Here is a 143154-nt window from a genome sequence, read left to right as displayed (position 1 = left end):
AAGTTAGAAATGGGACTCGGCGCCCTCTAAATATTTATGTTGATGCCTATATGTTAATGCTATCACATTTTGGGTTAGAGAAATGTTTTTTGTTTGTTTGTTTGTTTGTTTTCCTGTTGGCTATGACTACTGGGAAGAATCGAAACTCATCAAAGTGCTGAGAAGTGAGTGTCCACGACTGAGGAATCTCTATCACACCCTCCAATGCTCAGGAGCCATTGCAGAAGAGGTGGCAGAGAGAATGTAAGAGCTAAAGGAGGGGAGGAGGGCTCTAGAATACTGTCTTCCAGTCACAAAGTGACTGATTTCCTTCATGACCTCACAGTGGCTGACTATATCTCCACAAGTCCTGCATAATATGAAGGCAAAAAAAGAAGAATGATGACATCAAAATATAAGAAGGTCGGGTTGGAGAGATGACTTAGCAGTTAAGCGCTTGCCTATGAAGCCTAAGGACCCAGGTTTGAGGCTTGATTCCCCAGGACTCACGTTAGCCAGATGCACAAGGGGGCGCACGTGTCTCAAGTTTGTTTGCAGTGCCTAGAGGCCCTGGTGCACCCATTCTCCCTCTCTCTTTATCTGCCCCTTTCTCTCTCTGTCTGTCACTCTCAAATATATATATATATATATATATATATATATATATATATATATATATATATATATGTATATATATATATATATATGTATATATATATATATACACATATATGTGTGTGTGTGTGTGTGTGTGTGTGTGTGTGTGTGTGTGTGTGTGTCTAATTGGAAAGAAAAGGGGATCAGTATGCTGAGGGTGAAAAATCATGAGTGATGTTAACCAGCAGTGGACCATACAAGCTTTGTAGTTGGCCATCCAAGCCAAATGTCCAACTGGTACAATGTTGGCTTGTCTGTTATGGGGGAAACCAACTGCTCTCTGATTGAATTTGAGGCCTGCTACATGTGAGAGAATTCCTGCCTGGTACTGAAAACCTAATCAAAAGCCTATGGCCAGAGAGATCATAAGTCCTAGGGGAGAAACTGTTTCTTTTTTTTTTTTTTCTTTTGGTTTTTCAAGGTAGGGTCTCACTCTGGTCCAGGCTGACCTGGAATTAACTGTCATCTCAGGGTGGCCTTGAACTCATGGCAATCCTCCTACCTCTGCCTCCCGAGTGCTGGGATTAAAGGCGTGCGCCACCACGCCCGGCTTGAGAAACTGTTTCTATTCTCCGGTTAAATGGATATGTTATATCTACCAAACTGCCCTCTAAATACTTATGTTTATTCCCATATATTAATGCTGCTATCATTTTTGATTAAAGAAGTTTCTCTTTTCAGATGCTAGCTAACACTGGGGTGTCTCAAAGCTTATCAAAGGGCTGCAAAGAAGTGACAGTGGAGTGGTTAGCACTAAAAGAGACATCTCGGGCTGGAGAGATGGCTTAGCAGTTAAGTGCTTGCCTGTGAAGCCTAAGGACCCCAGCTCGAGGCTCGATTCCCCAGGACCCACTTTAGCCAGATGTGCAAGGGGGTGCACGCGTCTGGAGTTCGTTTGCAGTGGCTGGAAGCCCTGGCGCGCCCATTCTCTCTCTCTCTCTCTCTCTCTCTCTCTCTCTCTCTCTCTCTATCTCTATCTATCTATCTCAAATAAATAATAATAATAATAATTAAAAAAATAAAAGAGACATCTCTATCCCACCCTCCTAGGTTCAAGGACCCTAGAGGAAGAGGTGGCAGAAAGAATGTAAAAGCCAAAGAAAGAGGAGGAGAACTTACAATCCTGTCTTGCAGACACAAAGTGGCCTTGATATTCATGACCTCACAGTGGCTGCTGCTATGTACACAAGACCTGAATAATAGGAGGCAGAAAAAAAAAAGATACTAAACTAGAAGAGAGACTAGTTATAAAGAAAAAGGGCTTCAATGGAGGGGGGATTTGGGAAGAGAGGAAAGGGAGGGCTGTGGAAGGGAATTGTATTTATGGTATGGTTTCTATATTTATGGAAGCTATCCATAGAAAGTCTTAAAAGAAGAAAATAATACATTAAAAATGTGAATTGGCTTAACAAGCCCTGCTTGTCATCTCTAAATTAAACTCAGCCTAAACAAGAGTACACAAGAAAGGCCTGTGACTTGGATAGCTCCTCTCACATACAGATGGTTAGTGTGGACCATGGTTAAGATTTTATGTTCCAGAACCTGACCACATAATGAAAATATCTGCTCCAAGCATCCTATACTCATGGCTTCACTTTTTCTAAGAAAGGGACTGGTCAGTTCATAACCTAGAACTAACGACCAAGGTGGGCCCGGGTAACCAGAGAGACAGGAGAAAGATGCCCCCCCCAAAAAAGTGCCTAGTGTCATACGGGGAGGGAGAGGGGGCGGGCAAGAAACGCTATGTGTTGTCTCTTTAATCATTTACTCATGCAGCCTCATGTTGTGAGCCCAGACTCCATAGCAGATGTGTACAGCAACTGCAGGAACAGAGAATGATGCTCTGACGATCCTCGCTCCCTGGCAGCCTGATGGGCTCCTGACAATGGGAAAAATGATGAATTCAGGCATTAAACCGTAACAAAGAGGCAGCCCGGAAAATCCACTGGCCCTCCTTACTCTACCCTCCTTCTAGGAAGGAGAAGCAAAAACTAAAGCAATTTGCCTCCCTCTCCTTCCCAGCTTCTTCAAGAGAAAACAAAAATAGTAGGGTTTTTCTTTTTTTCTTCTTAATTAAGCCTTCTAAGTTTAGACCCGCTTCTATGAGCTCCTTATCTAAGGAACGGCGGACTAGAGGAAATACAAGGAAGAGGACGCACCAGCTTCCCATTATTCCACTCACACTTTCAAAGCCTTCCTATGGGTCTGGGGCTTAGTGGTAGAGCGTGTGCCTGGCATGAAAGAAGCCCCGAGTTTGAGCCCCAGCATCGCAAAGAAATAAAGAGACTTCAGAGGTCTTACTATATGGTCCTTGCGTCTGTGCCTGTCACGTATGTGGCACACACACGTGTAGTATGCAAAGACCAGAGGACTTATGTCCCCTATGACTCATCTACTTATTTCCCTCAGACTGAGTCTCGATCCCTGAACCCAGAGCTACCGTCAATTCTCTAATCTCTGCTCCCCATAGAACTGAAGAGATGGCTTAGCGGTTAAGGCACATGCCTGTGAAGCCTAAGGACCCAAGTTTGATTCTCCGGGACCCATGTAAGCCAGATGCACAATGGTGACACTTGCATCTGGAGTTAGTTTGCAGTAGCTAGAGGCCCTGGCATGCCATCCTCTCCCTCTCTCTCTCTCTTCCTCACTCTCTCTCTCTCTCAGTCTCCCTCTCTCTGTCTCTAATATAAATAATAAATAATAAAAATAAAATCTTTAAAAAAAAAAAAGAACTGGGGTTATGGGCTGTTTTCTTGGATGACGTGGAATTGAACTCAGGGCAAGTCAGGCCCTCACACTTGAGCACTTTCCCACTGAACCATCTTTCTGACTCCCTTACTGTGGTTTTAAAAGAATATTTCATCATGAACCCTGGCGACTAAAGAGTACCGAGGGTGTGTTTGTTATCCAGAGTCAACGCAAGGGCAGAACATGGAGCTGAAGCCGGCTGAGGCTAAGCCCGGAGCTCACCTCTGCCCACAGCTCTTCCTGGCGTCTAGTTCCACCACTCACTCCTGCACTTGACCCATTGCCCTTCTCACACGCAGATGTCACATTTACGGTTCTTGGTGGCACATGCCTGTGATTCTAGCATCTGAGAAGCTGAGGCAGGAGGATCACATGAGTTTAAGGCAGTTAGCCTGAGCTACAAAGTCAATTCCAGGCCAGCCTGGGTTACACAGTGAGGCCTTGTCTCAAAAAACAAAAAGTCAAAGCTAAGCCTACAACAACATGCATGTAAGTGTAGCAATGCCAGCTATTCAAGAGGTTGAGGCAGGAGGATCACAAGTTTAAGGCCAGCCTTAGTAAGGGCCTGTCTCAAAATAAAAAGAAAAAAAAAAGGACTTGGAATATAGCTCAGTGATAAGAGTGTTTGCCAAGTCCTGGGTTCTGTTGTAACAACAAACCAATCAAATGTCTCACACCTTGTCTCCACAGAGAGCCTCTCCCCTATTAGAGTGCTCCCCTCCTATCTTTTAGAGTTAACAAATTACTTAGCATGGCAACTAAATAATTGTCTCTATTTAAGGAAATTCCTCATACCCAAGAGGCTATGGGTGTGTAGACAGAATGGTAAAAGCAAGGGCCTGGCTTTTAATCTCCAGCACCAAAACCAGACAGAATAAACAAGAAAATTCCCCACACCAAAAAACCACTGTACACTCCATGATGCTTGTAAAGAAATTCACATCTTAATGATCACATCAGTTTCTACGTACGCTTGAGAGAATCCATCCCAGGAGAAACGTGACCAACTAAAATGCTGCCTCTTGCTCAAGAATTAGAAAAACTCCCTGGAATGATGAGCCTGGAAGTCATCTGGGACATCTAAGGACACACTTTTCTCCCCATAACCTCTCCACCAGGGAGAGGTAGTACTTGGGAAGTAGGAATGAACCTCTTTACTTTCTTGGAAATTGCGGGCTGGTGCCCGCCACTGCCGTTGCCCAGGTCTGGCCTGGCCACTTCCCCTCGGCCCGAGGAGCTCTCAGGAGGCCAGAAGTTGTCCTGACTGACTTTCTTCTCTTGACAAAAACAGCAAAAGCAATGTTTTATAGTTCCTCATTACACAGCACAGTGCCACTGTTAATGCATGTGCTCTCAAGTGGACCCCAAAGAGGTGGTCATTATTCCTGCCATTTTCTTCAGCAAACTAAGGCTGTGATGGTAGCAGCAACTTGCCTGAGGTGGTTCAAACAATGGCTAAGAAAACAGTCCTCCAAGCCACAGGCAGGAGCGGGTCTAGTCCTCACTCTATTCCCGGAGTCACCATCTCCGGCCTCCCTCCTACCCCACCCTTGCCTTCCGCAGCCCTGACCGCGGGGTTGCCGGGACGGGCTGATGGTCAGGTCAGGGCTCCCAGCCCTCGCTGCACATGCGTGGCTCCTCTCCAGCTCATTTGGTACGGGAGGCCAGCATGAAATGACAACTCTGTTCGTGACTGGGTGTTTCTGCTTCCCATTTCCTGCCCCAAGTGTCCTTGCTCAGTGGGAATGACTGGGTGAGAGGCAAAGGCTGCCAGTAGCAGTGGCTTGGAGGAGAGCAGCTGGAAAATCCATCCTGACCACCAGAGGCCCCCAGGGCCTTCCTGTGACCATTTACCAGTTTCCCTGAAGCTTTGGAGCAGGACACCAACATCTGGGGATGGGCTGACTTCCTTCACTCTGGGCCCTTGGCTTCCCTCCAGGTACATTCCTCCCAAACAAGCCCCTTCACCTTAGGCAGGTGGTGAGCCGAGTCTGGTGTCCCAGGCCAGTCTGCTACTAAGGGCTCTTTCCCACGACGTATTCAGTGGCAGATTGAGCTGCCCCCTCTAGCATTAAACTTGAGTGCTCTCCAAGCGCGCCTGAGGCTAATAACGAAACAAGACCTGCCTGATAAAAGAGGTGTCCCTCTCCTCCAGCCCAATATGACTAGAGAAGGGGCGGGGCAAGTTTGCACCTTGAGGCCCAAAGGCTGGAGCCCATCTGTTGTTTCCCCCTCCCCCAGTACACGAAAGGATTTCAGGCAGGAGATGGCCAGCTGCGCCAGATTCCCCAGGGTGTCAACCCTTCCCCTTACAAGCTGATGGGGGCCATCTGTCCCTCGCCACTGGGAATTAGGCAGGCAGTGCCCTGGGGTCTCCAGGGGCTTCCAAGCTGTAAGGAAATTCTGCCAAGTTCCCAGCACCTCCCGTAAAGCCCCTGACACTAAAAATAACTAGTAATTCCTTTGCCTTTCCCCACCTGCCTGAACCAGAGAGCAAGTGCCAAGCCAGGCGGATTTCCTACACCGTGCCCTGGGGAAATGTAATTGCATTAGCGCCGCCGGAAAGAGGTTTCTGCTTCCCGCTTCTGCAACTCCCAGTAGTATACAGACTATTTAGGCCAGTGATGTAGAGAGACGAAAGCACAAAATGAGGAGCAGGGGCCAGGAAGATGCCTCCAAGCCCCTTCCCGAACAGAAGAGATGTCTGCTAATAGTGATGGCATAGTGCAGTTCCACTGCCACCAATTTCACCTGGCCACCAAATGCTAGAGCAATTCCTCCCAGGGCAAACCCCAGGGGAGAGGTCCACTCGGGCTCACAGCGCAGACGGTGCAGTCCAGCACGGCAGCTCGGCCCGCGGTGGCAGGAGCCTACAGCGCACCTTGTCATAGCTTAGAGGATCGGGAAGCGGAGACCTAGGATCAGAACCAGAAGGGAGGATTAATCTTAAAAAGACTTGTCCCCAGCAACCCACTTCTGCTAGCAAGCTCATAGTGCTCAAATTTTCAGCAATCTCCCAAAACAGCGTCTCCAGCTGGGTGCGTTGGGGGGCGGGGGTCAAGTGTTCAAGCACGTGAGGGGATTTTACATTCAAACCCTGACAGTCCTGTAATTCCTTCGGCCTAAGTTTTTCATTCTGATGACCACACAACCAGAGCTCTGAGATGGGGGTGCCGTGGTCACAGATACTGCCCGGCAGATTCCGCTCAAGAAGCCATCTCCCCTCCCCGACCCTACCCCCTCTGCCCTCCTCACCTTCTTTCATTGTGTTATATATACTATGAAGAGGAGGTGCTGAAGCAAGCAGGGTGCACTAAGGACTGGTCAGCACCCAGACCAACAACCTAAAGGGAGAAGAGTTTTTCCTGGTCCCCCGTTTCGTTTCAGCAGTTTCCGCAGTCCACCGTGACATGCAGAGGGGGATAAAGCCGAGAAGCTCGCTGTACGGTGCCCACAGCGCAAAAGCAGAGGAGGCCCGCAGCCCCAGCTTTCTCCCTTGCCCTCTTTTGTTGTCTCCGAGTCCCCAGACTATGAAGTGAGGCCCATATTCAGAGCAGGTCTTCCCCACGTAGTGAGTCCTCTCGGGAAATACCTTCACAAACAAAGCAGACATGTCTTCTCATTCCAATAAGGTAGACAAGTAGAATCAGGCGACACAGTCAGCGGGGGGGGGGGGGGGGGGGGGGGGTCCTTGCCCATTTACTATACTCATTTTTTTTTGTTTGTTTGGTTTTTTTGAGGTAGGGTCTCACTCTAGCCCAGGCTGACCTGGAATTCACTATGTAATCTCAGGGTGGCCTCGAACTCACGGCGATCCTCCTACCTCTGCCTCCCAAGAGCTGGGATTAAAGGCGTGCGCCACCACGCCCGGCGGTTTCTTGCCCATTTAGTTCTAGGCTTCCGTTCATGTGCACTACAATATTCTATTACACAGAAGAGAAGGGAGAATGGGAAATTAAGACATATGGGGGAAGGGGAGTTGGAGGTACCTCTAGCGCTAGCGTGATAACTTCCTATCTGACTGGTACAGGAGTGTCCCCAAGGCCCTCTTTCCCTCCTAAAATAAGTCAAACTGGAGTCCCTGGATATAATGAGGGGCCGTGGGTAAAGAATGATGTAGCAGCCAGGCGTGGTGGCTCACGCCTTTAGCCCCAGCACTCGGGAAGCAGAGGTAGGAGGATCGCCGCGAGTTCCAGGCCACCCTGAGACTACAGAGTGAATTCCAGGTCAGCCTGAGCTAGAGTGAGACCCTACCTCGAAAAAGCAAACAATAAAAAAATAAATAAAAGAATGATGTAGCAAGCTGAACAAGCGGATTGTGGCATTCGTTGGCTCTACAGTCTGGCTGTATGGCCTTACCTGCTTGGCACTCCTGGTTTGGCATGTAAAATATGTACAAGAAAACTGACCTCGGTGTCTTTGTAAAAAGCTTAAAGGATAATATCTATTTAACAGATATTGTCTTGATAACCGCGTTGAAGTTGTCCTTCATGCTTATAATCTGATTGTTGAGTTTTCTACTATCCTAGAGACGCAGACTTCTGGTCCTCCTTGAACTCATGAAGAAGGCCTCTAGATGAGTAGAATGAATGCAGGTCCAAGTAGAATGAATGCACGTCCCTCAGGCCTAAGACAGCCTTGCTTCCTGTGCCTCTTTCCATGGGTCGACTGTCTCATCCTTACCTTGGTGCCTGCCCTTCCTGTGGAATGGCTTCTCTTTCACCTGTTCGAATGTACCTGTTCATAACCCCGTCACTGCAGAGCAGACTCTCCTAGCACACAGGAACCCTTGCCTGTGTCCTCCTCCTCTAAATCCTCACTGTGATTCAGCATCCGATATGTCTTCACCTTGTCTTTTTTTTTTTCAAAATTTTTTTTATTTATTTATTTGAGAGAGACAGACACAGAGAGAAAGACAGGTAGAGGGAGAGAGAGAGAATGAGCGCGCCAGGGCTTCCAGCCTCTGCAAACGAACTCCAGACGCGTGCGCCCCCTTGTGCATCTGGCTAACGTGGGACCTGGGGAACCGAGCCCCGAACCGGGGTCCTTAGGCTTCACAGGCAAGCGCTTAACCGCTAAGCCATCTCTCCAGCCCTTCACCTAGTCTTTTAACAGGACTGAAGTATCTAGAAGGCAAAAATCATTTCTTGCTTACTTTTACATCTCCTCCCTTGACTAGTGCAAAACAGGGAATGGGTACTAACTGAAGAGTGTCTGCATACGACTACTCCCCTGTACTCTCCCTCACCCTAAAGTCTATTTCCAGCACAGAGAGACACAGAGAAGAGAGACCGAGAGGGAAACTGGGGGCTCCAAGGCCTCCCGCCGCTGCAAATGAACGCCAGATGCATGCGCTGCCTTGTGTATATGGCTTGACATGGGTACTGGGGAATTGAACCCGCATTGTTAGCATTTGCAGGCAAGCGCTTTAACTGCTGAGCCATCCATCTAGCCCCATGTTGAACTTTAAACCAGAAGCTGATATTTAAGAGATGCATTGTGAGGTGATCCAGCCCTCATGATCGGATCAGTGCCTTTGGTAGAGATTTGCAGGGCAAGTTTAATCCTTCCCTCTGTACCTTCAGAGAAGTGCGGAGCTGTCGTGGAAACAGAGCGCAGCACACACAGACACCAAACCTGCTGACCCCTTGGCCTTGTCCTTCTCAGCCTCAAGATGGTGAGCGATGATGCCCCACAGTCGGCTCTTGCTCACAGCCATGCAGGTGGAGATGGGCCAGCAAACCTTCTGGATGCAGGCCCAGCTAGCTCCTATTTTGTGGCTGACCACCTAGTTGTTGATTTGTTTGCCCACCCTGTGGAATTGCTGAGGAAGGGATTTGTCTCCATACTGTCAAGTGATCAAGGTCCTGCAAAACAAGTATCCGCCTCTACTCCTGTGCCTCCCCGTGGGAACCCAGAGCCCCCGCTGCCAAGGGGCCCTGTGGTAGCTAGATTGCAATGAACCCCTCCTAGCTTCCTATGTTTGTGACAGAGCCTCATACTTGATCCCTAGGTGGTGACGAGGAGGCGGAACCTTCCTCACTGGAGAAGGTGTGTCGCCAGGGGCTGACCTTGAGGTTTATTAGCCCAGTACTTAGATTACTTCCATCCAGATATCTGACAGTCTTCTGCTCGTGCCAGACTTTGCCGCCCTGAGAAACTTCCCTTCCAGACTGTGGGCCTGAAATAAACCTTCTTCCTCCCTGGCACTACTTCTGATCAGGTGCTTTGTGCCAGCAATGCAAAGGTAACTACAGTTGGCCCCTCTCCACTCGTTCTGGCCCCTGTTGGCCCCAGGGGGAACCATGCTCCTCACTGGGAACTCCCTTTCAGCTTAGCCAATTCCAATCAAACTTCATTTTCTACCATCTACCTGCATTTTTCCCCTTTATGTTCCAGTGTCCCCTGTTCTCTGAGTCCTTGTTTAGACTAAAAATGTCAAAATGTATGGAGTCTGTTCTTCCTAATCAGACTACAGTTCTTTGGGGAAGGGACGCATGCCTTGCCACACCTTCACCTTGCCTATGTCCCACTGCAGATGGGCACCGTGTAGACATACAGGGTCCTTTGCTAACAAATGTATCAAAGCGTAAATACACCGCCAGGGCAGCGGGAAAGTTTCTCCTTGCTGACGTGGCTCCTGCCACCCCCATGCGGTGTCCCTTGGGTCACTGGGTGAGATCAAACGAGGCGTGACAAGGGGAAATTCAACACCACCCACGTTGTCACTTATTCAGGAAGCATCCACTTAGGGCCCAGCACTGCCCTAGCCGCTAGGAACACGGACTAGAAGCACGGATCACAGAGAAAGCAGGAGGCTGGCATTGGTGAAGGTGCTGGGTTGCCAGTAACAGGAGCTGGCCTGGGCTTCAGCCCGCAGGAAAGGGACGCGTTCAGAGGAGAGTGGGAGTGCAGGGGATCCAGCACCCAGGAGCAAAGCCTCACCTCAGGCCCACAGCAGGCAGGTGAGAAAGCTGAAGCGACGCTGAGCACCAGGCTCAGGGGCCTGACCTGAGCGGGGCCACCCTGTGTGTTCCTGCGTCCTTGTCCACAGCCAGCGCAGCCTTGCTCTTCGCTCTTCTCACCCCTACTCGGGGCAGTGAGCACAGACCAGGGACCCTGGACCCGGGGCCACTCAGCTCCACTCTGGCTGCGAAGGGCAGGAGAGGACGTATTTCACGTTCCTCGGAAAACTGTGGGCTCTGCTTCTGACCCCAATTCTTTTTTGTTTGTTTTTTTGGTTTTCGAGGTAGGGTTTCACTCTAGCCCAGGCTGACCTGGAATTCACTATGCGGTCTCAGGGTGGCCTCGAACTCATGGTGATCCTCTTACCTCTGCCTCCTAAATGCTGGGATTAAAAGCGTGTGCCACCACACCCAGCTGGGATCTCCCTTTAGCTCAGGCCTAGAATTTACTATGTAGACTCAAGATGGCCTCAAACTCATGACAGTCCTCCTACCTCTGCCCCCTAAGTGCTGGGATTAAAAGTGTGCACCACCCCAATTCTTTAGATGGAAAATTTCCCAAGAAGAAGGAGTTCAAAATCAAGCATTCCCTTTATCCCTTCTAGTACAGCACAGTTTACTGTGGTCCAAAGAGATGGCACAAATGCCCCGGCTTCCACTGTAAGTAAGGAGCTGGGATAAGGATCCAGGACCCCCACTCTGCCCCTTGCCCTCCTGCCACTTACTGAAACAAGTGAGACAGTGCGAGAAGCAGCGGGAATGATCAGCATCCCATGCCTTAGCAGCTACTTTTGGTGGTAACTGTCCCTGGGGTTCGATCCCCAGGAGTACTCCTTACGTTCGTCTTGGCTCAGCTATCGCTTCCTCTGGGAATCTCTCCTGATTCCCAGCACTCCCTTGATCAGCCAACCTAACACCTCTGCATATTTACCAGTTCTGTCTCAACTACCTACAGGTGCCCGCAGCACCTTGGGGACCCATGCCAAGGCTTGCTCATCGTTGACTCCTGAATGCAGAGAATGGGGATGGTGGAGACTATGCTCAGTTAAGTCCAGTCAAGAAAGCCCCATCTGAGCCGGGCTTGGGGGCGCATGCCTTTAATCCCAGCACTTGGGAGGCAGAGGTCGGTGGATCACTGAGGCCACCCTGAGAATACATAGTGAATCCCAGGTCAGCTTGGACTAGAGTAAGACCCTACCTCCAAAAGAAAAGAAAAGAAAAGAAAAGAAAAGAAAAGAAAAGAAAAGAAAAGAAAAGAAAAGAAAAGAAAAGAAAAGAAAAGAAAAGAAAAGAAAAGAAAAGAAAAAGAAAGGGCCATCTATCTTATTTCTGATTATTTCAGTACATTCTTTCTTCCTGCTTGTGTCTTCCCTTTCCCTAAAACGGCCTGTTTCACCACCCAGATCCTGGAGGCCCGAGGCTTAGGCTAGAAAGGAGCGTGGCACATCATGTGCGGCCAGCAAGTATGGGTTGTTAAACTAGAGTGGGGGAGGGCAGAGTTATTACGTCACCATCCAACAGAAGAGAAAGCTGAGGCCATTAGAGAATATCCAAGGGTCAAAGGTCAAGGTTCCCAGCGCTAGCCCAGCATTCCTCTGTGATAAATACTGGGTGCAGGTCCATGGGTCCTCCCAGCACTGAGGTTCACCTGCCCTGTTCCCAGTTGTCATCTGCACGGGTCCCCAAAGACATCCTGAGTCAACACTAACCTGGCTCCTCATTGTTCTCCTTTCAATTTTTTTGTTTTGTTTTGAGACAGGGTCTCAGGAAGATAGATAGATAGATAGATAGATAGATAGATAGATAGATAGATAGATAGATAGATAATAGATTATAGACCTTTTCTTCCATAAGGTTTTATGGTTTGTTGTTGTTGTTTCGAGGTAGGGTCTCACTCTAGTCTAGGCTGACCTGGAATTCACTATGTAGTCTCAGGGTGGCCGTGGACTCACAGCGATCCTCCTACCTCTGCCTCGCGAGTGCTGGGATTAAAGGCGTGCGCCACCACACCTAGCTACGAAAGTTGTTTTTCTCGGGTATTTGTCCCATTGACAGACAGTGACTAACACACCAAGGCCCCGGAAACTACCCTCTCCAAGCAGCTTTCAAAGCATCCCAGGCACACATCACGAGTCTGAACTTGAAGCTATTGAGCCTGAGGTGGCCTCATATCACAAAGTCACAGTCAAGGTATCTTCCAACAAGCCAATGAAACAGCTGGTAAAGCAGGTGTGTGGGACCAGGAGGTCTCATCTGGGCAGTGCCTGGCACTACAGAAAGCAAGCTGGAGCCTGATGACAGGTACCAGGCTCTTGGCATCAAGGCTCCTTAGAAACGCCAGATATAGACCTGCAGGGACACTGACTCAGCAAGACAAATGTCACAGGAAAGAGCAAAGAGCTCCCTGTAGGGACATGTGGCCTTCTGTTCACCTTGAAATGAAAATACTTTGAGATCTGCTTCAAAGTCGATTCAAATTAATAATTGTTTCAATTTGTTCCTAGAAGTCACATTGGTGGATATGTACATGTCTTGTGTTTTTTGTTTGTTTGCATATATATTGTGTGTGTGGTGTGCAGAGTATATGCATGCCTGTTCACATGTGAATGGGTGTGCATGGGTACACATGTACATGGATGTGCATCCACATGGAAGCCACAGATTGGCATCCACTATGTCTGACTCGGTTGTTCTCTACACTACTTTTTATTTATTTATTTTTAAAATTATTTATTTGAGTGTGACAGAGAGAGAAAATAGGTGTGTCAGGGCCTCTGGCCACTGAAAACAAACTCTATATGCATGCACCACCTTGTACATCTGGATTTATGTACATACTGGGGGCTTGAACCTGGGTCCTTTGGCTTTGCTGGCAAGTGCCTTAACTGCTAAGCCATTTCTCTAACCCCACATCGCTTTTTTTTTTTGTGTTTTGGTTTTTTGAGGCAGGGTCTCACTCTGGCTCAGGCTGACCTGGAATTCACTATGGAATCTCAGGGTGGCCTCGAACTCATAGTGATCCTCCTACCTCTGCCTCCCAAGTGCTGGGATTAAAGGCGTGCAACACCACGCCCGGCTTTTTCCACATCGCTTTTTTTTAAGACAGCACTTCTTACTAAATTCAAGATTGAGCAACTAAAATAGACAAGCTAGCCAGCAATTCCTAGGAATCTTCCTGTTCCTGCCTGCCAGGCTCTGGGATTGCAGGCTTGCGTGGTCATGCCCAGCATTAGCGTAGACACCAGGGATCTGAATTCAGGTCCTCATGTTTGTGTGACAAGCACTTCACCATCTGAGCCATCTCCTTCGTTCTTATGTTGTTAATATACTCTGTGACATAGTATCTTCTCTAATAGCACAAAACATGAAAGTCTCCCCCGACGCCACACTGGCCACACATGACATGGCCTTTTCCATGGCCTTTGGCACGGTTGCCATGTTTGCAGAACCTTTCTTATGTCCATCCTTCTGAATTTCTAGTTCTTGACAACGAAGCTCACAGATTACCTCCTCTAGGAAGAGCCTCCAGCCATACCGATATCATTGCTGCCATCTCGGGCCGGTCTTTAACACTGGCCTTTTTTTTTTTCACTTTTTTTTTTGTTTACCTTTATGTTGCTGGGGTAAAACATCCAACCAAAAGCAGCTAATGGGAAGAAAGTGATTATTGTTTGCTTTCATTTCCAAGAAGTTTCAGCATGGCAGGGAAAGGGTGGTAGATCAGAGTCTGGGCATCACATCCTGCCACAGCAGCTGGCAGAAAGCAGCCAGGGTGAAGGAGAAGCTGGGCTATGACACTCCAAGCCTACCCCAGCACCCCACGTCCTCCAACAGTGCTCCGCCTCCCTAATTGCTCCCAGCTGAGAGCCAAGCATTCAAAACACAGGAGTTGGGGCTAGAGGGATGGCTTAGCGGTTAAGGTGTTTGCCTGCAACGGCAAAGGTTCCCGGTTGGACCCTCTAGGGCCCATGTAAACCAGATGCACAAGAGGGTGCATGCATCTGGAGTTTGTTTGCAATGGCTGGAGGCCCTGGCATGCCCATTCTCTCTCTCTCTCTCTCTCTCTCTCTCTCTCTCTCTCTCTCTCCCTCCCTCTTTCTCTCTCTCTCTCTCCCTCCCTCCCTCATATAAATAAATAATTTAAAAATACACATGAGTCTATGGGGGACATCTGACTCTACCACCATAACCTTATACCTTCTTTCCTGCTGTATTTTATACTGCGTCCTGAATGCAGGACATGAGCTCTAGCTTATAAATTTTCCAATGGATGATCGTGTGAAAGAATTCCCTTCCTTGTGCAAGTGCCTTGCATGATCTTGTGTGTGTAACAAATATTATCAACAAAATAACCCACAAGAATGCAATCATCAAATTCTATCATCAGCAGTCTTTATTTGGCCTCCATGTAAAATACTATCAATTGCTCTTGATGGTAGAAATATTATTGTTAAAACTATAACCTTGAGCTAGGGAGATGGTTCAAGGTGCTTGCTTGGAAAGCCTGGTGTCCTGGAGTTCTACTGCCCAATACCTATAAAAAGCCAGACACACAAAGAGGCACATGTGTCTCTTTGTGTTCATTTGCAGTGGCAAGAGGCCCTGGTGTAGCCAATCTCTCTCTCTTATATATTATTTATTTATTTATTTGACAGAGAGAGAGAGAGAGAGAGAGAGAGAGAGAGAGAGAGAGAATGGGTGCACCAGGGCCTCCAGCCACTGCAAACGAACTCCAGACACGTGCGCTCCTTGTGCATCTGGCTAACATAGGTCCTGGGGAATCAAATCTGGGTCCTTTGGCTTTGCAGGGAAATGCCTTAAACATTAAGCCATCCCTCCAACCCCCTCTCCTTCTCTCTCTAAATAAATAAATAAAAAGATTTTTTAAAACTTAACCTTGTTCCTAATTCATTTATTTTGTGTCAGGTACTAGAATTCAACTTTAATCAGCATTTCCTGCAGAAGCACTGTGAACGCAGCGCCTTGTGTTGGACTGAAAAAGAGGCGCATGTTGACTCCAGCCCTCAGGAGGCTGAGGAAGGAAAAGGGACAGTTCAAGTCTAGCCCGGGATGCATACCAAGACCCTTTCTCAAACAAACTGCTGAGCCAAGGTCAGAAAGCAGTCTACATCTGGCTGTCTAATAAATGCTGAAGGGAATCTATTTGATTAAACTACTGATGTAACCCTTCTGCAATTTGCAAGCAGACAAAACATGCCTAACTAACACAAACACATTGCCATAAATGGAGGGGGAGAAAAATCACAAAAATGAAAAGCCACCTGTCACTCTGCCACTATGACTAGTTGGTTGCATAAGAGAATTCAATTTTTTTGCAAATATGTTACTTTCGTTTGTTTGTTTTAAGGTAGTCCAGGCTGACCTGAATTCACTATGTAGTCTCAGGGTGGCCTTGAACTCATAGCGATACTCCTACCTCTGCCTCCTTGGATTAAAAGCATGCACCACCACGCCTGGCGCAAACATGTTACATTTTTATAAAAATGAGATGATTTGCCGGGCGTGGTGGCGCACGCCTTTAATCCCAGCACTAGGGAGGCAGAGACAGACAGAAACTGGCCTTGATATTCATGACCTCATAATGGTTCATGCTACTTATAAAAAATCTGCATGGGGCTGGAGGGATGGCTTAGCAGTTAAGACATTTGCCTGCAAAGCCAAAGGACCTTGGTTCGATTCTCCAGGACCCCTGTTAGCCAAATGCACAAGGGAGCACACGCATCTGGAGTTCGTCTGCTGTGGTTGGAGGCCCTGGTGCACCCATTCTCTCTCTCTCCTTCTTTCTCTGTCAAATAACTAAATATAAAATAGTTTTAAATCTGCATAATAGGAAGTGTAAACAATGACAACAGAAGTAGAAGAGAGGCTAGTTGAAAGAAAAAGGGATTCAAAGGAGGGGGCTGGCGGGGGGAGGGAGGGTGATAGAAGGGATTATAATCATGATATAGTGTTTATATTTATGGAAGTTGTCAATGAAAAAGCTCTTTCATAATTTTTAGTTATTTATTTGAAAAAGAGAGAAAGAGGCAGATAGAGCATGAGAGAATGGGTTGCCAGGGCCTTCAGCCACAACTCCACCTTGCTTGTCTGGGTCCTGGGGAATCAAACCTAGGTCCTTTGGCTTTGCAGGCAAGCGACTTAACCGCTAAGTCATCTCTCTAGCCCATTTACAAATTTTATTTATTTGTTTATTTATTTATTTATTTGAAGATCCAGAGATTCAGAAAGAGGCAGATACAGATATAGAGAATGGGGAAAAAATGTTTTGTTTTGTTTAGAACTGGAGGACCAGCTGAAGAAATGACTCAGCAGTTAAGGCACTTGCCTGCAAAGCCAAATGACCCAAGTTTTATTACCAAATACTCATCTCAAGCCAGATGAACAAAGTGGTACATGTATCTGGAGTGTGTTTTCAGGGGCTACAGACCCTGGCACATCCATTCTCTTTCTGTCTCTCTCTCCTTGGTGTGGAGATGCATGCCTTTTAATCCCAGCTCTTGGGAGGCAGAGATAGGAGGATCTCTTCTGAGTTCAAGGCCACCTTGAGACTACATAATAAATTCCAGGTCAACCTAGGCTAGTGTATGACCCTACTTCAAAAAAAAAAAAAAAAAACACAAAAAAAAAAGAAAAACAAAAAGCTGGAGGCCATAGCTTGCTTATATACTCTATTTATTTATTTATTTATTTTTAGTTATTTGAGAGCAACAGACAGACACAGAGAGAAAGAGAGAGAGAGAATAGGCACATCAGAGCCTCCAACCACTGCGAACAAACTCCAGACGTGTGCGCCCCTTTGTGCATCTGGCTAACGTGGGTCCTGGGGAATCGAGCCTCGAACCAGGGTCCTTAGGCTTCATAGGCAAGCGATTAACTGCTAAGCCATCTCTCCAGCCCTCTTCTATACTCTGGACATGCTCACAGCAGATGGTGTCCAGCAACAGAAGGATTGACCAGAAGCTCACAAGCTCATGGTGAACGCAGCAAGGAAGGATGAGAGAAAGTTGTCCTCTCTTAAGAGTATAACCCAGGGCTGGAGAGATGGCTTAGTGGTTAAGCGCTTGCCTGTGAAGCCTAAGGACCCCAGTTCGAGGCTCAATTCCCCAGGACCCATGTTAGCCAGATGCACAAGGGGGCGCACGCATCTGGGATTCATTTGCAGTGGCTGGAGGCCCTGGCACGCCCATCCTCTCTCTCTCTGTCTTTTTCTCTCTCTGTGTCTGTTGCTCTCAAATAAATAAATAAACAAAAAAAAAATTAAAAAGAGTATAACCCAGCAGGAATATGGCAAAATTGCAATATGTTCATACAGTTAAAGTTCTCTATGAAAAATAGAGCTGTCCTCTGACATCCACACACGAACAGATGCACATATGCCAACACACACAAATGACTTTTTAAATTTTTATTTATTGATTTGAGAGAGAGAGAAAGAGGCAGATTGAAAGAGAGAATGGGCACACCAGAGTCTCCATTCACTGCAACAAACCCAGATGCATGCACCACCTTGTGCATCTGGCTTATGTGGGTCCTGGGGAATCCAATCTGGGTCCTTTGGCTCTGCAGGAAGGCACCTTAATTACTAAGCCATCTTCATTTCAACTGATTTTTGAATTACTCTTTTCAAGCATTGTTATGTAATATATACCATAATTTTTTTCTTCACATAATGTTGGACACTAAGTAGTTTTTAACACAACACTTTTATAAACATTGTTTATAAACTTCCTTATAAATTATTACAACAACCTGAAAATTATAACTCATGACAATTTTTTCCTAGAAGTGAAATCAGTTCATATAGAGATATCCTTAATGTTTTTCATATGTACTACCAAATTTTCTTCTACAAATTCTATATGGTTTTTTCCAATAGCACAAAGGATAAAACACAAAATTCTTAACACTTAGAAAGGTCCAAGTATAACAAAGGGTAATAAAAGTCTAAATTAATGCCAAGCCAAATAACCATACTTACAAATATCAGAAATAAAAACCACCTGTGGGGCTGCAAAGACCGCTCATTGGTTAAAGGTGCTTGCTAGCAAAGCCTAGTGACCTGTGTTTGATTCCCCAACACACACATAAAGCCAGATGTACAGAGTAGCGCATGTATCTGGAGTTTGTTTGCAGTGGCAGGAGACCTTGATGTGCCTGTATGCTTTCTGTCTCACACTTTCTCTCTTCAATAAATAAATAAAATATTTTTTATAAAAAAACAAAACACTTGGGCTGGAGAGATTGCTTAGTGGTTAAGCACTTGCCTGTGAAGCCTAAGGACCTTGGTTCGAGGCTCTATTCCCCAGGACCCACGTTAGCCAGATGCACAAGGGGGCACACGCGTCTGGAGTTCGTTTGTAGTGGCTGGAGGCCCTGGCGCACCCATTCTCTCTCTGTCTCTCTCTCTCTCTCTCTAAATAAACCATATCCATATCCATGTAACCCATGTAAAGGCCCCACGTCACAGAGAACTGTATCATCTATAGAACGTCCAAGTAGGAAGCTGACCTCACTGACGGCTTTTCCAAAGGATTCCAGGAGGTAGGAGTGCCATTCACACACTCCTTCGCTAGCATCCTCTCCCCTTGTTTGCTCTCCAGTGTGAAACAATTCCTAGATGGCTCTCTCCCAGAGAACAATCCTCCTGCCCTGCCATCCATCTGCACAACCGCAGTCTCCTTCTCTGAGCCTGGCAGCGTCTCCTGGGCTCTACATACCTGGCCTTCTACCCCACCATCACATACAAAATGCCCACAGAGTGTATTTCATCTTTATCCATTGGGAATGACTTTGAGTGCTGTGTGTACAAACTTACTAATTGTTATTTTGACAGAATCTCTAAACTTTGTTTTTCAGTTTTTTTTAATTTTTTGTTTATTTTTACTTATTTATTTGAGAGCGACAGAGAGAGTGAGAGAGAGAGAGAGAGAGAGAGAGAGAGAGAGAGAGAGAGAGAGAGAATGGGCATACCAGGGCCTCCAGCCACTGCAAATGAACTCTAGATGCAAGTGCCCCCTTGTGCATCTAGCTAATGTAGGTCCTGGGGAATTAAGCCTCGAACCAGGGATCTTAGGCTTCATAGGCAAGTGCTTAACTGCTAAGCCATCTCTCCAGCCAATAAACTTTTTTGTTAAGAGAGAGAGAGAAAGAGAGAAACAGAAAAAGAGAGAGAGAGAATGGGCATGCCAGGGCCTTTCAGCCACTATGAATGAACTCCAGACGTGTGCACCCCCTTGTGCACATGTGTGACATTGCGTGCTTACATCCCTGTGCATCTGGCTACGTGGGACCTGGAGATTAGGACATGCATTCTTAGGCTTCACAGGCAAGCGCCTTAACCACTAAGCCCTCTCTCCAGACTTAAACTTCTTTTATGTCATCCAGTGAATATGTCATGCTATGTTTCCAGTTTTTTCTTAAGTTCTGAGTGTCCCAATCCTCTGTGTTGTTTTTGTTCTTTGTTTTGGTTTATTTGTTTGTGTGAGTTTGTCACTGTAGCCCAGGTTGGCTTCATGCTGGCAGCAATGTTCCTCCTGCCTAGGCCTTCTGAGTGTGGACACAAGGTATAAGCCATCGCACCAAGCTCATCTCATTTCCACAAGGCATTGCTAACCCTCTTCTCTTTGTTTGGCTTCTTGAGCATGTTGATGTGAATGTTTTGAGAGTCCTTGTCTGCTAACACCTCCTCCCTTTATGTCATTTTAGTGTCTGCTCCGTAATCTAATTTTTTTTCTTTGTTAATGGGTCACAGATTTCTGCTTCTTTGCATGTCTAGTGATTTCCATTTGGGTGCTAGACATTGTGGCTTATGTTACACTAGCTGCTTTTATAGCATTTCTCTAGAGTGTGTGAAGAGTATCGCCTTTTATTCTAGCTGAGAGTTAATTTCCTCATGAATTGGATTGATCCTTTTCAAGGACGGCCTTTCAGCTTCACCAGGGCCCTTGGAGATGCTCACACATGAACGCTAGTGTGGCCTACTATTAATCAAGCAGCTCTGGAATGTCCACTGAAGTCCCTGGGGGCTCCATGACAGCTCTCAGCTGCAAGCTGGTCAGAACTCAGACATCTCCCTCGCTGTGTGAGCGCCCGCAACGCGAGGTCAGCGCACTGCGTTGTCCATGGCTTGGCCTGACAGAGTTTCACCCTGTCATTGTATAGCTTAGCATTAAGCAACAGCTTTAAGGGGTGTCCCATGTAGATTTCTGGATCTCTCTTATTATGTAGTTTCCTCATTCCAAAACACTGTTTAAGAAATTCTGGCTGCCTTCATCTTTGAAAATGCCACGCTATATCCCACTTGGAAGAAATACTGTGCTCTGTTGAAATTGTCTCCTATGTTAATGACTATAGAGCATTTCTAGGACACTCACGCATAATCTTAGAACTCAGCTGACTTTTTCTTTCCTCTTGGGGCCACAGTCCTATGTGATCTGTTGTCCAATGTACAGAGGCTTTCATATATGTTCTCATTTTTCTCTTCATTACAGCAAGAAGGTAACCATGTCTCAGTCATTGCAGAATGATAAATGTGGAAGTCTTTGCCTTTTTTGTAAACTAAGCCACAAAACTCTCCTAGATGTGGGCAGTAGAGAGCTCCCGGAGATCTGCTCAAAACCTCCCATGGGTCTGAATGTGAGAGGATTCCCCCCAAAGATCAAAGGCAAGGGAGAAAATTCAGGCCTGCTTTGCCATTGCCTTTTAGCCGAGAATCTTTTCTTGGTTAACATGTCAGAATTCTCTAGAATATTTGATTTCAAAGCTCTGTCAAGGATCTAGGCATGGTGGCACAAGCCTGGCATCCCACGACAGAAGAAGGGGGCTGGTCTTCATAGCAAGACCCTGTCTCCAACAACCAACCAACCAACATCTGCCAAGTGACTTCGTTCCAAGCATCCAACAGCAAACAGAGGAGGGAAGATGAGGCCTCATGTGGTGAAAGAAAGATGAGCTGAGTGCAAAGTTTCTATTTTTCTTTGTTTGGCACAGTCCTTCTGCCTTACTCCTCACTTCAAGTTAATGCAAGCTGTCTATTACAGACAAATCCTTTCATTTGCTTCTCTGTCAGCATCTCATAGGATGAAGGCAATATAGTCAATCTTCCTTTCTTAGCTATCAAAGAGAAGGGACCTGTGTGTGGTCACCATGACTGGTCAGGTCAGGCTGAACCCCTAGGGTGCATTTCACTGCTCTATGTCTTCCTGACACTGAGCTCCTGGGACATGGACTACACAGCCTTTCCCCCTTCACGTCAACCTCTCTCTCATGATACTTGAACTTGTTTCCTCTGAGTGAACTCTAAATTGTATCAGCCTTGAGCTGAAATGCCTTTGCCCATCTCTTCCAGTATTTTACACCATGAGTTGACTTCACTGTTTCAGCCAAGACGAGTTTCCAGTGAGTGTACCCGACCGTCATTTCCTCTTTCCTCTTCTCTCTCAACTCTTGCATCTCCATGAAGTACTTTCCTTGTCCCAAATATTTACATATAAAAACATTACCTGGCCGGGCATGGTGGCACACACCTTTAATCCCAGCACTTGGGAGGCAGAGGCAGGAGGATCACCATGAGTTCAAGGCCACCCTGAGACTACATAGTGAATTCCAGGTCAGCCTGGGCTACAGCAAGACCCTACGTCAAAAAACAAAACAGACAAAAAATTCCCTATCTTTTTGGTAGCGACCTTGGGATAACTCAGAAGGCACCATGGTGCTAGAAAGAAGTGACAGGAGTGCTCAGCACTGTAATATCTCTATCACACCTTCCAAGGCTTAGGGTCTATTGCAGAAGAGGTGGCGGAAAGAATGTAAGAGCCAAAGGAAGGGTAGGACTCCTTACAACGTGCTCCACCCAGACACAAAATGGCCTGCATATCCATGACCTCACAGTGCCTGACACTACCTACACAAGACCATCATAATAGGAGGAAAAGATCATGACGTCAAAATAAAAGAGAGACTGATTGAGATGGGGAGGGGATATGATGGAGAAAGGAGTTTCAAAGGGGAAAGTGGGGGGAGGGAGGGCATTACCATGGGATACTTTTTATAGTCAAGGAAGTTGTTAATAAAAAATAATACCTATCTTTGAAAGCCCTACTCTAAGACCACTCGTTCCCAAAACCGCTGATATTCTTTGTTGGAAGAAATCTCTCTTGCAACGAGGGAGGGTTGCTATAAAGCCGTTGCCACTGGTGTTTTGTTCCCTCCTGCGCACTCCTGCCGTGGGTGTCAGACACCAGGAGTTCTTCTCCAGAAGCCAAGAGGACAACATCACGCATCTGGACTTCCACGACTGCAAGCTCAATCAACTTCTTTTCTTTGCAAATCAAGTTTCAGTTATTTTGTTACCGTGACACAAAATGGACTAAGACATTGGTTGAATGACCCAGTAGGTAGTGTAGGACAGAAAGCAAATCTACTTGACTTTTAAATTTAGCACTCAGATAGAAAAAATGCATACATGTCACTTCTTACAGACACTTTCTTTCAAGATAAGTCTGATAAGCATTAGGCAAAATGGCCTCTATGGTATCTTCACAGGCAACATTTTCTCAGCCAATAAATCTCTGAATGTATCCCTAAACTTAAAAAAAAAAAAAAAAAAAAAAAAAAAAAAAAAAAAAAAAAAAAAAAACCTCACAGGGCGGGAGAGATGGCTTAGTGATTAAGGAGTTTGCCTGCAAAGCCAAAGGACCCCAGTTCAATTCCCCAGGACCCACGTAAGCCAGATGCACAAAGTGGCATATGCATCTGGAGTTTGTTTGCAGTGGCTGGAGGCCCGGGTGCACCCATTCCTCCCTCTCTCTCTCTCTCTCTCTCTCTCTCTCTCTCTCTCTCTCTCTCTCTCTCTCTCTTTCTCTCCCTTTGCTCTTTCGCTCAAGTAAATAACAATAAAATATTTTTTAATCCCCCTAATGGAATGTGGAATCTTAGTTGTTTGTTTTCCTGTTCTGTTTTAAGACAAAGCTTCAATATGTAGCTCAGGCTGGCAATGAACTTGAGAATCTCCTCCACTCAAGTGCTGGAATCACAGGCAGTCACCATTAGAGCAGACTTAGTTCAAAGTTTTAAAGGTGAACCACAGGTCTGCTGTTTGTGATGTCTGAGTTGCACAAGGATAAGGGAAGTTGATTTACTCTCACAAATTGGTACCGGGACACAAGAGGACTCAGATGTCTCATCCATGATTCCCTTTTGTGCAACATCCATTCTGCAACAAAATCTACCACTAGACAGTTAAAAATAAAATATGATGCACTGCTAGATACTATAAGAGAAGCAAAGGACTTTAAGGAATAGCTCCGGCGCTGAAGACAATTGCGATCTGATCAGGACACTGAAGTCAGCAGCCGAGACATGACGAGCCATGTAAGCCCAGCCAGAAGCGCATGTGTCTCTTCAGGCACAAGCTCACATACGTCATTTCATCATACAATATTACGTTAGGCATGCACCACAACGAGAATTTATTGCATGGGATTATCTGCTATAGAGAACTGGCAGTAACCAGGTCAACAAAACCCAGTATTTGAGAGCCGCTTGCCAAGTCTTGAAAATAGAGTTTACCGTGAAAGAAGATTTAATCTGTATTCCTTTGTGGCCACCCCACCCACAATGCGGAACAAGAACGAGCTGGGTTTAGGGTTTGCTTCCTCCGTGCCATTCCCTCCGCACCCAGCACAGGCCAGCAACCGTTCTGGATACACAGGTTTGGAGGGGAGCTAACTTTCTTTCTTTTTTTTTTAATGTTTTATTTTTATTTATTTATTTGACAGAGAAAGAGGAGGTAGAGAGAGAGAGAGAGAGAATGGGGATGCCAGGGCTCCAGCCATTGCAGATGAACTCCTGTGCGTCCCCTTGTGCATCTGGCTAACGTGGGATCTGGGGAATTGATCCTGGGTCTTTTGGCTTTGCTGGCATGCGCCCTAACTGCTAAGCCATCCCTCCAGCCTGAGCTAACTTTCTGAGAGGAAGAAACTGCCCAGTGGATTGAAAAAAAAAAAAGGCATAAAGTTGATTCTGGTTTTACGACCATGACTTGCCGTCTTGTGTTGGACAAGGTGCCCTGGTTTTGGGGACATGTGTAAGACCACACTGGTAGGGAGAAGTTTCTTCCCAACATTTGCTGTGACTCCTCAGGGGGAAATGCTTTGCTCTGCTTAATGTGTGTGGGAAAAGTCAGAACTCTAATCACACACACCACGCAATTCATAAGATATCGTGGGCTACTTTAACCTTCCACACGTCTGACACACCACACATCTCCCTTTCTTAGGCGTCGAAACTGCCTGAAAGTGATCTGAAAGGGATCACGGGGAGGGGGGCTTACTCAAGGCTCACTTTGAACTTACCAAAACTGCTCCCTGGCAGGGACCTTTTAAGGTCTGTGTGCAAAAATCTACAGGAGATCACCCAGCCAGGTTTGGCCCGTGAAGTTCGCCCTGGAAGCCGGCTGCTGAAGGCTGTGGGCTCAGACGGAAGGTTACCCTGGGCTCCCACTGCTCCCCCGCCGGCCTCTGTTTACACTCATGGTTCCGGTGCTTGGGCCCATGACAAAAGAAGCAGCTCTGACTCACAGGCTGTGCTGCGGGTGCCACGACCCTGGTGGGCTGCGCGGCCGAGATGTTTATTTCATTTCCCTTTCGTGCTGGGCTCCCAGGAAAGAGAGAGGAAGGAAAGAGGCCCACGCTGGCTATCCAATAGAGAAGGACTGATGGGCCGCAGCCTCAACTCTGCTCTCCCTGAGCCAACAGGAGGAAACTCTCACTAGCCTTTAGAGTGGCTCAGAGACCCTCTGAGGACCATATGCCCTGATTTCCTGAAACAAAGCCATCAGCCCTGGGAAAGAACACTTTGGCTATCTGTGTTAGTGTGTGGGAGTGGGGAATGCCTGGGGTGGAGATTAACAGAAAGTGCTTATGACCAACGGGCCTCTGTGCATTAATGGATCTATTTTTTTATGTATTTATCTTAGTTTTTTATAATTTATTTTATAAGAGTTGGGGGTAAATTGGGATGCCAGGGCTTCTAGCCACTGTAGTCAAACTCTAGACCCTTGTGCGCATGCCTCATTTTGTGTGTCTGCTTTACATGGCTTCTGGAGAGTTGAGTCTGGGTCCTTAGGCTTCACAGGCAAGTGCCTTAACCACTGAGCATCTCTCCAGCCCTGTTTATCTTAATTTTTTTTTAATTGGGAATTTTTTTTTAAGTTCATGATTCAATCATGACTCTTCCCTTTTATAATATTTTATTTATTTATTTGCAAACAGAGAGGGAGATAGAGCGAAACAGAAGGGGCGTGCCAGGGCCTCTAGCAGCTGCAAATGAATTACAAATGCATGTGCCACTTTGTGCATCTGGCTTTATGCACTGGGGAATCAAACCCAGGTCCTTAGCTTTGCAGGTAAGCAATTTAACTGCTGAGCCATCTTTCCAGACCTAACTGAGAATTTTAATGCATGAGCATACTATCATTTGGTTGTATTCCCATCCTATTACACACTTTTGAACCCTCTCCCTCACCCTTATTCCACAGAGCACCGTCCTCTTTCTGTTTTGGTCTCTCATTCTTTTTGTCCGCTTTCATGCTTCATGTTGATGGGCTCGGGCTAGAGAGATGAATCAGCGGTTAAAGATACTTGCTGGCAAGGCCTAATGGCCCGAGTTCAATACCCCAGTACCCACGTATAGCCAGATGCATACAGTGTGCGTGTGTACGGAGTTCTCTAGCAGTGGCAGAAGGCCCTGGCGTGCTCATAGTCTCTCTCCCTTGTTAATGACAGCAATGGTTTTATGAACTCTGATGGTCTCAGCATTGTGCAGATCCCCTAGGAGTAACCCCATCCACTGCAACTGCCTGTGAAGCCTAAGGACCCCGGTTCTAGGCTCGATTCCCCAGGACCCACTTTAGCCAGATGCACACGGGGGTGCACGCGTCTGGAGTTCGTTTGCAGTGGCTGGAAGCGCTGGCGCACCTATTTTCTCACAGGCTGGCACACCTCAATATCCTGCTATGTGGACTGAACTTTCCATCCTGTCCAAGGAGGAAGTAAGAGCTACAGCCAAGTGCGAACTACTCAGCAGGGGCCAGACACTGTGCTGACATCTCCATTGCATTCTCTCATTTAATCTGCACCACCACCACCATCCCGCCCTCTCCCCAGGAAGCTGTAATCATCTCTAGGTACTAATGAGAGAAAAAAGGCTCACAAGGGTTGACTCAGCCGGGTCTACTCAGACAACACACAAGGAGGAAAGAGTCTGAAATGATTTCTCCGACTTCAAATTTGGTGTTCCTGTATCCAATATTGCTTGTCAGAAAAGATGTTCAGAATCCAGGGCTGGAAGGATGCTCAGTGGGTAAGAGCACTTACTGAATTCTGAGACATGAGTTCAATACCCAGCACCCATGTTTAAAAGAAAAAAAAAAGTAGGACTACACATACCTGTAACTCTAGCACTGAGTTGGATAGAGACAAAAGAATCGTTAGGGCTCCCTGGTCAGCCAATCTAGACAAAAATGACCACAAAACAAGGGGGGCTGGAGAGATGGCTTAGTTAAGGCATTTGCTTGCAAAGCCAAAGGACCTCGGTTCAATTTCCCAGGACCCACGTAAACCAGATGCACAAGGTGGTACACACTTCTGGGTGGAGTTTGCTTGCAGTGGCTGGAGGCCCTGGAGAACCCATTCTCTCTTTCTCTCTCTCCTTTGTTCTCTCGCACTCTTTCAAGTACACAAATAAATATTTTTAAATTTTTTTAAAGGGAAGTTCCGGGCACTGGAGAGATGGCTTAGCGGTTAAGCGCTTGCCTGTGAAGCCTAAGGACCCCGGTTCAAGGCTCAATTCCCCAGGACCTACGTAAGCCAGATGCACAAGGGGGCACATGCATCTGGAGTTCGTTTGCAGTAGAAGTCCTGGCGTGCCCATCCTCTCTCTCTCTATCTGCCTCTCTTTCTCTCTCTCTCTCTCTCTCTCTCTCTCTCTCTCTCTGTCACTCTTAAATAAATAATAAAATAAAAATGAACAAAAAAATGTTTTAAAAGGAAGTTCATGTTCAGTGAGAGCCTGTCTCAGAAAAATAATGCAGAAGAATTATGGAGGAGAACACTGGATATTTTCCTCTGTAGCGTGCACACTAAACACACACACACACACACATGTAAAGAAATCTGGAATCCTAACGAGGGTGTATAAGGCCCAGAGTGATGAAAGAAGCCTGGCAATCCTCCTGCCTCAGCCTCCTGAGTGCCAGGATTCCAAGTGTGAGCCGCCACGCCTGGCTGCGTTAATACCCTGAAATCTGTTCCCAGAGTAGATTGACTTCTCCAAATTTGAATGATTTGGGCAGAACAGCTGAGCACCCCGCCCAGGCACATGTTCTCAGATGGAAGCAGGGCTGGAGCGCAGGAAGCGACCGTGCAGGCGCCTTCTGTTACCAGGCAGCTGGCTCCCTGCATGGATGGGGAGGAGCCTGGTTTCATTGCATTCACGTAGCCAGGCGTGGTGGCTCCATGGACAGTCCAACATGGAGGGAGCCTAGGTTTTTGGAACAGGCCAGAGCAGGCTTCCAGGAGCTGATCTTTGGGCGAGGTCAGCACGAAGTGGAAGGAAGTCATTTGTGTGTTCGCGTGGGCATAGAAGGTCGGGGTGGAGACATTAGCCCGAGAAGAGCCCCTTCTTAATGCGGTGGCACACCACCTTTAATCCCAGCACTTGGGGGACCACCGTGAGACTACAGAGCAAATTCTAGTTCAGGCTGGGCTAGAGCAAGACCTTACCTCGAAAAACTAACACATAAAAATAAAAGAAGGAAATGACATTTTACTTTTACTGTGTTCAATGCCAGTAAGACTTGTTGCACAGGAGCTTAACGAGGTCTACTTGTCACTTTTGACATGCGTATGTCGAATGTGTATGTATGCATGTTTGATTTATGTGGTGGTTTGATTCAGGTGTTCCCCATAAATGCTAAGTCCCCAGCTGGTGGCCACTGGGGAATTGGAACCTTGCAGGAGGTGTGTTCTCGGGGGTGGTTTTATGGGTGTTATACCTGCCACCCCTTGGCAGTGTCGGGCACACTCTCCTGCTGCAGTTGTCCACCGGATGTTGGCCAGGGGGTGATGTCCACCCTCTGCTCATGCCACATGTTCCATTGCTGTCATGGAGCTTCCCCTTGAGTCTGGAAGCCAAAATAAACCCTTCATCCCACCAGCTGTTCTTGGTCAGGTGTTTTCTGCCAGCAGCCAGAGACAGATGCTATTTGTCACCTGTAAGCATCCTCCACCCTTTTTTTTTCTTTGTTTTGTTTTTGAGGTGAGGGCTCACTCTGGCCAAGGCTGGCTTCAAATCCACAGCAATTCTCCCACCTTTGCAGCCCAAGTTCTGGGATTAAAGTCATGCACCAGGCTGGAGAGATGGCTTAGCAGTTAGGTGCAAAGCCAAAGGACCCAGGCTTGATTCCCCAGGATGCACGTAAGCCAGATACACAAGGTAGCACATGTGTCTGGAGTTTGTTTGCAAGAGCTAAAGACCCTGGCATGCCCATTCTCTCTCATAAATAAATAAATAAAATATTTTAAAAAATATATTTTTTAAAAAGACATGTGCCACCATGCCTGGCTCCACCTTTTTTTTTTTTTTTTTTTTTTTTGTTGGTTTTGATTTTTTTGAGGTAGTGTATAACTCTAGCCTAAGATGACCTGGAATTCACTATATAGTCTCAGGCTGGCCTCAAACTCACTGCAATCCTCCTATCTCTGCATCCTCAGTGTTGGAATTAAGGGCATGTGCCACCATGCCCAACTCACCTTATTTATTTTAAAACAGGGTTTACACCTGTGAGCTCCCTGACTCAGTTAGACTAGCTAGCCAGGAAGCCTCAGGGGTTTTCCTGTCTGTATTTTCCCGGGACCAGTATTAAAGGTTCATGTCTGATTGTTTTTAAACTCTTTATTGACAGCTTCCATACATAGAGACAATATAAGATGATCATAATCTCCTTCTACCCTCCACTACCTCTTCTTTCCAATTAGCCTTTCTTCTATTTTGATGTCATCGAGTTTTTTTTTCCTCCTATCATGCAGGCCCCATTGTGTCTAGAAAACAGTATTGCAAAACACTCCTCCTTTCCTTTGGCTCTTACATTCTTCCTGCCACCTCCTCCTAAGCCTCGGAGGGTGTGATAGAGATGTCTCACTTAGTGATGAATTGTGAACTTTACCGAATGAACATATCGTATATTGGTCACATTCCATCGGGTGATGCTCTTCTATCCCCTCTTCCCCTCCCCCTCTCCACTCAGGACCCTTCTCAGCAGGGTGGCTGGTATTCATGTGGGCTCATGAATGCGTTAGTCAGTGTCTTGGACTGGGCAGTGCCTCAGGATACTCCTGTAGTTCTTCCAACCTTCCCATCCCCTTTCCCACAGTGGTCCCTGAGCCTTGGAGCATATGATAGAGATGTCTCAGTGCTAAACCTTCCTTTTCAGTACTTTGGTGAGTTTTGAGTCTCCCTAGGGATCACCACCCTCTGAAAAGATAAGCTTCTCTAACCAAATACAGACTAACATTAATATATGGGCATAAACATAAGCAATTAGAGGACCGTTTGCTGGGTATAATGTATCCATGTAGCCAGACAACAGTAGTGGTTTCCACCTAGGACTTACAGCCTTTCCAGCCATAGGTTTTTGATTAAGTTTTCAATACCAGGCAGGAATTCCCTCAGAGAGCAGTTGGTTTCCCTCATAACAGACATGTCATTATAGCACCAGTTGACACATTTGGCCTGGCTGACCAGCCATAGAGCTTGCAGGATCCACAGGAGAGGATACATGCCTGGTACTGACAGCCTATGGCAGAGGAAGTCACGAACACTCATGGTGTCCCACGGGCTGGGTGTCTGGTTAAATGCATACATGATGCTCACCAAAGTGCCCAATAAACACTTCTCTTAATGTTCATACCCATATGTTAATGCTACTCTCACTTTTGTTTAGAGAAGCTTCACTTTTCAGATGGTAGCAACCTCTGGGATGACTCAAAAGACACCATAGTGATGAAAAGAAGTGACAGAGGAGTGCTCAGCACTGAACTATCTCTATCACACCTTCCAAGGCTCAGGGTCCATTGCAGAAGAGGTGGCGGAAAGAATGTAAGAGCCAAAAGGAAGGGGAGGACTGCTTACAATGCAATCTTCCAGACACAAAATGGCCTGGATATCCATGAGCTCATAGTGCCTGACACTACCTCCATAAGACCACCATTATAGGAGGAAAAGATGATGACATCACAATAAAAGAGAGACTGATTGAGAGGGGGAGGGGATATGATAGAGAGTTGAGTTGTGAAGGAGAAAGGAGGGGAGGGAATTATCATGGTTTATTGTCTATAATTATGGAAGTTGTCAATAAAAAAAAGAAAGAAAGAAAAGAAAAGAAGCCGGGCCTGGTGGTACATGCCTTTAATCCCAGCACTTGGGAGGCAAAGGTAGGAGGATCTCCAGGAGTTCGAGGCCACCCTGAGACTACATAGTGAATTCAAGGTCAGCCTAAGCTAGAGTGAAACCCTACCTTGAAAAACCAAAAAAAAAAAAAAAAAAAAAAAAGGAAAGGAAAAGAAAGAAAAGGCTGTTGATGACTTCTCCCCCAACAGGCTGCATGGCTCTTACCAGGATCCTGACAGCTAGTCAAGAGGAAGGAGGCTTTTTCAGCTCCGCTCCAGCTTCACTTCTCAGTGACCTGCAGCCTAAACATGAGGAATCCTCAGCAACAGTGTCTTACCATCTAGTTCTGGTGAACATCCAAGAGCCTTGGCAATAGTCCGTAATGTTTTGGGAACATCAGGGACCTCCCTGACTAACAACTCATTGGAAGGTATCCCAACTCTGGCACTGAAGTTTTCTGGTAACAATGTATGGCTTCTGGGCCCAGCATTATCCAACCCCTTCCCATTGTTCCCACTCACTTTTGCCCATACTCTTTCTTTCTTTCTTTCTTTTTTTAACATATATCTTTTCTTTAATTTTTTTTTCTTTTTATTTATTTACTTGAGAGCGACAGACACAGAGAGAAAGACAGATAGAGGGAGAGAGAATGGGCGCGCCAGGGCTTCCAGCCTCTGCAAACGAACTCCAGACACGTGCGCCCCCTTGTGCATGTGGCTAACGTGGGACCTGGGGAACCGAGCCTCGAACCTTAGGCTTCACAGGCAGGCGCTTAACCGCTAAGCCATCTCTCCAGCCCTTAACATATATCTTATTTGCTAGCAAAAAAGTAGGTACCTGTATGGCTTATTCAGTCGTTTTTTTTTTTTTTTTTTTTTTTGGTTTTTCGAGATGGAGCCTTACTCTAGCTCAGGCTAACCTGGATTCACTATGTAGTCTCAGGGTGGCCTCGAACTCAGCCATCTTTCTACCTCTGCCTCATGAATGCTGGGATTAAAGGCGAGCGCCACTGTGCCTGACTCCACAGTGTCTTTAATTCTGATCAACCCTCCTGTCAACCTCTTTTATCTTCTAGCTCCTCTCCTGACACCTTTTAGACCATTGATCCCCAGTACTCCGCCCTTCTCGTTCCAGATCTACTGTATCTTCCCCCCTCCTCCCTTAATCATGGGCACTTTTTTAGCTTCCTGGCCTCCACTACTGACTTTTACTCCAACTCACAGGCAAATCTAAATATCTGAAGCCAAGCTCCACGTGTGAGAGAGAACATGCTCGACTCTGAGAGACCAACACGCAGCTTCTACGCAGGGGCTGGGCATGTACTCAGGTCCCCATGATTGCTTGCCAAGCCCTTTCCCAACTGATCCATCTTCCCTGCACTTGTTCCTCATAGTTACACACGTGCATTACACACGCCAGGATGAAGCAAGAAGCCTTCAAGAAGCATGCAGTTGTCGTTTAACTTTTTGTTTTTCTTTCAGAGCTCTGTTGCGATTCCAAGTGAATGCGCACCATTCAGGCTTCTTAACACACTCACGTAATTGCGAAATCATCACCACAGTCACCTTGAGGACACTGCATCACCCCAAAAGAAACAGAATTCTCATTGTTGGACACTCTTCCTCCCCTTCAAGCCATCCCTAACCGAGCCCAGGGCAACCACTAGTTTCCTTTCCTACAGATTTGCCTATTCAGGACATTTCATACAACTGCAGTCATTCACGTCATGGTCTTCGTGTCTGGCTTCTTTCTTTCTTTCTTTTTTTTTTTTTTGTATATTCTTTTTTTCCTTGTATATTCTGGATATTATGATAGCCCCTGTCAAATGACAGATTTACTAATATTTTCTCCAATTCTGTGATTTTTCTCTTTCATTTTCTAGTTGTTCTGTTCCATCCTGTGTAGTTTTGTTTTGAGGGAAATAGAAAGTACAAAGAGGGGAGAAGAGAAGAGGAGAGGACAGGAGGGAAGATCGATAGATACTTTATCCTACAGGAGCCGAACATCTTGAAACCCATGGAGGGTCCTGGCCAGCATCACCAGAGAGGGACCTTGCAGTCGAAATGAAAGTGGACTTGAGGGAAGACCCGTCCTGAATCTTCTTGGTCTTAAACAATCCCAAAACCAAAGACTGTGACAGCCTGCTGTGTGGCCCAGGACTGAAAACTCTACCCTTTGTAAGGTAGAAGGCTAACCCTCACTAAAGTCCTGAATGTCCAGGAATCAGGGCTAGAGGAAAACACGCCAATAAATTTGCCGGCTAGGGGATGGAGGGATGGCTTAGTGGTTAAGGCGTTTGCCTGCAAAGCCAAAGGACCCAGGTTCGATTCCCCAGGACCCATGTTAGCCATGTGCACAAAGAGGCACACACATCTAGAGTTCCTCTTGCAGTGGCTGGAGGCCCCAGCACACCCATTCTCTCTCTCTCTCTCTCTCTCTCTCTCTCTCTCTCTCAACTCTTTTTCTGTAAAATAAATAAAAATTAAAAATAAAATAAAATTTGCCAGCTATATGACAACAACAGTGGCTCTATGTCCTCAGAACATGCAGGTATAATACACAAATGATTTTCCACCCTACTTTCAGTAAATTCACAGTACTGAAAATAATTCATCATACCAATATTGGCCTGTTACTAGGAAATCATGTCCAACTGAGGTTCAATTCATAAGCTGTGGATTCCAGGCAACTTAAAGAGGCTAAAAGGCAAGAGGATAAAGTGAAAACTGTAGTCCTTGGTCTTCCCTCTCCTGACAGTGACAATGGTCCTGAGAGTGCAATGAGTCTGAGAACATAATTTGGTTTGGAATAGTTGATAGTTTTTTTAAATATTTTTTTATTTGCAAGCAGAGAGAAAGAATATGGGCATGCCAGGGCATCTTGCCACTGCAAATGAACTCCAGAGGCATGCACTACTTTGTGCATCTGACTTCAAATGGGTACCAGAAATCAAACCTGGGCTGGCAGGTTTTGCCATCAAGTCCATTTAACCACTAAAACATCTCTCCAGCCCTTTGATTTTGTTTTATGTTTTGTGTTGTTTTGAGACAGAGCCTCATGTAGCCCAGGATGACCTAAAACTCTAGCCAAAGAAGACCTTGAACTATTTACCCTCCTGACTCCACCTTCCAACGGCTGGAATTACAGACATGTGCCCCCGTGCTTGTGTGTATGTTGCTGGGAATGAGTCCCGGGGCGTTACTCCTGCTCAGCAAGCCCTCCTCCGCCTGAGCTATACCTCCAGCCCTCGCTGAGAGTCTTGCTCTGTGATCACCTTATTTGTTCTCTTAACTGATGAAGCTCTTTCAGAATGAGGTGTCTTGGACTTGGCATTGGATTAATTAAGCAATGAGAGGCCCTGAAGGAATGATGCCATCTGATGACAGTCGAGGTTACTGCAGATGAAGGAATTCCAATCCTGCCCACCCATCAGGAGCTCCTCTGGCTGGATCTGGACAGAATAAAAATAAAAAAAGTTAAAAAGAGGGTAGGTGGATTTTAGACTTTAATTTCCTTTAACTTTAATTCCAAAAAAAAAAAAAAGTGAATTTGACTATGGAGATTACCTCTTTTGAACTTTGATGTGTCAAAGGAATTTAGTCTTTGAACTTTAAAGTCTCCTTGGTAATTGAAGAGTCAGAAAGAAAATAAATTCAGGTCTGGCTGTTCTTAAATTGTAGGCAGTTCATTATTGAGTTGTCTTCATGCAGGTTCTAACTGCAGGATCTTAGAAGATATTTAATCTCATGGAAGAATATCTAATGTGCTGTGTTGTAAAATATAGTTAGATACAACTTGGGGTGGGAAAGGAAGTCAATTTTCAACCAAAGGCACACTACAACTTGAAGTGGACTGTTATGACCTGAAGAGACACCCAGGGAATATTCAAAGATGCTTCAGTCGCCAGGCACGGTGGTGTATGCCCAAAATCCAAGCACTTGGGAAGCTGAAGATTGATGTAAATTTGAGGTCAGCTTGGGTTGCATAATGAGCCACTATCTGAAAACAGAAAACAAACAAAAACGATGCTATAGCTGGTACTCAGAAGTTAGGGTCTGAGCCGGGAAACAGGGCTCCCCTGGCTTAGTGTGACAGGGAGAGCCACACTTTTGCTTGATTCTTGGCATACAGACAAACCGCCATCTGGTAAGCATCTAGGGTTCGTTAGGGAGGATCACTTTGCAGGCGTTCTTGATGTTTCTTTCTGTGTGAGGTATACCATTCCTGACTCCTTCTGTCTCCTTGCAGATGACTTTCTTGGGGCACTTGCCCACTGACTCAGGCCACATTCTTCCAGCTAGACTTTGTGAAGACAAAGGTGGTGTTTTGATTGCTTTGAACATTTCCACTGTTTCTTTGTCTTCATTGATTTGATTTGGTTCTGAATGGCCCCTCCCCCTCAACAAACATCTCCAAATTGCATGATAGTCCCCAAGTCTATTTCATGTGTTTACAAAAATACGTGGAATTTCTGATACAACATGCAATGCTATATAAGTACATATACACATGAGATTAATAGGTAAGCACATACAAAAGTGTGTCATTTCCCACTATAACCACCTAGAAAGCAATCTATGTCATCCCTTACCTTGGTTAGTGATGTTTTCAAAACTAAAAACAGCCTGGCTTCTCAGTTTGAAGGCAGTGATGGCCCAGCTTGTGTGCATCAAGATGACATGTAATATTTGGCGAAGAGTGATGGGTCCCACCCAAGGCTTCTGATTCTGTAGGTGACAATGTTTCCTGAAACCTTGAATTTCTTTTCCCTCACTGCTTCCTATCTGCCTCCCAAACCTTGCATTTCTAATACAGTTCCATGCTTTGAAAATACTGGATGGCTGGGTGTGGTAGCAGCACGTGCCTAAATCCCCAGCACTCAGAAGATGGAGGTTGGAGAATTGAAAAGTTTGGCTACATGGCAAGTTTGAGGCCAGCATACGTTCCATGAGGCCCTGTCTCAGAAAATCAAAGAATTAAAAAAAAAAAATGGTCAGGCATGATGGCACATACATTTAATCCCACCAGCACTTGGAAGGCAGAGGTAAGAGGGCTGCCACAGGTTCAAAGCCACCTTGAGGACTACCATAGAGAATTCCAGGTCAGCCTGAGCTAGAGTGAGACCCTACCTCGGGAAAAAAAAAAAAAAGAATGAATGAATGGATGCATGAATGAAAGAAAAAATCACTGGGCAGCCAATGAGGCATACTTGTCACACACCCATTTCTATTCTTACATTATACAGTAGACCTTCCCTTACTCTCAGTTTATTTTCTGCAGTTTTACTCAGTCAACTACTGTTTAAAAAGCATATTGAATGCAGCCACTGCACATGAACTCCAGATGCATGTGCCACTTTGTGCATATGGCTTTGCACGGATACTGGAGAATCGAACTTGAGTCCTTAGGATTTGCGGTCAGGTGCCTTAACCATTGTGCCATCTCTCTAGCCCTCCATCTTATTTTTTTTTGAGACAAGAGGTCTCGCTGAACCTAAAACTCACCAATTTGGCTAGATCGGCTAGAGAGCAAGCCCTAGGAATACTGCTGTCTTCACCTCCCTGGAGCCAGGATTTCAGGTGCGTATTATCATGCCCAGCTTTTGACATGGGTCCTGGGGATCTGAACTCAGGTCATCCTACTTGGGTGAAAAACACTTGATCAAATGAGCTATCTCCCCAGCCCATAACTCATAACTTTCAAATTGCAGTTTGTTCTGAGTACTGGGATAAAAATCTCATGACATTCCATTCCATGCTGGTGAGGACATAAATCATCACATACCCATATTATAGAGGCTACTCTCCCATTAGCTACTTGTTTGCCATTTTTGTTATCAGATGAACTCCTCTGATCTCACAATATTCATATTTCAGCATCCTTTATGTGGCTTCTGGACACTATGTCAACATTCTTGCACTGTTTGCCTCAGTTATTCTCATCCAAAGGTATTGTATCATTTCACATTTCCATAAGAAAAAGAGTGAAGCCGGGCGGGGGTGGTGCACGCCTTTAATCCCAGTGTCCGGGAGGCAGAGGTAGGAGTATCATTGTGAGTTCAAGGCCACCCTGAGATTACATAGTAAATTCCAGGTCAGCCTGAGCTAGAGTGAGACCCTACCTTGAAACCTCCCCCCCCACAAAAAAAAAGAAAGAAAGAAAAGGAAAGGAAAGAAAAAAAAGAAAAAGAGTGAATACAATACCATAAAGCATTTTGAGAGACCAAGAGAGACTATAGTCGCGTAACTTTTATTACCAATGGTTTTTGTCATTGCTCTATTTAATTATTAGTTGTTATTGTAATCTATTATTGTGCCTACTTTATAAGTTAAATTTTACCATAGGTATGTGTGTATAGGAAAATATATTACATATAATCTGCCTATAGTTTACGTATTGATAACTTCAAGTACCTACTGGGGGTCATGGAATGTATCTTCTATGGTGCATGGGGGATACTGTGTTTTAATTTCCTACTTACAAACCCTCCCCTGCCCCGCTGCTCAGAAATAATGAAGGTTAGCACCTCCATTCCTTGCTGCCAAGCAACTGGAAGAGTCACTGGGCTTTGTGTCTGAGGTAAGGAACAGCTAATGGACACTTGATCAGGTGGTATGTTGAGTGGCGGCCATCTGCTTGTACAGATTGTATATATATGCTTTGTCAAAGGAGGGTGGGGAAATGATATCAGGATGTCTGGCCATAGGAAGCACAGATGCATTTACCTCCACTCTTTCAGAGAATCACTCTCTGATTCTTCTGTCTTGGTTGTCCATCAAAGGCTAGATGTAGAGACAAGGAGAGAGGTGTAAGGTGAGAAAATGAATGCCTGCCAATTCCTTCACAAGTTTGGACAATATCTTTGTTGATGCTGAAGATATTCCTGTTGTAACAAGCACCAATTAGATTAAAAATACTAAATCTCTTCTAGCTCAAGTGACAGGTGTTCAGAATTGTGACTCTTGCTTCCAGCACACATATAAGGAGGGAAAGTGTGACTGATCATTTTGTAAGGAGATGGCAGGTCCAGAACTGAGACACAGGGGGCGAAACCCAGGGAACATAAGACACATGTGTGGAAATCCTGACATAAATGAGGGGCTCTAGTTTTATGAACCGCCCCCCCCCCCCGGACACTTTAGTGAGCTTTGGAATGTGCACAATCACACCCCTCCTGGCAAGATTCCTTATGCATCAGTAAGTGTGCTTGTTCCAACATGATGTCACGGTCCCGTCTATAGCTGATTAGATCAGGGACAGTGTCTGATTTAAATAGCCAGGGCCGCGCAGGTGCAAGATTGTGGATAGGGAAGATTGACTTAATCAGATCTTCTGTGCGTTTAAAATCAGCAAATACAGCTGACAGCAGAGCACAGAAGGGAAAAGACACAAAGAGAAGCAACAGGGAGGAGCCATGAGGAAAGTGGAAGCACAGGCAGAAGGAGGAGACAAGAGAATCTGGAGTGGAGTGGGTGGGGGGGTGGCGGCAGAGAGAATATTTCGGTGGGTCCCCAGGGTCATCCTCCTTTTGAAGCTGCTGTGGCCACCTCCTCACTCATTCCTCTGGAGCAACTCTCTGCAGTTTTTCTTGTCCTACATAAACGACCATGAACCAAGATCACCCAAGCATGTTTCTAGTTCTTGCAAACCTAACTTTGTTAATTAAAAACAGACAAGAAAAGGTAGGGGCAAAATGTGACAAAAACCAACAGATTCAAGAAGAGATTGTTAAAGACTAAGACCTTGGACCAAAACAAGAAAGTTGAAATAGAATGTGAGAGGAGTCCCATTCACCACGCTAAGCAGGGCTGAGTGGACTCTACATGGTGTTTGGGCTGACCTCAGGCTACCAGATGCTATTGATAAGGCACATCTGGGACAGAAGTGAACTCAGCCCTACCCCCACGGTGTGGGGAACCAGAAGAGAATGATGGCTCTCACCTTGATGAACACTTGAATGAAAGTGACCACTTCAGGTTTTATGGACACCATTATGGGCATGGCCCCCACAGGCTCATGTGGGTGGCTGCTTGGTCACACATATGTGGTGGCTTGGTGTGGGGAGTCTGTGAAGCCTTTGGGAGTTGGGTCCTAGATGGAGGAAATAGGTCCCTAGGGGATGGGTCTTGAAATTTATAGCCTGCCCCCTCCACTCTGTTTCTGGTCTTCTCTCTATGTTCTGGTCCTTTAAGAGGTAACAGAACTGCATCAAGTCCCTGGAACCAGGCAGAGTTGAGCTAGTTTGAGATATGTATCCCCTTAAACTCATGTTCTGAATGCTTGGTCCTCAGCTGGTGGCAGTTTAGGAACTGGAGCCTTGCTGGAGGAGGTGTTTTGTTGGGGGCGGGCTTATGGGTGTAATAGCCGGCTGACCCTGGGCAGAGTTCGGCTCACCTTCAGGCTGCCATGTTCCACCTGCTGTGGCAGAGATGATGTCCAGCCTCTGCTCATGCCATCCTTTCCCCTCCCATAATGCAGCTTCCGCTCAAGACTGTAAGCCAGAGGAAAAGCCAGGTGCGGGATTTTCCCCTCACACCGCGCTCTCCGCAACTCGGGAAACGTGAGGGGAGAGCGGCAGCGAGCAGCGGAGGAGCAGACCGCGAGGTAGAAGAACACCTGGAGCAGCGAGACAACCAGAGCAGCCGCGGCTCCCTCCCCTCCCCCACCGCCTGAACCCAGCTCCGGCAAACAGAGCAGCGGCCCGGGACCCGGCCACGCCAACTTGGGCTGACAACGGGACCCAAGCAGGAGCAGAGTTCGGCAGCAACATCAGCGGCTCCAGCACCGGTAACAGCGGCCCCAGCAGCAGCAGACCCAGGAGCGGCAGCAGCAGCAGATCCCGCAGCAGCAGCTTCAGGGGGAGCAGCGGCAGTGGACACAGCAGCAGCAGCTTCAGCAGCAGTGGTGGCTTCAGCAGTGGCAGCTACAGCAGTAGCAGAGGCAGCAGCAGCGGCTCAGTTTGCCCCGTAGGAAAAGCAAGTGCCCAGCTCCAGAAATCAGAACAGCAGCCTGACGACCCAGGCAGCAACTTGACTGAGACCAAGACTGTAAGCCAGAATAAACGACTTTTTTCTCATTAACTGCCTTGGGTCAAGTGTTTCATCCCAGCAGTGGGAAGGTAAGTGCAACGGAGCTCCGTTCACCATGCTTTCCCTGCCATGATGGGCCAGGCCCTTATGAACCATGAGACAAAGGCTGGAGAGATGGCTTAGCACTTACGGAGCTTGCCAGCAAAGGCTAAGGACCCAGGTTCGATTCCCCAGGTCCCACGTAAGCCAGATGCACAAGGTGGCCCATGTGTCTGCAGTTTGTTTGCAGTGGCTAGAGGCCCTGGCGTGCCCATTCTCTCTTCTCTGTCTCTCTCTTTCTGTGCCTCAAATAAAAGAAAAAAAATTTTAATGACAAAATAAAACGTCTCTTCTCTAAAGTTGCTTTCATCAAGTATTTGATAACACCGATGAGAAAAGTAAGTCACACAGAGACCTTAACACTGTAGCATGTGAGTGAGGTATATGAATACATCCCTACAAAGTCAACACCCAGGACGTGGAGGCAGGAGGATTACTGCAACTTGGAAACCTGGTCTACAGTGTGAATTCCAAGTAATCCAGGACTGTGTAGTAAAACCCTTTCTCAAAAACAAAAACAGAGCTGGGGAGATGGCTTAGCAGTTAAGGCATTTTCCAGCTGTCACAGTCAGGTTCACATTGCTGGCAGAAATCACCCGATCAAGAGCAGCTTGTCGGGGAAAGAAAAAGAAGTTTATTTTGCCTAATAGGCTCGAGGGGGAAGCTCCATGATAGCAGGGAAAACAATGGCATGAGCAGAGTGGACATCACCCCCTGACCAACACAAGGTGGACAATAGCAACAGGAGAGTGTGCCAAACACTGGCAAGGCGACACTGGCTATAACACCCATAAGCCTGCCTCTAACAATACACCGCCTCCAGGAGGCATCAGTTCCCAAATCTCCATCAGCTGGGAACCTAGCATTCAGAACACCTAAGTTTATGGGGGACACCTGAATCAAACCACCATGCCAGCATAGCCAAAGGACCCAGGTTTGATTCCCCAGGACCCACATACAGCAAGATGCACAAGGTGGTGCAGCCATATAGAGTTCACTTGCAATGGCTAGAGGTCTCTGTCTTTCTCAGAAATAAATAAATATTTTAAAAAGCAACATGTAGGCACCCAGACACCAAGAGTAGCCAGTGGCCATACAGACCCACTGCCTCTCCTCACATAATTTCTAGGCATCCATGTATTTCCACTGCATCATCATGCTTGCCTCGTCATATTTCCCAGAATGTGACAGTAACCAAATTTCTTTTTTAGCATAAAGCCACAAGACAAGCCTTGCTTTTGATTGTTTTTAAAAGCTTCATATTTGTTTAGCTTTCTGGCTCGATGCTTGTGCCTTTAACACCTTCATGAGGTTTCTGCTCCTCAGTAAGGACAGCTCGCTCAATCCTGTCACAGACATATTTAGCACACACAGAACCACTACAGGCCCGGCTGACATGTTTCTTGGTTTGGACATTCTCATAAGGACTTTGGGTCTCCCAGCACATCCCCTTGACGTCGCATGCTGACTCTGGTGCGTCCCAACCTTCTTGGTGTACAGGTCAATGTTTCTATCACCAGGGAATGGGGACAGCCTAGCTTTGTTAGAGGCTGTGTTGTGGGAAAGCCTATGATGGCCGGTCAACAGCTGGACCATTCTGAAGACCTCTAAACACTGGCCCCAGAACAGCGCAAATCTTATTTGGTTGGTTCCACAGCTAAGTTCCTTGCTAGACTGCATCAGGATGTTTCACAACCATAACACCACGTCTGCCTTTGTTTCAACTCTTCTCTAGCACCTAGCTCGCTGTTGAGCTGAGTAGAACTATTAGATCTGGAAACGAGGGAAATTCAAGTAGATCAGACTGTGATTTTCAGATACCTGTGAGGCTCTCAGGTAGAGGAAGAGGGGGTGTGCTTTCAAGAGCTGCTTACCGGGGCAGAATTAAGAGGTAGTGTTCGTCCAAGAGAACCGCACATGTGGTAGATCCCCGAGTTCTTGCATGTTCACGGCACACCCGCTCCTCACCGATGAATCATTCTGAAGTTCCCCTGCATCTCCAACACGTCACGAACCACTGACTGATGAATGTTCATCACCGGAAGATAGATTGTTCTTTTTTCCCCCTCAGTACTGGATATTGAATTTAGGGCCTCTTACATGCGAGGCAATTACCCTACTAATAAGCTATATCCCCATTGACTTGTGCATTTGCTTTCTTTCTTTAATATTTTTATAGGAGGAGGGAGAGTTTTTGGTTTTTCTTGTTGGTTTTGAGGTGGGTCTCCCTCTAGTCCAGACTGACCTGGAACTCACTCTGTAGCCCCAGGCTGCCCTCAAACTCAGTGATCCTCCTGCCTCAGCCTCCCTCCCTAGTGCTGGGATTGAATTCATGAATCACCACACCAGGTTCTCCCGTTGTGTATTTTGTTTGTTTGTTTGTTTTTTGAGGTAGAAATTTGCTGTAGTCCAGGCTGACCTGGAATTCACTATGTACTCTCAGAGTGGCCTTGAACTCACAGCGATCCTCCTACCTTTGCCTCCCTGTGTCCCCCCAAATGCTGGAATTAAAAGATGTACAGCACCCCGCCCTGCTAGTTTGAGGTGGGGTCTTACCAACTTGCACAGGCTACTCTTGAACTTGCCACCCACCTACCTTAGCCTCCTGAGTAGCTGGGATTACAGCCCTGCACCACCAGAGCTTTTAAGGTTTTTATTTTCATTTTGCTAACCTCCCTAAGTAACATTTCGAGAGGTTAAAAATGTCTTGTCTCAAAAAGCAGTGAATTATTTGTTAATATAAATCTTCCAGGCGAGGTGGATAACCACCTGCTATGTGTTTTGGTGAGAATTCTTTCATTGGTGAGATTTTGGTCAAGATGACATTTATCTCTATTAAATTCTAACACAGTGTGCATTTCAGTCTGGGTGATACAAATGGGAAGTACTAAAAAAAAAAAAAAAAGAAACAAAAAAAAAAAAACCAAAAATGTGATGATGCCACTTAATCGCACCAAACCTCTATTTTCTCATCTGCTGAGCAGGGTGGGTGATATGGGCTCTTTCTAAAGTAAAAGGTTGGCAAACACCAAAACAGAACCTCTGAGCTTTTCTTTTAAAAAAAAAATATTTTATTATGTATTTATTTGAGAGAAAGAGAGAGAGAGAGAGTGTGTGTGTGTGTGTGTGTGTGTGTGTGTGTGTGTGTGTGAATGGGCGTGCCAGGGCCTCCAGCCATTGCAAATGGACTCCAGATGCATGCGCCCCCTTGTGTTTCTGGCTTACGTGGGTCCTAGAGAATCAAACCAGGATCTTTTGGCTTTGTAGGAAAACACCTTAACCGCTAAGCCATCTCTCCAGCCCCCTGAGCTTTAGAAAGTACGAGTTGTGAGGTTGGGAATATGGTCAAACACCAACTGTGCAATTATGAGGACCTGAGCTTGGATCCCCAGCACCCAACTAAAGTGCTGGCATTGTTGTGTGTGCCTGTGATCCTCGTGCTAGGGAGACAAAGGCAGGGAATCCCTGGGGCTCAGTAACTAGCTAGTTGTGGTCTGAACTCTTTCCCAGGGTGATGCTGATACGCACTTGCTTCTGCAGGGCAGAACACCCACAGCAGACTGAAGCCTGATTCCCCTTAAATTCTATCGAACGAACCACTGAGTTTATTGGGCTTTCTTACAGAGCATCGCGATGGGGTGACCTATAGGAATGTGGAGACCCCAAAAGAGCGGTGGCATCACTTCCCAGCATGGATGTTGACTTTCCCATGGTTGCAGGGACGGAGCTTCCTCTGTATACCCCGGCTCCTCCCAAGGCTATAAGCCACTGTGCGTCATTGTGTTCAGCTGTCACCAGAGCACCTGGGATGTCGTGTGTGAGTGTGTGTGTGTGTGTGTGGACCCTTCCTGCCTGCTTCTTTTCTGGGAGAATGTCAATAGGCCCAATCTCAAAAGCTCTCTTAAGCGGTCTCAACTGCTCCTGATAAAGACAGCAATAGTTGTTTCATACAGCACTTGTCTAGCTAATCAGCGAGTCTTAGGTCCACCAAGAGACTCTATCTCAAAGCATAAGGTGGAAAGTGATTAAGGAAGACATATGATGTCCACCTGTGGCCTCCATGCTCATGCCCCCAACACACACACAAACATGCATGTTTATACACATGCATACCACACGCACACAGGCATGCCAAAAATAGTGCGAATTGCTCTATAAAGTATGAGGTCTTTGCTCCTGAGGGAGAGAAGGAAATCTTTAAGGATCTATCTCCTGACGTCCAGGCCAAGTTTCTGTCAGTCTGAAGCAAGGCTGTTTTTCCTCAAACCCTGGAGACATCTTAGAGATAGTTTTTGTGTCTCTCTCTCTCTTCTCTGCTCAGTGATAATAGGGCTGTTAACTTGTTTTTTCAGCAGTGATGATTTTGCTTGCTACATAAATGTCAAGTTCCACTTGACTAGAAGTTAATATATAATGTCTCTCCCTTTTCCTCATGAGTATAATCCAGTTAAATTATCCCTTTTTGCACATTGATTTTTTTTCCAGTTTTAAATCCTAAAATAGCATATTTCCCCCAACTGCTTTACTGCTTTCAAGGCAATGAGAATCGTGCCCGGCATTGTGGGAGTTTAATGCAAATCATGTGAAGTTGGCTGTGCTTCAAGCTAACAAGAGTACCGCCACATGGCCGTTTATCAAGGACAGTCTGACAGTCCCAGGGGTCTAAATTACCTTACATTTACAGAGATTCATTCAGTCGCCTGTCACCTTCATGCAATTCAAATAGGAACACGAGACATGTCTTATTATCGCCATTTGATTCAGAGGAATAGCTAAAATACAAAATAATTAAATGTCCTTTCAGTAAATCATAAAGACCACTTGGCGTCATCCACGTTAGCTCTGAGCTTACAGACCTTATTTCCTATTGGCACGTAACACTTGCTGCTGAATCTTCAGGTGACAGTAGAAGATTCTCCCTTTCCCAAGATGCACACCTATAATGCCACGGGAGTCTCTCTCAACTATTGGCCAGCCTTTCTAGGAAGGGCTGTGTCTGACCTCTATCCGGTGCCTTCAGAGACAACCTGAAGTTGAAGTTGAAGGAGACAGGTGTGGTAGGTAGTACGCTCATACAATCCAGCCGTGGGAGGCTCAGGCAGTCGTTGGGTCATGAGTTCAAGGCCAGCCTGGTCTATACATAGTATGATCCCAACTTTAAAAAGAAAAAGAAAAAAAACAAAGTTCTAGGGAGGCAGTCCTCAGAACAAGAGGGGGTACTTAAAAGGGTAAACTTGTCTTTGTGAAAGAATGTGGGTGTTTGGCTATTGAGGCCCATAGGAATCTCTGGGAATGTGCGTAAGCCAGGGCAGGAGGGAAGAGAAGTTGGGTAAGGGAGCTGCACCTGCCTTGCACGCGAGAGCTCTATGGGTCACCTCCCGGGGGGCCGGAGATCACTCAGTGAGCTAGTGAACCGGCAGGGGCCACTTTCTCCGCTCCCCACATAAGTCAGCTGGTGTCGGGGGACACGCCCTTGGCCATGCAGCTAGTCAGTGCCAGCCCTGCCGTGAGCTCCGCTCTGCAGACACTGCAAGGCTTTGTCTTGCCCATAGATGAATCTCAAACACCCTCGATTTGCAAGGAGATGCCTAGAAAATGAAGACTCCTCTTAGACTCCCAGAAGCAGTAACATAGACGTCAATACTACACACCACGCTTTGCCTGCGAAAGGCTGGCCATGCGTGATGAACACTGGGCTCATCAGCCCTTCTCCCCTTTGAGGCGAGGGAGGCTCCCGGTGCCCCAGGTTTAACGCTTCCATGAGAACCCTGGAAAGCTTCTGGGAATATTTGTTCCGAGCTTGTAAATTTTGCTGGAGACCTCCTCAGACCCAGAGGGAAGGGGACTTTCCCAGACAACACTCTTGCACAACAGGCCCCTCTTTTCGTGCACCCCCTCCTTGCACTTCAATGAAGAACCGCCTCTCTGATACCCCCATTTCCTAACAGCCAGCTGCTAACCCGCACCTCTCAGCTTTCTAAGCGAGCACCTTCTCCAGACAATATCAGGGTGATGGACAGGTCGGCCTAATGCAGGTCTGGAGGGAGGGGAACCCGAGCCTGTCTCCAGAGAGCCAGTGACAGATAGCGCAGGGGACCCCAGGGCCCTCCCCCCTCCCCCACCCGAGCCCAGCCCCTCCAGCGGCAGAAGTGGCAGAAGTGGCAAGGAACCCACCGCTGCAAGTTGAAACAGGACTCCCCGCCTCCCCTCTCAGCAGCAGGGCTTTAAATAGGATTAATGAGAGAGAACATTCTAAACATGGCTCTAAAAGCTTCCAGAACAGACAGCCAGCTACTTCCTCTCCAGCTGCCATCTTGGATTCCTTCCCCAGGCTGCCTCCCCCAACTTCCATCCAGGGTTTCTGGGCCCGGCTCTGACTGAGCCTAACCCTGGATTTCAATGACAAGATGGAAGTCCTTTGACCACTTTAAATGCCAGAAAGTTCACTCTGGCCTCACTCAATTAGAGTAATTATCTCCTCTGATACAATTATCCCCTCTGATAAAATTCAAAGGTGCTAAGTAAGGGGGTGGAGCGGACTGGGAAGGGGGCAGCATTAGGCTGTCAGTCACTCCCGCCTTAGTGGGGGACTCTGTTTTGTAGCAATCACTGAAAATCCTGGTGAGTGTTGTTTGGGATCCAGCACATATTTTTCATACATCTAGTTCTGTGGAATTATGTTACTAATTTCACTGTGGAAGTAAGGGCGCTGGACCTATGAAAGCAAGAAACTAGGCCAACGTCACAGCTACTAGGGGCTGGGCAGAATGAATGGTCATGTCTCTCACTCACGATGCGGTTCCTTTTCCACTCTATCATGCTGGATGGTCCCAAACCATTTCTAAAGGAAATAGGCTAGAAAGGCTGTGAAGGCCTCTCTCTCTCTCTCTCTCTCTCTCTCTTTTTCCTTCCTTCTCTCCCTTCCTTTTGAGACATTGCCTCATGTAGCCCAGGCTGGTCTCAAATCCACTACAGAACCTAGGATGACCTTGTGCTTCTTTAGCCCAGGCTGGGCTCAAACTTGCAATCTTTCTTTCTTCCTCAGCCTCTAAGAGCTGTGATCACAGACATGTGACATGACTCTCGGTTTAGGAGGAGCTGGTGATGAGCTCCAGAGCCTTACGCGCCCCAAGCAAGCACTCTGCCAATTGAGCTACACCCCCAGCCGTTTCTGAGCTTCTGGTCGGGACAGGGGTGGCAAAGAATGGACTCCGTAGAGAGGGTTGTTCAAAGCTAAGCAAGCTGGTGCACGTGAATAATCCGGGTACTTGGAGGTTAGTTTGAGTCTAGGTCAGGATACATAGTGAGACTGCATCAAAATTAAAAAACAAAAAAACTTTTATTAAGTGAAAAAAGATACAGGAAGAGAATGGTTTTCCACACATTCTTCCCTGTCCCTAGCCTTTGCAGCAAAGACCCACTTACTCTCCACAGCAATACCGTGGTTGGGACACACTTGTTCCTCCAAGAATCTCAGCATCCACAGTCCCTCACAGGTAGTGAGTGACACAGTGTTCGCATGCAATTGAGGCACATCCTCCTATAGGCTTTGAGTCACCTCCCTATTACTTATAGTCCCTAACAACACACGGGCTGTGTTGTTTAGGGAATAATGGCAAGAAACTGGTTTGCACGTGTTCAGTGCACGGTGTTTTTAATATTTTCAACCCACATTGGTTGGTCCCAAGAATGCAGAAACCATAGATCCAGAGGGCTGGCTGTCCTCTTAGTAAGAAATCTCAGGAATTCTTTTTATTTTTTTAAAATTTATTTATTTATTTATTTATTTGAGAGCGACAGACACAGAGAGAAAGGCAGATAGAGGGAGAGAGAGAGAATGGGCGTGCCAGGGCTTCCAGCCTCTGCTAACGAACTCCAGACGCGTGTGCCCCCTTGTGCATCTGGCTAACGTGGGACCTGGGGAACCGAGCCTCGAACCGGGGTCCTTAGGCTTCACAGGCAAGCGCTTAACCGCTAAGCCATCTCTCCAGCCCAGGAATTCTTTTTTTAAAGAACCCCGAGGTTTTATTTTATTTATTTATTTTCAAGCAGAGAGAAAGAGAGAAGAGAGACAGATAGAGAGACAATAGGCATGCCAGGGCCTCTAGCCACTGCAAATGAACTCTGTGCCCCTTGTGCATCTAGCTTATGTGGGTCCTGGGAAATCGAACCTCGGTCCTTTGGCTTCCCAGGCAAATGCCTTAACTGCGAAGCCATCTCTCCAGCCCAAAACCTCAGGAAATTTGATGCTACTTCACAGTTTTGTCACCAGTGAACCTTGAAGGCAAAATTGGTCCCCTTTAGCCAAGGGCCTCTTCTGGATGGACTACACAACTTGGTTCACACAACAACCCTGCTCTGAATCACTGGGGCAATCTCAGACAAGACCTCAGCGCTCCCCCAAGCCACTGCCCTGTCCCTGTCCCATGTGACCTCATGCACTCCATCGCACGTGATCTACACTCCACCACAGGCAGGTTGGAAATATTAGCAAAATATCTGGTTGTCAAATAGAGAATTCGATATCCAGAGTACACGGGGTGCAGTTGACCCTGGAGACATGAGAGAAGAATGGAGATTGAAGCCCAGAGCTCAGGGACCAGGTCGCCTCTGCTAGGAAGCCAGGGGGTGCAGCTGGGAGGTGGCTCAGTAGGTGAAGTGTGAGGATGGGAGTGCTGATGCTGCACGCCCAGGTAAGTGCCCTACGCACATGTCAGCCTGCCTGCCTGTCATCCCTGCCCTTGAAAGGCAGAGACAAGACACCCCCAAAGCCAGCCTCAAGAAATAAGCTGGAGAGGGCTGGAGAGATGGCTTAGCAGTTAAGGTGCTTGCCTGCAAAGCCAAAGGACTTCGGTTCGTTTCACCAGGACCCATGTAAGCCAGATGCACAAGGAGGCACATGCGTCTGGAGTTGTTTGCAGTAGCTGGAAGCCCTGGTGCTCCCATTATCTCTCTCTCTCTTTCCCTCTCTCTCTCTCTTTCTGCCTCTTTCCCTCTCTCAAATAAATAACTAACTAAATAAAATATTTTTAAAAAAGAAATAAGATGGAGAGTACAGAAGACACTGATGTCAACCTCTGGCCTGTCCATGCACACCCATGCACACCACATGGACTCACACACATGCACAGGCACCACACACACATGTGCGTGCACAAAGAGAAGAAGAAGAGGAAGAGGAGAAAGAAAGACAAAACCGAGGAGGCTAGCAGGAGCCCAAGGCCTCTCCCAAACAGACACAGCCCTTAAGGGACAGCATCAGCCTCTGTCTGGGATTCCGAACAGAGCATCCGACACATGGCTGAGTTAATGGGTAAATTTGATTGTAGCACACGGGGTCTCAGGCACCTCTGCTGCGGTTTTTCTCCCCTGGGGAGGGGGAAGGAAATGAATGTGTCACCATTCCCCACAGGGGAACTAAATGATGTCGCAGCTGCTACGGTCGCATGTGCTCTGCTTGTTTAAATGAGGTTAGGGCAATGAGTAAATGTGAGTGTGACAGGGCCCATTTCTAAAAGGCTTCCCTCAGAACTGACAAGGGTTCTGCCAGCATCTTTGTCCATGTGCCATTCCTCAGCCCTGGGGAGAAATTATCCCCAAAGTCAATTAGCCCATTAGCCACCAAGCACGGGCTCGGGAGTCCACGGTGAGGGGGCCATGGTGGTTCATGCCTGTGATCCCAACACCCACGAGGCTGAGGCAGGATTGTCATGAGACCAAGCCCAGCCCGCCAGGCCAGTGAATTGCTGGGCTACGGAATGAGACCTGGTCTCAAAAAACCCATTCACCCTGGGGAGGTGGGAGGTATTTGAAAGCTATGCTGAGCGGGTTTAAGCTTTTCATGACTTGCGCTTCCAGTGATTCTAGAAGAATCTTATTTGTTTCACAATGTGGGGAAGAGTTGAGGAGTCAGCCGGAAAGGCATACGACAGACTAGCAGCAAACGTTGTTTGCTGGAGGTCTGCCTCCTCCTCAAAGACACTGTGAGATACGTGGCTATGTCCCAAGCTGTAGTCTCCGCTCCACAGACGGGACAAAGGCCATGGACTGCTCACTGATGTGGCCCTGACTGCTAGGTGTCAGAAAAAAAAAATAGTGGGTGTGTGTGAGCTCATGTTTGCACAGGTACACGTTGGGGGGGGACATTCATGGGAAGGCCACAGGACCTCAGGTATGCTGTCATTTTTTTGTTTTTGAGACATGGTCTCTCATTGGCTTGGAGCTTGCCATGTAGGCTAGACTGGCCAGCCAGAAAACCTCAGGGGCCCACCTGTCTCTATCTCTCTCTGTCTCTGGGATTCGGGGTGTGTGCCACCACGCTGGCCTTTTTATCTTTATGTGGATACTAGGGTCAAACCCATGACCAAGCACTCTATTGACCCAGCTATTTCCTTGGCCCAGAAATGATTTTGGATGCTAAGAAAGCCACGATGGACAAAGATCTTTTATTTTCTCAGCCTGTTGTACGTAGGTCTTGGGGGCAGAAAGTAGACTGACAATTCCCCCGTCGTTGTGACGCCACCCTGCTAAAGGTACAGCCGTGTCCTGACCCCAGTATGGCAGCAAGAGGGAAAGAGCAGAGCCTGGCACCCCGCGGGGCTAAGGCGTGGACCGGCCTGGGAGCTGCTCTGAGCTCAGAACACGGGTTTCCTAGTGTTCTAGCCAGGTTGAGTTGACCTTTCCTTATGGGGAATAGAAACATCCCCATGACTCACAGCATTGCACAAACTTGTCAAAACCACAGCAGAGGGCTGGATTGCTTAGTGGTTAAGGCCTGCAAAGCCAAAGGATCCGGGTTCGATTCTCCAGGACCCACATAAACCAGATGCACAAGGGGGCGCATGTGTCTGGAGTTCCTTTGCAGTGGCTGGAGGCTCTGGTGTGGCCATTCTTTCTCTCTCTCTCTCTCTCTCTCTCTCTCCCTCCCGCCCTCCCTCTTTCTCTCTTTCAAATAAATAAATAAAATATATTTTTAAAAAAAAACCAGCAGAGATACACCTCTAACCAGTGACAGCCCAGGACCTTTTGGAGAGAAATGATGTTGAATGCCAAACAACCCATTCCATCAAACTTCCTTCTCAGCGAGGTCAGTCCTGCATTTCGGGAAGATCACGCAGCAGCCTTCCAGCAAGTGCTGACTGTCACTGATTGACAGTCTCGGGTTTTGGAGGCTTGTTCCTTAGACAATCCTTGGGGCTATCTGGGGAGGTTGTGTAACTTTTAGGAGGGAGGACCTGGCTAGCAGAAGCAGGTCAAAGGGGGCAGGCTTTTAAAGATCATGGCCCGGGAGTTCTGGCCTTCCGCCCTGCTTCGTGTTTTGCCACTGTGGGAACAGGCTCTAAGAGGTCAATGTTTCACCATACGTACCCGTCATAATGGACTGTAACCTCTAAAACCATGAGCCAAAATAAGGCTTTCCTGCCTTAAATTATCTTTGTCAGACATTTTGGTCACAGCAATAAAAAGTCATTTATACGCTGATGAAACCTGTTCATTCTAGAAGCCTCTTTGTACCACTTAAGCCCTGATACTTGCTGCATTAGCAGCATTGGATGGTTCCCTGGGAAACGCTGTCTGTCTGTGGCCAGCTCCAACAAGTCAGTCAGTTATGAGGTTTCCAAGGCAGGCGTGGGACACATGCCATTGAATCCTGGGGTTGCAGCTCTATGGAAGCTTAACCAATTTCCTGTCTTGCACTTGAGACATCATTTTTCCTTTCACTGGACACATAAGATGGAGGTCCCCATTATTGTGGAAGGCCATGTTAAGGTCACATGACCTCCTATGGAAGACAGAACACTGATGCCAGCAATGTTTCCCGCTGTTTGTTCCCTCCACAGCTTCCTTGGTCTTACAGATAGTCATGTCAGAGATAAGGCTGGGGGCGGTGGGGGAGGCAGTCTTACGTTCAGATAGCCAGGGAAGGCCGGAAGGGATGGGACTCCCGATTCAAAGCAGTTTCCTGAAGCTTATATAGAAGAGGCCTTTCAGGTAAGAAATGCAAATTCTGGTTAGAAGAGTTAAAGCTAACTAGAAGGAACCCTTTCTGCCTAAGATGAAGGCAAGGCCCCAGGCTATTCCTCTAAAGCCACGAGACAAAGGCTTGTTCTGTATCTTTCCTTTTGTTTATTTTTTCTCCCAGAGGCAGCTAAAAAATGGGGTGAATGCTGCCTATTGGTTCCTCAGATTATTACATGACTCAACGGCTTTATACTATTTCCTCCCTTACTCTTCAGAGGGTTCCCAGCCTCACTTAAATGTGGTCAACCTTTCTTACCTCCCAACACAAGGCTCTGGAGTTTTGCAATTAAAACAATACCAAGCAATCACCTTGTGTGTTTTCTACCACCTTTAACTTTGGTACTTCTTTTTGTATTACCAGATGAACAGACAGCTGGGGGAAAATGTTTTTAGGCCCATTTTGCTGATGAGAATTTGAGTCTTAAATTAAAAGGTTGTGACCAGACTGCAAGTTTGAGTCAGTAGGGCTACATGTAGCTCTTCTGAATCTGAAAGGCTGTCCTAAGTGTGCCACTGCACCACAGTGTTCATTGAAGTGCCCGTATGTTGAGTTCTAGGGACTCAATGTGGAATAAAAAGGATGTGGTCTTTGAGCAAACGCCAAGTCTGCCGGCGATTTAAATTGCGTCAGGTGAAAGCTCTCAAAGACTGAGCTATAGTCCAGATGTCACGCTGGCCCATGGCTCTGGTCCTGTGTCCTAGAGACGGAGGACAAGATGACAAGCCAGGACAGGAAGCCCAGATCGCAGTCCACGGGAAGATGAGGAGGGCAGGGGACTTTTGTAACCACAAGTTTCATGGTCTAGGTTGGCCTCAAACTCTTGAACATCCCATCTCCTCCTTTAGAGCATTTGCCTACCAACACAGATCAGCATAGCCGTCTATATATAGACACATAATTCACATTTCAGGTAAGGCACATTGTGAGGGCTGTGGCCTTCTCAGGAGTCCAGATCCTCAGGAAGAGCGAGCTCCTTCGCTGGAAAAGGAGCCACTTTGGGAATTCCACCGGGGAAGGTGGTAGGCAGGCCCACGTACTGCAGCGCCAGGCCCTGTCAGTGAGCTAACTTTGTCCCCGGCGGAGGTCTGCTTCCTGAGGGTTTTGTGTGCTCAGCCTTACTCCCATGCAAATGCTCTGTACTAAATCCATCACTGGTCTCCTATCACTCTGCCTCCTCATTTCCACCTCCACTCTCAAAGCACCCCACTTTATCTCTGAAGCACCCCTTCCTTAGGGTGTTTCTGTTGTTCCAGAATGTATCCAAATCCACCCTCCACACCCGCACCAACATTCCGCCCACACTCTGCCTAACTCTGTCATGATAGGACGTGTCACACCCAGTCCTCTTCCCAGAGCCTCCGACAGAGACGGCAGCGTCGCGGGAAGGGGTACCTCAGTCAGGTGCGGTGACGCACACCTGTAATGCAGAAGCAGGATCCTGAGTTCAAGGCCAGCCTGAGCCACGCACTGATAACTTGCCTCAGAAATAAAAGTGTGTCATCCAAAGCATCCACTTGAAGAACTAGGAGACCGAGGCCTAGCCAAGGATCCAGACCATACAAACAGCCCGTGGAAGAGACCCGAACCAGGGGAGGCTGGCAGGCCCTTCTGAATGCTCCTTTGCTCAGCTTCATGGAATACCACACGTGAAGACACAAGTTTAACTGAGGCTGAGAGCCCACCAGATCCCTTATATGTCCTTCGGGTTCTACTTTTACCTGTAGGTGCTGGATACCTAGCCATTCAGCAAGAATTGCTGGAATACTCTCACCTGCATGCGAACATGTGTATATTGGGTCAATGTGTGGGACATGCAGAGACATCGTGGGGATTTAGTGAAAGGAGGCATCAGTCTCCTGTGGGGCTCACAGAAGGTATGGGTAAAGATGGTGTTTCAGGACAGGGGCTTTGCCAAGTGGAGTTAAAGGAGCAGGTGAAACATCTGAGATTGAGGAACAGGTGTATCAAAGAGTGTAAAAGGAGGTGATACAGGAGGCTCAGTAGAATTTGTGGGGATGTGTGGAAGTTGTAGCACTACTTGTAATTAATACAGTAGTGTGTGTGTGTACATGTGTGCACCAGGATCTCTTGCTGCTGCAAATGAATGCCTGCTTTGTTTTATGTGGGTTGCTGGGGAATTGAACCCAGGCTGGCAGGAATTGTAAGCAAGCACCTTTAACTGCTGAGCCATTTCTCCAGCCTCCTGGTTTTGGTTTATTTGAGATAAATTCTTGCTGGCTGGCCTGGAACTCACAGGGATCTTCCTGTCTCTACCTTTTGAGTGCTAGAATTTCAGATGTGTGTCACTACACCTGGCTGATGCATATGTTCTTATCACATGCCAGGAATTCCTTCTCACTTAATACTGGCAACCAACAAACCTATAGCCTAAGGATTCATTCATTTCACCAAAACTGCCAGGCATAGTGGCACACACTTTTAATCCCAGCACTCAGTACTTGGGAGGCAGAAGTAGGAGGACTGCTGTGAGTTCGCGGCCACCCTGAGACTACATAGTAAAGTCCAGGTCAGCCTGGGCTAGAGTAAGACCCTACCTCGAAAAAGTAAAAAAAAAAAAAAAAAAAAAGACCTTAGAATGCCTTGCATGTGTGTGACAGATCCTAGGTACTGGGGAACACACATAGATGAACAAAACAGTTCAAGTCCTCTGCCATGAACGAGACAGAACAAGTCTCTGCCCTTGTGGAGTTGACATTCTGGGGACTGTGATCCTCTTCTGTAAATGAGAAATGATAAACAAGACAGAGAGGTAAAGGCTTTAGCTCAAACGCTGTCTATCAAGGTCTACCTGCATATTTAATGTTTTTATTTATGTATTTATTGGCGTGTTGAGACAGGGTTTCACTGTGTATTCCAGGCTGAGCTTATTATGTAGCCCAGGTTGGTCTCAAAACTGGCAGCAATCCCTCTGCCTGAGCCTTCTCAGTGCTGAGATTAGGTGCTGGCTCTTCTGACTGCATGTTCAAAGCGCTTGTTGTACTCTGGAAGCCAAGCACTGAAGATTGGGGTCTTCAGGGTCAAGATCAGCAGGCAGCCACAAGGACCTCCTCCTACACGGTTCTCAGCAGGGGAGTGGCAGAAACGCAGTGGTTTGGTTTCCTCTGGGCAGTCTACCCCCATTCTATTTATATCCTGAGGTGCCCTCCACATGCCTCCTTTAGGCCTGGGCAGGAATTCACTGGTCAGAACTGATGCCTTCGGGCTGACCTGCTTCCGGAAGGGATTACCCACCAGGTACCCTCAGACAAGGGCTAGAAAGGTGGGTGGTGAGCCTAGGGCCTTGGCATGCTAGGTAGGTGCTCTCACTAAGCTACCTCCCCAGTACCTCCCTGTTCTCCTCCTCCTCCGCCTTCTTTTTTACTTTGAATTTTAAGACAGGGTCTTACTACGTTGCTCAGGCTATCCTTGAACTCACTAGGTCCCAGGCTGGCCTTGGCCTTTCAATCCCCAACTTCTTGGATCACAGGCGAACTCCATTAGGCACGGCAATGGCAATGAAGGCTGAAAAGTATAAACTGTCTGAGAGTGGAGCGCTGGCATTGTGGCCTCCAGTTTTTTCCTTTTTTGTGTGGTTTTTTTTTTTTTTTTTTTTTTTGTGAAGCCATGCCCCTCTCTAGGCTGCTTAGTCCTTGGACCAATACCACCCAGCCTTTCACTGGACTGGGGGTGAAGTGGGTGGGTAGGGAAATAATAACGGAGACAGCAGACTAGTAAGAGACAGAAAAGATGGGGAAGCCCTGCATGATGGTAGGTTCTCAGCAGGGGAGTGGCAGAGGTAAGGAGGGTCGCCGAGAGTTCGAGGCTACCCTGAGACTACATAGTGAATTCCAGGTCAGCCAGAGCTGGAGTGAGCCCCTACCTCGAAAAACCAAAAATAAATAAGTTAATAATTAATTTAAAAAATTAATAAAAGAAGAAAGATGGGGAAGGAGAGCCCTCCCGAGAGAAGGATCCGGCGAGAGGATGCTTAAGGGAAAGCCTGGGGAGAGCAGAACGCGCGTCATGAATGGCAGGCATGGTGCGGCGGCGCAGGCTGGGGAGAAGGCGGAGTAGGGGAGAGGCGGCCAGCCAGGACCCCCGCCGTCCCCGCCCCGGGTGCGGTCCGATGGAAGCGGGAGCGCACGCACCGGGGAAGCGGGACTCGCGCCGGCCGCAGGGCGCACCGCCCCGCACCGCAGCCGGGGAGGCCGGAGCAGCTCCAGCTGTCAGCCGGGGAACAAAGGCCGCGGGGCGCCGGGGAGCGGGCCTCGGGCGGCGCTGGCCAATGAGCGGCGCCGGCGCTGGCCCCGCCCCGCCCCGCCCCGGACCCCGCCCCGCCCCGGACCCCGCGCCCAGGCCGGCGCGCAGAGAGCCTGGCGGCGGGCGGCTGCGGACCGGCGCCGCGGACCAAAGTTTCTCCGCTGCAGCCGCCGACTGCTGCGCGCCTGTGGCCCCGGGCAGAGGGACCCGCCTGGCTCAGCGGGCGCTGGAAGCAAAATAATAATAATAATAATAATAATAACAATAAATAAATAAAAGAGAGAAACAGGAACACACCGCACTGGGGAAAAAAAAAAAAAAAAAACCAAAAATCTGCCACCAGCCCGGAGGCGCCCGGGAGCAGGTAAGATGCCGCCCGGGGAACCGGGATCTTGCTAAGTGTCTCCGGCCGTGCCCGGTGCCCAGCGCCCGGCCAAGCTGCGCTCCCCCCCATTACCCAACCCCACCGCAGCGTGCCAGTCGGTGCGTGCGTCCGTCGGTCTTTGTGTGTCTGTGTTGGCGTCTGTCTTGGAGTCTTTGTCTCTGCTTGCAACAGTCAGGGATCTCTTTTCCCCACCCCGCGCCTCTGTCACCGCGATTGCTGCTGATCTGGACCCGGCCCGGAGGAGAGGATGTGCGTGTCCGTCAGTCCTTCTGTCTTTGTCCTATGTCTCAACGCGGGGCTTCATCTACTTTTCCCAGCCCTGGACCTGATCTTGTGTTAGGTGACATGGGTGACAGAGGGGAGGAATTGGGAGATGAGGAAGTGTGTGTGCCCTCAGCCTCTCCCCCCCCCCACCCCACGCCCAGCTCCAGAAAGAGTTAAAACAGTTGGGGACTGACTAACCAGTGAACTTTGCCGGCTGGAACTTTGGAGCGCGTGGTGTCCGCAGGGCCCCTGGCCGAGAGGAGCCCGATGCAAGTTAGAAGCTTGCAGTGTCTCCCTGACGGGATAAGGGGTGTGTGGCTAAGTGACCCGCTCTGGGGCTGCAGGACCCGAGGCCAGTCCTGGGTGTGCAATTCAGAAATGCAGGCAAAGACACACACACGTGCGCTCACATACACACACACACACACACACACACACACCCTCAGTCACATGCCTGGTTCGCTCCTTCCCCATCCTGCCATGCTACAGGATTAACTCCAAAGCAACAGGCAGGTGCCTGAACCATCAAGGGCCTGGTGATGTTTCTTTTTCCAGCCCAGGTGGAAGGGATTGGACTGTGGAGTAGATGAGTGTCCTGTGTCGCCCACGGGGTGCCAGGCCTGGGAAAGTGCTGCCCAGTTGCTTCCAAAAGATGCTTGGAGATCTGAGCAGGCAAGCGTTGTTCTGCCTGCTGTCAGCCGTTCTCCCCAGCTAGTGGGGAGGCGCCAAGTTCTGGACTGCCCCCCACCAGCCTCCCCACCTAAGAGTCCCCCACCTCTGCTGCAAGCACAGCCTGCTGGAGACTCAGAGCCGCGTGAGAGAGAGAGAGAGAGAGGGAGAGGGGGAGATAAGCTTGCAATCCTTCCAGCACCCAGACCTTGGAGAGGAGGCTGCAGGTGGGGCATTTGAGGGCTTGTAACCTGAGCTTCCTCTTAAGTTCAAAAACAATTTTGTGCACGCAGGCAGAGGGTAAAATGGGGGCGTCTGAAGGGTGTATGTGTGTGGGTATTAGAGCTGGAATTTCCAGAGGCGAAGCGAATTTGTGTTCAGGGTTGGCGAAGGGCAGAGTGTGGGCAGGAGTCTGTGGGCAGAGCATACACCCTAATCAGGTGTGGCCCTACACCTTGCATTTATCCAGTCCTTTCTTCTGACCACTTTCTGTACATCAGAGACGTTATCTCATTTGTTATCTCCTCTATCCTCACTGCATAACTACCGGCTTGGCAGGAGACAGGATTTTAGTCTTTGTGTCTACCAGTGAAGAAATTGAGGTCCCACAGCTTAATGGGAGCCAAGTCAGGCATTAATGAGGCCCAAGAAATAGGCCTTAGCTGGCTGGGTGTGAGTGCGGAACACTGACTGCTGGATGTGAGAGGAGAGGAAAGCAGTGGGAAAAGAAAGAAGGGTGCCTTTCCAGGGGGTCTCCATGCCAGGGAGAGGGAGGGTGGGACATTTGCTCAAGATGGTTGTTCGACATTTCTAGTGGCTTCTGTGCACATTGCAAGGTAAACGTGCTCTAGCAGTGCAGCCGGGGCATTACGTGGACGAAGGCGTTGCCCTTGCCTGCCTGTGTGCGCGCCCCAGTAGACGGTGAGGGGGCTTCTGTAGGAATGTACTAGGTGGAGCAGGCTGGCTGGGGTGTGTGGGGGGGGGGTGGCGTTGCCATGCTCTGAGAGTGTGAGGGCACTGCCAGGCAGTGTTGAATCCAGATGTATGCATGGAGGGGTGAGAAGTAGATGGTGTCTAACCAGATGTGAGTGCCTTTTTAATCCTGTGCTTTGGTGTTTGTTCAACATTCATTTTCTTTTAAAAATATTTTTATTAGCTGGGAGTGGTGCCTCATGCCTTTAATCCCAGCACTCTCAGGAGGCAGAGGTAGGAGGATTGCCATTAGTTCGAGGCCACCCTGAGATTACACAGTGAATTCCACATCAGCCGGGGCTAGAGCAAGACCCTACCTGGAAAAAAGAAAATGAAAAGAGGATTTTTACTTATTTAAGAGAGCGAAGGCACATCAGGGGCCCTTGCCACCACAAACAAACTCCAGATGCATGCATGCATCACTTTGTGCCTCACTCAGGCTTTATGTGTGTACTGTAGAATTGAACACAAGTCAGCAGGCTTTGCAAGCAAGCACTTTTAACCTTTGAGCCATTTCCCCAGCCCTCAACGTTCATCTTTATTAGCTGCTACCAAATGCCAGGCTCTGGGCCCTAGCAGTGAAACCCAGAGGTGAGTAAAGTAGGCAACGGATGTTGCTCAGTTGATAGTGCTTGCCTGTCACGCATGAGGTCCTGGGTTTGAACCTCAGTACCACACCAAACCACACACCTCTAACACCTTCCTCAGCACCTGGGAGGCAGAAACAGCAGGAGGATCAAAAGTTCATGATCTTGGCTACATAGGGAGTTCAAGGCCAGCCTGAACTATGTGAGACCCTATCTCAAAAAAACAGAAAACAAATGATAAAGGCTGGTTGTGCATACATTTAATCGCAGCACTCGAGAGGCACAGGTCGGAGGATCGCCGTGAGTTCCAGGGTGCCCTGAGAATACATAGTGAATTCCACGTCAGCCTGGACTAGAGCGAGACTCTACCTTGATAAACCACACACGCACAAGATAATAATAAGGAGAACCTGTGGTTGCCTAGTGTGTGGATCCTATTGTAATATGACTTCATACCATCTACTTAGTGTATGGTCAGTACTTTTTATCCATTATGTCCTTTAATTCTCATTGCAGCTCCATGCGTGGATACCAGCAGAGGAAAGTTAGGTAACTGGTAGACAGATGGTCAAGGATTTGAACTCCTGTCAGTAGACTATAGACTCTGGTACTTCCGCCATCTCCTACTACCTTGAAACGTATTAGCACATTGTTTTTTCTGTGCCAGATATCCTTGCTGTGCCCCACACCTTTTTTCCCTATAACTAGCTCCAGTTTACACCAAGGTTTAGGTTATTTGGTAGGGAGAAAGGGAGGGAGGAAGGGAGGATGAGAGCATGGGCGGACTGGTGCCTCTTGCTGCTGCAGATGAACTCCAGACTCATGCTTCTCTTTGTTTGTCTGGATTTACGTGGGTGCTGGGGAAGCAAGCCCAGGCTGTAGGGCTTGGCAAGCAAGTTCCTTTAACCACTGAGCCTTCTTCCCAGCCCTGGCTGGTAGTTTGGGTTTGTGTAGCACATGGAACCCAGGGCCTCAGGCATGATAGCCAGGCACCATAATACTACACGCCCATCTCTGCTTGCGCCGTGGGTCGGACCACCGAGAAACGCCGGGACGCTCACCCTGTGATTTCCTTAAGTCCTCATCCAGTGCCTGCCTCGGAGCCCCTACTGCCAATCAGTGCTCCCCTCACACCGGGAGTTCCAGAGGCAGAGAAGGTGCCACAGATTCTCAGCTCAGTTTGTGCCTGGCTGCTTGGAATAGGCCCTTAGTGATGGGAGAGAAACGGAGCGAGCGCTGGCTGAGAGCTCTTCTCCGAGTGGCAGATGCCTCTCACGCGACCTCTCACTTCCCTTGCTGTGTTAGAAGACCTTATGTCTAGACAGGGCTGCTCTACGCCAGGCCTTGCCTCCAACAGTTCTGCTTGTGACTAAGGGGACCCTCGCCCCATTAACTCCCATCTCCACATCCATCAGCCCACAGGGCAGTTGGAGGAGGGGAGATTTAGGCTTGTGCACTGGAGCTCAGGGGGATGACAGTTCCAGGGCAGTGGCCCGCTGGGGGCGGGTTGAGGGGGAGGTGGGAGTTACCGACAAAGAAGTATCCAAGTGGCTGGAGACTTTGTCACCAACAGGGAGATATCAAGTGGCAGGCCACTGACATCTTTCTTAGCTCTTTGAGTTTGTTTTTGACGGAATCTCTCTGCTGCTGCAGTTTGGACTGACCCTGCTCTGGGGAAGGGGCGTGCAATGGATTTGGCCATGCTTTCTCCCAGGCTATGGCTGTTTCCCTAAGCTCTTTCCATCCTCTATTCTCTCTCTCTCTCTCCCTCGCTTTATTTTAATTTTTATTTTATTTATTTATTTTTTTTGGCCACATGTGCTCTTAGCTTTCCATGGTCACTTTAGTTTTCCTTTCAAAAATTGTAACTCAAAGTTGAAAACTTGGCCGGACGTGGTGGTGCATGCCTTTAATCCCAGCACTCGGGAGGCAGAGGTAGGAGGATCACCATGAGTTCAAGGCCACCCTGAGACTACATAGTGAATTCCAGGTCAGCTTGCACTAGAGTGAGACCCTATCTCTGAAAACCAAAAAACAAACAATCAAAAATTGAAAACCTGTATTTCACTATTTTATTTTCTAAGAGTACAAGGGTGGGGCAACCACACACAATTTAGGGGATACTGGGGGTCATACCCAGGGCTTCCCGGGTGCTTGGCAAACACTCTACCAACTGACCATGTCCCCAGCTCCCATTTCATTATTTATGAAAAGTCCTGTCCATGTGAGTTGCTAGGGAGCGGGGTGATTTTATTTTGAGGTGAAATGCTACATTGAGGCTAAAAGCTGTCGTGACAGTTGGAACGAGGAATAAGCACTTGTGAATCGGTGACATGGGCACTGAAACGGGAATCACGTGCGCGTTAATACAGCAGCTGCGCAGCCAGAAGGAGGTGAGCTGGAGACACCGAGGGGAAGTGGTCGGGACCTCATCCCGGACGAGCAGATAAAGCTACAGCTAGATGTCAGAACCCCAAGACGCAGGCCGAGAGCCCAGGAGATGGGGCTGTCTCTTGCAAGAAAGCCAGTCCATTGGGGGACCCTGTTACCTCCTTCCAGACAGAGCTGATGAATGAAAACTGGGCTGTAGCTCCCTCCCTCACCTCTGCTGCTGCCTCCAGCCAGTGGCTCATTGGCCAGTGGAGCCCCTCTAAGTGTTGGCAGAGCTGCCCCTATAGGCTTCAGCGTCCATCCTGTGTCTTCCACATCAAGCTTCTGCTGGGCCCTGTCTGCCAACTCTCCAGGAGTGATTAGGGAGTTCTGGAGTCCTGCCAAAAAGTATCCAGCCGCTTGAAAACCTTTAAGTAGCTTGTACCTTTAATTAGTTAGTTGATTTGTTTGTTTTGTTTTGGGTCTTTATTTGTTTTGAAACAGGGTCTCACATAGTCCATTTTACCTTGAATTTCTATATAACCAAAGTTGACCTTGAACTCTTTTTCCAATATAAATTTTATTTGTTCACTTATTTGGGAGACAGACGGGGAAAGAGGGAGAGATAAAGGAAGAGAGAACTTGTGTGCCAGCGCCCCTAGCCACTGCAAACAAACTTCGGACACTTGTGCCACCTTGTGCCTCTGGCTTACATGGGTACTAGGGAATCGAACCTGGATCCTTTGGCTTTACCAACAAGTGCTTTAACCGCTAAAGCCATCTCTTCATCCCAACCTTAAACTCTTGATCCTGCTGCTTCCTCCATCCTATTGCAGGGGCTATAGGCATTTACCACTGTAGGCTTCACTTTACTATTGAATGGGTCTAGGCTTTCCAGAATTATAATTTTTTTGTTCATTTTTTATTTACTTATTTGAGAGCAACAGACACAGAGAGAAAGACAGATAGAGGGAGAGAGAGAGAATGGGCGCGCCAGGGCTTCCAGCCTCTGCAAACGAACTCCTGACACGTGCGCCCCCTTGTGCATCTGGCTCACGTGGGTCCTGGGGAATCGAGCCTCGAACCGGGGTCCATAGGCTTCATAGGCGAGCGCTTAACCGCTAAGCCATCTCTCCAGCCCCCACTTTACTTTTTTGAAACAAGGTTTCTCACTAAATCTAGGGCTCACAGGTTCCGTTAGACTAGCTAGCCTGGGACTTGACACATTAAAAGGGGACTTACTGTTATCATTGACACTTCACTTGAGTAGATTTCTGCTGCCGCGTGTCACGGGAGGTAACCGAACCTGTCACAGGTAAAGGGTCTCACTCAGGACTTTCAGAATAACACGGAGACTTGAACCCAACTGACCCGGGTCCCAGTGGCTCTGTAATTACCAGGTCATTGGGCATTATATTTAAAAATATTTTTATATATTTATTTACTTATCTGAGAGAGCAAATGGGCATGCCAAGGCCTCTAGCCACTACAAACAAACTCCAGACAAATGGGCCACCTTGTGCATATGGCTTTATGTGGGTACTGGAGAGTTGAACCTGGATTCCTTGGTTTTGCTGACAAGCATATTAACTGCTAAACCGTTCCTCCAGCCCCTTATTGATTTTTCTTTTTTTACTTTATTTAAATTTATTTATGAGAGAGAGAGGAAAATGAGTATGGCTGCGCCAGAGCCTCCCGTACTGCCAACTCCAGACACATGCACCACTTTGTGCATCTGGCTTTACATGGGTTCTGGGGGATCAAACCCAGGCCATTAGGCTTTGCAAACAGCCTCAGCCCTTTTCTTTCCCATTCCTCTCTTATCCTTCCCTTTCCTCCTCTACTCTCTCTTTCCCCTTCCTCTGTTCCTTCTTCCTTTTTCCTTTCCTTTCTTTTTCCTCCCTCCCCTCTCCTCTTTACCTCTCTTGCTCCTTTCCTTTCTTTCATTTGTAGAGGGTATGTGGATAGAACCCAAAGCATTGCAATTGCTAGGAGTGTATTTGACCAGCCAGGTGTGGCGGCTCATGCTTGTAACCCTAGCATTTGGTTGAGGTAAGAGGATCATCCTTAGTTCAAGGTCAGCCTGGGCTTCACAGTGAGACCCTGCTTCAATAAATAAATAAATAAATAAAATTTTTATTTTACTACTAAGGTACAATCCCATTCCTGGATCTTATTAATTAAATAGATTGTCTCCTTAAGGTATTGACAGGGGCCTAATAAGCAGAAGAAAGTTATGTTTTTAATAAGAGCTCCCCCACCAAAAAAAATTAGCTTAAAAGGGAGGTGGAGAAATGGCTTAGTGGTTAAGGCACTTGCCTGCAAAGCCAAAGGACCAAGGTTCGATTCCCCAGGACCCACATAAACCAGATGCACAAGGCAGCGCATGCGTCTGAAGTTCATTTTCAGAGGCCCTGACATGCCCATCCTCTCCCTCTCTCTCCTCTCAAATAAGTAAATAAAAAGTTTAAAAAGAGACAGAAAAAAAAAAATCAGATGTGGTGGTACATGCCTTTAATCCAGCACTTGGGAGTCAGAGGTAGGAGAATCATTGTGAGTTCAAGGCCAGCCTCAGGCTACAGAGTGAGTTCCAGGTAAGCCTGGGCTAGAATGAGACCCTACCTCAAAAAAAAAACAAAAAACCACAAAAAAAAAAAAAAAACACCTAAAAGAAATTATTAGAGCTCAGTTATTGTAATTCATTTAAATTTTTTTCTTTCTTTCTTTATGTGTGTATAGATGCATGTGCCACTTTGCATTCATTTTTTTTTGTTCATTTTTTTATTTATTTATCTGAGAGTGACAGAAACAGGGAGAAAGACAGATAGAGGGAGAGAGGGAGGATGGGCGCGCCAGGGCTTCCAGCCTCTGCAAACGAACTCCAGACGCGTGCGCCCCCTTGTGCATCTGGCTAACGTGGGACCTGGGGAACCAAGCCTCGAACCGGGGTCCTTAGGCTTCACAGGCAAGCGCTTAACCGCTAAGCCATCTCTCCAGCCCTGCATTCATTTTTATGTGGGTGAATTAAACCCAGGCCAACAGACTTTACTAGAGCATGACTTTAACCACTGAGCCATTTCCTCAGCCTCTCATAATTATTGTAAATCAAAGATGACAATGGCTTTGGAATTTTCTTTAGGTTTGCTGTGTCTTCTTTATCCCTAAGCACTTCGATATATATACATATATAGATATAAATAGACAGATACATGTATGTATGTGTGTGTGTGTATATATATATATATATATATATGTATATATATATACACACACACATACATATGTATGCATGTATATACTTTAAAATTTTTCAAAAGTTAAGTTCAAAAAAACCAGGAGGTATCTCAGGCAATGGAATGTCTATTTGAGGTTTGCTTTAAAGAATGATTAAGAGGGAAAGCGTAGTGACTCGTGCCTATAATCCCAGCAGTCGGGAGGCTTAGGCTAGCGGAACTCCATGAGTTCAAGACCAGCCTGGTCTAGATGACTGCAGAACAGCCTGGCTACAGAGTGAGATACCGTCTCAAAACAAGAATGTTTAGAGGCCGGGGAGGTAGCTCAGTTGTAGAGCATTTCCAGTCCTCAGTACTGTGGAAGCCGGGTGTGATGGTGCATGTCTGCCGCCCCAGTGCTCAGGAGGTGTACCTAAGAAGATTGGGTGTTCAGAAGCATCTTCCATTACATAGAGAATACAGATCTAGCCTGGACTGCTGCACGAAACGAGATGCTATCATCATGTTAATTCTCTCTGTATAGTCAGCCAGGTCATGAAGCTCACTGGTATAGTCCACTTAGAATTTAGAGCACAGGGTGCCTTCACGTGAGCTGAACGGACAGCATGTCACTGGAGTTACCTTCTGATCTATCTCACCTCGGCCACAATAGCTGAGTTCCCTGGATAAAACTGGATACCACCCTCTTTGCTGGGAACCTACACAGTGTATGGAAGCCACACTTCAGGGATTATCTACAGAAGTCCTCCCCAAAGCCCCTTGGATGAGGCTGGATGGTGTTTCGCGGGAAGGAGGGGGCACAGGACAGTGAAGAAGGAGACACACAAACACAGAGGGAATGTATTTGTTAGCTAATTAATTGTCCTCATCAGTCCAGCAGAGGGGTGATGTTTCTTACTAAGCGACAGGCCAGATTGGCGCCTGGACAGATGTCATGTGGCCGTGTCCGCTACTTGGAACAAGAGCAGCAAGGAGCTGCCCTGTGCAGACTGCCGAGTGCTTCTGTTCACTTAATCACTGTGGAGGACGTAACTGCCCTTGGGTGGCCACCAGGACATGTGCACACGTCCATACACCCAGTTCATGCATCCTCTCCATCGTTCCTTCCCTGCTCTGTGTTCCCCGTGATGATGGCCTTGCATGCGCGCGTAAGCACTTCTCCGAGACACAAACCTTCGGCAGCGACTCCCAACATCTCAGGACTCCAAGTCCTACGCTCCTGTCTTCCTAGGCTGGCCTACCTGTGGCATGATCCGAGATGTTCACAAACAGCCCACTCCCCCAAAACCCCAGAACCCAAATTTCTACTATGCTCAGAGTCGTTTTGGATGTCTAGGAGCCCGTCATAACTGCAGACCCATGAAAGGGAGGGACAGGTCTAGGTGAGGCTCACTCCCACCTTGAGGGGCATACGAGAAAGAGACCCTTCGTGGGTTGTCCAAACTGCAACTGAGGCTGGGGTCGGTGGGGGGGGGGGGTAGTGGCCTTTTGCTCCTGAACTCCGTGTGTCTGTCTCGCGGAAGACCGCTCCCCGGTGGCTGATGCAGCCCCTGCACCGGGCCCTCAGGGCAGGGCTGTGTACTTGGCTCTCTGGCCTGATGGCTTTGGGGACAGCTTCGCTCCCCGTGCTTGTGGCAAAGCCGTTTGCTGCTAGATCACCCTCCTCCTGGCACCCTGGACTGCTAAATTGGTCTCAACTTGCTGTACTTCCACCCACCACCTTAGTCATTATTCGCTGGCAGCATTCAGAGTGGGTGTAAAGGCAGCCGAACATTATATTCCTGCAGTTAAGAGAGAGAATTGAGTGTAGACGCGCAGGGAGAGGGGAGAGAGGGAAGAAAGGGGGCAGGGAAATACAGCCGGATCTCCCCACAGCACCTTTCTCTGGGGACCCCAGTGACACAGGGGTGGGGCAGTGCCCGGTGAGGGAGAAGTAACACGGGCATCCTCACATGCCTGAGGGGCTACCCGTGGCTGGCCTACAAGGAGGGAAGGACATGAGAGGCCTGGGGAGAGAAGGCTCTGCCCACCCCCCCCCCCCCCCCCCGTGACTGTCTGTTCCTTGACTGCTACAGCATGTACTTGTCACCTATTGAACATCTGTCCCTACGTAATAGGGTTGAGCTTTTCGCCTCATTCTGCCCTACCCCCCTCGTATAAATGAGAGAGAGAGTGTATAGCTCCAGGCCCTGGGGACAGCCTGGACTCAGCCCCAGGTGGCCGACCTTGGGGGTGGTGAGACCTGCCGTGCCTCTTTGGGTGTCTCTGTGCCGCCCAGGTGTCAGAGAAGATGGAACTCGGGCAAGTGAGCCGCGGGGACACGAGCTGCAGACATGCACGGTCTCAACTCACCATCTCCGTGAGGCTTCAAGAACGGCAAGGGTTAGTGCAATCGAGTAGACAGAAGCTCAGACCCGCTGGCCTGGTACAGATGGCTCTTTGGTTATCTTCCCCAAAGCATGGGATGCCCACCATGGCACCTCCGGTGGCTTGGCACACCACTGAGACTGATAGGAGCTGGACAGTCACATGTCAGGTCAAGTAGCAGTGACCTCATGAGGGCGGGCAGAGCGACCTTGGAAGGAGGTCCCTGGGTCGCTGATAACGCGTCTGGTCCTCCAGGGAGAGGCTGGAAGGGGAACACGCTGCCTGCCTGAGCTGGCTTGGGAGCAATGCATCCTCCTCCCTCACCCCCAATCCTTCCCTCCCACCTCTGGGCTTCAGGAAGTTAATGGGAAGAACAGAACCCCCCCCACACACACACACACACACACAGCTCAGGAGGCAGGGACACTAGAAACTGCAGGGCCAGTGACAATAAGCCTGGAGGCTGTCCTTGACCTTCCGCTGGTCCATAAGAGGCAGGCCCATCCCTTCTGTGTGCGGAATTCTTGAGCTGGGTCCCTCCGGCCCCCCCCCCCCCCCCCCCCCCCGAGCAGCGAGGTCAGGGGCAGCAGTGTTTTGGAAGACGTTTTTTGAACTCTCAGGGGATGCGACCTTCAGATGATAAGCTGGCTCCCCCCTCTGCCGCCCCCCACCATCTCCTCAGTGCAAAAGGAGGAGGGAGGGAGGGAGGATTAGACCGGGCTCTCTGCTTGCTCCTTGCTGATCAAATTCCCCCAGCCCCAACGCCTCGGTGGCGCCAGCAGCACCACAGGCAGGTGGGGAAACAGATGAAGCTCCGCAGAGCCACCCCCACTTCCACCTGCGCCTCAAGGGAGCTGGTTACTGGAGGAGGCCAGGAAGGAGTCCCCCAGCTGCCTTGCTCCTCCCCTCGCCTGGCCGGCAGCTGCCCCTGCTCAAAGGCTCAGGCAGCTGCAGTGGCTGGTGGGCAGGTGTGGGCAGGACGTGTGGCTTTTCCTTGGAATACATTTTCTCATCTGCCAGAAGAAGAGTGTCAGGCTTGCAGCTTTCCTGAGTTCTCCACGGTTACCCGCAGGCCTCTGGTGCCTTAGAAACATTCTCTCAGTGGCGGCGTCACTCTTACGCAGCCCTGTAAAAGTTTGGGGTTCAAGTCTAGAGTTCCAAGTTGAGGAGAGAACTAAAGAGGCTACATTGAAGAAATCTCCCATACTCTGCAATGGAAACAAACTCCAGGGTTGGATGGGTGACTAAATACTAGTCTGTACGTAACCCCTCTTTATGCCTCTCTTTGTCCATAAAAATTGTTCCCCAAATTGTTGTCTTTTATCTACTCACCTCCAAGAAGTTTCAGTTAGGACCCTCCCCTCTTCCAAGCTAAATTCTTTTTATTTTAATTGCGCTCTTAAAGTCACAGAATGATGAATAGGGTCTAGATCCTGGGAGCTGCAAACAGAAACTCACAATGTGGGGTCATGCCACCGGTCTGATACTCAAGTACATTTTGGGGGGTTGGTTTGCTTTGTATTTTGTGCCTCCCCAGTGCTGGGACTACAGGGTCTGCGCCACCACGCTCTGTTTTATGTGACGCTGGGTAGCAAACCTAGGGCGTCATGCGTGTTAGGCAAGCCCTTTACCAGCTGGGCAGCTTCCGCAATACCCTGCAAGCGCATCGCAGAGGAAATAATTGTGAGGAACAGAATGGAATCCATACAAACATTTCCTGAAGGACTCAGATCTTAAGAAGGAATTGAGCGCTACTGTGATTGTCACACAGCTGAAGTGGGAGGGTGGCTGAGTGGGGGGACAGTGGGCAGTGTGGAAGTGGACTTTACAGGAGCTGTTGTGTTGGGGGTGGGGGGGGGCTGGTGCTGTTGGTTGGGAATCGGGCATTCTGTCTGGGAGGCCCACGTGTGGCAGCGAGCAGACCCGTGGCGGAGGAAGCCATCTAGCTGTGGAGTCATGACTAGATCTGAAGATGGCGAGTCTGCTTTCTAGATATAGCGTGGCCTATTAGGATTTCTTTTTACTGCACCCCTTGTCTCCTAGTTCCCAGAAATCCCGTGTAGCCTGAAAACATCTGGGGTAGCTGGGGTTTCAGGAAGGGAGAAACCCCAAGGTCAAGGTACTGGGCCCAGAACTTACTAATGTAACCGGACACATGGGCCATGTCCCTTCTTCTTGGAAGCCACAAGAAATCACTCCCTCCCCACCCAGAGCAGCTATAAGGCTGGGATGGATTCCCAGAAGGGCCAAGGTATGTCCTGATGCCAGGCGGGATGGAGGTGGGCAGAGTCTCAAGCTGAGCCTTGTGCCAGGGCCGCCCTGCCCATCTTCCTCTGGAAGCACCTGCCCAGAGCTTTTCCTTGTGTTCTGCAAAGCACCAGACCAGCCAAGGAAAGGAGCCCACGATGCCATGGCACCTGGATGAGGTCCTCCTCAGTGACGGCCACCACTCACTCCATGGTCTTCCTGTGTGTGGGGGAGATCCCCCTCACTTGGACAGGAAGCTGCTGCCAGGAGAGAAAAGCAGATGAGCCTAAAGGTGAGGCATAGGTCTTCTCAGGGTGTCCCCTTGTGGGTACGAGTTGGGGAGTTAGAGGAGAAAATATGGGGTTCAGATCCTGGCTACTGAAAGGTCACTTGGCTTCTCTGAAACCCAGGTTTTGCATTGGTAAAACGCACTGTTTCCTCATGTAGAATGGTGATGGGCATCGCTCAAGAAAAATGCTGTGAGACACGGGTGGCTCTGTGTATGTCAGTTGCCTGTCCTTTCCCACTGGTTCCTGGTTCTGAGGGACTGAAACTGAGCACTGGGGTCAGGTTCCCTCCGGGGAGAGTCTGAAGGAGGAGGAAAGTGAGGCTCAGCCTGCGTAACCTGTGGCAATGATTTCCCTATCTTCTCACGTACTCCGGCCAAGGGACAGTACGGGCAGGAACCACTTCCACTGTGGTTGCCCGGTCTTCCTTTGCTGTCTATTTGACATTTAGAGTCACAGACAGCCCATGAGAGGATGTAGGGCCGGTGAAGTGACATTAGTCTTTAAGCAGGAGCCCGGGGTTTGAGATTGGATCCCTCGCTCGAAATGGCTGGTGCAGAACACCCAGGCTTCTTTGCACCTCAGGAAGGACCCTGAGCCTCATCTCCAGCAGGGTATGGACAGTCCAGAGAGGAAGATCTTTCTCTTGTGCACATGCTGGCTGGAAAGGGGTTCGCTTTATTCCCCTCCCTTCCTCCTCCCGGTTCAAAGCCAATGTCTTTCCCAGCTGGTTTATTTTTCTGGATTATGTAACACCTAAGGAGAGGAAATCAGGGAGGAAGGAAAACAAATAAAAGGATACCACTCTCTGTGTGCAGTGGATGGGGGCTGCTCAGACGCGAGAGCCCAGGTCTGGCTGAGCCTCACGTGGGGAGAAGGCGAAGGCCTGGTACGGTAGACTTCCACTGCTTAATAGGCACTCCACAAGGTGGGGCAGCCCTAGTGGGCTGCGGAAAAGCTGCTCCCATTGGGGACACCCTTTCCCTATCAAGGACACATACGGGGATTGTCCCACAGCAAGCAGGCTGGTTGGCATTTCAGGCCCCTTCCAGGAAGGCTGCTTAGTGTCCTCTCTTCTTTGCCTTCCTCCCCCCCCCCCCTCCAGTGAAGGAAAACTTTTCCCAGACAGTGGTGTGTCTCGGTGTTGAGGTGACTTCCCTGGAGGCGTACAGCTACGAAAGTGTCCGATCTGAGGATGGTGGTTGCCGGTTGCACCGTCCGAGTACCACAGTCACTTCCGTCCTGCACGCGGGTGAATCCGTGAAGCACTATCTTGGATCCTGGGAACTGCAGGAGGATGCTGTGGTGTTTTCTCAGGCCTGCTTGAGCATTTCTCAGAGCATCTCTAGGACTAGATGTGATGGAAAAGATCTCTCAAGCTGTTCAGAAACTTTAAGAGGCCTGGCACTTTCCCCCCAGGCATCCGCAAAACCTCCCCCCCCTTAAATTATGCAGTAGTGGAATCCGCCCACCTGTGGGACCGAGTTCAAAGGGCTGCCCTCTGCGGGGGGGCGGGGCTATTAAACTCCCACTTGACCTGGCTTCAGAGATCCCACATATGACAGAGATGGGAAATGTGTGATGAAAGGCCAGAGAAGCCTGGAATCGGGCCCATTCTCCTTGGCATAGGCTGCTTTCAGGGGAAACCTGCCAAAAGTCAAAATCTTGGTGCTTGCTACCTTGAGGTCCCTGCTTAAGATGTCTCCACACAGAAGGGCCCCAAGAGAGGCGCATCCCAAGACAGGAAACATGAAGAGATGGCAGCAAGCCCACTGGTCTTCTCCTGTACCCCCCCCCCCACTTTTTGATGACCACCACAAGCTGTTTCTGCGGCCCGCTCTGCAATGCGGGACCCGGAGGCGGGTGAGAATCTTCTGGAAGCTGCCAATTGTGAATCTGGTTTAATTGTAGCGCTGGTCTCTGGGCCTTGCCCAGACCTGTGTGCTTCTCAGGCAGCTAGGCCAGGAATCTGAATCGGCAGGGACAGTGTGGAGGGAGCCCTCCCTTGACCAGCCTGCTGTCTGCTTGGTCCCTTCCTCCTCCCTGATAGTGGCTTTCTGTGAGCAAATCCTTTTCCACGTGGTGATAGAAAGGTGTGTCCTGAAGGTGGCCTCTGGTGTCCAAAAGTGCTGACTGCAGGTTTCTTCTGCCAGAAGAATACCACATGAGCCAGGTGCAACACAGGACACAGAATCCTCCATGAGGCCTGGAGGTGTAGGGCCTGTAATCCCAGCTACGTAGAAGGCTGGGACAAGAGGATCAAAAGTTCAAGGCCTGCCTGGGATATAGAGGTGACTCAAGACCTTCCCTGGCAACTTAGTGCAGCCCTGTCTCAAAGTAAGTAATACAGAAGCCGGGAAGTGGTGGTTCACACCTTTAATTCCAGCACTGGGGAGTCTGAGGTAGGAGGATCACTTTGAGTTCCTGGTCAGCCTGGGACTACAGAATGAGTTCCAGGTCAGCCTGCGCTAGAGTGGGACCCTGCCTTGAAAAGAAAATAAAGGAGGAGAGGTGTGCGGGTGGGTACAGAGACGGCCTGGGGGTAAGGGGGGGGGGCTGGGAAAATGACTCAGGTTAAAGGCCCTTGCCAGAGCCAGGTTCAATTCTAAAGTCATGCATGGCTCCACACAAAAAGTGGCTCAAGCGTCTGGCAGTCGTTATTGAAGAGGCAAGAGTCTGGGAATGTAGCTCCGTGGTGAGGCATTTGCTTAATATGCACAATTACCTAGGTTCAATTCCCAGTGTTGGAGTGCCTCCTGAAGCTAGCTTCTTTTGTTTTTCTAAATTTTTTTTTAATTTTTTTGAGAGATTAAGAGATGGGGGTAGAGAGGATGGGCCCACCAGGGCCTCCAGCCCCTGAAAACCAACTCCAGACACAAGCGCCACCTTGTACATCTGGTTTACGTGGGTCCTGGGGAATCAAACCGTGGTCCTTTGGCTTTGCAGGCAAGCGCCTTAATTGCTAAGCCATCCCTCCAGCCCGAACGTAGCTTCTTGCTGCAAACCAGCTCCTGAGCAGCTACTTCCTCCTCACTTACTCTGGCCCAAGTCGCAAAGGTGAAATGGGACCCTGGATTCTTCCCCTCCGCCCTCCCTCCTGCCCCAGGATGGAGGGGGAAAGGACACCCACAAGTGCTCCTGAGTAGGCTTCCTCAGGAAGAGAGCAGAATGGAGGGCGCACCTTGGAGACGAGACAGAGGAGGCCAGCACTGTGCCAGCTACAGCCCAAGAGGAAGTCAGGGTGGGCGCAGAGGAAGTGCCTGTAGGGAAGAGGGTGAGGGTCGCCCAGAGCTGGGCTGCTGTTACCTGGGTGAGATTCAGGGCAGAACAGACAGTGACATAGAGGGACCTTCTGTGACATCCCGGCCCAGCTGAGGATGCTCTGACCTTTACAAGGCACTGGAACTTTCTCCTGGGCATGCTATGTGTCTGACCTTGGAACACCACAGTGACCTTGACAGGCCCCCTGTCTGCAGGGAGTTTATAATCGATTTGTTAGATCAGTGAATTCCAGGCCCTTTCAGAGCAGTTTCTACAAACAATGCCTCCTAATCTTTGAGACTAATGTACTTTTGATACTAATCTCTCTCTTTTTTTTTTCCCTTAAATCTAATCTCTGAATGTTCCAAATGGAAATGTTCTCAGTTCTTTCACATCTCAAAAGGCAAGAAATACAGTCCAGGCCCCTAGCAACTTGGGAAGCTAGAGAAAAATATATATCAAGATTTTAGCCCCAGCACTCCCACTGTGTCCTGAGACACAAGATCCCATATGTTTTGTTTTGTTTTTCCTTTTAAATCTGTCATGGATTGAGCTCTTAATTATATCCTCGTTCCTTTACAAATGAGATTTCCCTCAGTAATTCCAAAACCCTTGCAAAGAGGGCGGCACTATTTAGCTTCCATTTACCGGCAGAAAATGGAAGTTCATAGAGGTAGCTCTAGGGCCCAGGGCTCAGAGGGCAAGGGGATTACAAGGGATTATAACTGACCCTAGTGGAAGGGAAGGACCCAGGGGAGGCGAAGGAGGGCAGGGGCCTAAGGCAGGGCCAGGATGGAGTCTGCAGGAGCAGGGAAATCTGTCAGAACAGGCCAGGGGGCAGGGGAGACCACAGGCCATAGCGGGGTCTGCACTGAGCCTAGAGCCAGAGCCCAACACTGTAGTTCAATGTCACCAAGCCAAGTGTTTGGTATCATACAGTCTGAGTTTGAACCCTGACACACTGGCTTGCTGTAAGACCCAGGCATCCTTAGCTGCAGCTGTCAGATGGGGTGATAACAGTGCCCCTCTGGGGTGGGGGGAGGCCAGGATTAAGTGCTAGGCTTCGCTCTCCGAGGCCATGGAGGAAAGGCCACCTCAGGGCCAGCCCTGTACCCAGGGACTGCTGCTTCCACTCAAGCGCAGTCTTCTGACCGTTTTTTTTTTTTTTTGGGGGGGGCGGACAGCAGCGACCCCCTTCCTGAGCCCGTGGGAGGTGGATAAAGGTTCTTGCATAGTAGCCTTTTCGGAGGGGGGAAAATACAGTCAACAGTCAACATCCAGGCCCTGGATCTTGGTGGTGGATGGAAGGCTCCCCGGCTGTATGGGGGAGGAAGAGACGGGAAGACAGCCCTGTACCCGGCTCTGCGGAGCTGTCAGGCCAAACAGACGCTTCACTCCCTCTTCTCCTTGGGAAGGAGCTAGCAAGGCTGGGACTGCATGGAGGAGGCCCAACACAGACCGCTGGGGGCAGGGAGAGGGGGGAGCCGGGGGCTGGGCTTACCCCACACCATACCCTGCTTGCGGTGGCAAGCGGGCTGGCATGCCTGCCTGATGGAGAGGGAGCCTGAGCAGGGGGAAGGAGCCAGCACAAGAGACGTTCTTCATTCATTCTCTCCCCGCCTTCTGAAACCTGCTTACCCCCCGAAGATGGCGCTGGCTGGGTCAAGCATAGAGGAGAGTTGAGCTGGGCCTGTTGGGGCTTTTGCTTGCCTAGCACGCCCACAACCCTGAGGTCCATCCTCAGCACAAGGGAGGAAAAATAAAGAGTCAGGGTTAGCTCGGGATGTCTCTTAGAGCCAGGAAAGGCAGAGGATGTGAGGGGAAAAGGAGCATTGAGATTTTGCCTTAGATCTCTCTGCTCCTTACTGAGCATCCTGGCGACCAGCCTTGTGCTGACGGCAAAGACACGGGAGTTGGAGTCCCAGCCTTTGAAGACCCCAAACCCAGTGAGGAGATAGCTGGAGATTGAACCGAGCTAGGGCTGCGTGTCGTCAGGAGAGAGTGTCTAGAACTTCTTGCAGGTGGGCTTGGATTCTGGCTCTTCCTGTCGCCCTCATATAATGCTAGCAGGACATGTTCCTCGTCCTCTCAGAGCTTCCCTTCTTCACTAGGAAGTGAGGTAGAAAGAATTCCCTTGTAGGAGAAAAGGATCTTTTTAAATGTATCAAAGTGTTAAATACATACAGAAATGTATGCAAATCACGAAAGACAAATTTTCAGTTTTAATATAAATAGAACCTGTTCTAAGAGCTGGGAGCATTAGCTGGGCCTGGTGGTGCGTGCCCGTAAGCCCAGCACTTAGGAGAGGAAAATGGAAGATCTGGACTTCAAGGTCCTTCTTGGCTAGCGAGAGAGTGCCGTGCCGGGCTAGCCTGGGCTACTTAAGACCAATCAAAACCACAACCAAAAACAGAGATGGGAGCTTTAAAATTCGCCTAGACACGGGTCTGTTCTCCTGCCAGCCTGTCCTTCCTCACTCTCACATCAAACTTTTTCTCTGCCCAGCGGTATCAGGGGGAGCACTGCGCGCGCCCCTGTGGGTGGGCCAAGCTGTGGTGTCAGGCTGCTCTGCCATTCTCATTGCGGCGTGCCCTCGATGGGCCCCACCGCATACAACCTACTGAGGATGGGCATTGCGATTCCTAGGAGTTGCCACTCTGGGACTCTTCCACACAGAGCTGAGCGGTCGTCGGTTAGTGAACTTGTGAATATTTCTTATGGACACGTGTGGGAGTGCAACGATGCCACGCAGCTCGATGCCCTCTACAGCATGCCCCTGGGGCTGAGTGCATCTCTACTCCCATCGCTTGCCCCTCTTCCTCGCCGGCACTTTTCATTTGCCACTCTTCTGGTTCTTAGAGGCGATTTATCATGCTCTGGGCTTACGTTTTTTATGATGATCAATCATAGCGAGCACCTTTTTAGCTATTTGCATACTCTAATTTACAAATTGTGTGTTCGGCTTTTTTGCTTATTTTGAAATTGGTCTTTGTTTTGTTTTATTTATTTAATTCATTTATTTGTTAAAACAGGGTCGCTTGTAACTCAGGTTGGCCTCAAACTTGCTATGTAGTATTAACCTTGCAAGCATATTTTCTAAAATTTTTCGTAAAAGGGCATGTGCGTGCATGCGCGTGTAAGGATCCATTGGTACTGCAAATGAATGCCAGATTTATATGCCACTCTATTGTGTCCAGCTTTACATGGGGGGTGGGTGGAGAAATCAAACCCAGGCCAATAGGCCCACAAGCAAGTGCCTTCAACCACTGAGCTGGCTCCCCGGCCCCCCAAGCATTAACCTTGACGCCCCTTCTTTGGTGCTTGGGTCACAAGCGTACCACCAGACCCTGCTTAGGTGATGCTGAGAGTCAAACTCAGGGCTTTGTTCACTCTAGGCAAACATTCTACCAACTGAGCTACATCCCCAAATATTTCTGACTTTTTATAGTAGCAGGTTCTCCTCTAGGACTTGTAAGTTCTCTGACCATAGGCTTTAGAAAATAAATAGATAAACTTTATTTATGTGAGGGGGATGTGTGTGGAGCATGGCAGGGCCTCCTGCCACTGCAGACGAACTCCAGGTGCTGGCGCCACTTTGTGCATCTGGCTTTACATGGGTACTGGGCAACTGAACCCAGCCCACCAGGCTTTGAAGCAAGCACCTTTAGCTGCTGAGCCGTCTTTACAGCCTGCCTCTGGCTTTTCATTGAAGATTTATAAGAATTATTATTTGGGGGGGGGGGCTGGAGAGTTGGCTCAGCAGTTATAGATAGGTGCATGCTTATAAACCATGATAGCCTGGTATTGATTCCCCAGTACCCATGAAAAGCCAGATACACAGGTGGGCGCATGCACAGGAGTTCGTTTGCAGGTGCCGGTGTTTCTTTCCCTCTTCCTGCCCTCTCTCTGTCTTTCCATCTCTCTCTCTCTCTGTCTGCCTGTTTGATTGCTTGCTTTATGGTTAGGGCTTTTTATGTCCTGACTGAGAGTTGTTTACTAAGACCAAGAAAGCCTCTGGGGCTAGAGAGATGGCTTAGCAGTTAAGGCACTTGCCTGTCTTAACCACGTTAGCCAGACCCACAAAGGGGCGCACGCGTCTGGAGTTTGTTTGCAGTGGCTGGAGGCCCTGATGCACCCATTCTCTCTCTCTGTCTGTCTCACTAGTAGATAAATAGCTTCTTTTAGAAAAGGCGATAGCTTCTTGTGCTTTCTTTTAGAAGTTTTAGTATTTTACCTTTTGCACTTACCCAAAATATACACAGAATTGCATGTGTGTAGTGTAAATAAAGTGGGAGTCTTAGCTTAGTCATTTCTTAGCTGAGCAACCTGGAGCATGCCTGGAATTCCAGTACTGAGGGGGTAGAGGCAGGAAGATCAGGGCTTCAAGGCCATCCTCCGCTGTGTAGCAATTTTTAAGCCAGTTTAGGCTACATGAGACACCCATCTCAAAAAAAGTAAGAGAGAAGCCAGGCATGGTGGCACATGCCTTTGATCCTAGCACTTGGGAGGCAGAGGTAGGAGGATTGCTGTGAGTTTGAGGCCACCGTGAGACTACATAGTGAATTCCAGGTCAGCCTGGGCTAGAGTATGACTCTACCTCAAAAAGAGAGAGAGAAAGAGAGAGAAAGAAGAAAGAGAAAAGAGATTTATAAACGGACACCAGTTGACCCAGCAGCAATTATTTTCCCAGTAGTCTTTAGTGATACCTCTGTCACAGACCAAGGCGACATATATATCTAGTTCTGTTTTTGAGTTCTGTTGTCTTATTAGCCAGTCTATCTACCTTTACATCAAGATCATTTTCTGTTCGTGTTCATGGAGGTAAGGCCTAATGCAGCCCACACTGGCCTTGAATCCTCTTGCCTCCAGCTTCTGGCTGTTGGGCTTACAGGTGCGCTGCCAGCCCAGCTCCACGTTGACTCAGTTACTGTCACTTCATCAGCCTTGATGCCTGGTGACCCACGCCCTCCAGTTTTGTTCCTTGTCCGCATGGACGTGGTGGTAATGGAGGAAGGCAGGGGGTGTGGCAGAGGCTGGTGAACTTTAGAGTAGGATGTTCCTAGGCAACAAATAGAAAGAGAATCCCTATGAAAGGAAAAAGTGTGAAAGTTCTAAGAAAGCCATCCAGCACAGACTTAGGGACAGCGGCTCTAGAGACGTGACAGAACAGAATACTGGTCTTGCCCTTGACACGTGAATGAAATGTCCTTTGACATTCATCCTGTCACTGACCCTGTTTGTCTGCGGAGTCACCCCGTGTGAAGTCTTCCTGTCATTTTCAGAGATAAGGAAAGGGGTTCAGGGCATTAAGAGGCTTGGTCAACAACGTCTTCTCACAAGAAAGGTTTCACATAAATTTTCAAGCCAGATGTGCCTGTAAGCCCAGTGCACAGGAGATGGAAGAAGGAGGACTAATTGTTTGAGGCCATCCTGGGCTATATATTGAGACCCTGTTTTAACAAGAAAATCAAGCAGGGCGTGGTGGCGCACACCTTTAATCCCAGCACTCGGGAAGCACAGGTAGGAGGATCACCGTGAGTTCCAGGCCACCCTGAGATTACATAGTGAATTCCAGGTCAGTTTGGGCTAGAGCGAGACCCTACCTTGAAAAAGAAAAAAGCAAATCAAACACAGCTTTTTGATTCATGACTGTGAGATAGTGGCTCAGGCCCTGATAGATAAGGCCTTGGAGCAGGGGAAGGTTATCTTGTGATTACGTGGCCCCTAGTGTTGAAATCTGCCCTTGGGATGACCTTTGTGCAGAATGGTTGGAGGCAGGGGAGCAAGTAGGACACTGCAAGATAATGCTGTCCCTAAGATAGGGGACAAAAGCAGGACGTGAGCACACATGGAAAAGGAGACCCAGCGGATGAGGTTAGGCTCCTGGACCTGGGTCCATAGGTCTTAGTGGGTGACACTTGCAGATGCAGAAAGAGCATTTGGGGGGCTGGAGAGATGGCTCAGCAGTTAAAGGCCCTTGCTTACAAAGCTTGATAGCCCACGTTTGATTCTTTGCAGGGGCAAGAGGCCCTAGCACACCCACACTCTCTGTCTACCTCTTTCTCTCTGTCTCAAATAAATAAATAAGAATGCAGCTGGACAGGGTGATGCACACCTTTAATCCCACTACTCAGAAGGCAGGGGTAGGAGCATCACCATGAGTTCGAGGCCACCCTGAGACAATACAGTGAGTTGCAGATTAGCCTGGGCTAGAGTGAGACCCTACCTTGAAAAACAAAAACAAAAAATACATCTTTGTAGCTTTTAGTTCTCAATTCTCTTTAAGAAAAAAAAAAACAGAAAAAAACAAAAACAAAACTAAGGGCAAGGGAGATGGCTTGGGGAGTAAAAGAGCTTCTGTAAGCATGAAGAACTGAGTTTGGGTCCCCCAGACACATAACAAAGCTGGATGTGGCATCTGTGATCCCAGTGCTGAGGAAGTGGGGACAGGAGATCCCTGAGACTTGTCAGTCTAGGTGAACCAGTGATTGCTGAGTTCAGTGAGAGTCTGTGTCTCAAAATTAAATAAGAGCCCAGCGTGGTGGCACATACCTTTAATCCCAGCACTCGGGAGGCCAAGGTAGGAGGATCATTGTGGGGCCAGCCTAAGACTACACAGTGAACTCCAGGTCAGCCTGGGCTACAATGAGACCCTAACCCCCAAAACAAACAAATGAATAAATGAATGAATAAAATGAAAATAAGATGGAGCCATGATTGAAGAAGCCAGCTGACATCAACTTCTGGCTTGCACACGCATGCACAAGCATTTGTACACGTACACACACTCAACATGTGCCCACACCCATGCAGACATTCATACACACACATACATATTTAAAACAAAAATTAATCCCGGGTGGCGGGCTGGGCAGTTAAAGATGATCACAGACAGAGCCTGCCGAGACTGCCAAACTGGATTCAGTTCCCAGCCACTCACATAAAACCAGATGGCCATTCATTTGCAGTAGCAAGAGATGCTAATGCAACCTCTCCCACACACAGTAACGCACATGCAAATAAATAAATACAATCCTTTCAAAACTTGAGTCTCAATGATTAAAAGAAATACAGTAGACACCCCTTCAGCTACTCTGCTGCCCCAGCTGCGGACTGTGCACTCCAGTCACCCAGTGTGGCCTCATGCACTCAGCCTAGCTTCTGTGCTTCTCCTGCTAGCTCATAGCTCAGGCCTTTCAAGTGCCTCTGGCCTGGCCTCACTCCCTCAGCCATAGACTGTGCCAGGTGGTGGGCACTTCCTTGCCAGCAGCCCTTCCTCGGTCCGTAGAGTTGAGTCGGGTGCTGACCTGGCAAAGTCCACGCTGGCGGGAGCAGTTGGGACGCTGCCTGAGAGCAGATGACATCGGGAGCCCCAGAGAGAAGGACGCAAGGCCGCCAGACTAGTGAAGGGCACCTAAGGCAGGTGCCTGTCGCTTGACCTGTCACCCATTGTCACTGCTGCTCCGTCACCCATTAGAGAGGTTGGGACCTGGTATCTTCGGACCATTCAGATTTCCTGTTCTGTTCACTCTCTGTATGCAGCTTTACCAATCTTGGATCACAAAGATTTAGGACAAAAAAAAAAAGTTGTGTCTAGCCGGTCGTGGTGGCGCACACCTTTAAGCCCAGCACTCTGGAGGCAGAGGTAGGAGGATCACTGTGAGTGGGAGGCCACCCTGAGACTACATAGTGAATTCTAGGTTAGCCCGGGCTAGAGTGAGACCCTACCTCAAAAACCCAAAAGCTGGGGCTGGAGAGATGGCTTAGTGGTTAAGGCTCTTGCCTGCAAAGCCAAAGGACCCAGGTTCAATTTCCCACTACCCATATAAGCCAGATGCACAAGAGGGCGCATGCATCTGGAGTTCATTTGCAGTGGCTAGAGGCCCTGCATGCCCATTTTTTCTCTCTCTCTCTCAATCTCTCTCTCTCTCTCTCTCTCAATCGCTTTCTCTCCTAAGAAAGAAAAGAAAAACCCAAAAGCCCCCCCAGAAAGGTGTGTCTGTACTGACTATGTATAGATGTTTCAAAAGATTGTTATTCTCTAGGCATTACTGTGCAACAACTATTTACAATGCATTTACATTGTCTTAGTTATTATTACTTGAACAATTTCAAATACAGGGAAGACATGTATAGATTATGTGCAAATATACCACTGGATACAAGGGACTTAAAGCTTAATGTGGTGGCCATTTGTTATCCCAACACTCAGGGGCTAGGGATATTAAATGGTAAAATGCTTGCTTTAAAAATGAGGGAGCTGGGCGTGGTAGCACACGCCTTTAATCCCAGCACTCGGGAGGCAGAGGGAGGAGGATCGCCATGAGTTCAAGGCCATACTGAGACTACATGGTGAATTCCAGGTCAGTGTGGGCTAGAGTGAGACCCTACCTCAAAAACAAAAAACAAAACAAAAAAAAAAAAAATGGAGGGGAGGGAGAAGGGGAAGAGATGGAGAAAGAGATTTGAGTACCTGGAAATTTTGGGATCAGAGAAGACTCCTTGCTCTTAAAACAAATGCTATTTATTTTAAGAGAGAGACTGATTGAGAGGGGGAGGGAATATGTTGGACAGTAGAGTTTCAAAGGGAAAAGTGGGGGGGGGGAGGTTATTACCATGGGATAGTGTTTACAATAAATATTTATTAATTATGGGCAGAGAGAGAGAGAACGGACATGCCGGGGCCTCTTGCTGCTGCAAACAAACTCCAAGTGCACGTGTCGTTTTGTGCACATGACTTTGTGTGTGTCACTGGGGAAGTGAATGTGGTTGGCCAGCTTTGCAAGCAAGCTCCTTTGAGTGCTGAGCCATCTCCTCAGTCTTTCTGGCACTTTTATTTCTCTCCCTTTCTTTTTTCTCTGTAGTCCCAGGCTGGGCTTGAGCTCACAGTGATCCTCCTACCTCTGCCTTCCAAGTGCTGGGATTAAAGGCCTGTTTCCCATGCCCTGCTTCTTCTGGCACTTTCTATTTCTATTTCTATTTATTTATTTATTTGACAGAGAAAGAGCCGAGGAGAGAGAGAGAGAGAGAGAGAGAGAGAGGGAGAGGGAGAGAGGGAGAGGATGGGCATGTCAGGGCCTCCAGCCACTGCAAGCAAACTCCAGATGCGTGTGCCCCCTTGTGCATCTGGCTAACGTGGGTCCTGGGGAATCGAACCGAGGTCCTTTGGCTTTGCAGGCAAACGCCTTAACCACTTAGCCATCTCTCCAGCCCTCTTCTGGCACTTTTATATTCCATCGATGTTTGCCTCTGATTTTGAGGGCTCCCATTGGTCCTCGGCTAGAAAGAAGTACAACCTCCACAGGATTTGGTTTCTTGTCTCATCCGTGCTGCTTGGCCACTCCGGCAGCAGGCGGACAGCTTCTCCCCTGGCCTGGCGCTGCAGCCCGCAGAGCCTGAGTCCTTCCTCCCTCTACTGCCCTGACTGACTCTCCGCACCATCTCCACACTGCCCTTCATCTAGTATGAGCCCAGTGTCTCCTCTCCCTGCAACAGACAGGAGTGAAGGGAGGATGGAAACAAAAACAGACTGTTTACACTATTGCGGCCACATTGCTCTTGGGATCCGCAGAGATGTCTTTGGCTGTTTGGGTTGCTATTAAAAAAAAAAACAAGGGCTGGAGAGATGGCTTAGCGGTTAAGCGCTTGCCTGTGAAGCCTAAGGACCCCGGTTCGAGGCTTGGTTCCCCAGGTCCCACGTTAGCCAGATGCACAAGGGGGCGCACGCATCTGGAGTTCGTTTGCAGAGGCTGGAAGCCCTGGCGTGCCCATTCTCTCTCTCTCCCTCTATCTGTCTTTCTCTCTGTGTCTATTGCTCTCAAATAAATAAATTAATTAATTAAAAAAAAAACAAACAAAAAACACAGAACCAGAAGCATAGAAGCAACAGAAATTTTTTTTCTCCCGTTTCTGAGGGCTGAAAGGTCAAAGTGCCCACAAATTCGTGTTTGAGTGAGGTCTAATTTCTGCTTTGTGGAGGACATCTTCTTGCATGATCCTTATGTGGTAGAAGGGATAAGGCAGTTTTCTGGCTCCTGTTTTGTCACTAATCCCATTCGGTATTAGGCAAGGCCTAATGACCTGGGTTTGATTCACCAATACCCACTTAAAGCCACATGCACAAAGTGGCACACACACCACACACCCGGAGTTTAGTTGCAGCGGCTGGAGGCCCTGGCACACCCATTCTCTTTGTCTTTCTTCTTTCTATCTCTCTCTGCTTGCAAATAAACAAAATGGCTTTGATATAAAATGGGGGCTAGAGAGATGGCTTAGTGGTTAACATACTTACCCGTGACGCCCAAGGATGCAGGCTCGATTTCCCAGTACCCATGTTAGCCAGATGCAAATGGTGGCACATGCATCTGGAGCTCATTTGTAGTGGCTAGAGGCCCTGGTGTGCCTACTCCTTCTCTCTTTTCCTCTTTCTCTCATAAATAAATATTTTTTTTAAAAATAAAATTAAATATAAAATGGGCCAGGCATGGTAGTGCATGCCTTTAATCCCAGAAGATAGGAGGCAGGGGTAGGAGGATCACCATGAGTTCAAGACCACCCTGAGACGACATAGTGAATTCAAGATCAGCCTGAACTACCTCGAAAAACCACCACCACCAACAACAACAAAAAACAACAAACAAACAGACAAAAAAACTAGCTGGGCATGGGGGCACGCGCTTTTAATCCCAGCACTTGGGAGGCAGCGGTAGGAGGGTTGCCATGAGTTCGAGGCCACCCTGAGACTACACAGTGAACTCCAGCCTGAGCTAGAGTAGGCCCTACCTTGAAAACCCAAACAAAGATAAAACTAAACTATCAAATGGACTACAATTTGTGGAGCACATTCTGTACACTGGATGCCATTACACACTTTATACATGCTATCATATCATGTAACTTTTTAGAAAAAAAAAAAAAACACAAGGTGAATATGTCATTTGTTTTAAGCTGAGGAAGATTTTGCTCCCAAGGTAACATATGGCCATGTCTAGAGACTTATTTTTGTTAGCACACAAAGAATTAGGTTTCATTATGGTGTTTTTCAAACAAATTTTGTTTTTGCTTCCCTTCCTTTTTCCTCTGTCTCCCTCCCACATGTGTCCCCAGCTATAGCCTCCTTTCTCCTCTCATGACATCTACTTTTGCCCACCCTCCCACTTTCTTATCAACTCTTATTTCCTTCTCATGGACTCTTATCTCATTTTATATCCTACTTACACACACACACACACAAGCACATACCTATCTAGCTATCTATACATATGTATAGATAGCTAGATAGATATAAATTTAGGATCTGAATATGGAAAAGGATGTATGATTTTTGTCTTCCTGTGCCTAAGTTATGTCACTATATTTTTTCCAATTCCACACATTTTCTTGCAGATTACTTTTTTTTTCTTTTTTTTTTTAATTTATTTATTTGAGAGCGACAGACACAGAGAGAAAGACAGATAGAGGGAGAGAGAGAATGGGCGCGCCAGGGCTTCCAGCCTCTGCAAACGAACTCCAGACGCGTGCGCCCCCTTGTGCATCTGGCTAACGTGGGACCTGGGGAACCGAGCCTCGAACCGGGGTCCTTAGGCTTCACAGGCAAGCGCTTAACCGCTAAGCCATCTCTCCAGCCCAAGATTTCTTAAACTTCATCTTTTTACAGCTGAGATACCACATTTTCATTACCCGGCCGTCCGTTCATGGGTATCTAGATTGGTTCAGCTATTGTGAATAAAGCTGCAATGAACATGGATGTCAAGTGTCTCTTTTTAGGCTGTAGAGTCCCTTAAGTACACACACCCAGGAGCATATGTCTGGGTCATATGTTAGCTCAGGTTTTAGCTTTTTAGAAACCTACATACCGATTTCCATAGTGGTTGTACCAATTTATGCTTCCACCCTCAGTGTAGAAGGCTTCCCCTTTCCCTACAACCTCACTAGCATTAGTTTATTATAATGATAGCAGTCTGGCTGTAGGAAGGTGAAATATCTCAAGACATGTCACAGTTGGTCAAGGGAGTGAATTCAGTTGGCCAGGGATGCTGCGGTTGTCTTCCTTCATAACCCTGAACAACAAGGTATTTTCATCAGGCATTGTTTGATGACAGGGACATATTTCTGAGAAATTTGTTATGCGATTTAGTCATTAAGTAAACATCATAGTGATTTACACAAACCCGGTCAGTCACTCCATGGGCCTCTTGATGCAATCAAGAGGTGGGAAAGCAGGATGAGGCTGCAGCTGCATATTATTGTATAGTGAACACTTTAGTTTTATAATAGAAGGGGTAGAAAAAAAATGAAAAAGGGCTGGAAAGATGGCTTAGCGGTTAAGGCACTTGCCTGCTAAGCCAAAGGACCCAGGTTTGATTCCCCAGGACCCATGTAAATGCAGATGCACAAGGTGGAGCGTGCGTCTGGAGTTCATTTCCAGCGGCTGGAGGCCCTGGCATGCACCATCATGCCCATGGCGCCTACTCTTTCCCTCTGTCTCTTTCTCCTTCTGTCTGCTTCTCTCTCTCAAATAAATGCATAAATTTAACAAAAGAAGGTGTATGCTGTGACATTAATGATAAAATTACAAGATAACACAAACTCAGTGTGTTAGTTATCTCTTTCACTGCTGCGACAAAACACCTGACAAAAGCGACTTGAAGGAAGAGAGGGAGGGGAGGAGGGAGGGACGGAAGGAGGGAGGGCTTATTCTGGCTCACAGTTTGAGGGGACAGGCCATCATGGTGGGAAAGGCATGGTGGTAGCTGGTCATATTGTTTTCGTAGTCATAAAGCAGACAGAGAGAGAGAGAGAGAGAATGGGAATACTGGTTCTCAACTCAACTCTGCTTTTATTCAGTCAGGTACACCAGCCTATGGGATGGTGCCACTCACATTCAAAATGGGTCCTCCTTTTTCAGTTAAACTTCTGTGTAAACAGCCTCACAGACATGTCCAGAGATGTCACCTAGGTAATTCTAAATTGAGACAAATGGACAGTGAAGATTAACTATTACACCAGTAAAATCACCATTTATTTTCAAGTATTCAGTACATCCAATCATATTATGTAGCTTTGAGGGGGGAAAAAAAAACTAACAAGGTGAATATATGATTGGTTTTAAAGTGAGAAAGATTTTCCTCCCAAGGAAACCGATGGCCATGTCTAGAGAGTCTTTTTTTATTAGCACACAAAGAATTAGGTTTTACTATGGTGTTTTTCATACAAGTTTTTGTTTTTGTTTTTGTTTGGTTTTGTTTTTTGAGGTAGAGTCTCGTTCTAGCCCAGTCTGTCTTGGAATTCACTATGGTCTCAGGCTGGCCTTGAACGCACAGAGATTTTATCTCTGCCTCCCAAGTGCTGGGATTAAAGGCATAAGCCACCATTCCATGCTAAATTTTGTTGTTTTGTTTACTTTCTCCCAGTTATGCCCCCCACACCATCCTATAGCCTCCTTTCTGCTTTCATATGACTTTCTATGTTAGTTTGGTTGGTTAGTTGGTTGGTTTTCCAAGATAGAGACTCACTGTAGCCCAGGCTGACCTGGAATTCACTATGTCATCTCAGGGAGGACTTGAACTCAAGATTATCCTCCTACCTCTGCCTCCCCTAGTGATGGGATTAAAGGCGTACACCACGATGCTCAGATGATTTTGGCATGTGTGTGTATAATATGTGTGGTGTTTTTTGTTTTTTTTTGAGGTAGGGTCTCACTCTAGCCCAGGCTGACCTGGAATTCACTATGTCATCTAAGGGTGGCCTCGAACTCACAGCAATCCTCCTCCCTCTGCCTCCCGAGTGCTGGGATTAGGGTGTGCACCACAACACCCGGCTTTGGCCTTTTTTTCTTTCTTGTTTTGTAAGTTGACTAAGTTCACGTGAGCATGGGTGGATCATTATTTGCCTGAACAAAGGCAACTTACCCGTGGTTACTGTACTGAAGAAAATGACTAACCCTCCCCCAGCAACCACTAACTGCCAATAGCTTCTCAGGAAGGCCTCATGGGTCCCTCCGTCATGCTCTTACGTTTGGCAGAAGGCTGAGGCGGAGCTCAGTAGTAACATGTTTGCCTGGACATGTGAGACCCTGTGTTCCATCAATAGCACTGGGGAGAAAAATGAACATGGAGAAGAAAGGAGGTGGCAAAGAGCCGAGCTGGTTGGTTGGCCCAGGATTCCGCGTCGGGAGACAGTAGGAGAGGAGTCCACCAGGCCTGTCCAGCCCATGCGCCTCATGTGGCTGAGAACAGCCACCAATGTGGATCATCACCACATCATCAACTTACTCAAAACGTTGTACGATTTTTTTATTATTCACAAATGTTATTTATTTATTTGAGACAAAGGAAGAGGCAGAGAGAGAGAGAGAGAGAGAGAGAGAGAGAGAGAGAGAGAGAGAAAGAATGGGCCCTCCAGGGCCTCCAACCACTGCAAACGAACTCCAGATGCATGCGCCCCTCGCGCATCTGGCTTATGTGGGCCCTGGAGAACCAAACCGGGATCCTTTGGCTTTGCAGGCAAATGCCTTAACCGCTACGCCATCCCTCCAGCCCCGTTGTGAGATTTTTGCAGTTTTCTTTCCCGTAAGTCTGTAGGTAATAATATTCTATGGCACTGTCAAAGGTCTGGACAAGGAGGTACTGCTCCACAGATGGGCTGCGTCTCTCTGAGGGGGGCTGGCGCCCTGTCCCTAACAGTGGTGTCACGCTGTCTTTCACCCTCCCAGCGCCTCAGCAGCCACTGATCCTCCTGGTATTTCTTAAAATAACATTAGTCCACTAGACGCCCCCGCCGTTAGAGAGGAGGGCGGTTCTGCATTCAGGCAGCTCTGCCCTTTGTTTCAAGTGTCTCGAGTGCTAATGGGACATGAAGATTGAACATGTGTGCGTGTGCCTCCGTGCATGTGGCGGCGGGGAGGAATTGTCCCCACGAATGTCGATGAATGGGCAGGGACAATGAGGTACAGTGAATGAGCCATTGTAAGGGGCCTTTCATGAGGTCTGAATGACAAGTGAACTCCCAAGGAAGGGTGCCGGTGGTAACACTATCCGCGTCCAGAAGATCAGAGAGAGTTGCTGTGGTGCGTGTGGGGCGGGGGGAGGCAGCTGACCTCCCTCTAATGAGTACAGTGACTTGAGCAGCTGAAAACGGGAGGAAGCCTGCATTTACTGTGGCATTGCTCTTAGACAAGGAGCAGTTCTTCCAAAGAAAGGATGGAGGCCAGGAGGGAATTGCAACAGTGTCTCTTCACTGGTGAGACAGGGTGAGGGATGGTGCCCACGAAACGCGGAGCATTTTCCTCTGAGGAGGGGATGGTCAAAGGGAGCCCTCATCTTCTTCTTTAGTCAGTGCTAAACTGTTTCTTAGAATAGAATCTAAGTCAGGAAAAAGGGATTTAGCTTCTCAGGCAAACAGCTATGTGTCTACCTTAAAAAAAAATTTTTTTTTTAATTTCCTGACAGCAACCCACTGATATTTCCTCCTTCTAACCTCTTTGAGACTCCCTAGCATCTCTTCCTTCCTCCTTGGACAGTTTAGCTGGGTATATGGAGATACATACAGTATGTTTAGTCTTCGAGAAGCCGCAAAAACTAACAGTGTTGACAGATGCATAGAGGACAAACCACTTAAGAAATGCAATAAAATCAGGGGCTAGAGATGTGTCTCACAGTAGACTTCCCCCCTAGCATACATGAAGCCCCGAGTTTGATCCCTTGCACTGCATAAACTGGGTGTGCTAGTGCCTAGAGGGGTGGGATTTGATCTTGGCCTGAATGATGATGCTTTCAGTAGGCTGGGGGCTGGGGCTCTGGGGCAACTTGTGAAAGAGATTCTAGACAAGACTGTACTGAGTAATATCAAGAGGGAATGGTAGGGAATTGGTGATAGATGAAGGACCCGAACAGAACCGGAAAGAGTTGGGAACCAGGGTTTGGTACTTTCTTTTCACTGTGATATGACACCTGACAGAAACAACTTAAGGAAGGAGAAGTTGGTTTTGGCTCAGTTTCAGAGGAAACAGTCCACCCTAGGTGTGGGATGGGTGTGGCATCTGAAGTGGCTCCATCCGTGATGGCAACAGCAGTGTGAAATGGCAACCCTTTACCCCTTTGTAGATCCGAGAGCTAGACCAGAACTGCAGGAGGACATCACCTCTAAACAGCTACTCCTATAGCCAACATCACGAGCCATGCCCCACGACCCAGGGGTTCCTGAAGCCCCCCCCCCCGAACATCCATCTGCAGTCGTGTGTTCAAACTCACCAGCATGTGGGGGCTATTTCAGACCCCAAACCTAACACAGTTTGTGGACGGTGATAAATGTACTGAGTGCTGGTTTCTTTTTTTTTTTTTTTTTTTTTTTTTTTGGTTTTCTGGGATAGGGTCTCACTCTAGCTCAGGCTGACCTGGAATTCACTATGTAGTCTCAGGGTGGCCTCAAACTCTCACAGTGATCCTCCTACCTCTGCCTCCTGAGTGCTGGGATTAAAGGCGTGCGCCACCGCACTCGGCTTAATTTCTTTTTCTTTTTGAGGCAAATCCAACAGACTGGCCCCACCTTTTTTTTTAATGAGAGAGAGAGAGAATTGTTGCTCCAGGGTCTCCAGCTACTGTAATCAAACTCCAGATGTGTGTGCCAGCTTGTGTACATGTGTGACCTTGCACGTGCGTCACCTTGTGCATCTGGCTTATGAGGGGTCTAGAGAATCGAATGTGAGTCCTTAGACTTCACAGGCAAGCGCCTTAACTGCTAAGCTGTCTCTCCAGCCCTGAGTGCTGATTTCTGAGGAAGGAGCTTAAAGGAGTGATTCCAGAGAAGTGGAAAGGAACCATGTCAGGGCCTTAGAAAGGTAACTTCCAGCCACTGCAAAAGATATCTGAGCCGAAGGGGACTTAAGGCAGAGCCCATTCATTCATTCATTCATTCACTCATTCAGTGAACTTTTAATGTGTGCCAGGCACTGTGCTGAATGACACTGTGGTGAGCAGGCTGGCCCATGCTATGCACATGGTAGCCGTCTCCATTCATCTCCTCCTGCCGTCTTCCCTCCAGTACCAGATCGTCCAGACCTTGAACCACGCTAGCGTTGGCAGTGGACATGGGCAGCCCATGGAGCGCTGCCGTGGCGCTGACTAACTCCATGGTTTCAGACTGCACAGCCGATTCCTGGCTCTGTACTGGGAGAAACACAGGAGGGTCCTTGCAGGACAGAGTGCTCTCCAGGGCCAGCGAGGGTGTTCCAGTGCTCTCCTCCTCCGCATCTCCCTAAGGCTCAGGGTAACTCCCAGCGTGAAGCTCCAATTCTTAGGCCATACCTTTCGTGATTTATCCTACTAAAAGGAGTGTCAGGGCCGGGCGTGGTGGCGCACACCTTTAACCCCAGCACTCGGGAGGCAGAGGTTGGAGGATTGCCATGAGTTCAAGGCCAGCCTGAGACTACATAGTAAAGTCCAGGTCAGGTTGGGCTAGAGTGAAACCTTACCTTGAAAAAAACAAAGCAATAGGAGTATCAGCCTTATATGCTTATATACTGATGACCAGCATTTAGGTTGTCTTTATTTCTCAAGCTTTTTATTGTCAACCTCCATACATATCAGAGTGTACCCTAATAGTAACCCCCTCCCACCACCCCCTTTGTCCTCTGTGCCCTGCCCCCTCCACTGAACTCCACCTTTCCAGTTAGTCCTTCTGTTCTGACGTCATCATTTTCATAGCATATAGGTGCTGTGTAGGTAGCATCAGCCACTGTGAACGGCTCTGTTGGCTCTTACGGTCTCTCCACCACCTCTTCCACAAGGATCCCTGAGCCTTGGAGGGTGTGATAGAGATGTCTCAGCTGGTGCCGATCGCTCCACAGGATGTCTTTAATGTCTTCTTTCAAGCTGCCGCACATTTAAATGGGTCAGGCAAATTTTCTTTCTTTCTTTTTCTCCTTCTCTTTCTCTCTCTCTCTCTCTTTTTTTTTTTTTTGTTAAGGAGGTGTTTAAAATCTTATTTGAGAGAGAAAGAGAGGGAAGGAGAAAGAGGTAGATAGAGAAAGAGAATGGGTGCACCATCTGGCTTTATGTGGGTAGTTGGGAACCTAACCCCGGTCCTTGGGCTTTGCAGACAAGCACCTTAACTGCTGAGCCATCTTTCTAGCACCCCACCTTTTTTTTTTTTTTAAAGATAGAGTCTTGTTTTAGGTCAGACTGACATGGAATTCACTATGTAGTCTCAGGGTGGCCTTGAAATCATAGTGATCCTTCTATATCTGCCTCCTAAATGCTGGAATTGAAGGTGTGTGCCACCACACCCAGCTACAAATTTTCTATTTCTTTTCTTTGTTTTGTTTTCCATAGTAAGTGAACTTCTGTTTATTGAAAAAAAATTACTTATTTGAGAGAGAGAAATAGAGAGAGAGAGATCATTGGCACACCAGGGCCTCCAGCCACTGCAAATGAACTCCAGATGCATGTGCCACCTTGTGCATCTGGCTTTATGTGAGTACTGGGGAATTGAACCTGGATCCTTTAGCTTTGCTGGCGAGCACCTTAACTGCTGAGCCATCTCTCCAGCCCTGAGACTCCATTTGTTAACATTAATATTGCTTCTTCATATGCAAGTCTTGGGTTTGATCCCAGCACTGCAGTATATATTTGTGTGTGGGCACTTCATGCTATCAGTTTTAAAACATTGACAGTTATTTCTTTCTTAAATTTGTCATATAAGGCAATGGGTTTGATTGTGATATTCCCACGTGGATATATCATAGTATCCATTCATATTTGCCCTCCCCTGCCCTCTCCCGGCCCCTGTACCCAGTCCCCTCCTCCCTCAGCAGTTCCCCTCCATTTTCATGTCATGCATACAATTATATGATTTCATATTTTATATATGCATATGCATATATATTTAAATCTAGATTCCACCACACATGAGAGAAAATGTGATATTTTGTCTTTCTGAGTCTGGCTTACTTCCCTCAACTCAACATGAAAATCTCTCCAGTTCTATCCATTTTCCTGCCAATGAGAGCCTAAGGGACCCCTTGGAATATACTAGGTGACCTCAGCATAGCTGCGCCATCCTCTGGCCTGGCAGGCAGCAAAGAAATGTGTTGGTTACTGTCGGGTGCTGGGCTCAAGATGGAGGAGACCAGAGACAAACTTTTTTCTTGTGCTTAAGGCTTTTATTTACTGCCAGGGGAGACTGCTGGGATCCAGAGCTGTAGAGAGAGGGCAGCTCTGGAATCCTGGGTGAGGGGAGGGAAGGGATTTCTGAGGATTATGGGAAGAGCTGCCGGGTGGGGGGAGCCTTGCCTGATGTGACTGCGGTGGGGGTGGGGGCAGGGGGCACTTCCTCTCAGCCAGGTGTACTCAGCTACCTGAACAAGAGGTGGTCTCACCATCCCAGGCCTAGTCTGAGCATGGCCAGATGGGAGGAGGGGGAGGGGGGAAGGAGGAGGGGACAGCTCTGGGACTCGAGCCATTACTTCTGTGGAGATGGGATAAAACACCTGACAAAGCAACTCGCGGGCAGGATTTATTTTGGCTCTCAGTTTCAGAGGGTTCTGTCCACCGTGGCAGGGAGGGGATGGCGGACCTTTTCTCTGCTTTCTCCTTTTTCCCACCCAAGCCCCAGTGCATGGAATGGTGCTACCCACATTCAGAGCAAATCTTTCACCCTCAGTTAACAATCCCTGAATACACCCTCAGGCATGCAGAAAGGTATGGCTTGCCATCTCCAAGGTGGACTCTAAGTCCAGTGAAGTGGACCATGAAAATTAACTGTTAGTCAGGGTTCTCTAGAGAAACAGAACCGATGGAATGAGTTGTATTGAAGGGGAATTTAGTCTTTTAGGTTATGGCCATCCAACAATAGCTGTTTGCAGGCCTGAGAGTCAAGGAACCTGGTAGCTGCTCAGTTCACAAGGCTGGATGCCTCAGCAGTCCCAATCCGGCACTAAAAGCCTAGAGACATCCTGGAGAGACGCTGCTCTTCAGTGCATGCTGGGGACACTTTCCTTCCTTAACCTTCTTTAGATAAAGCCCCCCTTCCCACTCTGGGGGAAGGGCTCACCTTGGGGGAAGGATTCTTCCTTTAGTTAATCCTTCCTGGAAACAACCTCAGAGACCCACTAATAACAAATGTCTGTGGATTCCTAAACAAATCAAGTTGACATAAACTTAACCCTCACAAGATGGCTTCTCAACATGGGCATTTGTGCCTTGGTGGCATCCTAGCCTGAGGATCTGGTCCAGAGCTGGGTGTGTGCAAGAGTCTACGGGCCTGAGTTAGAGACCACCATCCTCTCGTGGAGTTGAGGTCGCCAATGGACGGTGGACGTAACTTGCTGGCCGTGGGTGTGCGCACAGTCTGCCTGTGGCTGTGAGGCTCTCTGAACCCCAAGCTGCATTTCATGAAGAGAATCTGGGGTGCACAGTGCAGCCTATTGTCCTGATTTTTCTGGGTCTTTGGGATTCCTGGGATGTAAGACTTCAGTCCTAAGTAGTGGTAAGCTTAGCAGTAACTTGGGACAAGTTGGTGGCCCTTGTGACCCTGTGACCGACCCTTGGCCCCTCACTGAGTGCCTCCCTGAGGTGAAGTCATTGAAATAAGCTGTAGTAGCTGCAGGCACAGGCTTTAGTCATACCACCTCTCAGGGTCTGAACTTGAGCTTGGAGGGTAGGCGGAGGGGTTAGGTGATTCATTAAACTGTGGGCAGTGGAGTAGTACGTTAGGGATACCTTTCCCCCCACTTTCTGCCCTCCCCAGAAGCCTCATTGTAAACCTCAAAGGGTGGGGCATGGAGGTGGGGTAGGACCAGAGCCTGGAGGAGAGGGAAGGAGAGAGGGAGAATCCTGAAGAGGAGTGGGAGGTGCTTGCTGTGGAGGAAGATGGCATGAGCTGGCTGATCCTGGTGGATAGTGGCAGAGGGAGCGACCTGCCCGCGACTCCGGGGAGGGAGATTGCTGTGATGAGATGGAGTTCTTGTGAGGAAGCTGAGAGAGACTCAGTGTGCCTTGTCAGAGCAAGGATGCACAGTGAATGTTGGGATAACATCATTATATCATCACTGCTTTGATAGAGAGAAGATTTATCGACCTGTGTGCGTGCGCGTGTGCGTGCACACCAGGGTCTCTTGCCACTACAAACAAACACTAACGGGCTTTACATGGGTGACTGGGGAAACGGAACCGAGCCAACAGGCTTCACAAGCAAGCGCCTCTAACCACTGAGCCATCCCCAGAGTGATTGCTTTTGGGTATACCTCGCATGCCTGGTAGGCTGTTACCAAGGAAACGGAGTCAGGACTTGGGGTGGGGGTGGAGTTGAGTGCATTGTACGAAGGGTGAAAGCGCTTCTGGGGCCTTCAGAGATAAAGGCAGCTTTTGGCGAACTGAAGCACCCCATAAGAAGCCTGTGTGGTGACCCGCCCCTCCTCCGTTATGACCACCCCCGAAAGGAAGAGAAGACTCCGTCAGATCATGAAGGACTTATACAGCTGGACCTGTAGGCGAGGTGCATGTGGGTAGTATTTGGGAGGCTGAGGCAGGAGGTTCCCGAGTTTGAGGCTGGCCTAGGCTACACGATGAGCTCAGGTCTCGAGGGAAAACAAGACCCAGGTGTGCAATACCTGGGTGATCCCCAGAGGGCTCTAAGTGCACCACAGCCGTACTGGCACGTCCACGTTTATGGGTGTGCTCTTCACAGGAGCCCGGATGCAGAGCTCGCCCAGATGCCCATCTGCAGATGAATGCATAAAGGTGCCCAAGGTAGCGCACGTGCCTGGAGTTCGTTCGCACTGATGGAGAGTAATAAAATGATGTCATTGGCAGAAACGTGGCTGGAACTGCAGAGCGCTCCATGGTGACTGGAGTAAAGTAAATCAGTATGACACACATCACATTTTCCTTCCCTATATTCTAGACGCCAAGACGGGAAGAATTGATTCTAGAGCCCAGGGTTTCTGGCTCACTCAGCTTTTCCCCATACAGCCTCTGTACGGGACAGGCAAGGTGAGAGCTGGGGCCTAGCCTGGCCTGACATGCCTGATGAGGTGTAGGTGCCATTGAGGACCTCCTCCTAGAATCTTGTCACAGTAGCTTTGGGCGACACGTTAGACACGAGCTGTCAGGAGCAGTGCGCGTGGTTTTGGCAGTCCAAATATTCACTGGGCACCTCCTGTGGGTCGTCACCATCGGGGTCCTGTCACTGTAGCAGTGTAAGAAATAAGACTCTGACTATGTGCCTATGACGCCGGGCGGTGGTGCACGCCTTTAATCCCAGCACTCGGGAGGCAGAGGTAGGAGGATCGCCGTGAGTTCAAGGCCACCCTGAGACTAATTCCAGGTCAGCCTGACAGCCTGAGCTAGAGCGAGACCCTACCTTGGAAAACCAAAAAAAAACCAAAACCATAAATAAATATGTATGTATGTGATAAATTTTGAGTTTACAGGCTTAACAAACCAGAGGTACTGAACACCTGCCATTTAGATTCCTTTGTCCAGAGTAGAAATTTATAGGCTGTGATCTGACTCCTCTCTTTTTATTTTTACTTGAAAAAGAGAGACAGAGAGAGAAAGAGGGAATGGGTGCACCAGGGCTTCCCGCCACTGAAAATGAACTTCAGATGTATGTCCCACCTTGTGCATCTGGCTTAGGTGGGTACTTGGGAATTGAACCTGGGTCCTTAACACTTCACAGGCAAATGCTTTAACCACTAAGCCATCTCTCCAGCCTCTGATTCCTGTCTTTAAAAACCAGAGTCAGAACTAAGGTGAGCTAAGCAAAGAAACTGGAGAAGCGAAGGGCACTCAGGGAGGGGCTTGCACTCGAACACCAGGAATGCTGCTCCTGCTCATGGTGAGAACAGGAAAGGCTCTCTGTCTTTTCTGTCACAGGGTTAGACAAGATAGGGAAACTCCTGTCTCGAAAACTCCATGTAGTAGAAAAGCCCTCCTAAGTCAACAGTCCTAGGAACCAAAATTTAGCCAGTCTCATCAGATTGTGAGGCCCAAACACTAGACTCAGAGCAAAACCCAGGACACTTCATCAGGGAATGAAATCCCAGCCGACTCCCCGCTGGTGCGCTTTGCCTTTCCGGACTCTGGACGGCTAAGGGCCCTTCTGCTTAGTTAACACGGCCTTGTCAATACCCTGTGTCATTCTCAGAGCCTAGACTCATTTCTTTTTAAAATATTTTATTTATTTGCCAGAGAGGAAGAGGGAGAGAGGAAAGAGAATGGGTGTGCCAGGGCCTCCAGTCACTGCAAATGAACTCCAGACACATGTGCCACCTTGTGCATCTGGCTAACTTGAGTCCTGGAGAATCGAACCTGGGTTCTATGGCTTTGCAGGCAAACGCCTTCACCACTAAGCCATCCCTCCAGTCCCCCAGACTCATTTCTGACAGCAGGACAGAGTCTTCCTTTATAGCTATGTTAAGTGAAGATTAAAAAAAAAAAAAAGCAGGACAAGTTTGGCTGACATTCACAGCCCATCAGTCTAAAGTCAGTCTTCCTTCCCCGCTCATTTCCCACTATGGCAGGCTACCCTGACTGCGCCTGCTGGGTGAAGTGTTTTCATTACAGAAGGATGGCTTATGCAATCTGTGTATCATAACGTAGCATTTGGTTTCAAATACTTGCTTATTCATTCATTCCAAAAACATATACTGACTCCTGGGCCAGGGACTATGCTAGCGGTTGGATAAAACACAGTCTTAACAATCTGGTAGGGAAGAGATAGGAAGAAAGAGGAGCTGGGCTGGGCTGGGCTGGGCTGTGGTTCATATTGTGATGAGAAGAAGCAGAGGCCTGGAGAGATGGCTTAGCGTTTAAGACACTTGCCTGCAAAGCCAAAGGACCTCGGTGTCCATTCCTGAGGACCCATGTAAGCCAGATGCACAAGGTGGCACATGTATCTGGAGCTCATTTGCATTGACTGGAGGCCTGGCGTACCATTTTCTCCCTCCCCCATCTCTTCTTTCTCTCCCTCAAATAAATAAACGAATAAATAAAAATATTTAAAAAAAAAAAAAAAAGAAGGAGCAGGGAGAGCCAGGCATGGTGGCACACACCTGTTAATCCCAGCACTGTCGAGGCTGAAATTAGAAGGATCGCGATCGCGAGGGACTCCTACCTGGGTTGACTAGCCCTTAAAGGCCAGCCTGGGGCTCCACAGCGAAGTACTGCCTCCAGCTCACAAGCAGGAGCAGAAGCGGTGGGGGCTGTGCACACTCATGGGGGGCTTCCCAGCGGAAGTGCTGCGTAAGCAGCCTCGGGGCTTCGGCCCAGGGAACCGTGCAGAAAGGCTGGGGCGGGCCGGAAAGGAGAGGGAAGGCTTGCAGAGCTCTAGCCAGTGGGAATGCATGGACCATGCAGGAGAGAGAGGGAGGGGACTGTGGCTTCACAGGACAGCTTCTTAAACTGTGGGGTGCCACCCTGCATGGGGTCGTGTATAATGAGGGGGCCATCAGTAATTTGCCAACAGCTAACATTCTCTGAACATTCAATAGTCAAACATTAAGTCAAAGCCAGGCATGGTGGTGCATGACTTTAGTCCAGGTGCTGGGGAGGCGGAAGTAGGATCGCTGTGAGTGAGTTCGAGGCCACCATGAGGTTACGTAGGGAATTCCAGGTCAGCCTGGGATAGAGTGAGACCCTACTTCAAAACACCAAAAACAAAGCAAAATAATAGTAAATGAATTCAAGTTGGATGTGGTGGCACACACTTTTAACTCCAGTTCTTAGGAGGCTGAGGTAGGAAGATTGCTGTGAATTCAAGGTTAGCCTGAGCCAATTCCCTGTTCTTCCCCTTCCTTTTTCACCCTACCTCTCTGCCTCAAATAAAAAAAAAAAAAAAATTGACTCAAAATCAAAAGCATAGTGAGTCCAAGGTGCTTCTGCCAGTGCTGATCCGTGTTGCATCATGAAACTTCACTGCAGGTTTGGCTCTGAACACACAATATTCATGCTTACCACTGCACATGCTGTCAGGCTATGCAATGCCAGAGAAACATGCCTGGAACAAACACTTTAGTTTAGATTCTAGGCTATTCTGTTATGAATTGCATGCGTAGCATATATAAAACTTTCAGCTCTTACATAAGCGTGATTGCTTATTTATAGAAAACAAAGACGTTTTTTTTTTAAAGTTTTTTGAGGTAGGGTTTCATTTTAGACCAGGCTGGCCTCGAACTCACAGTGGTCCTCTGCCCCACCTCCACTCTGCCCCCACCTATACTGGAATTAAAGGCATGCACCACCAAGTCAGGCCAGAAAACAGAGACTTCTAATAGTCTGATATTTTCCTATGCTCATTCCTCAGCATGCAAGTAGCGAAGTAGTAAAACTGTGGACTGGTATTTTGTGAGAATGTTTGATGTTTAAAAGTTGATGTTTAGCCGGGCGTGGTGGCGCACGCCTTTAATCCCAGCACTCGGGAGGCAGAGGTAGGAGGATTGCCATGAGTTCAAGGCCACCCTGAGGTGACAGAGTTAATTCCAGGTCAGCCTGGACCAGAGTGAGACTCTATCTCGAAAAACCAAAAAAAAAAAAAAAAAAAAAAATTGAGGTTTGATGGCTCAGGGAAATTTTGCGGAAGAGGGGGCGGAAAGAATGTCAGCCACATGTTGGGTCATGATATGCAGAGACATTTATCTTACCCATAACTGTGGGCTAACTCTACAATGCACAACCCATATACCTCAACAAGGAAGGGCCAATGGGGAGGGGGTAGGTCACGAATGAGCCTAATAATGGTACCAAAGTGACTGTATTTGCTGAATACAAAACTAATTAATAAATAAAAGTTGATGTTTGGGGCTGAGGAGATGTCTCAATAGTTAAAGACACTTGCATAGCCTGCAGGCCCTGGTTCAATTCCCCAGTAACCCATGGAAAGCCAGATGCACAAAGTGCCACATTGGTCTGGAGAGACCTTCACGCTCCTCCTTCCTTCCTTCCTTCCTTCCTTCCTTCCTTCCTTCCTTCCTTCCTTCCTTCCTTCCTTCCTTTCTCTTTCTCTTTCTCTTTTACTTTCTTCTTTTTCTCCCTCCCTTCTTTCCTCCTTCTCTCTCATAAATAAATTTTAATACGTATTTTTAAAAATGTATGTTTGAATTGCTGACCTGAGTTTTATTCAGAATGATTAGATGAAGTTTAACTTGGGATTGGGACAGAATCCTATCAATTGCTGAAATGGCCCTAAACATACTTTTACCATTTAAAAACTACATAGTTATGCAAAGCAGCAGTGTTCTCAGCATAGACATTTATACAATCAAAATGGCAATCAACTCTGAAAAATGCTGAACCTGAAAGATGTCTTGCAGTGTCAAATATTCAGCCAAGATTTCATTCTTTTTGTGAAACATTTTGGCATGCACACGCGTGTGTTGTATGTGGCATGTGTGGGCAGATGCACATGTTCCGTGCACATGGGAACAGAGGCCACCTGAGAACATTGGATGTCCTTCCTTATCACTCTTCCACGTTGTCTGTCTGAGAGGGCGCCTCTCACTGAACCTGGAGCTGCTGTGGTAAGGGGGCTAGGGGTGTCTTTGAGAACATTGGGACTCCCCTCGTAGATGGGTAAAAGTCAGGAGCTAGCATCCCGGAAGCTCGGTGGTCACACAAAGGTCCCACTCAGTCAGTGGCCTTCCAGGTTTGTCTTAGGAATTGTCATGAATGAAACCCACAAACTAAGAGGATGACGTTTAGAAAGATTTTATTATAGGGAGAGCTTCATGCTAAAGAGAAGGAAAGAAAACAGAACTCTTGCCCAAGAGCAGGCAAGAGAGGGTTCTGGGAAAATAGAGAGAGGACCCTCCCCCCACCCCCGGAGGCTCAGGTTGGGGTCTTTTAAGGGAGCCTACTGGTTGCAGGGCTGAACTGACCAGGTCAGTCCTGATGCCAGGTGTCTGGGGTCAGGGCAATCTCCCCAAGAATCTGAATTCTTCAGGCAAGGTGTAACCTTCTTGGAAGGGGATACTTACCTCTCCCAGGAAAGGGGACTCTCTGAGGGAAGAAGGAATAAGCAAAGGCCAGACATTTCTAACCTTCAGCAAAGTGGAATGACTCGGATTCTCCCCGTACACGCTCAAAAACATTTTATATTCAGGGGGCCCTGTTACCCCTAAATGGCCTCACTGTTTTCAAGAGATTGGCTAGCCTGTTACTCCCAGCAGTTCTCCAGTATCTGCGCCAACCCTTGACTCCGGGGCTACAGGCATGTGCCGCCCTGCCTGGCTTTTCTCACGTGGGTGCTGGGGTCACACTCAGGCCCTGTCAGGTCTTCATGTTTAAGCAGCAAGTGTCCTGCCTGCTGAGCCATTTCCCCAGGAGCAACACCTCAACCTAATACTCTAGGCAAAAATAAAGAAGCAGCCAGGTGTCAGCACACGCCTTTCATCCCAGCACTCTGGAGGCAGAGGCAGGAGGATCACTGTGCGTTCAAGGCCAGCCTGAGACTGCAGCCTGGGCTAGAGTGAGATCCTATCTTGTAAAAACAAACAACAAAGGAGTATACAAAGGAGTATAGCATGAAATTTTGATTTTGTCTTTAATAAGGGATAAAATTATATGTCTTCCAAAGATAAAGTTTAGGGCTGGAGAGATGACTTAGTGGTAAGGTGCTTGCCTGCAAAGCCTCAGGTCTCAGGTTCAATTCCCCAGTACTCACATAAGCCAGATGCCCAAGGTGGCGCATGCAGATGGACTTTGTTTGCATTGGCTAGAGGCCCCGACACACCCATTCTCTCTGTGTGTGTTCCTCTCTCTCTCATAAACAAATAAAATTTTCAACTGTTTTTTCAAAAATTAGTTTCTGACTTATTATCGGTTATGTTTGACTTATATAACTATTTTATATACCTATATACCTGGGGTCATAGAAAAAATTCTAAGGAGAAAAGTATCTGTAAGTGGAAAAAGTTTAAGAAGCCCTGCCTTAGGATATGAAGATGCAAAGATGTCATAATCATGAAAACCTTCTCTATCTTGCTTCTTTGGGCACTGAGGACATTCTTGCAAGAAACTGGGAAAGAGTAAATTACAAGCTTATAGAAAATATAATATGAGGGGTTGGGGAGGTGGCTCAGCGGTTAAAGGTGCTTGCTTGCTTGCAAAGCCTGATAGCCCAGGTTTGATTCCCTAGCACTCATGTAAAGCCAGGCACACAAAGTGGCACACGTACCTGGAGTTTGTTTGTAGCGACCAGAGGCCCCTGTGCACTCATACTCTCAAGTAAATTAAATGAATAAATCCATAAATGTTGGAGCGTTTTGTTCTTGTTTTAGTCTTAACTTTACTTATTGATAAGGGGAGAGGAAGAGAACGAGAATGAGCGGGCATGTCAGAGCCCTTTGCCACTGCACAGGAACTCCAGATACATGTGCCACTTTGTTCATCTGGCTTTATGTGAGCACTGAGTAATTGAACCCCAGCCAGTGTGCTTTGCAAGCAAGCGCCCTTAATCGCTGAGTCATCTCCCCAGCCCTTAAGCAAAGAATCCAGACAGAAAGGCATGTTGGGGGGAAGAAGGATGTGATGATTAATCTCGGTCATCAACTTGACCGGATTGAGAAATGCCAAGAAAATTGGTAAAGCTGGGCTGGGGTGTAGCTCAGTGGCAGTCTGGAGCTTTTGCAACATTTCTAAGGCGGAAGCAACATCATATACACCACCATCCAAACCGAGAAGAAACCTGGAGCCTCCTGATAGAAATGCCCTAGACCTCGACTTCACCCTAACCTTCAAGCAAGGGGGAGAGGAGCCTTTCTTTCACTGAGGACAGATAAACTTTCCCCACAGGCTTTCCACCCAGGCCTTTGGAAGGTGACAGGGATGGGAAGAAGATGGAGATATAATTAAAGTAAATACCCAACTCAAAGTTACCCACGTTTCTAGGGAACATGAGACAAAATTCCCTACCCTCAAAGATCTCGTCATGACAGTTCAGGTCAGGCTGTGATCAGCACCCTGATAGAGGTGCAGAGAAAATACCAGAACAGTGGCTCATCAGTGTCTGCCATCTGGCAGTAGCTACTGTGTGCCCCTTAGTCCTCAGGCAGTGGGACTTGTCTTGGCTTTTATTTCTAAGCAGGGCACAGGACGAGATGTGCCTTCTTCACACAAGGGAAAGGGAGGAAAGGCTTCTGTACCTCCTGTCCCTTGCACAGTAGCTTCCATGGGTGGGCAAGGTCATTCCTGTAGATGAGGCACATGTGAGAAGTTACTGAGAAGTTAGGGTGGCATGCTGAGGAAGCGCAGGCCATTTGGGGTCCAGGCCCTGAAGGACAAGGAGGTGTTGGAGTGGAGCTCCAGTCACCCTCACGTCCTGCACTTCCAGCGCCTCTTCGGACGTCCCCTGTGCCTCTGGCTCCGCTGGCTGATAGCCCTGACGGTCAGCAGGCTGCACGGGGCCTAAAGGGACAGAATCCGAGACCAAGGTGGCAGCCGGGGGCCACCCTGCTGGTGCCGTGGGCTTCTGAAAAGGTTCATTGTCATGCTGGCTTGGTGAGGGCGGGGGCCAGGGGGTGGGGACACTGGATGCTCAGGTCCTTTGTTGAATGGGAAACTCTGGTTCTGGCAGGAGTGAGTCCCCGAGGAAGAGTGAGTAAGAAGGCAGGGTAGAGGTGACACAGAAGTCACATTCCCCTCTGCCAGACACATCAAATTCTACGGAGAGATGTTTTTAAGTGGGACCGGTAGAGACTTGTCAGGAATGTCCCGGGTTGTAGAGTACAGGGAGCCCACAAAAACACACTCAGGTTCACGAACGGGCCGACACCCACTCCCAAAGTTGCCTGATGGTGAAGGCGACCAGACAGCACTCTGTAAGGCACGTGTGATCATTTCCAGCACCTCGGGTAGTCGCGAGTACGAGCTCTGCTCTTTGTCAGGGCTTGCTAATCCAGCGCCCCTCCCAGTCACCTCTCTAATGCTCCTACCTCACCAACGCATGCAGGGGGTAAAGAGAAGTCAAGCTGTGGAGGGATGAGGCTGAAGTGAGGAGGGGAAATGCAGAGCTTTTTAAATTATCATTAATTTATTTGTAAGCTGAAAGAAACAATGAATGAACAAACATGGGCACACTTGCCACTGCAAATGATCACCAGATATATGTGCCACTTTGTGCATCTGGCTTTATGTGGGTACTGGGGGACTGAACCCAGGTCAGCAGGCTTTATAAACAAGTGTCTTTAACCGCTGAGCAATCTCCCCATCCAGAAGCAGAGCCTTTTTTAGGTAGGGTCTCACTCTAGCCAAGGCTGACCTGAGATTCACTCCCTGGTCTCAGGGTGGCCTCGAACTCAAAGCGATCCTCCTACCTCTGCCTCCCGAGTGCTGGGATTAAAGTTGTGCGCCACCACGCCCAACCCAGAAGCAGAGCTTTTTAAAGCACTTACTTCCTCATCACCATCCCTCTCCCACGCCTGCCCACTTCTGGAATTTTCTCTCTTCCCTGCCCAAAGCTAATTGATCCCCAGGATGTTGTAAAGGTATAGGGTTGTCACACAAGGCAGGGCGGGCCTCTGGTCTCGTCTTGGGTCTGGTCTGAGTATTTTCAGGGCGGTGGGTTTCCACATAGAATGATATTCCCACCCCACCCCTTCCTCCTACCTGCCCTGCAGTTAAAGACTTAAGTGGGAAGTGCTGAGGAGGGATCCTGAAGGCCTGGTTTATAACACTTGCTGCTTGGCCTCAGACAAGGCACTGAACCTCTGGTCTCTGTGGCCTCTTCAGGGTGGAGCATGCATGCATTCCTATGCTTAAAAGCACTTCTTGGGGGCTGGAGAGATGGCTTAGTGGTTAAGCGCTTGCCTGTGAAGCCTAAGGACCCTGGTTCGAGGCTCGATTCCCCAGGACCCACGTAAGCCCGATGCACAAGGGGGAGCACGCGTCTGGAGTTCGTTTGCAGTGGTTGGAGGCCCGGGCGTGCCCATACCCTCTCTATCTGTCTATGTATATGCCTCTTTCTCTCTGTGTCTGTCTGTTGCTCTCAACTAAAAATAAACAAAGTAAAAGAAAAAATTATGTATTATTCACACGCAATAAATTATCCTCTACTAAGTGTACAATCTTATGAATCTGGAGAATTATATAGACTTTGCAAAAAATCAAGATAGGGAGTATTTCTATCACCCTAATTTTTTTAAAAAAGTTCTTGTGCTGGAGTGATTGCTTTGAGGTTAATGTGCTTGTCTGCAAAGCCTAACAACCAAGGTTCAGTTCCCCAGTGCCCAGGTAAAGCCAGATGCAAAAGGTGACGCATGCATCTGAAGTTCTTTTGCAGCAGGTAAAGGCCCTGGCATTCCCATTCTCTCTCCGTTCTTACAAATAAATAAATAATGTGTTTCTCCCTTCTGTCATTCCATCTGTGGGCCAAAGTTCTTTCTGCTCCTTTTGATCCCTTGGGGTTCCTGGCTCTGCTGGCAGGTGGGCCTCAGGCACAGAGGGGGGAGGCAAGTGGTCGCCTCTGTCTTGGCATGGATGGGGTCCCAGCACCCTCTCTCTGTTCAAGAGGTGTCATTAGTGAGGGGCTCCCTTGCCATCTTCTTGTCTCTGGCCTTTGAGGGGGAGTGGAATGAGTTAACCCACCTGGTAATTTTTCCCCTTCTGCCTTGGGAAGGGAGGCGACAGTGAAGAGGATTACCACGTGAACTTGGGACAGGTGAATGAACGGTCAGAATTTTGAAGAGAGCCACAAAAACATTCCTCAGAGCCAGAGACCTTGAGAGAACTTGAGACGCTGCTAGCCAAGGTGGAATGTCTGATTTGCTGAAGGCTAATCAGTATCAACTTTGGAACCCAGGTCAGGAATGTCACAGCGCTAATAGCGTGTCACCTTGCCTCTTTCCCGATCTTATGGCTTGCTTCACTGCTTTTCCAGATCCTTCCCAACTGAACCTGAACTTGACCTGAGGCCATTCATGTCTGCAGAGGGGAGATGGCAAGGCATCTTGCCGGAGGTCCAGTTCTCCTCCAGAGATCTCAGCCACTTCCTTGACATCATTCTTTAAAAGTGGCTCCCTGTGTCTGTCTGTCTGTCTGTCTGTCTCTGTACAGAGCCAGTGCTGTCCAGCTTGGAAGGCTTTGGTTTCCAGGGTCATGCATGTGAAAGAGCCTGCCTTCTGCTGGCTGACAGTTATTACGTGGGAGCAGCCACAGGTTAAATTTGCATGAGCTTTGCATGTAACTGTGGCTTTATTTTGGGTGGAGGGGGGAAGGGCAGGATGGGATTGGTTGATAATCTTATTCCTGAGGAGAGATGCCAGTCAACTGCCGTGCCCTTGACGCCAGCTGCCCACCGGTTTGGAGGGAGGCTCAGCTGGTAGCCAAGTGCTGCCTCCGACCTGCGCACAAAGGGCTGCCAGGCAGAGTGGTTTAGATGCCCCCCTCCAAGCAGTGGGAAGCTGAATTGCTTCCGATTGTTTGTGTGATGGAATGACTCAGCCTGCCAGCGATTGCCCTTTCACTCCTGCCTTTGCTCGGAATCCAAGCGCTCAGAATCGGGATCTGCGTGGGCCCCGGCTTCCAACCCAGCAGCAGCCGGTTCCACGTGTCAGCACCTCTGCTGCCCACGCTCCCCACCCCTTCCTCCTCCATTCTTGCCTCTTTTTCATTCATCCATTCACTCGGAAAATACTTACTGAGCACTCGCACACACGGAGCTCTCCAGGCATCTGAGGTTTGCAGACCGGCTGAAAAAGAATGGATTTGAAGGCTCACCCCTGCCGGAGAAATGCCCCTTCCCCCCAGGAGCGAAAGGGAGGAGGAGTCAAGGGCAAGAAGCACAGACCTTGTTGGGAATGAATGCCCGATAGGGAAATCTGGAGTGGGGAGTCATAAAAGGGAATTCAATTAACCCTGGGCACGTGGGTGTCCCTGAGCCCCAGAGAGACCCGGTTTTGGAGAGCTGCTTTAGGTCCCACCTACCAGCGTGGTGTGGCTAGATTCTCTTAGGCACATGCCTACTCACTAGCCTCGCAGGTCTGCAAGCTCACGTGCCCAGTGCCCTTCTGGAGGCCTCACTGTAAGATCTCACTGGGGAGAAGGTCCCCGTGGACAGAGCACTGGGTATCTTCTTGAAGTATCCACTGCCTTAGCTTGAAGATGCTAGGGATGGAGTTCTTTCATTTTTTTCCACTCCTTCCTGGCTTTAGCAGGTCTGGTTGACAGCCATGTGATTTCACTGAACGCTGACAATGGCTGAGAGTTGCTCTGATCTCTGCCTACCTGACACAGAAGGAAATAGAGATGCTGAAAGGTTGGCTCTTTATGCCAGAGGACAAAACTGGTACATCAGTGGTCCTCTGCTGGGGACCTAATGTGATCATGCATGTATAGAGTGTGTCAGTATTAGGAACCTGAGCAAAGATTTCCTCCTAGGGACCCACAGCCCTACCAGCCACGAGCAAGTTAGTAGGCTCCAGAAAATGAGACGGGAAGCCCCACGCAGGAGAGATCTAGGTAGAGTCAGAGCGCACATTCCCAGCGTCCAGCCTAGCATCTTCCTGTCGCAGCAGGTGGCGGTGCCGGGCGGGGGGGGGGTGGGGATGACGACGGTATTCAAGCCCAGTGCCAGAACCGGGGCGAGCCACCCAGACAACAGAATCGGGGTGTTCACCTCCTACACAAGTCAAGCAAAAGCTCTCCCTTGCCGAGGCCTGCAACCTAAGTACTGTACCTGTGCTGCTAGTTAAACTCCTCTTACTTGGGTGTCTGTGTTTGTCAACGCTCCAAACCAGATTTTTTTAAAAATAAACTTTATTAGTGTGTGTGTGTGTGTGTGTGTGTGTGTGTGAGGGTCTCTCGCCGCTGCAAACAAATGCTGCGCCACTTTGCGTCCAGCCTTACCTGGGTACCGGGGAGCTAGTTGAGCCTCGGCTGGCATGCTTTGTAAGCAAAGTCCTTTATCCACCGAGCCATCACCCCAGGCCTCAGCCAGATTCCTGAAAACAGAAAGAAAGTCTTACACTTCTTTGAATGGTCAAAGACGTCAGATGCGACTGTTGAGGGAGAGGGCGAATTAACTTCTCCCTAGGGTGCTGGTTGACTGCAAGTCATTTGCTCCAAGTGGGACTATGTGCAAGAGCCAAGCCAAGTTGGGGGGGGGGGGAGGATCTGCTTCTTCCTGTGGTGAAGCTGAGGGTTCAAGTGTAGGTTCACATTCTTCATGAGCCCTTGCTTTCCATGATGATAGCCCTTGGTCTGCCCCAAGGGACCGTCTGCATAGACAGATGAGGCGGAATATGGGAAGGCAGAGGTGTGGTGCCCAGGGCCACGATTGCAAGTTTTCCTCAGTGGGACTGTGAGGCAGCGGCCTGTTCCCACCAGTCACACCTAGAGAGGCAGGATAGCTCTCCTGCTGGAGACTGTCTGCAGTGGCTTCCTCTGCCTTCCGGTACACTTGAACCCCCAGAATAAGCATCTTAGATTGCAGCAATATCACGAGTCCGGCTGTGTCAGGCAGGCGCTATCTCTCTCCCTACCCCCCCCCTTTCACACGCCCACCGGGGAGAGTAGGTCGCCCTGGACATTCCTTGACCCCTTCTGAAAGTGGAGCCCATTGACCGGGGTCCACTGATATCTAGAAAGAGTGTGGTTTGCCAGCCTGGAATGTGAGCCGTCACTTGGGGAGGTCGCGCGTGTTTGCCTGTGCGTCTCTGTGCCTATGTGCGCATGCCTCCTCGTGTGCGCCTGCATGTGTGTGCGTACGTACGGATGCACATCTGCGTGCACCCGTGTGTGCACAACTGTACGTGCAGGTGTACGTAGGCGTGTCATCTGTGTATTAGAACAAGTGGCTACAGGGGCTGGTGGGGAATTGCAGTCCGTCAGAACCAGCCTCGCACTGCGGCGCTAATCCTTGAGGTAGGCGGCCGTGAACTCAAGCTCCGGCCCGTGCCTCTGCTCAGTGTAGCCGCGTCGTGCAGGAGAGGAGCAGTGGATGTCCTGGCCCTGCCTGGCTCCTGCGTTGCTGAAGGTGGCATGCAGGAGCCCGTGCCAGATTCTCTGGGAAGGAGTTCAGTATAGGGCAGGAGGGCTTTAAAACCTAGATGGCTTCCAAGACACCCCCCAAAAAATAATCTTAGAAAAACTCTCATATGCCAAAGTCGTCTTATGAACCAAAAAAAAAAAAAAAAGAGTCCCAACAAACTCACGGGAATCTTCTCCCTGGGAGAGAGAGAGAGCTTACAGTGTGGTGGGGAAGGACCGGGAAATGGGATTTCAGTTCTGTCATTTTATTTCCGAAATTTATATGACATTTTAACAAGGGCCAATTCTGCATGGAGTTCTTGGATTAGTCATTGTAAGTATTTTGCTTTTAAAAATGTAGTAAAAGAAAACGAAACACAAGAAAGAAGGTGGTGATAGTGGAGTGCCTGGCATTGAGCCAGCCAAGGTGAGACACCAGTGCCCTGAGCTGTGCCTTCCTCTACCTGTCCAAACTCCTGCAGACCCCATCCTACTTATTTTTCTTGAGAGAGCAAATCCCTGAGTAGCCCACGCTGGCCTCCACTGTTAGGCGTCAGCCCGCGTGCTGAGCGTGGGACTGTCTTTGAAACCTGCTTGCATCTTGAGAACCAGGGCAGCTGAGCCCAGAGTTGGGAGGGCCCTGAGGCCATGAGCAGCAATGCATTCTCTTCGCTTTTATTTCCTGTCCACCCTCCCACCTCTCCAGTCCCCAAAGATGAACAGGGAGCCAACGAAGTCCCAGTGGTCGCCTAAGAGCGACTTCTCCGTTCGTCCCCGGAGCTCATGTTGGATCCTTCAGAGCAGGGTGCGTTCATGTTTGCAAACTGGGTCAACCAAGGGTGAGGTATCGGTGGCCACAGCACCCACAGGAGACAGCCAAGAGACTGGTTAGGTGCATCTTTTTATGAGGAAGGAAGTTAGTAGTTCTCAAGAGGTCTTAAACAGGAAAAAAAAAAAAGGTGAAGTGACTTCAACTTCCTATGGTGGCTGCAAACCTAGCCCAGGGAAGACTCCAGGCTGTGCACCATGAAAAAGAGAATCAAGCTTTGTGCCCCTCATTTGAGCCTCATTTGAGTCTAGGGGGAGTGGGTCGAGTGACTCAGTAGCTTGACTAAGCAGTCAAGCCACGATCGGGCCAAAGGTTGTAGCCCTTGGTGCTCCTCAGCTAAACTGCCTCCAGCCACTGTCCCCAGTCACGAGGAGGAAGAACGCTGACCTTAGTCAGCACTGGGGAACTTTCTAAGCTCGCCCATCTTTTCATCTTCATGGTGAGGTAATGGCAGTGTGGGTGTGATGACCTCATTTTACAGGAGGTCACCGAGGTCCGGAGAGGTCAGTCGTTCGCTCCCATCACACTGGACCAGCGACCGAGTTGAAGCTGTGGGCTCGCTCTCTTCTGCCTGTGTCACTCACCAGAGGTCTCCACCTCGGACTATCGGCAGCTTGGGGGAAGGCGGTTCTCCGTTGTGGGGCTGTCCTGGGCATGTGTTGTGCTTAGTGGGTCCCCTGGCCTTTACTCACTGGATGCCAGTAACACCCCCAAATCAGTGTTTGTCCTCCATGGATTGCCCTATCACCCCCACTTGAGAACCACTGCTGTAAAACATGCGTTCACGCCTACTACCTCAGGGATCTGTGCTCCACGGGCGCTTCATCAGGCTGGTTCTCGTTGACTGCAAACCTCCAGGAGCCCCTCCAGCCACTCGTTCTAATGCAGTAGATGATGTGCATATACACCTACACGTACACTCCTTCGTGCACACGCAGGTGCACGCTGATGTGCATCTGTAAGTACACACAGATACAGGCGCACACAAGGAGACCTGCTCACAGGCGTAGGGACACACAGGCAAACAGATACACACACTGTCCTTCCTGTCTCTGGTTTTATATATATATTTAGCGGGGCGTGGTGGCACACGCCTTTAATCCCAGCACTTGGAAGGCAGAGGTAGGAGGATCGCTGTGAATTTGAGGTCAGCCTGAGACTACACAGTGAATTCCAGGTCAGCCTGGGCTACAGCAAGACTCGACCTCAAAACATACAACCTACATGTATAATAATATAAATTTATTTGCAAGGAGAAAGAGAAAATGGTTGCACCAGGGCCTCTACCCACTGCATACATACAAATTCCACATGCATGGACCACTTTGTGCATCTAGCTTTACGTGGGGACCAGGGAATCAAACCTGGGTTGTTAGACATTACAGACTAGCACCTTAACCACTGAGCCATCTCCCCAGCGCCCTGTCTCTGGCTTTTTGTCTTTTGTTCACCTGTGGCTCTCCTTCCTTCTCCCGCCCAATCCCTATACTGTGCCCTTGGCATTTTGGTCTGTGTCAGCTACTGAGTATATATTCAGGACCATATGAACCCTCGCACTGAAGTTTCTTGAGAACTGTCCCAGTCAGGTGGATTTGGGGGGGGGGTGCCTGGCTGGTGGTGGCAACACTTGGGAAGGACAGGCGGGCTGGGGGTCCTACAGCGGGTAAGCAGAGACCCCATGGCGTGGTTGTGAGAACCCAGGCAGAGGAAGCCAGTCTATTCTACCCTCTGGCCTGGACCTCTGCCCACAGGATGGGGCGGGGCGACCGGGAAGAAGGACAGGGGGAGCCCGGGGAGTGGAGGAAGTGGGCGGGCAGGAGTCCTGGATTCCTGGGGGCCCAAGCCTAGCTGCTGCACCCCGTGGGAAGGGATCCCAATGGCGGGGAATGAACGAGGTTACTTCCCAGCTCCTTTCGTGTCCAGATAGATTCCTTTCAACTCCTTGCCTCTCCTTCCACATTCTGGAAGGGGGACAGCCCAAGGAACGTTCCCGTAGGCTTCAGCTCTGCCTTCCCTTGGGAACGGGAGTGCGCGATGGAGCAGGGAAAGGACAGAAGAGGTGTCCCAGCCCTGTTCCTACCTAAGAGTGTAAGGGCCATTTCCTGTCCTGGAGGGCGGGTGACAGCTGGCCTGGGGGAGGGGGAAATGCCTGAATTCCCTGGGGTGCGATTCTGAGAAGCACAGGCTGGGGGTGGGGGCGCCTTTCCACCAGCTGCTTTGGGTTCCTGCTCTCAGAGCTCAGATCACAAGCCCACTTCTAGACGGTGATGCTCCCTCTTCCTTCCCATCCTGCATCTTCACAGACTCTGGGATTCCTGCTTTTCCTCTTGGCCAGTGGGGATTTGTTTCCCAAGACTTAAAAAGCACCCCTTCACCCCATCCTTACAGCCTCATGAGTGTGTGAGTGAGAACTCAGGCTTGGGAAGGAGGTTGGGTCTCAGCCAAGTTCGCTGGCATGCTCTCTACCGGTTGATGAGTTGAAGGTAGGGCAAGTCTAGACACTTGAGGGCAATTAGCTTAGCTTCAAGTGGATCCCAGAGGAACCTTGAACTTTCCAGCTCTCACTCGTGTCTAGACCTGGGGATGGAGTGCCGGATAAACAGACAGAGGGACAGAGCTGTGCTTTCCAGGGAACTACAGGGGGTCACTGTGTCCCTCTCCTTCCCCCAGCCGTCTTCACCCGCTTTCTCCCAGTCCTGAGCGCTTACGCATAGCTCACGCACAAGCGACCCGGACTGCCGCTCGGTGAAGGATGCAGTGGCCTTGTGCTTGAATCCTTGGTGTTTGCACAAAAAGGAAAGGAAGTTATGGCTGGCGGCTCCAGACCTTGGTTTCTCCACCAGTCCTGGAGGCTCACTTGGCTTCCCAGGACAGGAGCCAGGGACATCTCTGACCAGTGACTCATAGGTTATTATTACTGTTTTAACCACTGGTTACGGGGTGGGGGGAGGGAAAATCCTATTACTTTTTTTTTTTTTTTTTTTTGAGGTAGGGTTTCCCTCTAGCCCAAGCTAACCTGGAATTCACTATGTAGTCTCAGGGTGGCCTCAAACTCAAGGCGATCCTCCTACCTCTGCTTCCCAAGTGCTGGGATTAAAGGCATGTGCCACCACGCCCAGCTCTTTTTTTTTTTAATATATGTATTTTTTTATTTGAGAGAGGGAAAGAGGCAGAGTGAAAGAAAGAGAGAGAGAATGAGTGCGCCAGGGCTTTCAGCCACTGCAAATGAACTGAACTCCAGATGCATGTGCCCCCTTGTGCATCTGACTTACTTGGGTTCCTGGGGAATCAAACCGGGATCCTTTGGCTTTGCAGGCAAATGCCTTAACCGCTAAGTCATCTCTCAAGCCCCTTTTACTTTTCTTTTTTTAAGTGTATTTCTATTTATTTATTTGGAAGAGAGAGGGAGCATGGATATCCAGGGCCTCTTGCCCCTGCAAACGAACAACTGGCGCTTGTATCACTTTGTGCATCTGGCCATACATGGTAATGCGGACTTGACCCCAGGCTGGTAGGCTGTAGAAGCAAACACCTTTAACCACTGAGACATCTCCCCAGGTCCTCCTTTAAAAAAGTTATTATCTGGGCTGGAGAGATGGCTTAGCGGTTAAGCGCTTGCCTGTGAAGCCTAAGGACCCCGGTTCAAGGCTCGGTTCCCCAGGTCCCACGTTAGCCAGATGCACAAGAGGGCACACGCGTCTGGAGTTCGTTTGCAGAGGCTGGAAGCCCTGGTGCGCCCATTCTCTCTCTCTCCCTCTATCTGTCTTTCTCTCTGTGTCTGTCGCTCTCAAAAAAAAAAAAAAAAAGCTAATAAAAAAGTTATTATCTATTTGCAATGAGAGAAAGAGAGGGAGAGAGAGAGAAAAAGAGAGAGAATGAGCATGGTAGGACCTCCTGTCCCTGCAAATGAGCCCAAGATCCATGTACCACTTTGTACATCTGGCTTTACATGGATAGTGGAGAATCAAACCCAGGCCTTCAGGCTTTGCAAGCATGTACCTGTAGCCACTGAGCCATCATCTCTGACCCCTTGCTTTTCTGTGTCTTAAAATTGGTTTGTAAGACTGGAGGAGAAGTGTGACAAACTCTTACCTCCTATAACATGACCCACAGTGGTGTAGCTGGGGACCCAAACCAAGGTGATCTGCGATTTTCAGTGTTCAAGGGCACAGTTACTTCTCCCTCTTCCTCCCTCCGGTGAGGCCCTTTCTTCCCACCATCCCGTCCAAAGCCTTCTCGTCAAGGTCACCAGTGACTGTCCCTTGGCTACATCTATTGACCAATTCCCAGTTGTGGTTAACAACATCTCCACGAGGCAGCTGCCTTTCCCGGCTTGCGGAGGTCCCCTGCCTCACCGCCGACAGCTGCCTGTGAGCGTGCATCGCGTTCACCACCCCAGCCCTGTCCCTCGCTCCCAGGATACCAGATGGGCTTTGCAAATGCACCGGTTTAAATCACGCTGCTGTTCTCCAGCCCACCTCACCTGCACCACTCTGCTAATGATTATTTTTAATGAGTGGCAAGTCTCCACTTTGGGACGCTCTGTAAAAACATTAGGCATTCTTTTAATTAATTACTAAAGTTGACATACAAAGTAGTGGGTTTTTTTTTTGTTTGTTTTATTTATATTTATTTATTTGAGAGCAACAGACAGAGAGAAAGAGGCAGAAAGAGAGAGAGAGAGAATGGGAGCACCAGGGCCTCCAGCCACTGCAAATGACCTCCAGATGTGTGCGCCCCCTGTGCATCTGGCTAACATGGGTCCTGGGGAATCGAGCCTTGAACCAGGGTCCTTAGGCTTCACAGGCAAGTGCTTAACCGCTAAGCCATCTCTCCAGCCCAAGTAGTGGGTTTTATTATGGTACTTTCACACATATATATCATGATACTTTGTATAACACCTTCTCCAACACTAGGCATACTATTCCTTTATTTATTTTATTTATTTCTTTATTTTTAATTTTATTTCTTTATTTTTGGTTTTCCTAGGTGGGATCTTGCTTTAGCCCAGACTGACCTGGAATTCGCTCTATAGTCTTAGGGTGGCCTCAAACTCTCGGCAATCCTCCTACCTCTGCCTCCTGAGTGCTGGGATGAAAAGCGTGCGCCACCACGCCTGGCCTATTTATTTGTTTTTCACAGTACACAGTGTATCCTGATCATAATCTCCACTCACCATCCTCCATGTCTCCCTCCCCCTACCTCCCTCCACTGAATCCTTCCTCTTTCAACTGGTCTCTCTCCTAGTTTGATGTCATCATTTTCTTTCTTTTTTAAAATTTTAATTTTTTTATTGACAACTTCCATAATTGTAAACAATATCCCATGGTAATTCCCCCCACTTTCCCCTTTGAAACTCCACTCTCTATCATATCCCCTCCCCCTCTCAATCAGTCTCTCTTTTATTTTGATGTCATGATCTTTTTCTCCTCTTATGATGGTCTTGTGTAGGTAGTGTCAGGCACCGTGAGGTCATGGATATCCAGGCCGTTTTGTGTCTGGAGTGATGTCATCATTTTCTAACGCTCATATCATGCAGGACTCTTATGGGTAGCATCAACAACTGTGAGGTCATGAATGCAGGGCCACCTTGTATCTGGAAGACAGTATCCCAAAGCCCTCCTCTCCTTCTTTTGGCTCTTACAGAAGGGTCCCTGAGCCTTGGAGAGTATGATAACAGATGTCTCATGTAGTGGTGAACAATTCACTGTCACTTCCCTTCAATACTTTATTGACTTTTGAGAGTCACCACCATCTGAAAAGAGAAGTTTTTCTAACCAAAAGTGAAAATCAAGCCAAACGTGGTGGTGCACGCCTTTAATCTCAGCACTCAGGATGCAGAGGTAGGAGGATCACCATGAGTTTGAGGCCACCCTAAGACTACAGAGTGAATTCCAGGTCAGCCTGTACTAGAGTGAGACCTTACCTTGAAAAAAAAAAAAAAAAAAAAAGTGAGACTCGCATTAATATATGGGCACAAACACAAAGATTTAAGAGGGTGATTTTGTGGACATACTATATCCATTTAATTTAGCCTAACAACAGTTTTAGCTTCCTTGCTAAGACTTGTGACTTCCCCAGCCATAGGCTTTCCATTATGTTTTCAGCATAAGGGAGGAGTTCTCTCTCATGGAGTAGACCACAAGCCCAATTAGAAAGCAGTTGGGCCAGGTGTGGTGGTGCACGCCTTTAATCCCAGCACTCGGGAGGCAAAGGTAGAGGACTGCTGTGTGTTCGAGGCCACCCTGAGACTCCATAGTGAATTCTAGGTCAGCCTGGGCTAGAGTGAGACCCTACCTGGAAAAACAAAAAAAAAAGAATGAAGAAGAAAAATAGAAAGCAGTTGGCTCCCCTATCACACACATGCCACACCTTAAATCAGTTGGCACATTTTATCTGGCTGGTCAGTTATGTAGCTTGTAGGGTTCACTGTTGGTTAAGACTGTTGATGACTTTTCACCCCAGCAGGCTACATGGCTTGTTCCAACGCCATGACAGCTGGTCAACAGAGAAAGCTTCCAGCTCGATTTCCCAGCGTATGGCAGCCCAAGTACGTGGTGTCTTTGGCAGCAGGGTCTTAACTGTTTAGTTCTGGTGGGCAACCCAAGGACCTAGGCAAGAGCTTGTATGGATTTAGGGGTGTTAGGAACCTCCCTGACCAAAGTCACAGGACGGAATCTCACTGAAATATTCCATCCGCGGTGTCTGGGCACAGCATTATCCACCCCCACAGGATACTTCTGCTCAAACGCCCTCTCTTTCTCTCTCTCTCTCTCTTTTTTTAACATATATATTTTTTTAGCTAGAGAAAAAAGTAGGTTTCCATATGGCTTATTCATAACATCTTTAATTTTGATTAACCCTCCTCCTACCCTTTCCTCTTTTCCATCCCCTCCCCTGATTCCAGTTAGATGCTTCCTCCAGCATTCTGCCCCTCTGCTTACATATCTACTGTCCCTAAGAGAGACCCCTCCTCCCTCTTTCATGACCCCTTCTACCTCCCTGGCCTCTCTTTTTTTTGAAGTGCTAAGGCCTCATGCATGCTAGACAAGTGCTCTACTATTACCAGAGTTTGAGTAAAAACGTAGGCTTTGGCATTCCCAATAAGCTAGGCTTGGCCATTTTGTCTCCAGTATGCCAATTAAAGAGACAAAATAAATAAATAAATAAAATGTATAAAAAGCAAGGGCTGGAGAAATTGCTTAGTGGTTAAGCACTTGCCTGTGAAGCCTAAGGACCCCAGTTTGCGGCTTGATTCCCCAGGTCCCACGTAAGCCAGATGCACAAAGGGGCGCCCGTATCTGGAGTTCGTTTTCAGTGGCTGGAGGCCCTGATGTGCCCATTCTCTCTGTCTCTCTCTCTCTCTAACTGTCACTCTCAAATAAATAAATAAAAATAAATCTATGAAAAGCAGACGTGATGGTTTGCATGCAAATGTCTCCCACAGAGTCATGTTTTTGAACACTTAGTGCCCAGTTCGTGGCACCATTTGGGAAGGTTGTAGAACCTTTACGAGGTAGAGCCTTACCGAAGGAAGCGTGTCCGTGGGTTTGGGCCGGGAGGTGTTATGGCCCAACTTTGCTTGCTCTCGCCACCTGCTCATGGGCAGGAGGAACACCACCCTGTGCCCTGCCGCGCTTCCCCACCATGACAGACAGTTCCCCTCCAAACTGCGAAACAAAACAAACCCTTCCAGTGCTGCTTCTGGTCAGGGACTTTTGTCTCGGCAACAGGAAAGAAACTCATACAAAAGAAAAGTAAGGGGGTCTAGTGATCCCCAAATCCATGAGCAGGGCACTGACTTGAGGATTAGGTTTAACTATATCGCCATAGGCACGCATAGCTCAGCAATCCTGGTGTGGGCCTGCCCATGACTGACCCATCGTCTGGGCTCCTGCAAAGGGCTGTGTGATAAGTTGTCAGAACTGTGAACCCCCCTTCTGGGAAATAAGTTCCTCCTTTGCTGGCACCAGGTTTCAGCCTTTCTATCCCACCAGCATGAGATTCCTGGGGCGATTTTCATCCTTTGTTCTTTAGGGTTCATTGTTTCAGTAGTTAGAAAACTGAAAGGAGGGATATGAGTATTTCTCTTTAGAATAAATATCTCCTCTCTCCGAGTACTCAGCATTGAAATATCTCAATCACACCTTCCAAGGCTCAGGGTCCATTGCAGAAGAGGTGGCAGAAAGAATGTAAGAACCAAGGGAAGGGCAGGACTCCTTATAACGTGCTCCTCCAGACACAAAATGGCCTGGATATCCACGACCTCACAGTGCCTGACACTACCTACACAAGACCATCATATAGGAGGAAGAGATGACATCAAAATAAGAGAGAGATTGATTGAGAGGGCGAGGGGATATGATGGAGAGTGGAGTTTCAAAGGGAAAAGTGGGGGTGGGAGGGATTTCCACGGTTTGCCTCTCGCTTGCTCGAACCCTCTTCAAATGCTGCCTTAACAGAGGCTGCCTTGCACTCTCTTGGATGTTGCCGTGACAGAATCCCACAGACTGGGTAATCTACAGAGAACCCCAGCATGATCATTTTATAGTTCTGAAGACTTCAGATTGGGCAGTCACATCTGGTGAGGGCCGTCTGGCTGGTGTTGCTCTGCGCTGACCCAAGGTGCCGTAGGGCTGGATAAGCACAGCAGGCATGGCAGCTGGAGTCTCCCTCGCTTGGGTTTAATTAACTAAAAATATTTTTATTTACTTATTTGCAAGCAGAGAGAGAGAGATAGAAGAGATACGGAGAGAATAGGCACACGAGGGACTCCAGCCACTGCAAATGAACTCCAGGCGCATGTGCCACTTTCTGCATCTGGCTTTACATGGGAACTGGGGATGTTAGCCTTTGCAGGCAAATGTCTTAACCACTAAGCCAATCTCTCCAGCCCTTAATGAATTACTGTGTATGAATGGTGTGTGTGTGTGTGTCGGGGGGGGGGGCGGGGCCCAGATGTGTGCCCCAGCACTTGTGTGGAGGACAGAGAACAACCTTGGGGGTCAGTGCTTGGAGTCACCGCATCTGAAAGGAGATCTCCTCGTGCTGTTTACACTGGGGTAGCCGTCCTGGGCGGGCCGCTGTCCTCACCTCCCATCTTGCTACAAGAGAGCCGTGATCGCAGACACGGGCCGCCTCAGCTGGCTTTTCTGTGGGTTCCGGGGCTTGCACAGCAAGCGCTTTACCAGGTAAGCCATCTTGCCAGCCTCACTTGTTTTGTGAAATGGAGTCTGGCTGTGTAGCTGAGACGAACCACTTTGAACTGGATATGTAGCCAGGGCCGGCTTTGAATCCTCCTGACTCCACCTCCCAGGTGCTGGGATTACAGATGTGTGACATCCTTCCTGGCTTTACTTCCTCTCCAACATGAGGCCGCCTCCATCGTGACCTCACCTAACCCTCATTAACTGAGGACCCCACCCGCTCCCCCCCAATTCCATTAACATGTGGCTTTGAGGTTCCAATTTCGTGACTTTGGGGAGACACACCCAGACCTCACTCTGTGGGCAAATAGGCCTCTCCCAGAATGCCATCCAGTCCCCCCCGCTCTGGCTCTCCCTGATGCGCACACAGCACGTGCGACACTTGATGCGGGTCCCACGGGCCTGTCCACATGACACTAAGCCCAGGTTCTATGAATTCAGTGATCCAGTCACCACTGCACGGCCCGTGTGGAGAGGCGACTTGCCGCCAGCGGGTAGGTCTTGGGGAAAGAATGCATGGGGGTAGAGCAGCAGCCTCTGCCGCACATGTCTGTAGCATCCGGGTCTAGCAGGCAGAGCTGAAATCCTGGCCCCAGCCATGCTGACTGCGTCTGTCTGTGTCTCCTTGCAGGTCCATGGCTCCCCCAGGCTCTGAGGGTGTGTTGTTGTCACCACGGTCCCTTCTCTGAGCCAGCACTGCTCCTTGCTGCCCCCCCACACCCAGGCCCCTCCCGCGCCCCGCACGCCCTCGGCCGGGTGGCACCATGGGCAGCGTCAGCAGCCTCATCTCGGGCCACGGCTTCCACGGCAAGCACTGCCGGGCGTCGCAGTACAAGCTGCGCAAATCCTCTCACCTCAAGAAGCTCAACCGCTACTCGGACGGGCTGCTGAAGTTCGGCTTCTCCCAGGACTCGGGCCGCGGCGAGTCCGGCTCCAAGATGGGCAAGAGCGAAGACTTCTTCTACATCAAGGTCAGCCAGAAGGCGCGGGGCTCCCACCGCCCCGACTACACAGCTCTGTCCAGCGGGGACGTGGGGGGCCAGGGCGGCGTAGACTTTGACCCCTCCACGCCACCAAAGCTCCCGCCCTTCTCGAATCAGCTGGAAATGGTAAGCAGGCGTCCGGGCAAGAAAGGGTGGGGAGAAGGCAAGGGGGCGAGTCGGGCCGGGAAGGGCAGGGCAGCCATCTGGGCTTCGGGAGGCCGGGGCAACGGGCATGGGAGAGGAAGTGCTGGTTCACGCTGCAGAGATCCAAGGTTGGAACAAGGCACAAGCACCTAGTCTGTCCCCTAGCCCAGAAGTCTCAGGATTGGAGGCAGCCAAGGGCAAGGGGGGCATGTTTGTCTTTCTGAGCTCTCCCGGGACCCATCTGGATGGTCAAGGTAGGAAAAGGGGTAGCAGGTTCACCGGATGGAGAAAGAGGGTTCCACCATGCAGACAGGAAGGCAGGAGGCAGTGAGGAGCCCCCCTCTAGCCGACTTCCAGTAGGCCAGCCTTCTCGTTTGCATCCTGTTGTTGCAGCCCTGGGCCTCGCCCACTAAACAAGGGCTCTAGGACTTTGTTTTCATACAATGGGCAAGGGTGCTGGCCCAAAGTGTGGCTCTTCAGGTCAGCCCTCATGCCAACGAGAGTGCTCATGAGTCTCACCAGTGCACCCAGGAAAGTTTGCCCGCTCAGCCTCCATGCCTACCCCACCATGGGCAGTGAGTCCGTGGTTTTGATATTCCAGTTGAATACTTTATCTGAAAGGCTTGGGAACCGAAGTGAAATAGATTTCAGGGTTTTTTTTTCCTTCATATTTTGAAATATTTGCATATAAAATAATGAAACATCTTAGGGTTATCTAAAAGTAAAATTCATATATATATACATATATATATATGAAAATGACATATATATGAATTTTACATATATATATATGTAAAATACATGTAGGCCTAAGGTAATTTTATACAACATTTTAATTAATTTGTAAACGAAACAAAATCTCATGGTGTGAAGTCCTGTCAGACTTATTATATTTGCAGATTTGGGAGCACTTCAGCTTTGGGATATTCCAATTCACAGTGTATACATAGAGCTTTGAGCTTTTCAAATAAAGGGCTTGTGAACACCAAGGTACTCACTCCACGAATGGGAATTACAAGTTTCAAAAAAAAAAAAAAACAGAAGCCCTGTTAGTTCAGGCTACAGGCACCTGCGAAGCTGGTGGAGTTGGTAGTAGATACCTGCTCACAGCTGAGACAAGACACACAACCAAAAGCAACTTACAGAAGGAAAGGATTTCTTCCTGACTTACAGTTTTGTGGTTTTTGTTTATTTCTTGTTTTTCAAGGTAGGGTCTCACTCTAGCCCAGGCTTACCTGGAAGTCACTATGGAGTCTCAGGTGGCCTCGAACTCACAGCAATCCTCCCACCTCTGCATCCCGAGTGCTGGCATTAAAGGCGTGCGCCACCACGCACGGCTCCTAATTTACACTTTTGAGGGGAAATTTCATCATGGTAGGAGAAGCACGGTACGAGAAGACATCCTAGCAGCACATCTCCACAGCAGCAGGGAGGAAGGAGAGAGAGAGAGAGAGAGAGAGAGAGAGAGAGCGCTGTTGTGTGCAGCAAGCAGGACCAGGCTATCACGCCCCAAGGCCTGTCCCCAGGGATGCAACTCTTACAACAAGGCTCCGCCTCCCAGAGGCCCCACCAGCCGGGGCTGAGTGGGAGGCTTAATCACAAACACATGAGGCTAAGGGGGACATTCCACATTCAAACCACCCCCCATGTCTACCATCTCAAGAGGTCTGGGACAAGGTGGTGGCAGGTTTCTGTTGGTACAGCACCCAAACTGACACTAAGTACAGAGGATTTCTTCTCTTATGAGAGATTCACGGGGGCTGGGGAGATGGTTCAGCAGCTAAAGGCACTTGCAAAGCCTGATGGCCCAGGTTTGATTCCCCAGTCCCCTCATAAAGCCAGATGCACAAAATGGAGCCTCTCTATCTGGAATTCATTTGCAGTGGCAGGAAGCCTTGGTGAACCTATACTCTCTCAGAAATAAATAAACAAATAAAAATATTTTTTTTAAAGATTAAGATGACCCGGGCCTGGTGGCACATGCATTGAATTCCAGCACTCAGTAGTAGGCCACCATGAGCTTGAGACTACATAGTGAATTCTAAGTCAGCCTGGGCTAAAATGAGACCCTACCCCAAAAATAATAAGTAAATAGAAAGAGATTCAGTGCCCTTGGCTGCTGCAGGCTAGTCAGTAAGGTTGGCTGTGGCCTGGAAGAGTGTCACTTAGGCTGAGACCTCCAGTGTGTGTGTGATGGGTGTGTGTGTGTGTGTGTGTGTGTGATGGGTGTTTGTGTGCATTGCATGTGTTTGTGTATGATGGGTGTGTGTGTGATGGGCGTGTGTGTGTGATGGTGTGTGCGTGACGGGTGTGAAGGGACACTGCGTCAGTGTGGTCCTGTGCTTCTAGGGCGCGGACAAAGGAGCAGCGAGACCCACAGCCTTCAAGCCAGTCTTGCCGCGGTCGGGAGCCGTCCTTCACTCGTCCCCCGACAGTGCCAGCCGCCAGCTGCACCCCATGCCTCCAGACAAGCCCAAGGAGCAAGAGCTGAAGCCGGGCCTGTGCTCCGGGGCCCTGTCAGACTCTGGCCGGAACTCCATGTCCAGCCTGCCCACCCATAGTACCACCAGCAGCTACCAGCTGGACCCGCTGGTCACCCCCGTGGGGCCCACCAGCCGTTTTGGCGGCTCGGCCCACAACATCACGCAGGGGATCGTCCTGCAGGACAGCAACATGATGAGCCTGAAGGCGCTGTCCTTCTCCGACGGGGGCAGCAAGCTGGCTCACCCCGGCAAGGGGGACAAGGGCCCCTCGTGCGTGCGCTCGCCGCTCTCCAGGGACGAGTGCGCCGTCCAGGAGCTGGAGCAGAAACTGCTGCAGAGGGAGGGCGCCTTGCAGATGCTACAGCGCAGCTTTGATGAGAAGGAGCTCGCCTGCGGCCAGGCCTTCGACGAGCGGCCGCGGCGCCCCCGGGACGAGCCGGAGGGCCTGGAGCCCAAAGGCGGAGGCAAGCTGAAGGCGGCCGCGGCCTCGCAGAAGAGCCAGCGCGTGCAGCACGTGCTGCAGCTGCACGTCCTGCAGCTGCAGCAGGAGAAGCGGCAGCTCCGGCAGGAGCTCGAGAGCCTCATGAAGGAGCAGGACCTGCTGGAGACCAAGCTGCGGGCCTACGAGCGGGAGAAGACCAACTTCGGCCCGGCGCTCGAGGAGACCCAGTGGGAGGTGAGGCCCAGCCCGACTTGGCAGCGGATAGCCAAAGGTTTGCTGCCAGCTGCCACTGTAACCCCCCCCCCCCCACCAATCTTGGCCTACAGGGTAGCAACCCCAAGTGCTCAGGCACACAGGCCCAAAGGGCCGTCTTTACCACCCATGGGAGGGCCTCCCGGCATGGCAGCAGAGAGCATGCCCAGAGTTTCCTACTCTTTGTTCATCCTCACCATCATGGCTCCTGTAATTGCATTTACTTGCCACCGATGGGGAAGACAAAGACCAGACAATGGTGCCCCACAGTCTGACCTCGCTCGTCTGCTGAGGGGAAGATAACAAGAACCCGCATTCATAACCAAGCCTGCAGTCAAGAGGGGTGAGCACCCAAGGAAGGCAGGGAAAGTGTATTTAGTGCTTTGGAGGGAAAGGGACATGCCCCCCCCCCCCGCTAGGAGGCGCTCCACTGCGGCAAGTCTCAATGTTGCAGTTGGCCCCTCCTTGCAGAATTGTAGCTGCAGATTAATTTTAATCAGTGAATGTATTTATTTATTTCTCTGAGAGAGAGAGACATAGAAGGAGGGAGAGAAACAGAGGCTGGGCACACCAGGGCATCCAGCCACTGTAAACGAACTCCAGATGCATGCGCCCCTTGTGCATCTGGCTGACGTGGGTCCTGGGGAATCAAATCTGGGTCCTTTGGCTTTGCAGGCAAGCACCTTAGTCGTTAAGCCACCTCTCCAGCTCAAGACAGGGTTTGTTGTTGGTGGTGGTGGTGGTGTTCTAGGCATTGAACCCAGTGCCTCATACTTGCCAGGAAAGCGCTACGCCATTGAACTACATCCCCAGCCCCTCACTCACCGCTGGCAGAGGCCCCTCCTGCATCTCGCTACTGTGAAAGTAGCGTTTCATGCCTGAGTGGCCCCAGAGGCACAGGTGGGCAGGTGGGGCTGTGTACACAGCGTTGCTGTCATTTACCCCGGAGTCCTCCATGGGGAAGGATGAGAGTCACTGTGTCTGGTTACACTGACCTCAGGCTGCGGGATGACCCACCCCCAGGGGCAAGCCCCTAGCTGCCCGGGCGCTTCCTTCCCTTGTCGTGGGAGTGAAGGTGACAGATGGTTTCAGGAGAGAAGAAAGACCCTATCCATGGGAGAAGGGACTGCCAGGTGCCAAGGGAGAGTCACTTTATGTCTGGCCAGGTTTCCCACACTGAGGGAAATGTTGGCCACAAGGGCTGTGGCATTACTTTTCCTGGGTTGATGAACAGAAACAGCTGCTCACCTCAGAGCATCATCAGCTCAAGGAAACGATTCCCCCGGAGTCCAGCTCGGTGAGCGGTTGGCTTTTTGGCATGACTTGACTGTCACGTAGCTACATCAGCAAGAAGCCCCTCATGAGCATGGGTGACGTCTCGCTCAGGAAAGGTCTATCACTGGACTCCCCACCCAGGCCACTCTCCAGGTCCTATATCCTGCAGTACAACCCCTTCCCCCGCCAAGAGCACTGTAGCTGTGGCAGGATTACGTACAGCCGGGGGGACAGGAGAGCGGTAGCTAGAATCTCACGTGAGGGTCTCCTGAACCTCCCCTACCTCCTTGTGAGGGTCGCGTGTGGGTCATCACAGCTGCTCTGATTTCAAGAGGGCAACAGCTGTGTTATGCACAGTTCCATAATAGAGTCTTCTTCTCCACCCATGTGGTGATTGCAGGTCCCACCCCACCCTGGCCTGCATCATCCATCCTTCTGGTCCAATCTGGAACCTTAGAAGTACTGTGACTTGTTCCCACCTTGTCCATGCAGGATACTTAGCAAAACAATAGAACACAAAAAGTAATAAACAGTAATTGATGACGATAGAAATATACTATTAGAAACCTGCCAATCATAATAATTTACAGAGAGCTTATGAAGTGCCAGGTTCTCTCACCTCATCCTTATGACCACACTGTGAAGTAGGTATCATTAGCACACTTTTTAAATTTACAGTTAAGGAAACAGGCTCAGAGAGGTTATGATCAATAATAGCTAGTTGAGTGGCTTGGCCAGTCTGCTACGCATGAAAGATTACAATGCTAGGCCTTCAGAACACACATTTTTATTTGCTACAGCACGTGTATCCAAGAGCACCTGGAGCATAAGTAGTCAAGTCAGGATTTAGAAATCACTGCCCTGTTCCCCCATGAAAATGATGCAAGTTTTATGTGCAAGTCATCTTTTTGTGACTAAAAAAAATGCCTTAGATATGCAATTTACCAAGAAAAGGTTAGGGCTAGAAAGATGGCTTAGCATTTAAGGCGCTTGCCTGCAAAGCCAAAGGACCTGCGTTCCATTCCCCAGGACCCATGTTTGCCAGATGCACAAGGAGGCGCATGTGTCTGGAGTTTGTTTCCTGTGGCTGGAGGCCCTGGAGTGCCCATTCTCTCTCTACCTCTCTCTGCCTCTCTCTCTCTCTCTCTCTCAAATAAATAAATAAAAATAAAGTTAAAAAATAGTGTTAAAAAAAAAAGAAAGCCGGGCATGATGGTGCACGCCTTTAATTCCAGTGCTTGGGAGGCAGGGGTAGGAGGATTGCTGTGAGTTCAAGGTCACCCTGAGACTATATAGTGAATTCCAGGTCAGCCTGAGCTAGAGTGAGACCCTACCTCAAAAAAAAAAAAAGAAAGAAAGAAAGGAAGAAAGGAAGGAAGGAAAGGTATATTTTGGCTCACAGTTTTGGAGGTTTCAGCTTGTAATCACTTAGTAATGTTGCTTTGCTCCTATAGTGAGACAGCACATCACAGTGAGCCCAGAAAAACTGTGGTTCATGGCCAAGAAGCAAAAGAGGGAGCAAAGAGGGGACGGGGGTCCCACGTCCCCTTCAAGGGCATTCTGCCAATGACCTAAACACCTTCCATCAGGTTCCACATCTTGAAGGTTCCACTGACTCCTAATAGCGCCACCTTGGGAACCAGGCCTTGAACACTCTGGCCTTTTGGAGAGACGCAAGATCCAGATTATATATAGCCCTTAACCATGCATGGTGGGTGGAGCTAAATCTCTCCTAGAGGGCAGTGCTTCATGGAGAGCCAGGGGGGGCTTGTACCATTAGAAGGAAAGAGAAGAGACACAGAGGCGATAGTCTCCAGTCTTGTCCCACAAGTTCCTTCTGTAGACCCAGGGCCCTGGGCGTCCTTTATGGTGACACACAGCCATCTTGTCTTTCTTTCTTCCCCTCCTTTCCTCCCCCTCTTTTTATTTCTCATGCTGGGCATTGAATGCACTCAGGCCTTCATGAATGCTAGACACATACTTTCTTTCTTTGTCTGGATTTTCTGAGACAGGAACATGATATGTACAGGGTGGCCTTGAACTCACAATCCTGCTGCCCTCAGCCCCCTTAGTAGTGCTATTATGGGTAGCTGTCACCCCTGCTTGGCAAATGCTTTACCCTCGAGCTACATCTCCAACTCGGTCTTTTTTGAGCCACTCATGACCACATTGGCCAAGACCACAGAGACACTGTGGGTGTGATTCGGTGGCTTTGATTTCGTTGTGCTGCTTTGCCCCAGATCTGATGGCCAGTGAGTATGGCAGTGGTGGGGAGCCAGGCAGGGAGGAAGACCACAGCCCACCATGTGACAGATGCCCACCTGGCACTGTCCATGAGGCAGGCTGTCTTAGCCTCTGGGGTGCAGCAGGGCTATGAGTAAGAGCTTTACCACAGCAGAGCAAAGCAGGCACTGGGCTGGGTGCACGCAGGAATGAGGTCTGAGGCTTTGCAGTCCAAAGACAGCACCACCGATATTTAAAGTAGGCCATGGAAGCCGGGCATGGTGGTGCGCGCCTTTAACCCTGGCACTCGGGAGGCAGAGATAGGAGGATCACCAAGAGTTCGAGGCCACCCTGACACTCCATAGTGAATTCCAGGTCAGCCTGGGCTAGAGTGAGAGAGACCCTACCTCAAAAAACCAAGAGAAAGAAGCCAAGTGAGTTGGCGCACACTTTTAATCCCAGCACTTGGGGGGCAGAGGTAGGAGGATTGCCATGAGTTCAAGGCTACCCCTTAATTGCATAGTGAATTCCAGGTCAGCCTGGGTTAGACCAAGACCCTACCTCGAAAAACATAATAATAATAATGGTAATAACAGTAGGCCATGGAGCTGTCAGCAGTGGGCAGAGTCAGCCATGGGTAGGGGTTTGGGCTCATATGGAGTGTAAAGTTAGAACTGGGCATGAGACGGGCACGTGGAGAACCCGAGATACGTATGGAAATAGAAGGAGCTAAAATGAGGGCTTCAGTCTTCAGTAGGTTGTCCACATGCACAAGAACCGTGGTCAGAGGACCGTGCTAGGAGGTGCCTGAGCCCTTTAGGCAGTGGATGTGTCCCCTGGCCTGGGATAAGGGTACTCACCTGCAGCCCCCTCGCTCCACACAGGTGTGCCAAAAGTCAGGCGAGATCTCTCTCCTGAAGCAACAGCTGAAGGAGTCCCAGGCGGAGGTGAACACCAAGGCCAGCGAGATCCTCAATCTGAGGGCGCAGCTGAAGGACACGCGGGGCAAGCTGGAGGGCGTGGAGCTGAAGACGCAGGACCTGGAGAGCGCCCTGCGCACCAAGGCCCTGGAGCTGGAGGTGTGCGAGAACGAGCTGCAGCGGCGGCGGAGCGAGGCGGAGCTGCTGCGCGAGAAGGTGAACTTGCTAGAGCAGGAGCTGCTGGAGCTGCGGGCCCAGGCCGCCCTGCAGCGAGAAGCCGCCACCCTGGGGCCCCCGGCCATTGCGCCCACCTTCTCGGAGGACATCCCGGCTCTGCAGCGGGAGCTGGAGCGGCTGCGGGCCGAGCTGAAGGAGGAGCGGCAGGGCCGCGACCAGATGTCCTCGGGCTTCCAGCATGAGCGGCTGGTGTGGAAGGAGGAGAAGGAGAAGGTGATTCAGTACCAAAAGCAGCTGCAGCAAAGCTACCTGGCCGTGTTCCAGCGCAACCAGCGCCTGGAGAAGGCCCTGCAGCAGCTGACCCGCGGGGACGGGGCCGGAGAGCCCTTCGACATCGACCTGGATGGGGCTGACGTCCCCTATGAGGACATCATAGCCACTGAGATCTGAGGAGCTGCGGGCGGGGTCGGGGGGGGGGGGACGCGGTGAGGGGGAGCTGGGGACCAAGTATCAAGAAGCAGGGGGCTGAGCCTGTTAAGGGCTCAACTCCTCTCTGTCCATGGGAAGCCACCACACCCAGAAGTCCCCACTGGTGAGAAGGGGTCATTACATTTTCTCCCCTCACCTGTCCCAGCTTAACCACCAACCTTGCCATGAATGGGACTTTGGGCTCGGAACCCCTGGTCCCACCCCAGAGAGGTGAGGCCAGGGATCCCCATTGTGCTGGTTAAGGGCTCTTCCAACCTTGGCCTTTGCTCAAAGTCATAAGAGAGACATTCTGCTAAGGAAAGGGGCGACTGCCATGCAGGCCGAATGGCCACCAAGGATGGAAGTGTCCTTCCGTGTCACCTCCAAATCCCTGTGATTCTTTGGACACATCAGGATGTTTGGGGAATAGGAAGAAGCCATGTGTGACCAGAAGCCTTGGAATCTCTTCACTATAACTTGACCTGTCCTCTGCCCACGGAAGCGGAGGGGTAGCGCTGCCATGTGAGCAGTCTGGTTTAGACAACAAACCATTGGAGGAAAGCAGAGCTGGGTGGTCCCTCTGTGTAGAACCCTCACGAGACCCACAGAGATTGGAGGGATCCCTGGCAGTAGAGCTGTGCAGCCCCCACTTCCACAGCCTTTGACCTCAGTAAGCAATCTTAAAGCCATAGACAGTGGGGCCCTGGGTCGGGTGCTGGGAAAGGGACACAAGGCATATCCCAAGGGAGCCGGCTGGGGTCAAGGCAGTGGTTGGCCACTGGATGGTCTGGAATGTTTTCCTTTCCCAAGCATCAGGCTCTCACTTGGACTGAGAGGAACCTGTCCTCTCAGATGACATGCGTTTGCCCACAGCCCAAGTGAGCAACGACCCCTACGATCCCATTACCCAGAGCCACTCCAGTGCTGTGTATGTTCTGAATCTTCACAGGGTATGATGGGTCTCCAGAGAGCACGGTGAGCCAGAAGATCCAGACAGGGGTGGGGGATAAGAGGTACACAGAGCCTTAGAAACAGCCCAGGGCCACCCGCTGTCCTCCCTCCGTCCATGCGGAGCCCTAGGCTATGAAAGGTCAGTCTGGAGGGTAGCATCAGAACCCCGGGGGGGAGGCTGAGCTTCCCTTTCAAAGATGTCCAGCCATGGGAGACAAAAGTACAGTGTCTTGGTTTCAGGGATGTAACTTCCTTCCTCTCTCCCTCTTTCCTTTTTCTTTCTTGTCTTTTCTGAAGCAAGTCAGATCAAATAGGCAGCCAGGCTATTCTGAGTTCTATTTTTACTCTCGCTGCAGCTGCTGCTGCTGGGACAGCCGGCTCTCGCTGGATTGTCGCACGGAGGCCCTGCCTGACGAGTGGGGCCCAGGGTGTAGGAGACATGCGGGAAGGTCTCACTTAGTTGAGCCCAGTTCTGCCTCCCGGATGCCGCCCTTTGAGGCCCGGGGTGGCCTCGAGCCCCTGTGGCCTTGCTTTGCTGGGGGCCTCCTTCTCTCCCCTCCGGGCTGCAGGCGGAGGGTCTTCCCGGGGCCTGATGCTGCCTTCCTGGGGTTGGGCTGTGCCTTTCCTGTCACCTTCAAGTGACAGAGTTTCCTCTGGAATTCTAGACCACTGCTCTTAGTCATACACTGGATTTAAACCTGGAAGCCACTAGGCTAAGGCGCCTCTTCACCTGGAGGATCGTGCCCTCCACCGGGCACAGGTCAATCAAGAGTCACAGTCCTGGTCTCTGTTCCTCTATCTCCACCAGCCCGTGCCTTGTTTGAGACCTGAGACTCCCCAGAGAGGGAGAGCAGAGTGAGGGCTTGCCATACCCCTGCCCGGGCTAGAGGGCTCCACCCCCTTAGAGGAATAGGCAGAAGTGCAGCGCTGTGCCCTCAAGACGGTTGCCCAGGAAGAAGCCAGGGCCCCATCTGGGACAGGCGTCAGACACAGCACCTGCACCTTCCCCTCCGTGGGGTGCCTCCTACCCACAGGAACTCAGCCTTGGGCCTGCCCCAAGTCAGGTCAGAGAGAGCCCTTTTGCCCCAGGCCTTGCCCGACACTCAAGATGGTAGATGCCTTCCCAGTACTGCCACCAGCGCAAGGGCAGAGCCACAATGCGAGTGTGCCGAAACTTAGTGTCCTCACCCTCCTGTGGATATTGTTGCCTGTCCTGTCCTAAAACAGTCCTTACCATACATGGGCCATGGCCCTGTTGGGAGGCTCTGAACAGCAGAGGCTGAGAAGGACTAGAGAGAGGATGGACTCAGGACTAACAGGCAGCCTGCCCTGTTTCTCACGTGGATCCACGCTGCGCCCCAAAGATGCCCACTCTGGGAGTGCTATTGCTCCGTCGACACACTCCGCAAGGAGGGGACTACCTGGCATCTTGGCAGTGGCCACACTCTCGCCGGGCACTAGACAGCAGCTCCCAGGTGGGGCTGGGGGACTTAGTGTCTCTCTAAAGAGGTACCTGATCTTGTTCCTGACCCCGGCCACAGTCACGTCGTAGGTGTGAGACACATTCCCGGGGAAGCCAGGCTGGGCCTTGGGAGCTCCGTGCCGTGCGCGCCGCTTTCCCTGCCCATCCAGATGCCCTTTCCGCTGGGCCCGCAGGCCAGGCTGGAGCCCTTGGCAGAGACTGGCCCTGGGTGGACTGGCGTTGGAAAGACTCTGTAAATAGCTGTCTTCCTTGTTTCTGGTTTGGTATTCTTTCCATAGCTTTGTTTTATTTTAATTTCGCTGTTCCTTTTTTTGGCTCTGTAAACTATTTCTGGTAATTTTATGTTTTTATTTATGAATAAAGAATGCCATTTCTCATGTCCTTCACGGCCGCTTTTGCCTCTCCAAGCTAGGCTACTAGACTGTGGCACACTCATCCAGCCTTTCCCTTTGGAACCAGAAAGGCGACATCCCTTCCCGCCAGCCACAGCTGTTCTCCTCTCGCAGGCCTTAGGAAGACAGTCCTGGGAAGTCGAGGCAGGAGGGTGAGCACAGACAGACTTCATTCAACTGTACCCCCCACACACACACACCCAGCCCTTACCTATGCAACGTTCCCCGGGCTGAGTGAGGGGCCTAGGGGGTCAAGTGACTCCAAAAGAGAGCCCCCCTCCAGCCCCGGCCCCCACGGCGTCTGCGCCCTCCACCCTCCGCTCCTCTCACAGCCCGCCGCACAGGGCTTCTTGGCAAGAGACCAGAGTGACTGTTGTCGCCACTAGCCCTGGCCCTAGGTGGGAATGCTGTCACTCTACTTGCCATCTGTTCTCCCTGCTCAGTACCAGCTGGCCTGGTTCACCTTGACAAGCAGTCCCTGCTGGCCTAGGGATCGGTACAGTGGGCAGAACTGCCAAGGGAGTTCAGACGGTCAAAGAGTGACAGAGCCAGGGTAGCAGCCAGCTTCTGTCAGATTTGGACAGCTTTGGGGTGTGTGTGTGGGGGGGGGGAACCTGCCAGGCGTGGGGTGACCCTTCCAGGTCTTTCCTCAAGAACCTGCCAGCAACTGGGTGTGCTTTTCGTAACAGCCGTAAGGAAACGAAACACTGTTCATGATGCACCTCACCCTGGGCCAGTCCAGGGACTCACTATTTTTGTTGTTGTTGTTTATTTTTATTTATTTGAGAGCAACAGACACAGAGAGAGAAAGAGAGAGAGAATGGGCACGTCAGGGCCTCCAGCCACTGCAAACGAACTCCAGATGTGGGCGCCGCCTTGTGCATCTGGCTAACGTGGGTCCTGAGGAATCGAACCTCGAATGGGGGTCCTTGGGCTTCACAGGCAAGTGCTTAACCACTAAGCCATCTCTCCAGGGACTCACTTTTAACCAAAGGGATTCAGTGGGAGTGCTGTGCTGTCAGCTTTAACCTAAGCTCAGGAGTCCTGGCAGCGTCAGCTGGCATAGTCTGGGCCCCAGTCTGCCACGACCAGTGCATGCCCGCTAGGGTGGCCACGTGGGGCAGAAGGAGCTCTAGTCCGCCTCCAGCCGACTGTGGCTCAGTTGAACCACCCAGGACCCAAGCCAATGCCATATGCAGCAGAGACTTGCTTCTTCAGTCTGCCCTGTATACATTCCTGCCGCCCAGGACTACGGGCACCCTGACTGGCACAGTTAGGGTAGCTAAGGCCAGGGCAATCTATCACATGGCACAGATGCACCTTTAACCCAGCATTCAGGAGGCAGACGTAGGAGAATCACCACGAGTTTGAGGCCAGCCTGGAACTACAAAATGAGTTCCAGGTCAGACTGGGCTGGAGACCGTACACTGGAAGAACCAAAAAAAAAAAAAAGAAATCACTCAACTGCGAACACAACAGCCCCTTCACCTGCCGCCCTCCATCAGCCCCCGAGTGCCAGCCTGCGTGTGCACACCCATGCAGACATACAGGCACATGCAACGCCTGACGCCCCCCCCCCAACCTCAGTTACAGCTAATTGGGAGTTAAGGGGTATCAGGATGTGGTCATCAGTGATGGGTGAAGCAAATTGAATTCCTCATTCTTAGCAGGGTGATGAGCCTGCGTGCCCTGTCGCTCAGATGATGCCTCCTTGAGAGAGGCTCTCAGGCCCAGGAGTCCTTTTGCTGGATGCGTCCTTCTAGGCAGGAAAGCACCGTCAGTGGGAACTGCTGTTCAGCGAAAGAGACGATGATGGCGCCGGAGGGGAGGCTCGGTCATCAAAGACAGCGCTGGAGGGGAGGGGAGGCCGGTACAGGTATTTTCCAGATGCACAACAGCTCACATGCGTCTAGAGTTCATTTGCAGTGGCAGGAGGCCCTGACACACCCATACTCACTCTCTCACTGCCTGCCTCTTTCTCTCTTAAATAAAAAATAAATACATGCATACAATTTTAAAAAATTAATTTATTTATTTGAGAGTGGCAGAGAGAGAAAGAGGCAGATAGATAGAAAGAGAGAGAGAGAGAATGGGCGCGCCAGGGCTTCCAGCCACTGCAAACAAACTCCAGACGTGTGCGCCCCCTTGTGCATCTGGCTCACGTGGATCCTGGGGAAATGAGCCTCGAACCGGGGTCCTTAGGCTTCACAGGCAAGCGCTCAACTGCTAAGCCACCTCTCCAGCCCCACACTTTTTTTTAAAGAGAACTTGCTGAAGGCCACTGTGCTAAGGCCCGGGGTATTGCGCCTCTTTCTCTCTTAAATAATAAATACATACATACAATTATTTTTTAAAGAGAAGCTGTTGAAGGCCACTGTGCTAAGCCTGGGGTATTGCCCATGCCTGTCACTTGCCCTCAGTTGTCCTCCGAGAGGTCAGGTGACAGACTTGGAGAATACAGACCTCAGGCCTGAGTCCTAGCTCCGGGCCTAACCAGCCCCAGTGCAGCTTTGCTGGCCACTAGACCCCTCTTCCGTCCACACCCACTGCAACATGCCAGCCTCCGGTGGTCCCTGCCACCCACAGAAGGTGGCATGTGCCCAGACCTCTCAGGGATATTGTCATGGAAGCTCCGCCTTCTCAACCCATCCCCTCTCAGTCACTGGGTTAAAATCCCACCATGGAAACGCATTCCTTCCCATTGAGCTTCCCAAAGTGCAACCATGTGGGCAGCGGCCTTCCTGAGCAAGAGGGTGATGTCCAAGGACAGCAACTATCTGCGAGATGGCTGGGCTCCCTTGCTGGCCAGGGGAGCTGGGCATGGGCACTACAGAGGAGGCAGTGCCAGGGAGACCAGTGTCCACTTACACTCAAGGGTGCTTGAATGCTACTCATCAGGTGTACCCAGAGGGGCGTGGCCACCACACAGGACAGGACAGCTGTCTAAGCTCTCTCTCTGTAGACCGAGTGCCAGGCTCAGCACAGATGGGGAAACGAAGGCGGGTTCTGAGCACCTTGCCAGCCAGCAGCCCCACCAACACGGCCCCCCATGTCCCAGCCCCACCCTGTGGAGGCGAATGCTTTCCAGGGACACATCGGCTCCACTGCCTGCCTGTCGATCTGGCCGGTCCCCAAAAACTAAACTTAGAAAGCAAGAGGGGCCAGTGCCATGCCAACTGGCTAGCTTTGAGTGGGAGCTGGCATCACAGAAAGACAGAAGCTACCGGGAAAACCAAGCTGGTCCTCAGCCCAAACCCTGTCTCTCCTCCTTGGCCATCTGGTGACCAAGGAAATGGGACACTCAGATCCCTAAGACTTGTCTTAGCTGGGCAAGGAGTGTCTTTCTTACAGAGCCTCAAGTGGCTAAGGTACATTAAAAATGGAAAAATCTAAGCCGGGTGGTACATGCCTTTAATTCTAGCACTCAGGAGGCAGAGGTAGGAGGATCACCATGAGTTCAAGACCAGCCTGGGACTATAGCGTGAATTCTAGGCCAATCTGGGCTAGAGTGAGACCCTGCCTTGAAAAAAAAAAGAAGAGTAAAAGTCTGTTGAGTCAACTTACTCTTCTGTCTATAGACACCAGTGTGTGCACACCTTAATGAATAAATGAATAAATAAATAATGAATAAATAGTAAACAGTGCTCATCCTAGATGTTAAAAGTTGATGTTGAGGGGCTGGAGAGATGGCTTAGCAGTTAAGGCACTTGCCTATGAAGCCCAGGGACCGAGGTTCAGGACCCATGTAAGCTAGATGCACAAGGTGGCTCGTGCATCTGGAGTTCGTTTGCAGTGACTCAAGGTCCTGGTGCACCCATTCTCTCTACCTCTCCTTGCCTCCTTCTCTTTCTTTTTCTCTTTCATAAGTAAATTAATATATATTTTTAAAACTTGATGCTGAAAATTAAGGCCAGAGAGTTGGGGGCGCCTGTGTAAGTCTGAGTGCACGTGTAGAAGGGTGGGTGTGAACGTATGCGTGTGTGGATGTGGATGTTTGGGAGTGTGTGTATAATTGCAGCAGGCATGCACCTGTGTGTGTGGGGGGGGTGGATGTGGATGCGCGTGTGGGAGGTGTGCATGTGTATGTATGCGGCGTGGATGTGTGTGTGTGTGTGTAGATCTTGATATGTGTGCTGTGGCATGAGGGGTGGAGTGGGGCTGGGGAGTGATTCCCCATGGAGATGGTACTTCATTGCCTGCTTTTCGCTCTGTCCTCTGAGGACATCGGCACACCCCAATATCCCTCCTCTGAAGCTGGCCTCACACTAACCGGGCCTTGGCCATTGGGTTCTCAGCACTCAGGTAGAACAGGCTCTGGACAGGTAGCCAGGCTCCCACAGAGCTCTAACGTCGGTTATCTCAACTGACCTTGAGCAAACTTCCTGACATCTGAGGGCCTAGCTTCCCTGCACACGCAGTCACAGTACTCTAGAAGGTTCTTGGCAAGCAAGGCCCTTGCCCCCTCACTGCCTGCAAGTGCGCCCAGGCAGTGACTGGCAGAGAGTAACCGGCTATTGTGTTCTCTCAAGAGGGCAGGGAAAAGGCCGAGACACCAGGCCTCGACAATGGGCAGTGGGCTGGGCAAGCGGAGGGTCCTTATTCAGAGTTCTGATGAGACAAGTGGAAGTCTTTCAGGACAAGGAGGCTGCTTTGTATGCCAATTAGGAATAGGCACAGCGATGCACCCTGCTTTGTCTCAGAGTGGGGGGGGGGGCAGAGAGGCCAGCAGCTCCGGGCGCTGGGACAAGCAGGAAAGCCTGGGGACCGTGCCTGACTCCACGGTCTCACGACCTCTGAGCTATGAGATTCCGCATCCCACCTCACACACATCCCAAGACACTGGAGTCTGGCTGAGGGCTCCCAACACAGCCAGAGCCAGTTGGGACAGCCATTCGCTTCCACCACCCACAAGGAAGGAGGACACCATACCCACCTCTCAAAGCTGTCCAGCCCAGCGCCACTGTCCTCTGCTCCCAGCAGGACACGAAACCCAGGGTCAGAGGGAGGCTTGGGGTTTCTGGATTCCCCACAGATCGGCCACCCCTTGCCAGGCCCATTGCCAGCATCTCTGAGAGAGGAGGGCTGTGGGAGCCGAGGAGGCTGCTCTGTGCACCGGAAGGCCAGGGTAAGGGTGGGGACATCCATGCACCCTTGAGTCTCTGCAGGCCTCATCGCGACCTTCGCTTCCCCCCAGCGTCTCACAGGGCACAGCTCACAGCCTGCAAAGGTTCCCACAGCAGAGGGGACGGGAAGTGGGGCTGTGGGAACCTCGGGTCATGGAGGCCCGCGAGAAGGGCAGCTCCTCTGAAGTGGAAAAGACAGAACCAACTGCGGGCCTTGTTCTCTGGTCCCCTTCCTCCCACGGGACAGACGCCTGCTGTCCACTCACAGAGGGCCAACACGGCCTTCCTGCCTGCTGTAAGCACCTCCTCTGTGCTTATTCCTTTTATTTATTATTATTATTATTATTATTATTTTGGTTTTTCAAGGCAGGGTCTCACTCTAGCCCAGGCTGACCTGGAATTCACTAGGTAGTCTCAGGGTGGCCTCAAACTCATGGCAATCCTCTTACCTCTGCCTCCCAAGTGCTGGGATTAAAGGCGTACACCATCATACCTGGCCCTTATTTTTTATTGACAATTTCTGTACCTACATACAATAAACCATGATAATCACCTTCCCTCCCCCTCTCTCCCCTTCACAAATCCATTCTCCGTCATATCCCCTCCTTCTCTCCATTAGTCTCTCTTTTATTTTGCTGTCATCGTCTTTTTCTCCTATCATGAGGGTCTTGTGAAGGTACTGCTAGGCACTGTGAGGTCATGGATATTGAGGCCAATTTCTGTGTGGCCAGTTGCATTGTAAGGAGCTGTGCCCTTCCTTTGGCTCTTACATTCTTTCCACTTCTTCTTCTGCAATGGACCCTGAGGCTTGGAGAGTGTAATAGAGATGTTTCCACGCTGAGCACTCCTCTGTCCCTTCTTCTCAGCTCTGTGGTGCCTTTTGGGTCACCCCAGTGGTCCCCGCCATCTGAAAAAAGAAGCTTCCTTTTGAATCCACAAAGTCCACAGCACACCCGGGGCATTTGCTGAGGGGTGGGCGTGCAGCTACGGGGTTGCCCCCCTCGACTGAGCCGCCTGGTTGGGAAGACACAAGTACACGGGGTTATAACGCAGGGTGACTCCCCAGGCGGAGAAAGGAGCTCAGGGAGCAAGAGAGACGATGGGCACCTGGAGGAGGGCTGGCCAGTGTCCTCTGCACTTCATTTCGTGGCCTAAGGGCCCTGGTCAGCCTTAATTCCTGTGAGGGGGGATGGAGGAGGGGATGGGGAAGAGGTGGAAGAGGAAGGACCTGACATGGTCACCCCAACCAAAAATGGGTAGCTTTGGGGTAGTTCTGCTATAGCTAGGTCCTAGGAAACTTCTGTGGCTATAGCAGAGACCCCGTGGCCAGGCAACCTGGGCCTCCGTTTTCTCTTTAATGATATAAGGAGAGTTCTGTTTACTTTGTAAGGACCAGTTGGATCCTAGGTCACTATAACTACTACGAATCAGGTGGCTCCAACACAAGCTTGTGCTCTCATGATTTCGGAGGCCAGGAATCTAAACATCAATGCGTCTGTGTCATAAGTAAGCAGGCATCGGCAGGCTTGGAGGTCATGGAAGGAGGGAAGGCGCCTCCTGTCTTCCTGCTTTGTAGGGGAGGAGGTTGGAGGCATCAGAGCCACGGTCCCTTCCCTCAAGACTTAATCCAGTGGCGCTTGTCAACCACTCACTTGGCAAGTGTTGCCTTCTCATTGTTGGCACAAAGGACCTGACTGTGGAAGGAAAGGGTTTATTTTGGCTCACAGACCCGAGGGGAAGCTCCATGATGACAGGGGAAAGCATGGCCTGAGCAGAGGCTGGACATCACCTCCTGGCCAATATCAGGGAGACGACAACAGCAGGAGAGTGTGCTGAACACCGGCGAGGGGCAGCTAAGACCCCCGAAAACACACCTCCTCCACCAGCTACGACCCCCGAACGACTGCCCCCAGCAACACACCTCCTCCACCAAGCCTCCGCCTTCCAAATCGCTGCCAGCTGAGGACCAAGCATTCAGAGCACATGAGTTTATGGAGGTGCTTAGTCCAAACCTGCATCGAGAGAGCATCCCTCAATTAAAGATGTGCCGAACAAACGTGAGGAGGAGCTATCACCTGGGCCAGATGCTGTGTTGTATTCTGTCCGTGCAGTCGTTCAAGACCCTCACTGCTGAGCACTCCTGCTTTTCTGAATTCTGACTCAGAAAACATACTTTTCCCTTTTCCTCCTTTCCCATTTCCTATTTTTCTCTTCCTCGGATGCCTAACCATGTCCGCCCTGACTCTGGGGTGTTTTCACCTTTTTTCTCAACAACTCTCCTCTGCCTTCCCCCTCCTCCTCCCGGTCGGTCACCTCTGTGCCTAATGCTTCCTGGTGGCAAGAAAAATGACACAGAGCATGAAAGTCTGGACAAAGGCAGGGCCAGGCTCCCCTTGCAAAGCTGTAGGGGAACCTCTACCAGTTTTGGGGACCTTGGTCCCCTTAACTTTCGCCCCCTCCATTCTCTGCCCTGTCTTCTCCAGGTGTCTCTGTGGCCTCCTATGCTTTTTCTCCCTAGAGCTCTCCTTGTCCCAGCAGGACACCAACCACCTGACATCTACAATGACTTCCTTTCCAAATAAGGCCACCTTGGGAGGTGCTGAGGTTGGGGGTGTTGGAATATCTGGTGGGGAGACACACACACAATGGAGGCCGCAATAAAGGGTGCTGGGATCAAGTTAGAGGGTGTGAAGGGGTGAGTCCCTCTCGCTGGTCCAGATGGAAAGAGACCATTAAAAGAACTGCTAGACAGGGGAGGGTCCCCTAGGGGTGTCTAGCAAGTGGGCATTAACTCCTAGCGGCTGTTTAAAACCGCCCTCCTGTTCCTAAGGGGGTGGGTAACATTCAAACTTCTCCCAGAATAAAGCTAGGTCCCCAGGGCGGGGGGGGGGGGGGGGGGGGAGGAGGGGACTGGGGCCTGTCGCCTTTGAAGTGAAAATGCGGGCCCGGGACTGCGGAATAATCAGTGCCTCGCATCTGCTGCCCGGCTCTGCCCGCCGGAAGTGCTCCCCGCCAGCTGCTCTGTTCTCTGGGTGTCCCACTGGCTGGAGTCAGGTGGCCGCAGGGCTCTGGGCCCCAGGCACACTCGGGTAATCACCACTTAGCAGGGAGAGGGAATTAAGAAAACAGAGTGGGCCCTGTGCGCCCGGGCAGCTGCGGCCCTGCATTGACTTAGATACCTGCTGTCCCGGCCGCTGCGCAGGCGGCGATGGGGAGGGGGGGTGGCCCTTTGTTTAACTTGCTGCGGGCTTCCAGCAGCTCGGGGGTGGGGGGTGGGGGGACATCTGGGAGGGTCACAGGAGCACCGGACACAAATGCTGAGTGAACTTGGTGATGAGGTCCCCTGGTCAATGAGGTCTCAGCTGGCTGCTCTGGCCTCACCTCCAAACCCCAGGGGCTTTACGAGGAACACCAAACCAGCACCCAGCCCGGAGGGTTCTGCTCCCTGAATCTGAACCTGATGGAGCAGAGATGACGGCTGCAGTGTGTACACAGCCTCCCAAGCCTCATCTGTGGAATAATAATAATGATACAATAATAATAAAGATGTCTGTTGAATGGGTCATCCTAAGGCGGAAGTGAGAAAGAGCAGAGAATTCTCCTACTGGTGGTATCTGATACTCTTTCTCCACGGAGACCCACGGGCCTCTAGGAGGACAAGACCCAACACTGCCCCTGGCAGGCTGGCTAAGTAGGGACATGGAAAATCACCACAAGGTCAGCCTGGGCTAGAGCCTCAAAAAAAAAAAAAAAACAAAAACAAAAACAAGGAAAAGAAAAGCACCACCACGAAGTACACAGCAGCGCCCCCTCCCTTTGTGTGGTCAGTTACCCAAAGTCTGCCAGGTTCACAAACATCAAATGGGTTTGGTGGGAGTCTGAGACAGGAAGATTGAAAGTTCATAGGCTGCCTTAGCTTTAAAGCAAATTCAGGGCCAGAGTGGACAACTTAGTGAGTAAGATCTTGTCTTCAAATAAAAAAATGATTTTTAGGGCTGGAGAGATGGCTTAGCGGTTAAGCGCTTGCCTGTGAAGCCTAAGGACCCCGGTTCGCGGCTCGGTTCCCCAGGTCCCACGTTGGCCAGATGCACCAGGGGGCGCAAGCGTCTGGAGTTCGTCTGCAGTGGCTGGAGGCCCTGTTGTGCCCATTCTCTCTCTATCTGTCTCTCTCTCCATCTCTCTCTGTCACTGTCAAATAAGTAAATTAAAAAAAAAAAAGATTTTTAAAAAGTCGTTTACTGCCGGGAGTGGTGACGCAGGCCTTTAATCCCAGCACTTGGTAGGCAGAAGTAGGAGGATCGCCGTGAGTTCGAGGCCACCCTGAGAGTACAAAGCGCATTCTCCAGGTCAGCCTGGTCTAGAGCAAAACCCTACCTCGGAAAAAAAAAAAAAATTGATTGACAATTTCCACAATTATAGACAATAAACCATGATAATTCTCCCCCTCTCCTACTTTCCCCTTCACAAACCCACCCCCCATTCTATCCCCTCCCCCTCTCAGTCTCTTTTATTTTGGTGTCATCATCTTCTCCTCCTGTTATGAGGGTCTTTGTAGTTTGTGTCTGGAAGATTGCATTGTCAGCAGTTCTTTGGCCCCTAATTCTTTGCACCACCTCTTCTGCAAGGGACCCTGAGCCTCGGAAGGTGTGATAGACGTGTCTCAGCGCTGAGCGCTTCCCGGTCACTTTTCTACAAGGGCTGGGGTCATAGGTGAGTGCTAGATCCTTATCTCCTAGCCTAAGTGAGGTCCTAGATTTAATCCATGATGAACTGGGAAATCCTAGAAATAAACCACTCATGAGTTTTAAATCGTAGGCCTCCCTCAGTAGCATGATGAAATCTGACACCATTCCCTTCCCACCCAGGACTTGCCTCCCCACTGCGCACCTCTGGCGCGGTGGTCATGGTACCAAAGTGACTGCGTTCAAGTTTCATTCATTCGGGATACCGACGCCGGCAACTTGGATGTGCCAACGAGAAGCCTTTAAGCGAAGAGGTTTCTTGGCATCGCGGGGAAATCAAAGGGTTTCAGACGTCCCTGGGGCCTCTGAGAATGCGTTCCTCCCGAAATAGCCGCCGCTGCCACCTGCCCGCCTGCCTGTCGAGGAAAGCCTCAAAGGCAGCCACTGGGCTTTGTCCCAGGGTCGTGGGGAATGATGGAAGCTTTCTTGTTGGGTTGGTTGAAAGCCCCAGTGACTGCTCGTGGCTTGTGACCCCGAGTGGCGGAGGTCCTCTGCTGTGGGGCAAGCTACCCTGGGTAAAGGCCCGAGCGACCACAATGCTGCTCTTTGTGCCACGTCCTCGCCTGGCGGCCAGGGCAAACCCATGCGTGCTTTCCAGAACTGCCTTGACCCGGCGAGCCCAGCAAACCTTTAGCTCGCAGCCTGACCGTGAGTTAGCGCAGACGTCCAGCCACTGCCCTCCGCCCTAGGCAGGGAGGGGGACTTCCTGGGAGAGATCTTTCGGTGCGGAGCGGCTAGGGCTACAAAGAAAGCTCGGGGTGGCAAGAGGAGAGAAAAGGGCCAAAGAAAAAGAAGGCCCCTGGGAGGATTCCACGTTGGGAACCCGGCAGGTGCCCTGGGCTACTCTGAATCCCTCAGCCTGCGGCTTATCCGGCGTGCTCTACTGACACCTCGTGGTACAGCCTGGAAACACGGCAAAAGGCGCAAAAATACATGGTTTTACTTGTATAAATGGGGTTAAAAAATACTGGCAACCCTCAAAACCCACAGACACTCCTACACACAGCTTAGTCTGTCTCCCCAAATATGTCCCTGGTTGATATTGACTTCAGAGTTGCAAGGGCTTCAGCCTGGGTCTACGGTGGTGGTGGTGGGAGGCACTGCCATAGTCTCTTCTCCCTACTCTGCCAAGGCCAAGCCTGGAGCCAGAACCCAGAAAACAAGGGAGTGTACAGGGGAGGAGAAGGAGTAACTTGAGACAGACATATCTGGATCCTTCTAGAAACTGATGAACCAATTAATACCTGCAGGGGTCACCATAACATGTCAGTCACCTGCTTGGGAACTAAGATTTAAGCAGCCATTCTTCAACTTTGGGGAACATATACACCCATGTTCAGAATGAATGTGGTGACATTCTCTAGACATCATTCATTGAAAAAATCTTGAGTAACAATGGTGGACCGTGGGATCTGAAGGTCCCACAGGAGCTGGGGAGAATGGCTCCCTCTCTAGGGTAAGCTCAATAGTGCCTTCGTGTGACACCAGAGCTGCCTCATCCTAACCTCTCCTTAGAAAGGAATCCTTAGGCTGGAGATATAGCTTAGTGGTTAACGCACTTGCCTGCAAAGCCTAAGGACCCAGGTTTGATTCTCCAGGTCCCACATAAGCCAGATGCACACAGGTGGTACATGTGTCTGAAGTTCGTTTGCAGTAGCTAAAAGTCCTGGTGTGCCCATTGTCTCTCTTTCTCTCTCCCTCTCTCTCTCATAAATACATGAAAATATGAAAGGAACCCTCTTGAAGGAGACACATCAGTGCTACCAAGCCTCTATAGCCACGGGGAAATGCTTCCTGGGGCTGAAAGCTGCTCCTGGTGCCTGCCACTGGGCCCTGCCTTCTCCTGACCCTGCAAGGAAGGGCTCCCTCCAAGATCTGCTGCTTGGTGGGTGTCAGGTAAAAGGAATGAGAGGCCCCTTGGGGGCAGATGGCGACCGCTACGACGGCGCTCACTGTCACTCTGCCGGGTCCCCTGGCCTGGTTGGGAACGGGGCTGCTGGCTGTGACAAGAAGACTGCACGTGGCGCTGGGCTTTGCTGTTTTATCTCGCTCTCACAAGATGCCAGTCCAGAAGCCGGGCGTGGTGGAGCACGCCTTTAATGCCAGCACTTGGGAGGCAGAGGTAGGAGGATCGCCGTGAGTTCGAGGCCACCCTGAGACTACATAATGAATTCCAGGTCAGCCTGGACTAGAGTGAGACCCTACCTCGAAAAGCCAAAATAAATAAAAAAATAAATAAAATTAAGAAAAGAGACCCTGTCTCAACAAGGAAGGACAGGATCAACATCCAGAAGTTGACCTTTGACCTCCACATGTGCACCATGACACACGTGTGTCCACACACACACACACACACACACACACACACACACAAATGAATGAATAAGATTAGATATCATGTGGGCACCTGCTTTCTCCATCCAATTGAAGACGCTGGAATAAAGACACTAATTTTTACAAATATGTGCCCTGCATTTCCAGAAGAAACATACATAACTGAAAAGGCTAAGGACTCAGCAGGGTTTTTTTTTTTTTTTTCTTTTTTTATTTTGAGATAGGGTCTCACTCTAGGCCAGGCTGTCCTAGAAATCACCATGTAGTCTCAGGCTGGCCTCAAACTCATGGCAATCATCCTACTTCTGCCTCCCAAGTGCTGGGATTAAAGGCATGTGCCACTACGCCTGGCATATATAGTAGACTTTTTAATGCACTCAATCAGAAAGGATTTTTAAATTTTTTTAATTTTATTTATTTATTAGAGAAGGAGAAAGGGGGAGAATGAGCATGCCAGATCCTCCAGCCACTCACTGCAAATGAACTCCAGATGCATGTGCCACCTTTGTGCATCTGGCTTATGTGGGTCCTGGGGAATTGAACCTGGGTCCTTGGGCTTTGCAGGCAAGTGCCTTAACTGTGGAGGCATCTCTCCATCCCAGCAAGGATTTTTTTTTTTTTTTGTATGGTTTTAGAAGTCAGGAGTAGTGGTTCCCTAAGAAGGGAATGGGGATATTTTGTCACATATGGAGGGACATGATGGGGACTTCTGAAGCACCAGAAATGTCTTGTCTGGTGAATTGTGTCTGAACGATCACGCGGGTGCTCATCAACCTGCCCCTTTAATGGTTTTCCATGTTGCCGCTCCGTTTTCCATAGGACGTTCTTCCTGAGATTGATCTTTTAGAACAAAGAACCCTCAGTGCTACAGAGAGTGCAAGTGAGCACTGAGTAGCATT

At 49.4% G+C, this 143154-nt stretch overlaps 1 protein-coding gene across 1 annotated transcript; it reads left to right on the top strand.

The window, feature by feature from the left end:
* Positions 1 to 56354: 56354 nt before the first annotated feature.
* On the top strand, positions 56355 to 127218 carry Lzts1 (leucine zipper tumor suppressor 1). Its single transcript, XM_045131414.1, has 4 exons — positions 56355 to 56592; positions 118495 to 118972; positions 121340 to 122149; positions 126550 to 127218. Exons 2-4 carry the CDS (start codon positions 118628 to 118630, stop codon positions 127210 to 127212), a joined length of 1818 nt encoding a protein of 605 aa, XP_044987349.1. The 5' UTR covers positions 56355 to 56592; positions 118495 to 118627; the 3' UTR covers positions 127213 to 127218.
* The last annotated feature ends 15936 nt before the right edge of the window (positions 127219 to 143154 follow it).

Source organism: Jaculus jaculus, chromosome 12, assembly GCF_020740685.1.
Source record: "Jaculus jaculus isolate mJacJac1 chromosome 12, mJacJac1.mat.Y.cur, whole genome shotgun sequence".
Lineage (NCBI taxonomy): Eukaryota > Metazoa > Chordata > Mammalia > Rodentia > Dipodidae > Jaculus > Jaculus jaculus.
The sequence above is the reverse complement of the archived record's forward strand: the minus strand, read 5'-3'. Positions and strand labels throughout refer to the sequence as shown.

Bases quoted from the DNA above. Each gene is read 5' to 3' on its own strand.
- Lzts1 (XM_045131414.1), top strand. From the start codon at position 118,628: ATGGGCAGCGTCAGCAGCCTCATCTCGGGCCACGGCTTCCACGGCAAG. The intron at 118,973-121,339 runs GTAAGCAGGCGT...CTGTGCTTCTAG, and splicing joins TCTCGAATCAGCTGGAAATG to GGCGCGGACAAAGGAGCAGC. The intron at 122,150-126,549 runs GTGAGGCCCAGC...CGCTCCACACAG, and splicing joins TCGAGGAGACCCAGTGGGAG to GTGTGCCAAAAGTCAGGCGA.